The 128,991-nt window shown below is 42.4% G+C and overlaps 2 protein-coding genes across 4 annotated transcripts; one reads left to right on the forward strand and one right to left on the reverse strand.

Moving 5' to 3' along the window:
- Positions 1–30,544: 30,544 nt before the first annotated feature.
- On the forward strand, positions 30,545–81,172 carry LOC129701529 (neuronal vesicle trafficking-associated protein 1-like). 3 transcript variants are annotated; one of them, XM_055642781.1, is made up of 5 exons: positions 30,545–30,830; positions 31,566–31,739; positions 54,065–54,181; positions 70,838–70,948; positions 79,167–81,172. In XM_055642781.1, the coding sequence occupies exons 2-5, from the start codon at positions 31,608–31,610 to the stop codon at positions 79,368–79,370; spliced, it is 564 nt and encodes a 187-aa protein (XP_055498756.1). In that variant the 5' UTR covers positions 30,545–30,830; positions 31,566–31,607; the 3' UTR covers positions 79,371–81,172. The 3 variants fall into 3 exon arrangements, with proteins under 3 accessions (XP_055498756.1, XP_055498764.1, XP_055498772.1); XM_055642789.1 differs by lacking the exon at positions 30,545–30,830 and adding an exon at positions 30,904–31,039; XM_055642797.1 differs by lacking the exon at positions 30,545–30,830 and adding an exon at positions 31,377–31,455.
- Positions 81,173–82,093: 921 nt separating this feature from the next.
- stx18 (syntaxin 18) lies at positions 82,094–113,277 on the reverse strand. Its single transcript, XM_055642770.1, has 9 exons — positions 113,137–113,277; positions 110,940–111,017; positions 105,526–105,592; positions 99,559–99,674; positions 99,287–99,372; positions 95,596–95,654; positions 89,286–89,355; positions 87,919–87,999; positions 82,094–82,670 (listed from the first exon to the last, which is right to left on the reverse strand). Exons 1-9 carry the CDS (start codon positions 113,243–113,245, stop codon positions 82,575–82,577), a joined length of 762 nt encoding a protein of 253 aa, XP_055498745.1. The 5' UTR covers positions 113,246–113,277; the 3' UTR covers positions 82,094–82,574.
- Between the last annotated feature and the right edge of the window lie 15,714 nt (positions 113,278–128,991).

Consider the following 128,991-nt stretch of genomic DNA (forward strand, 5'->3'; position numbering starts at 1 on the left):
GCCTGCCCAGTGCTTCAAATTGAAATGGAAATTGAAATGAAATGAAAATGAGTTGTTTGGCTTGCCCTGTGCTTGAAATTGAAATTGAAATTGAAATAAAATGAACTGAAATTAGTTGTTTGGCCTGCCCTGTGCTTGAAATTGAATTGGAAATGGAAATAAAATGAATTGTTTGGCCTGCCCTGTGCTCGAAATTGAAATGGAAATGAAATTAAATGAAATGAGTTGTTTGGCCTGCCCTGTGCTTGAAATGGAAATGGAATTGAAATGAAATTAAATGAGTTGTTTGGCCTGCCTTGTGCTTGAAATTGAAATGGAAATGGAATTGAAATGAAATTAAATGAGTTGTTTGGCCTGCCTTGTGCTTGAAATTGAAATGGAAATAGAAATGAAATTAAATGAAATTAGTTGTTTGGCCTGCCCTGTGCTTGAAATTGAAATGGAAATGGAAATGAAATGAATTGTTTGGCCTGCCCTGTACTCGAAATTGAAATGGAAATGAAATGAGTTGTTTGGCCTGCCCTGTGCTTGTAATTGAAATAGAAATGGAAATTAAATGAAATTAGTTGCTTGGCCTGCCCTGTGCTTGAAATCGAAATGGAAATGGAAATGAAATGAGTTGTTTGGCCTGCCCTGTGCTTGAAATTTAAATGGAAATGAAATAAAATTTAATGAAATTAGTTGTTTGACCTGCCCTGTACTTGAAATTGAAATGAAATGAGTAGTTTGGCCTGCCCTGTGCTTGAAATTGAAATTGAAATGGAAATGGAAATGAAATGAGTTGTTTGGCCTGCCCTGTGCTTGAAATTTAAATGGAAATGGTAATGAAATGAGTTGTTTGGCCTGCCCTGTGCTTGAAATGGAAATGGAATTGAAATGAAATTAGTTGTTCGGCCTGCCCTGTGCTTGAAATGGAAATGAAATTAATTGTTTGGCCTGCCCTGTGCTTGAAATTGAAATGTAAATTAAATTGAATTAAATTAAATGAATTGTTTGGCCTGCCCTGTGCTTGTAATTGAAATAGAAATGGAAATGAAATGAAATTAGTTGTTTGGCCTGCCCTGTGCTTGAAATAGAAATTAACTGAAATGAAATTAGTTGTTTGGCCTGTCCTGTGCTTGTAATGGAAATGGAAATGAAATGAAATGAATTGTTTGGCCCGCCCTGTGCTTGAAATTGAAATGGAAATGAAATTAAATTAAATGAGTTGTTTGGCCTGCCCTGTGCTTGAAATCAAAATGGAAATGGAAATGAAATTAGTTGTTTGGCCTGCCCTGTGCTTGAAATATAAATTAATTGAAATGAAATTAGTTGTTTGGCCTGCCCTGTGCTTGAAATTGAAATAGAAATAGAAATGAAATGAAATGAATTGTTTGGCCTGCCTTGTGCTTGAAATTGAAATGGAAATGGAAATGAAATGAGTTGTTTGGCCTGCCCTGTGCTTGAAATGGAAATGGAAATGAAGTGAAATGAGTTGTTTGGACTACCTGAAACCACTAATTTCGGTCCACTAATTTCGGTCCCTATTAGCCGCGATACCAATCCCTTTTGCACAAAATGCCTGTATTAGCCCAGGAGGAGCTTTTTGGCCCCAAAAGTCTGCTGGGCCAGGAAAAGTCCAGAAAAAGTGCCTTTCACCAACATTTCACTCAGATTTTTTTTAAGAGCCTTTGGCCCTTCATGCCCATACTAGCCCAGGAGTAGTCCCTTTGGCACATCAGTAAGTATTTCCCCTGCATGTATTAAACCTCACCCCAGTATTTTTCTCCCTCCCTTCATTGGCTCCCTGTGAGGTCCAGGCCAGGAGAGACTTTCCTCCTTCATTGCTGTGATCTGCAGAAAAAGATGAAAAATGTTTAAAATTGATTCTCCACCCTCTACTCATTCTCTCTCGCCTGTTTTGGGCAGAATGTCTGGCAGTTTCTGAGCTACCAGCCCACCAATCCTGAGTGACTGAGCTGCCAGCCCACCAGACTTGAGTGACTGAGCTGCCATCCTACCAGGCCTGAGTGTCTGAGCTACCAGTCCACTAGGCCTGAGTGACTGAGCTGCCAGCCCACCAGGCCTCAGTGACTGAGCTGCCAGGCCTGAGTGACTGAGCTGCCAGCCCCACCAGGCCTGAGTGACTGAGCTGCCAGCCCACCAGACTTGAGTGACTGAGCTGCCATCCCACCAGGTCTGAGCGACTGAGCTGCCAGCCCACCAGGCCTGAGTGATTGAGCTGCCAGCCCACCAGGCCCGAGTGATTGAGCTGCCAGCCTAAGAATCCATTCGACTCACAATCTCCATACTAGCCCACTGGAAATCACTCCCTTTGGCCCACAACACCCATAATAGTGCAACAGAAAGCCCCCCCCCCCCCCCCCCACTGGCCACCAATATTGGAATTGGTGGTGGTGGTGGAATATAGTGTCGGGGGACCAGCCCTCCTGTGTGAATATTGCTCCTAACAGGTCTCACTTAATCTAGTACATAACAAAAACTGTGATCTTGTTATCTTACGGTTTGGCAGTCTTTCTGTTTGTGCAAAAACAGTTTGCGATAGCGCTACGATTTTTCATCAGCTCACTCACCGTTTTCCTGTTCTGTGAGTGCCCCAAGTTTTGTTCCGATTGATTGAATGTCATAAAAGTTAGCGAGGTTTAAAAATCTTTAAAAATGCGCATCCGCAGATTGATCTCTTCTCTTGCCAGTCAGCGCCACGCAGATTAGTCTCTTTGCCTGTTACTCTACGGGACAGTCTGCCCCTTCCTACCCCATCAGGTCTTTACTGGAGCTAAGGGTGGCCGGCGGAGGTTTCCAACTGGACTTTCGGAGGGACCCCAAGCAGCCCAGCCCCTCCCCAAGCAGCAGCCACAGCCCCCACCACCTAGTCAACATCAAGCTGCCGACAACCGGTGACCCAATCGTCGCAACTTAGGACGTCCACCTACAACTACGCCTACGACAACCTACGACAACACCTCCGACAGCCTACCACCACACAGGCGACAACCTACCACCACACAGGCGACAACCTACGGCAACTGGTCAACCTACGTCTGCCCGCGACAAGCTACGACCCTGTCGGCAACATCTGAAGACAATGCCTGTCACTACTTGACTTCTCTTGACGTTGGTACCTGTCGCCGGTTGACGTAGGTAGTCGTCAATGGAATTCACTGACGTCAGCACCAGTGACAATCTACGTCACCTGGCGACAACCTACGACAGCACCTAGGACAGGAGAAGTCAAGCAACGCTCATTCGCATCAAAATCACTCGCTGACCATTGCCGAAAATTTTTGAACATTTGGAAAATCCAGCAGTGACCAGTAAGACGCTACAACTCTTTAGGCGACTGAGAAGACTACTCACGACCATACATGCCACACACCAGCGACCACGTGGCGACAGCCTAGTCGCCTGTAGTCAGGGATGGATATGCCGGGGGGCCCGGGGGACACACGCCCCCACATGTTTTGAGAGGTGGGGGATGAATCACCCCCCCCCCCTCATGTTTTGTAATCCATATTTTAAAAGTCAGTTAAAAAAAAAGCTATTATAAATCTCCACTTTCTGCGAGAGTGGGAGTGGGACTGATGATTGAGGGGGCCGATTGGATGAGAGAGACGTCGGTCAGCAGGCAATCGGGGGGGGGTGGGGGGGGGACCATGGTGATTCAGTGCGATCATTGGAGGAGGGAGTTGTCGGTCAGAGGCGGAAGTAGGGGGTAGGAATGAATGAGGATAGAGCGTGGTAATTGGAGGAGGGAGACGTCTGTGGAGCTAAGATCATAGAGTGGAGCTTGAATCGGCCTCGGCGCAGCCGGCCACGGGATGTTCCACCGGCCTATGGTCAAATTGCTGCGTCAAGGCGATCGAGACTCCCAATGTTGAAGCCCCCGCGAATGGGACGATTGAAGCCCCATGATTCCAAGCGGACGAAGCTGCTATTGTTGGAGTTCGGAGTCGGTCACCAACCAGGTCAGCTCCTGATGTTACTGTCCACAGGGCCCATGGCCAAAGCCTCGCGTGTGTGCTTCAGATTCAGATTCAGGTTCAATTTTAATTGTCATTGTCAGTGTACAGTACAGAGACAACAAAATGCATTTCGGGTGCGCATGTGTGTGCAGTTGCCAAGAAATTTTGTCGCCCCCCCCCCCCCATGTTTTATAGCGATTTCCGTGCCTGCCTGTAGTCGCCTAAAAAATCGTCTAAGTGGGACATGCCCTTTAGTTTTTATAGTAAAATGCCGAAGCATTTCATAATTTTTCCATGTTGTGCAACAACAATATCGCCGACTGCAGAAAGCCATAACATTAGTTTTACACAGAGATCTAAACACAATGTTCTTGAATCATGGGACCAAATGGCCACATTTTGAAAGTGGGGAGGCAGAGCAATCACTGATCACTGGCCTTCGGGGTACCCGGTGAGGGAGTGGAGCAACCGAGTGGGGAGAGGGTGTGGAAGGGGGGTGTTTCCCCTCCCAGGGTAGGGACTTTTTGAAATTTGATGTATTAAAATCATGTTTTAGTGCATTGTAGAAGTATGATTTCAATGTTTTTTGTATGAAGTATGTTTAATAGCTAACTTTTCAAGGGGTAACTTTTTCCACACAAATGGTGGTGGGTGTATGGAACAAGCTGCCAGAGGAGGTAGTTAAGGCAGGGACCATCCAAACATTTAAGAAACAGTTAGACTGATACATGGATAGGACAAGTTTGGAGGTATGGTACCAGGTAGCTGGGACATTTTGGCCGGAGCTGCAGTGAGCGACTCACCACCCTGGCAAACACTCGCCAGCCCCGCTCCCAATCTACATCTGTCCCTGCCGCTGCTTCTGCTTCCAACACCTGTGGCCCATGCAGTTGATATGAGTTTTAAAATTTTCGTGCATCACAGAATTTCTCATGACGGAGCGTGAGAAATTTGTGATCAGCGTGAGAATTTGGCGAAATGCGTGATTCTCACGCTCAATGCATGGGAGTTGGCAGCCCTCTCTCTCCCCTCTCTGTCTCTCTCCCCCCCCCTCTCCCCTCCCCTTCTCTCTCTCTCTCTCCCCTCTCTCTCTCTCCCCCTCTCTCCCTCCTCTTCTCCCTCTCTCTCTCTCCCCCTCTCTCTTCTCTCTCTCTCCGCTCTCTCTTCTCTCCCCTCTCTCTCTCCCCCTCTCTCTCCCTCTCTGTCTCTCCCTCTCTCTCTCCTCTCTCTCTCTCTCTTTCCTCTCTCCCCCTCTCTCTCTCTCTCTTTCTCTCCTTCTCCCTCTCTTTCTCTCTCTCTCCCCTCTCTCTCTCTCCCCCTCTCTCTCTCCCCTCCCCTCTCTCTCCCCCTCTCCCTCCCCTCTCCCCCTTTCCCCCTCTCTCTCTTCCCCCTCTCTCCCTCCCACCTCACTCTCCCCCTCTCTCACCCCTCCTCTCACCCCTCTCCTCTCTCTCTCTCTTCCTCCCTCTCTCTGCTCTCTCTCCCCTCCCCCCACCCTCCCTCTCTCCCTCTCTCCCTCTCTCACACACGTCCCTCTCGCCCTCTCTCTCCCCCTCTCTCCCCCTCTCTCCCCTTACTCTCTCTCCCCTCCTCCTCACTCCCTCTCTCTCTATCTCTCCCTCCCTCTCTCTCTCCCTCTCGCTCTCTCTCCACACACTCTCTCCCCTCTTTCTCCCCCCCTCTTTCTCTCCCCCTCTCTCTCACTCCTTTCTCTCGCTGTCCCCTCTCTCCCTCTCCCTCTCTCTCTCTCACCTCTCTCTCCCCTCTCTCTCCCCATTTATTTCTCCCACATCACTCTCCCCTTGCTCTCTCTCCGCTCTTTCTTTCTCCTCTGTCTCTATCTCCTCTTTCTCTTTGCACACCCTCTCCCTCTCTCTTTCCCACGTTTCTCTCTTTCCCCTCTCTCCCTCTTCTCCCCCTCTCCCCCCTCTCTCTCCCCCCTCTCTCTCCCCTCTCTTCCCTCTCCACCCCTCTCTCTCTTCCTTCCCTCTCTCTTCCTCTCTCCCTCTCTCTCTCTCCTTTCTCTCCCTCCCTCTGCCTCTCACCCCCTCTCTCTCTTCCCCCTCTCTCCCACCTCACTTTCCCCCTCTCTCCCCCTCTCCCTATCTCTCTCCCCCCTACCTCTCTCCCCCCCCCTCTCTCCCTCCCCTCTCTCTCCCCCCCTCTCTCACATGCACAGTCCCGCTCTCCCCCACCCACAGTCCCCCTCTCTCACCCACAACCCGCCCCCCCCCTCTCTCTCTCTCCCTCTGTCTCCCTGTCTCCTTCTCCTCTCCCTCTCTCTCTCTCCACCTCCCTTTGAGAGTCTCTGTCCCTTCGGCACAAAGACTTTCACGGCAGCGGCGCAACGCTTCCGATGCCTCCGACGACCCGGGACTCTTGCACTGCTCCATGGCCGGAGCTGGAGTGAGCGACTCGCCAGCCCGGCAAACACTCGCCAGCCCGGTAATCACTCACCAGCCCGGTAAACAATCGCCAGCCCGGCAAACACTCGCCAGCCCCGTAAACACTCGCCAGCCCGGCAAACACTCGCCAGCCCGCAAACACTCGCCAGCCCGGCAAACACTCGCTAGCCCGTAAACACTCGCTAGCCCGTAAACACTCGCCAGCCCCGTAAACACTCGCCAGCCCGCAAACACTCGCCAGCCCGGCAAACACTCGCCAGCCCCGACTCCCCGCACCTGTCCCCGCCGCTGGTTCTGCTTCCATCCCTCCCTCAGCCCCGGCTCTCCAACACCCGTGGCCCATGCAGTTTATCTGAGTTTTTTAATTTTTGTTGATCACAAACTTTCTCACGACAGAGCGTGAGAAATCTGTGATCAGCGTGAGAGCGTGAGAATTTGTTCAAATGTGTGATTCTCACGCTCAAAGCGTGAGAGTTGGCAGCCCTGTTAATATTTAAACTGGTTAATGAGTTGCCCGCGGGACCAGGTCTGCTACATTGACCGGCAGGACTACTGGGCCGATTCCTGAGATTTGCTGAATCAGCTGGAAATGTGCTAGGGCGGGCGCTCCCTCCGCGAGCCACCGAGAGGAGTCAAGCGGCACTGGAACGGTCTGCCTAGGTCGCCGGGGGGACGCAAGATACTGTCCCGCAAAGTCGGCAGCGGAAGTTGGCTGTGGGAACGGATCCGCTGGCTCCGACCAGGCTGGACTACCAGAGCCCCGGCCACAGGGGACACATTCAATCCGCCGATCGGAAGTTCGGCCATAGAAGTCCCGATGAGGTGGAGATTGGCCAACCAAGGTGCCACATTTTCAGTGGGACTTCCCGAGGGATTTCAAGTGCACTCTTGTAATTTTTTTTAGATTGAAGGAAATGCCGGACCATTAGTTGCTGAAAGATTGGTGGTGGACCTGTACATGGGTTTCAAGGCATTAGTTAACCAAGGAGCTGAAATGACATCCTGTAGCACTGTAGTTTAGAACAAACCAGATATATAATTTTTGACATAAAAATATTCCGGGTTGACTGAAAAGAGATTTTGGGAAAGTTTTCTCACTTTTCGAGAAAACTTAGCTTTGTAATTCTGATGCTCGTGAAATTCAGCCTCACTGATAGAAATTCAAGCTGGATCATCAGGAAATGAAGTGGAAGAATTACAGCAAACACAAAATATATATCTTCAGCGAGTAGGCGGCCTATTTCTGATATACCACTTAAAATCAGGATATTTAGCAGAGATTGAGAAAAGCTACTTACAAAAACAACTTCAGGTGTATGTTCTGGGACTCATTCAGAGTAATTTTAATATTTGATGATGGTATAAAACAAGTAAAATTGATTCAACCATTGTTAAGCAATTCCTCCCAGTAGAAATGTGCAACGAGCAATCAAATTGACAGTATCCATCTTAAGGTATTACCAAAGACAAAATTGATGGAATTATATTCAAGTGCTGTCCTAGAAGTCTGAAGGAAGTCTGCAGCCAAACTCACTTAACAAGTCACTTAACCAAGCAGATGAAGCAAAAGCTGTTCAAGCGATATTGTAAGGTGTGAAAGAATGAAGCTTGGAAGTTGCTCATTATTCCCTGCATTCTTCTTTCTCTTTTAAACCATTGTGGAACATTGTTTCATTTTTCACATGTGTATTATCCATAAAAAAAAATAATGACTAATAATATTATCTTTGTCAAGAAACTGTGGCTCAGCAGTTAGCACTGCTACCTCACAGCTCCATAAGCCTGGGGTTGATCGAGTCGTGGATTCACTCTGCCTGGAGTTTGCATGTTCTCCCTGTGACTGTGTGGGATTCCTCTGGGTGTTCCACTCTCTCAACCTGCCAAAGGCATGATGGTTGGCAGGCTAATAGGCCACTATAAATTGCTCCTGGTGTAGGTGGGGGGGAGGAGAACTGGAGTGTTGGTCAGTGGAGTTGATGGGAACGTGAAGGGGAAATGTAAATAGATGGGTTCTTCATGGTTATCATGAATATGGTTGGCCAGAGGACTGGTAGACATCCTCTAGTTACTGAAGCCCGAGGTCCCACACCACCAGGTTCAGGAATGGCTATTTTCTCCCAACATTACAAGCCTAATTCTACTTCACAAGTGTAACACTACAGACTACCTCTTGCAGAGTCTTTTTCTTTTAACAATTTTGACGATTTCTGTATAATTTCTGTTCCTGTGTGTTGTCTATGTGCCTGTGATGCTGCTGCAAGCAAGATTTTCATTGTCCCAGTATCTGTAGTTCACCCACCACCACAGAAATTCCACAGCCGATGCCATCTCCTTGGCCCTACACTCATCCCGGGGACACAAGAAGAAGAGTGACATCTATGTGTCATAAACTACAACTCTGTTTTAATACCATTATCCCATCTAAGCTCCTCACCAACACTCATGGAACTTGCAGTCAGCACTCAGCTCTGCAAAAGAATCATAATGTCACACAGAGTGGAAATAGGCCCTTCAGCCCAATTCGTCCATGTTGACCAAGAAGCACCATCTAAGCTAGTCCCTTGTAGACCATATCTCTCTCAGCTTTTCCTATTCATAAAACTTCCCAAATGTCTTTCAAATGTTGTTATTGCAGCTGCCTCAACTATTTCCTCTAGCAGCTAATTCCTTATACCCACCACCCTCTGTGAAAATGTTGTTCCTCAGTTTCCCATTAAATCTTTCCCCTCACCTAAAACCTAGGTTTGATTCTCCTGCCTTGGGAAAACGCTCTGTGCATTCAGCCAATCTACTCCCTCATGATTTTTTATACTTCTCTAAGATCATCCCTCAGCCTCCTGAATTCCAAGGAATAAAGTCCTAGCCTGCCCAACCACAGATAGCTCAGGCCCTCGGGTCCTGGCAACATCCTCTTAAATCTGCACCCTTTCCAATGTTCCCAAAGCAGGATGACCAAAACTGAACCTATACATCCAATGTGCCCTCAGGTCTTGTGCAACTGACATTTATGACCCAGCTCTGTGCTCAAACATTGCTTCTTCCCAATGTTTGAATTCTCCCATTCCCTTCCACTACTTTGCTATCCTCCTCAGGCGCTGCTCCCTCTAACTGTCCCCCATTTTCTTCTTCTCAACATTCCTTTCTTCCTTCTGGCCTTCTCCCCGACACTCCTTTTCCAACTTCGCATCTTCTCTCTCCTCCCTTCACCCGCTAGTTTCTCCAGCTTTATCTACTTCTCCTCAATCCCTGTTGGCACCCCAATTTCTCTTCTTCCGCTTGTGAAATTTCTATGTATTTGATCCTGGAATTTCTTTTTCTACATTTCCAGGACTCGCTTTCCCTTCACTGTGTTTTTTTTTCCCTAGTTTGACCTCTCACTTATCTGAATTTCCTTGCATTCGCCATGCCTCAGTTCACTCACTCTTTTCCCCATTTGTAATTGGCCCTAATCCCTGTCTTATTTTAGTGCAATCTGCAAATCTTCTCTCCCTGCCTTGTACCGCCCTCCTCCAAATCATCTCTCTATCCCCAACAATGGGGGCTGTCCCTGAATTTCTTCTCTGCTTTTTTCTAAGTCACCCTCACCGCTCTCTGAAAAACAACACTCCCCACCAGTCTCTCTCCCCCCACCTCAATTCCCTTTCTCTCTCCTTTCGCCCCTCTCCACTTTTCTCTCCACTCCCTCCTCCCATTTTTTTCTTTGGGCCCATCTTTTTACTAGCCTGTCTTCTCCACGTTCCCCTCTCTTCTCCCATCTCCTCTCTCCCCTTGCCTCCAACGGACCTTTCAATGGCTTCCCCTTTTCCTTCAAAATACACCCTCAACATTCTCCCACATACTCTTTCCATGCTATTAGTCACTCTCCCCTGCAAGCCTCCCCCTCCTCCCCCCCTCTCTCTTCATCTTCTCCTCTATCTCCCTTTCCTCCTGTCCCCCCCTGCGTTTGGCCCCCTCTCTCTCCCCCTCTCTCCTCTCCATGTCCCTCTTTTCTCTCCCCCTGTTCCGCATATTTCCCGTTCTCTCCCCCGCAGCTCTCCATCTCCCACCCACTGGAAAAAAAATTATCCCTATTAAATCTTTCTCAATTCCTCAATCCCTATGTCCTAAATCATGTCCGTTCCTATGGCCGTAATTTCTTCATTATATGTCAAAAAATACAGTTTCTTATCCCTCCCTTCCTGTGACTTCCTCTCACAGATGTTAGTCTCTCAAGGTCCTTTTTCCCCTTTTTTTTCATTCTCACACTCTTAAATCCCCTGCATTAGCCCCCATCTCTATTCAATTTTCTCACTCACCTTTCCCTCTCTTCTTCTGAGGACTTCCTATTCTCACCTTCCCCTCCCCTCACTTTTCCGTTGAGGGGGCTAGTAAGGTGGTTCTTTATTTTGCATTTTTATGTGATCTGTATGATTGACTGAAATGAAAATAGGTGCCCCTATAACCTCCCCCTCTCTTCTCCTCAACAATGTCCATTTATGTCTACCCCAATTTGGCCCTCCCCCCATTTGAGTTCATTCCCCTTGCACACCCTCCCCAGCAATAGTTAAAGAATTACCCTTTCATAAAGGTCCCACTATGGTTTCCACTGTGAGGATAAGAAACAAACCCTCAAAGTCCCCCTCTCCTCTTGTTCACCATGGTTGGGCCTATTGAGGCCATTTTTCCGCAGGTCGCCCGCCACGGCGCCCAATGCTTCAGGCCCTTGCGGATGATAGAGCCCCGGCGTCCCTCCACTCTCCCCGACTCTCTCTGGGAATGTCTGGAACGTTTGCCACTTCCTCCATAATAAAACCCCCTAAGTCCTCCCTTCCGTCCCTCCCGACCCCAAGACCTCGCTCCTCGGAGCTCAAACACTGCCTCTCTGCGAAAAAGATCCCGTCCCTCCGCGATCTTCCTCTGTTTCAGCTCCGCTGCAGCTGGACGCTCCGCCTCCCCAGCTCCTCGATGTTGGAGTCGGCGTCTCCAGTACCCTCCCTTACCACACGGCGACCCTTAAGGCATCGCCCGCTCCGCGATGGTGCTCTCAGCGCTGTGCCGTCCACCGAATCTTCCCTCCCCAGCCGGTCCCCGGCAGTAAACGCCATCCAGTCCCGGCTGGTCGGGCCGCAAAGGAAGGGGGCCCTCTGCGGCTCCAGAGGGAAAGCCGCTTCTCCAACCAGTCCAGACTGAGGAAATACAGTTTCCACCCTCCCCCCACCTCCATAAAAAGACCCTAACCTCCCTCCCTTTAAACGCACTTTGGATTAAAAAAACACCTCACCCCCAACAAACAGTCATCTTATCTTCCCGGGACATCTGCACTGCTCCAAGTTCCGCCCTGGACCCCCCCCCTCAAGCCCCCAATATATCCACCATATTCGCCTTTGTATATAAAATACAGTAATGGCGTAAACCCCTCGCCATATTCACTCACCGCCGAGTAATCCATTCCAGGAAAATAAAGTTTTGGAATATGCCCCTCTACAAAAAGTATATACACCAACTGAAATTTGTATAGGGCTGAAATTTGAAAGTTAATGATTGTGCCCCACATATCCCTCTAACATAGATGACTGTTGTAGACCAGATAGACTGTAGATTATATTCCATCATCTGCTAAATAGAAAATGTAAACCCTAACCTCATCTCCAAACTCTGTGAACCAGGGCTCCAGCCCCCAACCTTGCACCTCGGACCCAAAGACCGTAACTCAGTTAGCCTCCCTGCACAAAACATCTTCCCCCTATAAATTCCTCATCTCTAGGCCCCCACTCCTCCTGCCCCTCAACCTTTACTATATACCACATACACTCACCACTATGGCAAACCTCTCGCCATCTCTGTTCCCCCCATTCGCCCGCCCGCCAACACTCTTCTCTCCGTCTCTCTCTGTGTAGACCAGATGACATCCCGTTAAGGGGTTCAAATGAGGTAGAGTACGGCCACTCAGCATATTAAAACAAAAAAACCTCAAAGTCCCCAAAATGAAGGAGCGGGTCAACACTCTCCCCCTTCTGAGTGGCACCCTCGCCAGCACGTAGAACACTCGCCTTACCCGCAACCCCCCCTCGATCCTGATTGCCCTGCTTTCCCACATGCCACTGTACAAACCTCCTTGTGCCCCTGTTACATGTTTCCTGACTGTTCCCAGTGTCCTCCCCACATCTCCAAGACGTTGGCCATCCATTGTAGTCAATGGGTTTCTCTCAATTGGCTCCGTCTCCCCTTGAACTTTTATCTGATCATATGCCCCCCGCCCCTCTGGTCCCCAAAAGGCCCTCTGTCTACCTGAAAACTCTAATGAAATTTAACCTGGTGGAGTACTCCGGCCCCTCTTTTGTTTCAATGGTGTTGAAGAGGGAGATTGGCTTGAGACGTTAAATTTCCCCCCTCTTTAATTTTGCCTCAGCTTGGTCGGCAACTTTGGCAGCCCTTCTTATCCTTTTATTCTGTATTATGCCATTTCCAAACCTTACCCCAGAACACTAAGGAAATTTGCCCTCCCCTGACTGCCTGATTTCTAGCAGATGCCCATCCTAAACGCAATGTAATAGTGGCGGTCCCTCCCTCCCTGTGCCACCAGACTGTAGCGGCACTGGCCCGGTCTTCTTCCCTCCCCCCCCCCATTCGCCGGAATTTTCAGAATTCTTCACATAGTCACGGCATCTCAGTTTTTCCCAATGTGGAACAGGATATCAGACTTTCCCCCCCAGGCTTTTCCTATTGTAAATATCATTCCTTTCCCGGTCAATTCACATTGCTGAAGCCTGAGCCTCGGCCAAAACAATCCCTTTCTTCTCCAGATTTCTACCAAGGTGCCTCCTTTTTCCCACCTCTTTCCGAGGGACTTGCCCATGTCCCCAGATGTAACCATTTGTTTTTCCCTGAATAGCATGCTATAACAACTCATAGTTGCCCACCTATATGTGAGTCATCTCTTCTCCCCCTTCCATTAGACCGAATACAAAAGTTCCTTTCACATACTAATCCTTTCAAGAACAGCCCCTTAGCTTCCCCCCCCCTTACATCGTATTTTTAGTCACACGTCATTTCTATTAATGCCCATTATAGCCTGGTCTCAACACCCCATCATTGTTGATTGTTATGCCCCTTAAAACAAGTTTTCTCACTTTTTACAGTATTTCTATCTATGTCTCCTCAGGATAATTCCTAATTCCTTTCTCCCTTGCATGTATTCAATATCATCTATTATCCCACACCTGATCTGGAGTTCATTTTGTAGCTTTCTCAAAATATATAGCTGCAGGTGGAGTAATAGTTCTTATTTCTGACATAGGCCCTCCCCTCATTTCCCCCAAGGTATTTTTTACCAGAATTCAACCCTATTCGTAGGGAAACTTGAACATTATTACATTGCCCATTGTTCATCCCAAGGGACCTCTTCAGATAATTTTACTCTGATGATTTTCTGTCACCGTTCTTTAGTAAAATTGATTTCAACCAGTATTTTACACTATGATCGGTATCTAGATTTCCAAAGCAATCAAATGCTATTCCAAATTTTATGTATCTCACATTAGATAAAATTATGCCCCCCCCTTGCAGTTAATTATTTAACTCTCCTATCCGAAAGCTTTTTTGAAGGAGTTGAAAATTCCCCCCTCACCTTACAGAATGATTAACTTAACCCGTCAGGGTGAAGAAGCTAGGTTCCTCCAATACTCTACTTCAGTATTCATGTGAAAAGACCATACTTTCTTGAATGTTGACTCCTTCCTTCCCTGAAGCTCTTTCTTTGGCTTTTACTTCATCCCTCATTGTCTTCTCATTTATTCACATATTTGTAAGAATATAGAAAAAATACGATCCCTTGCAAAACATCCAAATTTCTTTGAAATTAACTTAATATTCAGCAGTTTTCTGCTTTTTACCTCACTCCTCCATAAGCCTGGTATTACTCATGGTCCTGCTTTCAGTGGTGGGATCTTCCTGAATCTTATGAGCACCTATCTAATGATTTGACTTCCCAATCCTTAGTGTCCCCACTACGGCACCTGCCAAAGCATGATTTTGGACTGGGAAGCAGATATGTAGACTACTATAAATTGTTCCTAGAGAACTGTTCTTTTTTCAACTAAGATTGATATCTCCTAACTTATCTCCAAGACTGATACGAAAGGTTAGCAAACATCCATTGTTGGGATGAGAGAATCCTTGGCGAGAGCGCCCTCTTCATGTTCATATATTTTGGCCAGACTCAATGAGGTGTAGAGTAGCCTATACTGTTGCCCGAATTCCCACACCCTCAGCCATGCCTTCCGGTCGGGAGACATAGCTATTTGCCTTAACCTTACTTCCTGCATTGTAAGTTTCTTCTCCTTGGGGGGTACAAGTGATAACCACATTTCTGAGGAGACAGATTGACCTTTTTAAGACCTTTTAGCCTTCTTGATCTCCCTTTCTCCTCCCTGCTGGGTCCAAGAGAGGTTCCCGGAGAGACCTATCTCCCGTTCCTCCCTGCTGCTATCCCACTGTCCCATGGGTCCCAGTTGATCTGCATTCCCCCCCCCCCCAGAGCTTCCTCTGCAGACAGCGCTTGCTCCTAACAATGACCTCATCTGAGGGGAGCGTGGAGAAGAAGATGACATCTTGGCTCATTGGGCAATTTTCACCATCTCTGCTAATGCCCAACCTCCTCCCTTTATCCCATACCCATACGGTGTTGCTCCTGAACCCATCAGCTTCTGATGCATGCATCAGAATGTCTCATGGAGTGGGAGACTTCCATGTTCAGTCATCCTTCGACCAAGGACGCTTCTCCACCTGATCCCCCTAGCCCCCCCGGTGGTTCTCTCATCCTTCCTGTTGCTTTTCCTATTCCTAAAACTTCCCACATGGTTTTCTTTTATCCTCCCGTATCCAGTTGCAGGGGGTGTGCCACTATGCCCTCTGGACTCCCCGAATTCCGTCCACCACCTCCTGGCTTCTTAAATGTTGTTCCCCAGTTTCTTATTAAATTCACCATGCTTAAGTAAAACCTTGTCCCCTTTGTTTCATCCTGTTGCTGAGCGGCCATCTGTTCGTGCCCTTTATACTTGGCTATTAGAGCTCTGTTCATTCGGTGCAGTCCCCCTCTAGGGAGTCAGCCATGTTTTTTTATACTTGTCTGTTCCTTAGGCCTTTGACCCTTCGTCATTGTCCGGACCCCCATTGTCTCCCTTCTCTGTCTCCCCCCTCTCTCCTCCCTCCCCATGATACTATTTCAGGAGCTCGTCCTTGCATCCACATCTAGTTATCTGACTTCCCTATTTCTAATGGTTCCCATCTGTCCAGAGGGATGAATCTTTCCTTCTCAACGGCCTGTTGTTTTGTTTCGGGCCCATTGATCGGTCCTTTGACATCCTTCCCAACTCTCTCCTCCCCACTTTCTGAACAGTCCCTCGTTTTCCCTGGAATCGATTTTTAAGTCCTTTATATCCCCCTCCGTTTCTTTTCCCCTTCCCTTTCCCCCTTGCTTTCTTTCCCTTTCTTCTCTTCCTTTTCGCCTCCCTTCTCCTTTTTCCCATTTCCTTACCATTTTTTCCAGCATCTCATCGCTCCCCCACCTCCCATTTTCTTTCAGAGGTATCTTTTCCTCTCTCTTTTTCCTCTTTCACCCTTGCGCCCTTTTCATCGCCTAGACAAAATCACCCCTTTGTTTCAGCCAGTCCTTTTTACATGTCTCCCTTCTGGGCTTCCCTTTCCCTGCCTCCGTTTCCAAGCATTTTCCTCCATGTTTCATGAGGCAGCTTTTTTCCCAGCCTCATCTATGACTTCCCCTCGCATTACCCTGCCACCATTTCACTGATCTACACCCATTCCCCATTGCCCTTTCCCTTCGCGCATGAGGTAAGGGTCTGCAACCTAGTTTGACTCTCTCCCAGTGACATCTGAATTCTTTCCGCGGGGAGGCCCCCACACCTCAGTTCACTGCCGTGTCAACAGGATCAAAATCCATTAACTTCACTACCAAATGAGTGCCTGGACAGCACGCAATGATCCTGTCTCCAGCTATTTTTGTGTATCTGCCAACCTCAGCAACCTGCTTCCTGCCGCCAGTGACACCAATCTTTAATTCTGCATCCAAATCATTGACAATGGCGACAAACACTGGGCCCAGAACGCATCTCTGGTGCACACCTCTAGTCACAAGCCTCCAGTCTGAAAAACAACACTCCACCACCAGGTATAAACCAACATCTGCCGTTCCTTGCTACACATTCCACCACTAACCTCTGCTTCCTGCCTGAAGCCTATTCCACATCCAGCTAGCTAGCACTCCCTGGATCCCATGTGATCTAATCTTTTAGAGCAGCCAACCCTGCAGAAACTTATCAAAGGACCTTGCTGCAATCCATTCAGACAACGTCTTGGTCTTGTCACCCTTCTTGGTTTATTCTTCAAAATACTCAAATTCATGAGACACGATCTCCCACATACAAAACCATGCTATTAGAGTCATAGTCATAGAGGCTTACAGCATGGAAACAGGCCCTTCGGCTCATCTTAGCAACACCGGCCAACATGCCCCATCTACACCAGTCCCACCTGCCTGCGTTTGGCCCATATCTCTCTAAACCTGTCCTATCCATGTATCTGTTTCTTAAAATGTTGCGATATTACCCGTTATCTCCTCCGGCAGCTTATTCCATACACCCACCACCATTTGTGTGAAAAAGTTATCCCTATTAAATCTTTCTCCCCTCACCATAAACCTATGTCCTAATCATGTCCAAACCTATTGCCGTAATCAATCTCTGTCTATCCAAATACAGTATATCTTATCCCTCAGAATCCTCTCCTGTGACTTTCCTACCACAGATGTTAGACTTACAAGTCTATAGTTCCCATTTTTTTTCATTGACACACTTCTTAAATAAAGGCACTGCATTAGCCACCATCCAGTATTCAATAGAGGCACATCAGCTATTCCCAGTCTTCTGAAGGACAATAAGACATCACCTTCTTTAAGCCAAGTAACATGTCCGTTGATGGGGGCTAGTAAGGTGGTTCTTTATTTTGCATTTTTATGTGAAGGTATGATTGACTGAAATGAAATAGTGCAATTATAACTGCTGATTTGCATACAGATTTTATTCTGGTATAAAGCAATTGGACAAAGGTCATTTATTGTCGCATACACCAATTGGTGTAGTGAAATTTGAGTTGCCATTTGCAGCACACCAATATAAATAAAACACAATATTAAAGAATTTAACATTAAACATAAAATCATCCCCCCACAATGGTTCCACTGTGAGGTAAGGCAACAAAGTCCAGTCCTCTTCCTCTTGTTCACTCATGGTCGGGCCTATTGAGGCCTCCGCAGTCGCCGCCACGGCGGCCCAATGCTTCAGGCCCTCTCGCCGGGTGATAGAGCTCCGGCGTCAGAAGAACACTCTCAGCGGCTTGGAATGTCTGGAACGGCCACTTCCCTCCCGAAGTCCTCCCCGAAGTCCTCCCGACGTCCACAGACCGCGCTGGTCGGAGCTCCAACACTGGTGATCTCTGCGAAAGATCCCAAGCTCCGCAGTGTTCAAAGTCAGCTCCGCTGCAGTTGGACGCTCTGCAACCACAGCTCCGCGATGTTGGAGTCGGCGGTCTCAGTTCTCCGGAGCTTACCACACGGCGACCCGGGTAAGGCATCGCCCGCTCCGCGATGGTGATTCAGCGCTGTGCCGCCGCCGAAGCTGAGGTTCCAGCCGGTCCCGGCAGGAAACGCCGCTCCAGTCCCGTTGGTAGGCCGCAAGGAAGGGGCGAAGATGCGGCTCAGAGGATAGCTGCATCTCCAACCAGGTAGGGACTGAGAAATACAGTTTTCACCCATCCCCCCAACCCCACATAAAAAGACTAGACCTCCAAAACAAAAACTTTAAACACACTAAAAATTAAAAAAAGGGTGAAAGGACAAACAGCTGCAGGCAGTTCATCTTATATCAAGTTTCATTTAATAGTGACACATAAGCACATAAGGGATATTTGTGAACGATATAAATATCAGTAATGGCAACATGTAATACCCTCAATTGCGTTATTATTCAAGGCGATATAGTGCAGAGTAAATCATCTTCCAGGAAAATAAAATGCTTGAATAGTGACAAGTGAAATGATGCTACTGAACATAAAGTATATACAGCCAACTGAAATTTGTCTATGGCTGAAATTTGAAAGTTAATGATTGTGCAAGAGGACATATATCTCTAACATGGATGACTGTGTAGACCAGATAGACTGTAGATATATTCCATCATCTGCTAAAGAGAAAATGTAAAAATAACTCATCTCCAAACTCTGTGATCCAGGGCTCAGCATCCTCCTTTGCAGCTGGACCCATAGATCACACTCAGTTAGGATAGGCAACAAAACATCCTCCACTATAATTCTCAATCAAGTGCCCCACAAGGCTGCTCCTCAGCCTTTTACTATATACCCTATACACTCAGGACTATGTAGCAAAATTCTGGTGTTAACTCCATTCGCAAGATTGCAGATGACACATCCGTTAAGGGTCCAATGATGTGATGGAGTACAGGAAGGAGATAGAGGGCTTTGCAGCATATTAAAGCAAAAACCTCAAAGTCAGCAAAATGAAGGAGCTGGTCATTAACTCTCAGAAACTTTGAGTGGCACAGTGGGGCAGCAGTAGAGTTGCTGCCTTACAGTGTCAGTGACCTGGTTTCGATCCTGGTTGCGGGTGCTGTCTGTAATGAGCTTGTACATTCTCCCTGTGCCCCTGTGGATGTTTCTCTGACTGTTCCGGTGTCCTCCCACATTCCAAAGACGTGCAGGTTTGTAGGTTAATTGGTTTCTGTAAATTGTCTCTAGCGTCTAGGATAGAACTAATGTACGGGTGATCGGTGGATGGCGTGGACTTGGTAAGCCAAAAGGCCTCTTTCTACGCTATAATGCTAAAGAAATGAAACAGGGTGGAGTACACGGCTCAGTTTGTTTCAATGGTGTTGAAGAGGAGATTGTCTTGAGCTTAAGTTCCTAGGTGAAAATATCAACGATTTCGCCTGGTCCAACCACATTGCTGTTACGAGCAAAAAAAAAATATCAATACCTCTACTTCCTCAGAACACTAAGGAAATTTAGCACATCTCCAATGACTTGCCAATTTCTACAGATGCACCATAGAAAGCACCCTAATAGCTTGGTATAGCAACTCGTGTGCCCCAGACTGTGATCATTATCTCTTCTCCCCCTTCCATTAGACAGAAGATACAAAAGCTTGAAAGCACATACTATCAGATTCAAGAACAGCTTTTTACCCATATCAGACATTTTCAGTCACAGGCATTTCAAATGCTAAATATATATTCCTGGTCTCCCAATTTACATTGTTGCAGCTTGTGCACTTAAAAAAAAAATCTGCACTTTCTCTGTAGCTCTATCATTGTACTCTGTAATCTGATTCCTTTCTCTTTTGCACTCAAGTATGGCATGTTTTTTCCTGAATAGCATGCAAAACAAAGTTTTTCCACTATATATGAGTGCAGGTGACAGTAATACACCAATACCAATTCCCAGTTCCTAACCTTACAAGATTATTTTTAATGCTTCAACCCATCCGTGAAAACGTTCACATTATTAATGCCCATTGTAGCATCCCAAGAAACAACTGCATCATCCCTCTAATGGTTATCTTCTCTGTAGAGTGGGTGGAATGTTACAGTATTTGCTCTATGTGGTGGAGAGGATTTTATAATAATACATCCTTGATGCTTCGCATCATCTATTATGCGCCACACCTAATCTGGAGTTCATTTGTAGCAATTCATCACAATCTATAGCTGTATGATGATTAAGTAGTTATTCCAAATTAAGACATAGGCTGGATTAAATCAATTCCTGGAAGGTAAATTCAACCAGAACTCATCAGTATTCGGAGGGAAAAGCATTACTTATCTATGCTGGGAGTGAAAATATTGAAGCTTGTCTGTCATTCTTATCTCAGTCTTCAAAAACACAGTCTTTTGATTAATAAATTCTTTATTTTTAATTCGATATCTAGAGCAATGAAGATAGCTGCTAGTCCAAATTTTATACCCAGTAAAATTGATAAGAGTTTTCGAAACTGGGCAGATAAAGGGCTTATTACTGTGGACCAGCTTTTTTGTGGGGGAGTCTTGAAATCTTATGAGCACCTACAGAATGAATTTGGACCGTCAGGGTCAGATTTCTTTAGGTTCCTCCAGATACGGCACTACTTACAGACACATGTAGACTGGGAGCAGATATGTAGACTACCTTCAAATTTGGAAAAAACTTTCTTGATAGCTATAGAGGGAATGTTACAAAATAATTTGATATCTCATTTATATCAAGGACTTCAAGACTATACAAAAGGAAATACTATAGAAACAAAACAAAAATGGGAATTGGAAATGAACATTATTATTACAGATGAAATATGGGAAAGGACATGTCTCTTGGGCCATAAGTTGACAAGTAGTCCCTCTTGGAGGGAGTTCGATTGGAAAATTAAAGTGAGAGTATTTAGGACCCCTCTAGTGCTGGCAAGATACAGTAACACCTCAAATTTATGCTGGAGAAAATGTGGGAAGATCGGTGATCACACACATATTTTTGGGGATTGTCCCAAATTGCACCAATACTGGAGAGACATCCGGGTAGAGATTAAATGAATTCTGGGAGTGGATCTACCTTTGGAATCGGCTTGTTTCATATTAGGAGATACTCCAGCAGAGACAGATATTCAAAATCAGAAATATTTGCTTGGGGTGATGCTGTTGATTGCTGAAAAGATGATAACAGTGCTAGGAGAAAGGAAATGCCACTGAATGTTCAACGGTGGAGGGAAAGATTGAAAAATGTATACTTGATGGAAAGTATAACTGCTAAACTCCAGTTGAGGACTGATGCCTTTAATATTATATGGAAATCGTTACTATTACAAATGCCAAGATAGATTAAGGATATGAATGGACGAGCTTGCTCTGGTGCCTGTGAATAAGATGCTTTTATGATAGAATGTTAAGAGGATTTGATGCGATGATAATAGAGGTCAGGTGATTTGTATTTTGTCATTTTGTGACTGTCTTTTGTGTGTTTCTTTGTTTTGTCTGTATGTGTATTTTGTTATGTCAATAAATATTGAGTTCAAAAAAAAAAATTCTTTATTGTTGATGCAAAACAATAAAGTACATTCAAACTTCTTCCGATTCATTACTATAATCTTCATCAAACTCCAGCTTATCACTTTAAACATTAGAAAACTCCTTGTGTCTCTGTCACACTTCGCATGATTAAAGGGTAAACCTTCCCCATGCTGGTCCAAAACTAAACTTAACACTAAGCTTCTGCGCAAGATACATAGCCCCAAACATGCCCTAAAATACGTTATAAATCCCACCCACAATATAATGGGCAGTCTAAAATTTAAAGACACATGCCATAATTAATGAGACACAAAACAAGCCAAATGGCGACCACAGCATCTTTATATTGGAAGAACTTGCAGTATGCAGTGAATCTGTAATTTTACTGAATTATTTGGTGAATCATTCAGACTTTTCACTCCTGGTTCCATCAGTCCAAAAATAAACTCAATGGCTTACTATATAAAATTATAGACAGGACTGCAGTCGATATTTCTTAAGAACTTACTACAAGGAAAACATAAGTTACATTTATCTCTCATCTCCCTCAGCGCCCTCTTTGAATAATGTTCTCCCGTGTTAATATTAGCATTGAATAAATTGTGGCTGTGGAAATGAGTCAGCACACTTAAAATTTGTCATACTGTATTTTCATTATGAAGGGAAATATGATCATGCAATTGGCTAGGCAAATAACATTTGTCATATTGTGAAAGAGCAAACTTCATTATGTTCTTATTTCAGGTAACGCTTAACTCCTGCAATCCCTCTCCTTTCCCTCTCCCCCTCAAATCCACCTCCGATCCTTCCATTCTTGCTTCCCCACATTCCTGCTGCAGACCCCATCATCCATTTTCACCCCCCCGACCCTTCCTCCCTTCCCCCCTTCCTGGTTCCATGTATCAACCAGACAACACCACCCATTGAATTTACAACCCCAACTGGTTCCCTTTATCAGCTTCCTTATTTATCAGATTCCAGCACTGGTATACTTTGTGTCTCTGTTTATCATTCTCCATCGTCAGTCTGCATCTTTATGCTCCCCCCCCCCCCCCCCCCCCCAGGCTCCACCTGACATTTTTACCCCTAATCTCTTTCTACTTGCACCCACTTGCATCTGTCACGCAACTCCAACCTCTCCCTCCACCCGACTCCTTCTGCCCATCATTCTTCACCTCTCCTTCATCCATCTATCACCTACTGGTCCCCAACTCCCAATTCCTCCTCCCCTCTATACTGGCTACCTTCCCTCTCCTCTGTCGGTCCTAATGCAGGGTCTCTACCCAAAACGTTGACAATTCCTTTCCCTCCATTTATGCTGCTGACTTCTTCCGGCCTTTTGTTTTTTACTCCAGATTCTGGCATCTAGTCTCTTGTGCCTCCAAGAACATATATTGAGCATTCTTTACTCATGCCTCAAGCAGATCTTTCATATTAAAAAAATGGGTTTAACATCTGCTTAAACTCTATGCCAGCTCTGATTCAGCTATCCTTGGATACATTAAAGTAAAGCAAGCCCAAGAGATTGCTTGCACGGAGAAAATAAGTAACATATACGCTCCCATCAAAGTTGGCAGAAGTAAATACAATAGCAAGGATTTAGACATGCATATCATCAATCGGGGAATTGAGGGATATAAACCTGTTGCAGGCAGATGGGATTAGTTTCCTAAGGCATGCAGTCAGCACAACATTGTGAACCAAAGGGCCTGTCCCTGTGCTGTACTGTTCTGTTCTATATCTGAAAATTAGCCCTCCTGCTCCTCCCTCCTCAGATTTAGTTACTCTCCCGATAACCAATTGCTCCCACCAATTTGGAAACATAGAAAATAGGTGCAGGAGTAGGCCATTCGGCCCTTTGAGCCAGCACAGCCATTCAATATGATCATGGCTGATCATTCAGAATCAGTACCCTGTTCCTGCTTTCTCCCCATATCCCTTGATTCCGTTAGCCCTAAGAGCTATTTCTAACTCTCTCTTGGTGAATTGACTTCCATTGCCTTCTGTAGCAGAGAATTCCACTACACTTGGGCTGAAAAAGGATTTTCCTCATCTCATTCATAAATGGCCTACCCCTTATTCTTAAAATGTGACCCCTGGTTCTGGGCTCCCCCAACATGGAGAACATTTTTCCTGCATCTAGCCTGTCCAATCCCTTAAGAATTTTATATATAGGATTTCTTCTGTTGGCCACCTCCAGCACATTCTCTGAAGGGACCCATCTTGACCCCATTCCCTGACAACAATTAATTGAGATCCTTACCACAACAAAGTTCAGACATGTCACTCTCTTCAATGGTAGGATCTTCATAATTCAACTTGGACAGTGAAATAAGTCCTGGGCCCAGTTTCTGAAGAGCCAGACTTCACCATTTCGACTTATCAAATTAAGCTCTCCCTACATCCACAACCTCCATCCTCAGCCCCATTCAACAAAACCAATTTGGTCCAATTTGTAAATCAATAACAGGAAGAAACAAATCCATCCATAATCAGCATCAAAGTGTACAACAACCTGGAGAATTCAGGGGAAAAAAATGACATATAGCTTAATTGAAAGTAACAATTACAAAATTGTTCATAACCTTGAAAGATTGACCTGTAACAAACAACCTTGAATATTGACTTGTAAAATGTAAAATAGGTTACTGAAAGAGTATGCTTCTTGTGATTTCAACAGCAAGTACACTCAATATTCATTCATGTTTGATACTGGTTTAGAATATGCAATAAAGCAGAGTTCACAATAGAGCTCAATGCTGAAGTGTCTATGTCTGCAATTGAATAGACGCATTAATCTGTTCAATACAAATTAGTTAATCTCACCATTAAAATAATGGATATAGAAATAATTGAATTGTCTATCGTTGCTACTAATATGAAGTCAGTATTGTCACCAATAGCCATGTGGTACTACCAACAACAATATCACAAGAGCAGCCTTATAACCATCATTTACAACATTACTGCTGGCGTTATTGTAATAGTTTGTTATCAGTACGGATACATCAAGCACATAATTGCCACAACTAACATTGCATATTCTCAATGGTTATTAGAGGTTGCAATGGTAATGAAACAATATAAAATTGCTGTTTAATCAGTTTATCTGAATGTTGAAACATTCTTTGGAATTACCTCTACTAAAAGAAAACGTTTCCCACATATTTTCAATTGTTTAGTTTAGTTTAGTGACACAGAATGGAAACAGGCACTTTGGCTCATCAAGTCCACGTCGACCATTGATCATTCAGTCACACTAGTTGTGTTTTCCCACTTTCTCATCCACTCTCTACACACTCGGGACAGTTTACAGAAGCCAAATAACCTACAAATCTGCATATCTTTGGGATGTGGGAGAAAACCGGTGCACTAGGAGGAAACCCATGCAGTCACCGGGAGAACATACAAACTCCACCAGAGGTGAGGATTGAACCTGAGTCTCTGACGCTGTGAGGCAGCTTCTCTACCTGCCCTGACGCTGTGCTGCCCAAGAACCATTCAGCTGATGATATTCAGTGCTCACAAGGTCTGTTGAATCTATGAGCTGAGAGACCAGCATTGATCCTAGGTTCTTCCAAACTCATTTATTAGAAAGCGAGGAAGAACAAAAGCTATGTGGAATATTAATCATGATGCTTCCCAAGCCAACATGGCACAAATAGATTATTCAAAGTTTGCAGGTCTTTGTGCTCACCTTGCGTCTCCTCCTTTCCCACTTAAGCTCATTGGGGTAACCTGTGTCTCCTCTCTTATATGCTTTCCTGACTAACACAAGGCTATATATAAACCACTCCTTTTAGTAGCGAGCTCCACAATTTCGCCCCTTGCTGGATTTTCAAACTGATTTGTGGTGACAATCTTATAGTGACGGTCTCTTCTTTAGTTCTCATTTCATCGCTTGTTATTGGACCAAGACATTTTCAAATGTAAAGGGGCACATCCTATTCAAACCTTAATTTTTGAGATCATCTTTAAATATCTGCTCTCTCTCCAGAAGACCAGAACTGTACACATGTTTCAAGTCTAACCAAGGTATGATGAAATCTTAATACAACTTCTCTACTTTTCAGTTTTATCCATACAACAGTAAAAGGAAAACTCTACAGAATCAAAACAAAAAAACACAAGCTGGAAGCATTTCTAGTGTTTGTTACTTCATAGCCAAACTAACCTATGCCCTTATTTTGTTGATGAATAACCCCTGTTGCTGTTAGCTTCTCATTTAAAATGTGAAAGGAGAAAAAAACATTTTTTCATAAGCTCACCACTTAATTAATCATGTAAAATCTATATAATTAAAAGTCTCATCTTGACCACTTCCTGTCTGCGCTGTATATTGATTTTAGAAAAAACGCTACCATATATTGCTATGATTTTTTGGCCATCTTACTCACAGTGCTCCTCTGCTGAGCAAGCCTAAAGGATTTTTCCCATCGATTAAAAATAAAAATGTTATGAGTGTTTAAAAAAACCTTGAGATCCTCTCGCCTGTCAATCACCACGATGAAGGTAATGCCCCTTCCAGGGGAGGTGGGGGGGCAGGACTATAAAACCCCAGATGCCTGGACATGACTCAGTTCACTCTGCAAGATCATGAGGGAGAGGCCACGACTCTCATTCTATGCTGTGAATCAACTGAACTGTGAGTCTGCAATCTACTGGCAATAAATGATTTGTTAGCCCTTAATGACAATGCCATGAGTTGTTTGGCCTGCTGCCCTGCCTGTGCTTGAAACTGCAATGCTTTATTAGGTCCGACTATGTTTGGAAGGAATAAATGCTTTATTAGGTCCGACCGTGTTTGGTTCAAATGTCCTGCTCATTTCGTGACTTCGGCTTAGTGGACAGGTCGCACTGATTGCGTGATTTCCAGTGAGTGTAGAGGTCGCGCTGATTGCATAATTTTTGGTAAGTGCAGAGGTCACGCTGATTGCGCAAGTGTCGCTGACTGCGGAAGCCCCAAAGTGGAGAGGCCGCGCTCAGCGGTGTGAGTATTCAAGAAAGTTTACTGCCATATATATGTCAGTGAGTGTGTGTGTATGTGTTTGTGTGTGTGTGTGTGTGTGTGTGTGTGTGTGTGTGTGTGTGTGTGTGTGTGTGTGTGTGTGTGTGTGTGTGTGTGTGTGTGTGTGTGTGTGTGTGTGTGTGTGTGTGTGTGTGTGTGTGTGTGTGTGTGTGTGTGCGCCCACAATGTCCATACTAGCCCTCTGGAAACCAGTCCGTTCGGCCCACAACACCCATGCTAGCGCTCCAGAAAGCCCCCCACTGGCCAGCAATATTGGAATTGGTGGAGAGGTGAAATATTGCGTTGGGGGACCAACCCTCCTGTGTGAAGCTGGGACCCAACGGGTCCCACTTAGTCTAGTCTACTCTTAAATGCTGGAAATCTGACATTTCAGATCTATACAAATCTTCTCTTTGATTGCAGGTAATGCAATATTACTACATCTGAATTTATCACATTCACTAGTGATCTTCAGAACCCTCTTCCACAAATAGTATTTTCATGATTTCAATACGATAAAGAACCCTTGGTATTCGTAGTGATGTCTTATTATTATGTGTACTGAGACAATGTGAAAATGGTTTTGTTTTGCTAATTATCCAGGCAAATCATGCCATACAATCAAACCATACCCAAGTACAGAGATTTAAAAGTGTGGAACAATTGTACTGGATGATAGTACATCCTCCTTTGAGAGCAGCACACTGAGTCACCATGCTCCAGCACCATTTTCCTGTCACCAGCATCCCTTGTAATGTGTACTCAATTTTAAATATGATTTTCCCGTAATTTTTAATCCTCTTCCTAACAGAAGTTGGCATAGTTTTTTCTCAAGGCATTAATTAAGAAGGTTGCCATAATTACACTCATTGTTTCCAGGACTGTAGAAAATGCTGTCTGTAAACTCTTGTTGTGACTTAAGCCCCATAATCATCCTTGCTCCCCACTGCGTTCTTTCATCTCAGCACAGTATCTCTTCAAAAATAGGCCTTCAGTGCTGTACATAATATAAGCAGACTGATCAGTGATCTGCTCGTATAAAGCCCACATTACATTTTTATTTGACACACCAATACATCCTTATTAACTAGTAGGCAATGTGTCAATAGACACATGCACTCTTTCACTTAATTAACACAATATTGTCTCTGTAATAAACAACGGCATTGCTGGATGGTGAGCAGTGCACTACTTATGTTGGAGGAAAGGCATCAGAAAAGATGCAAGATTGAAAGCAACGGAACAATAGAACAAATATTTTCATTTTTAATATTTAATATCCTCCAGATATTCCTAAACCCTTTTTGTGTTTGTTTTTTTATTCCCTTTATTCATTATGTCCTCACATTTTGTCAACCTCTTCATTGAAGCAGCGATAGAGGGTGTGAAGGGGAATAAAATAAAAAAAAAGTAAAAGCAATTTACAGTGTGTTATTGTTCACTTTTCTAGCCCACAAGTATTGCTTTATTTTATCCCTAAATGTGTCCTACTATAAATTAAAATTACCTCTTTCCTTCTTTTCCTTTAACACCATGGATGTCCTGGTCACCAATATCTCGTTGATCTGTTGTACATTCAATATTTATCCCAGCCTTCGACACTGAAAAAAAAAGATCTGGTCTTGGTAATATTGCTGTTTGTGACACCTTGTTATGCATACATTGGCTGCTTCCTTGCCTATATTATAGCACTAACTGGTCTTTATCAGTAGTTAATAGCTGTAAATTGTTATAAGATTTATTGGGATCATGAAGTGCAGATTTTCTTTTCATTGTTTTTTTTCCTTCATTTCTCACACTTACCTTCCCCTATAACCACTAAAGTTAGTGGTCATCACCACACCTTCTCTCCTTTTTTCCTACTCACTTTCTCTTGGTTCTTCTGCCCTTCACATTAAGGTTAACAAACAAATGTGACACTGGACCACAGTAGATTTTGTAGGAACAGTTTAACAAATGATAGAATAGGAGGTAAAACGTGCAAATTCATAAGGATAGACAGTTGGAAATTTAGCTGATAAGGTTGAATACATCATCATCTTAATGTATTCCCCCCCCCCCCCCCCCCCCCCCCCCCCCCCATCTCTCTACCTGCTGCCTATATCTGCCTTTGGCTAGACCTTCAAAATCACTCACTCTGCCACTTGTTTTCTACGCTTCTCACCCTCTCTTCTTGAGTCTAAATGTCAGGCTCTAAAACAATGTACAATCGTAACTTATGTTTCAAATCAATGTTGTCGCAGTTGGAATATTAGCTGCTTAAATATTTCATATTATCTTGAAGTTTGCAAAAAGTAAAAGAAACCTGATCCACATCACAATGTCTCTGCCCAATAGATGTGAAATGGGAAGGAGTAAGAGCATGTATCAGTCCCAAAATGGTGGGCACGAAAGTGTGCAGAATACAAAAGAGAATTAGGAAATGGAGTGGTTGGTGGCCTCACTTGCTCTTGCTCCTCCTGTTATCTCTCTTGTTCTCTCCAACCTCCTATCCCATTTTCCCTCTCACTTAAAATGTATATGATTTCCCAGCTCTGGAAAACAAATTGGTTTTACATCATGTGGAAAGTAGAGGAAGAAATGACCAGATAAATATTGCTCTGCAGTGCCGAAGGATGAGTTGGCACATATTTTGGCATTAAAACATTAGTGGACTGATATAGTTATAAAATGGTGTCAAATTTGACAGCTTACAGAATAAATGAGGTCAATTGAATTTACAATATTAAAAGTTAAGATGAAACAATGTCAAAAAAGGTAGCAATACAATGTATGTTTCACAAACAAAGTGCATGTAAATGTTTGATTTATAATATGTTGTACTTTGACATGGTGGAATCAAGGATACATGAGCAAATGTACATAGCTCCAAGTTTTAGATTATTTAACATCTAATCATCTACCTTTAATTTTGTCTCCTGGATTTATTAGAATTGCTGAGCATTTTGTTGTAAGTTAATGTCAATGAATAAACAAACATTGCACCTAAATTAATTTGATCGTTGCTAAGGTCACTTTATTATGTGTATTATATATTCTGTGTGCACTACCATTTATCGATATTAAAATTCATCAGCTATCGATTAGCCCATCTACTTAATCTGTCTGGGTATTTGGAATGCTGTAAATGTTTCTTACTGGGCCTGGCCATAAAGCTTAAAACCATTTTCAGATCTGATTTTATGAAAAAATAGAAAAATAGAAAAAATAATTTGCATTCATCTGGTATCCCCATGATGTCCTAAAATACTTAATAGTCGTGAAATACCTTGTAGTCACTTCTATATTCTAGGTATACATAACTAAGTTGAGCACAATGCTCCAAAGACGTGAAATAACCAATCTGTTTTTATTATGTTGTTGAGGGATAACGGTTGGCAGAACAATGCGATAGCTCTTCTGCTCACGTTCAAAATAATGTAAATAAAATATTTACATTCAACTGAGTGTTCAGCGTCTCAAGGGATAGACTGCATTCCTATCATCTGAACCTCCCCTCACAACGGCATTGAATTGTCAGTCCCGAATATCTCCTCACTTCACCAAGCTCAGTTAAAGTGGGAACAAAGGGAAATATTAATGGAGATAATATTTAATCTGTTTAAACCTTTACCTCTGAATTTTCCTTTTCTTTATTGGGAAAAAAAGATGCTCCTGTCCTAAGTTTGTGAAATTATATTCCATAACCGCTTCTGTGCAGCTGTTTTTGCGCTAGATAAGCCTTGCCCGAGTGAAAACATCTTGCGATCACATCTTGGCGCTCACAAGAGAGGGGTTTTGATGCATGCAAGGCCCTTGACCTGAAATGTTAACGCGCCACTGAACACAGGTTCTGTCAAACTCCAGCATTTTGAGCCTATATATCTTCGGTGTAAACCAGCATCTGCAGTTCCTTCCCACCCAGGTTTTGCTTTGCAGATTTCCAGCGTCATTGCCGCACTATATTTTCTCCCCAATGTTGTGTTTTTTTTCTTTTGTTTATTTTTCTTTGGAGGGAAGGAATTGAGTTGGGGGGGGACACCCCCCGATAAAAGCAAATCAAAGATGCTGGTGAACTGATGCGGTCAGCGCGCAGTGGAGAGATCTTCCAGTTCCCGAGCCGACAGCGCGGCTGCGTCACCACAGACGAGGCTTGAAAATGAAAACATTGTCCAAAACTCGATCAATGACTTTACTGCATCCTCGGCAACGCTTCTCCAGCTCCACATTTTTCCGCCATTTTCCCATCTGAAGTGTGTGTGTGGGAGGGAGGGAGTGAGGGAAAAAAAAGGCTTTCGCGAAGAAGACAATTAAAAAATAATTATAACGACTTCTCGCCATTTATGTTTTTTTAAGGGGGAAAAAAAAAGATCAGGTGAGGCGTCTTTCTTTCAGAATAATTTCTGCTGATTTCTCCGCTCCGCGGGTTTAATTTGCGGGTGAAGCGAGCGGGTTGTTTGCTGCTCGTCCTGTGAAGCCCATTCACATCAGCAAGATAGAAGGATGTTCCCATGTTACCGGGGCAGCGCATATTGTTGGTCGCGATTTTGCTTTAATATATAAAGGGGCTTATTCGACCGCGGAGTAAGTTTAATTGTAATGTGTATGCGTGTAAAACAGAAATATGGAGCTTGCACCTGTGGTCTGCCTTTGTAGACCAGGTATCAAAACGCATTTGTCATTTCGGGCATTTTCCATTTATGTTGCCTGTTTGTGATGAGCGTGTCGTTTTTTAAGAAAAAAAGTAAATAAATCTATGTCGGATTCGAATATTTTTTATGGGGAATATTGCACTGCGTCAAATTAAACGTGAAATTCCTGGTGTTTTCCCCCCCCCAAACAACTGCTCTCTACTTGTGGCTCGGTAATTGAGGCAAATGGAATAGCGGACTGGTTTGCAAATTGTACGATTGTCCTCGTCTTTATCGTATTTCTTTCGATTCAAGCAAAATAAGCAGCTGAAACAAAATCAAATATAGGAGGAGGCACGGCAATCAACCGTATGTTTCGCGCGGATCTCTCGGGAATTGTGAATGTAGTGAATACTGACAAGCCTTCAGAATTGGATTCTTTAAAGACCATCTGTTTCATTGCTATTTTGTTTCCCCAGTTTTGCATAAAGAAACCCCCCGTTCGTCTGTTCTCCGCAACCATGGTGAAGTTGGGCAACAATCTGTCTGACAAGAGCAATGGGAAGGCTGCAGCCCCTGAAGATGGGTTTGACACCATCCCCCTTATCACACCACTGGATGTCAACCAGCTGCAGTTCCCGGCTCCTGACAAGGTAAACTTGAACGAAAATAAATATGGATAATGCCGAAAATACAGCGCTCATCAGGCTAGTTTGTATTTGCAGATGGGCTAATAATTTTTTTGCTCTTCATAAACAAGGGAACCACGGGTTAAAGGTTTTTTGATTTCTAAAGTTACAGGAAAATACTTTTTTTTAAAGGGTGGTCTGAGCTACTGTAACAAACCCTGTAAGATTTAATTTGCACTGTATTGATATTTGATTTTCATTTTAACCTGAAGTACCTCTTAGAGGGGCAAAGTTTAATAGAGATGTGCAGGGCAGGTTTTTTTTTTACAAAGAAGGTGGTTGGTGCCTGGAACGCGTTGCTAAGGGCGATGATGGAAGCAGTTACACCAAAGTGGTGTTTAAGAGGCTTTTGGTTAGGTACATTGATATGCAGAGTAATAAGGGATATGGTTGTGCAGTAAGATTAAATTAGTATATTTTAGCATCCTGTTCAGCACAAACATTGTGGACAGAATGGTCTGTTCCTGTGCTATCTTGTAGAAAACACGAGGTGCCTCTGGTAATGTGAAGTTATTAAACTGTAATAATCAATGGGATATGAACTTTAAAAGCTGAGATGAAGTATATATTTAGAATTAACTTCACATTTGGGCAACAGTCTTGGGTGTTGGAGCAGGTTGTTGAATGAGATGGTAAACAGTAAAGATCCATCACACTCCAAAATTATAAGCTCACATTACAGAAGCTGGCCTTCAGCCCACAATGGCCATGCCAACCACCAAGTACCCATTTCTACTAATGCTTGTTAAATGTTATGAGTCCCTATCTCCAACCTGACCCTTTATGGATGATGCATTCCAGATTCCAGCCAATTATACTTTATATATTACAAAGTAACAAATCACAAGTGAATTGTATATTTTTTAAAATGTGCAGGCAGTTAAAAACAAGCCATTTTTTCCTTGCAAGAAGATAAAGCAGTTGACAACTTGCAGAAATGAAGAACAGCAGATGCTGGTTGAGGGAAAAACACACACAAACTACGGGGCATGTGGATAGGTCAGGACCCTTAGGTCAGGACCCTTCTTCACATTGATTGGGAGGGGGGGGGGAGGAGGGGGGGGGGAGGGGGGGGGGGTAGAGGGGGGGGGGGAGAGGGGGGGAGGTGTGAAGGCAACGGAAAGAAAGGAGGGGCAGACAAAGCCTGCCAGGTAATAGGTGGATACAGGTGAGGAGGGATTTTTGATCAGCAGCTGGTTGGACAAAGGCTAGGGATGAAAAGATAGAAGGCTTGAGACAAAAGGAGTGGATAGTTTCAAAAAGGAATATATGTGGGTGGGCAGGAAAGATGGGGGGGGGGGGATATGGGGAGAATGAGGGGTTGGGGAGGATTGTAATTACAGGGGAATTCAATGTTTATGCCATTGAGTTGCCAAGTGGGATATGAGGTGTTCCTACAGTTTATGTGTTGCCTCTCTCTGGCAATGGAAGAGGCTCCAGACCAAAAGGTCAGAATGAGAATGGGAAGAGGAGTTAAAATAGTTAGCAACTGCAAGATACAGTAGTCCTTGGCAAACTGAGTGGAAATGTTCAGTGAAACGGTCATCAAGTCAATGCATGGTCTTGCTGATGTGCAGGAGGCCTAATCAAGAACACCAGATGCAATAGATCAGATCAGAGCAGGTGCACGTGAACCTCTATTGTACATGGCAGGACTACTGGAGTTTCTAGATGGATGTGAAAGGAGGTATAGGGACAGGTGTTGCATCTCCTGTGGTTGCAGGGGAAAGTCCCTGGGGAGGGGTGGTTTGAGTGGGAATGGATCTATAAGCAAAGCGGAGGGAGTGGTCTCTGCAGAAGATGTGGGGGAGGTGAGAGGGGTGGGGATGGATAGCAGTGACTGGTGGTGAAATGTGTAGGATGCTGGTTTAAACTGAAGATAGACAAAGTGCTGGAGTAACTCAGCGGGACAGGGATCTTCTCTGGAGAGAAGGAATCGGTGACATTTTGGGTTGAGATCCTTCAAAGTGGAATTGTGTTAGAGGTGACGTAAATGTCAGAGGTTGATGTGGAGGCTGGTGAGGGTCAAGGCAACTCTAACCTTGTTCTTCTGGGGGGGAGTGAGAGCAGAATTACAGGACAGGGGAGATGTGGGTGAGAACTTGCAAAATCTTTCAAATCAGCTCAACTTTAATTGAGCTGGTCATCCATTGTATAAAGCCCTACAGGAAAGCCACAGAGGCAAGTCAGCTCACAGGTAAATTCAGAAACACTTCAGACTTGAGCAATGTTGGCCACTGGCCCTTATAGTAACAGAAGTGTACCTTCACACCCTAACATTAAAAAAATCCTGAAACTGATTGTGTTGTATTCTTCATTGTGTGCTATTATCAGTGGAACATATCATTTGACTTGCCACAAAATATGTCATGGGAATAACCAATAGAATTTATCATTATTATACGTGTTATATATCCTTCTTGTACATCAGTTGTGACATGCCAGACCTTACATTTTACACATATCGGAGACTGCAACTGGAAAACAAAATCCCAATGCATAAATTGGTAATTTTCTGCTGTTATATCTGATCTTTGGATGAACTTCTTTCCTGGTGGAGAGGAACCTGATAAAGTAGCTGTCCAAAGTTCTGGAACAGCAACTGGTGATTAGGATAAGGCACTTGTGTGACATTAGAGTTTACCTGGGCCATTTGGTTTTCTAAAACAATCCAATTGATGCTGCTGCTCTGTTCTTTCAGTGTGGTACTGCATATTAATTTATTGTCGGTGCTTATTATAATTCCCCTTTGAAAGACCCGATTAATTTTTTTCTACCCTTGTGCAGGCAGTGAATGCCATAAATATATTTGGTAACTTTCAAGAGTTCAAGAGAGTTTATTGTCATGTGTCCCTGATAGAACAATGAAATTCTTGCTTTGCTTTAGCACAACAGAACATAGTAGGCATGAATATAGTTTGACGTTTATTTTCAACATCATTTTGACGTTGTGTTCTTTGAAACATATGCTAACAGAAACAGGTTTAAAAAAGACGGACAGGAACTATTATGACTTTGTACATCTTTATCAAATTTCTCTGAATTTATGCTCGCGGGAAGACAATCCCAGCTCTGCAATCACAGATCTCTGATCCCCAGAAATGTTTGAATAAATCTTTCTGCACTTGCTCTAGGGCCTGGATATCCTTCCCAAAATGTAATGACAAGAATTAGATGCATTTCTCCAGTTATAGCCTAACTATTATTTCAATAGAGTTTAAAATAACCTTTATACTTTTGTTCCCTTTGCCTTAGTTTATAAAATATTTACCTGTTTAGGTCACTTTTCAAACGGAGTACCTACATACTGACAACTTGTACAGCAGTAACAATACTATAGCAAAATGACCAAATGGTGCTTCACAGAAGCAATATGAGACATTGTAAGATTGAGACATGTTAGGCCATATTAAATATTACTCTGACCCAGCAGAAAGTACTTAAAACTGTTCTTATTTTGTGATTGTGATACCAATCGCGTCCTCATAGCAAAAAACACTAACACTGCTTTAAAATAATTCCTAATGTTTTTGGCAGTTGAACAATGCAAAACAATTTTAACTGTTGGATTCAATGAGCTATAACAACATAAAACCTCTTGTATATTTTATTGCAATGTCAGCCAAGAATGCCTGATCGCCTGGTGACTATTGTACATACGGTTGACTGATCTCTATACATTTAACAAATGTTACCCTATTTGCTGAAGGGAATTGAAGATGAATTACTCAACTTTTATGGGTGGTATTTGAATGATAACTCTATTCATGGCAAAATTCATTTTAGCTATACTTTTTTAATGTTATATTCTCTGCTTTAACACTTTTTCTTCATTTGCACCAAACCTTTCTTCTTATTAAAATTTGTTAACCGAACCTTTGGTCTTTGACTTGGAGTCGGTTTTTCCTTTTTGTCAGATCATACTCTAGTGAATTTCCTTGTGATGTTAAAAGTGTTCTGTATCCTGTGGAGGTGTAATGGTAATTCTGTGAGCTGGAGCATAGTTGTAATGTTAAATTTTTTTAACTGTTGATTTACTACCCCTTTTCAAACCATTCCTTGTGGCATGTGGGTTAAATAGATAGATTCAGATAATATGACGGGATCTATACTTTTGAAGTCACAGAGTGCAATAGTAACTATAAGCATCTAGTTGCAATACGCACAAGGTATATTTGCTTTCTATTTTGAGATTGTGTAGTACCTCTAATAGAACATTGGTGCAAGTCTTATACGTATAGGCATTTTGGATGTTTGTTCCAGGTGATTTGACGATAAGCGGATCAAAAGTTAAAATGATTTGGCAATCATATTCAAAATGATTTGGCTTGGAGGATTTATGGCCTACATCTGCTCTTATTGTCATGCTCGTGGTTTTCAATTTATCATATTGGTTTTCAGACCCCTCCATGGCCTTGCCTTTCCCCATTTCTGAAACCTCTAGGATCTGTGCGCTCCTCCAATTGGAGTCATAGAGTGATACAGTGTGGAAACTGGCCCTTTGGCCCACCTTACCCACACCGGCCAACAATGTCCCAGCTACCCTCGTCCCACTTGCCTGCGCTTGGTCCATATCCCTCCAAACTTGTCCTCTCCATGTACCTGTCTAACTGTTTTTTAAATGATGGGATGGTCCCAGCCTCAACTACCTCATCTGGAAGCTTGTTCCATACACCCACCACCCTTTGTGTGAAAAAGTTACCCCTCGGATTCCTATTAAATGTTTTCCCCTTCACCTTAAACCTATGTCCTCAAGTCCTTGATTCCCCTACTCTGGACAAAAGACTCGATGTTCCAGATATTGGGGGAGTCCAGAACCAGGGGCCACAGTTTAAGAATAAGGGGTAAGCTATTTACAACGGAGATCAGGAAATACTTTTTCACGCAGAGTTGTGAGTGTGGAATTCTCTGCCTGATAGGGCGGTGGAGGCCAGTTCTCTGGATGCTTTCAAGAGACAGTTAGATAGAGCTCTTAAAGATAGCGGAGTCAAGGGATATGGGGAGAAGTAAAAGGCAGGGTACTGATTGGGGATGATCAGCCATGATCACATTGAATGGCGGTGCTGGCTCAAAGGGCCAAATGGCCTACTCCTGCACCTATTGTCTATTGTCCATTGTCTATTGACTCTGTGCATCTACATGATCTATTCCTCTCATGATTTTGTATACATCTATAAGTTCTTCCTTCATCCTCCTGCGCTCCATGGAATAGAGACCCAGCCTGCTCAACCTCTCCCTGTAGCTCACACCCTCTGGCAACATCCTCGTTAATCCTTTCTGAACCCTTTCAAGCTTGACAATATCTTTCCTATAACATGGTGCCCAGAACTGACCACAATATTCTAAATGCGGTCTGACCAACGTCTTGTGCAACTGCAACATGACCTCCCAACTTCTATATTCAATACTCTGACTGATGAAGGCCAAAATGCCAAAAGCTTTTTTGACAGCCATATCTACCTGCGACTCAACCTTCAAGGAACTATGCACCTGTACTCTTGGCTCCCTCTGCTCCACAACACTACCCAGAGGCCTACCATTTACTGTGTAGATCCTGCCCTTGTTTGACATCCCAAAATGCAACACCTCACACTTCTTTGTATTAGATTCCATCAACCATTCTTTCGCCCACCTGGCCAATAATTCATTGTTTCCTTTGTGTCTATGATTCGGCCCAATGTTCTGGAATGAAGGGATGGGGCTGAAGGCTAATTCCCATTCCCAAATGCTGACGTGAATGCTGTGCAAAGTTACAATTGTGTGAGATGCAAATGTGCCTTTGGATACCATCTAGACTTGTTCTAGAACGTGTAATGTTCCAGTGGATGACCATAAAACTGAACATAGTAGAGAGATGTTGCTTTAATGGGCAGGAGACAATAAATTGCAGAGAAAATAAAACTGAAGACCCATGTGACTGTGAAGATGGAATCAAAATACTATACAGAATGGAAACAGGTCCACCTTGCAGACCAAGTTGGTATACTGGGCTAGTCCCATTAGCTTGCCTTTGGCTCATAGGCCTCTAAACCTTTCTTATCCCTAGATCTGTCCAAAAGTTGGAATTATATCAGCTTCTGTAGCTTCCTCTGGCAGCTCATTCCAAATATTGACTACCCTCAGAGTGAAAAAGTTGCTCATGTAGTCTCCAATGCTAATTTTGTCATGAAGCTATTGGAAAGTTACAATTGGGGGTTTGGGCTTTCTACATTATTCTCAATATGATGCATAATGCAACTGTTCATCATGGGATTGTTGCTTACAAGAAAAAATAGCCAGCACTATTTGATCAGGAGACTACTTTTCAATTACCTCAAGAATAGTCTGTGGCAGCAGCCTCGCAGTGTACGTTTTGTTGGCTTATGTTGCTTGATATCTATTATTGTTCACGGGAAAATGGTGATGAAAATTAAATAGACAAAATTGCTGGAGAAACTCAACGGGTGAGGCAACATCTATGGAGCAAAGGAAGTAGGCAACGTTTCGGGTCGAAACCATTCTTAAACATGAAAATTAAATAGTTTATGATCAGTGGCCCTGAATTTGTTGATGTAATGTTGATGAAACAGATCTTTGAGTCATTGCAGTATAATACTAACACCAACCTACATGGGGGTAAACAATACACCTTTCTATTTTTTGACATTGATGCCCATGGCAAGTCACTATGTAGACTGCATAATTATCACAGGAATGATTTACTGTGAGCTTCAACTTTATGTGCAAAAATCTCACTTTTAATTTTGGACTAAATCACATCTACCAGAGGTTTACCACTCTGGATCTGAAAAACAAATTTAAGGAAAAATATCTTGAGAATTCTCTTTTTCATTTTAAGTTTATTTTGTGTTGTAGTTTAATCCCATGTGTATACAATTTCCCATCTGAATACTATTGTATGCATGTTGATGCAAAGCAGGAAAGAGAACTCCATGTAGACACAAAATTCTGGTGTAACTCAGCGGGACATGCAGCATCTCTGGAGAGAAGGAATGGGTGACGTCTCGTGTTGTTCAGAAGGGTCACGACCTGAAACATCACTCACTCTTCTGAAGAAGGGTCCCGACCTGAAACGCCACTCATTCCCTCTCTCCAGAGATGCTGCCTGTCCCGTTGAGTTATTCTAGCATTTTGTGTCAATCTTCAGTTTAAACTAGCACCTGCAGTTCCTTCCTACACTAGAGAATTCAATGTGATGAGCTGTTCTACCTGCTTGTTCTGCTGACCCCTGAGATTCCCCACAAAGGCACTAAACTCAAAACAATATTGGGAAATGAGATCTTGAGATCATTCTTCATCCCTCAATTGATCAAGGTCGCACTTCATCCATCGTCTGATTAATATTTTTTCTAGTCTTTGACCAAGACTATGACTGGTAGTTGTTCTTTGTTTTGTGCTTGATGATCTTGGGTTAAAGAGTAATTACACTACTTGGACACATATATCCTACTGAATAGTAATTTAATTGAGTTATATCTGGTAGTTAATATGAATAATCCACATAATGGTTATTTTTCTTAAGACCTGCATGGTTGATAAAGACTAGAACTATGACTGTTTTTCATTCCTGAGCTACTGCTGTTTTGGGTTTGAATGTGGACTGTAGAGAGCACTGTGTGCCTTGTATTCTTATTAATAATCCTTTTTATGAATAGCTTATTTAAAATTACAAGAGTGTATTAACTGCTTTATTATAAATACAGGGTCATGGTGTTTTTTTGTCTAGTAGCAAATTGAGAAAATTATTATTCATGAGTGGAATATGATTGTTACTTTCTTTGTCAAAGCATGCTATTCTGACACATTTTCTGAGCACTTCTTGATGTTTACTCATTGCTATGTGCCTGATGTGACCTTCACAAAAAAGTTGTCCAGGAAATTATTGTAATGTTCTCAGAAGCACTTGTCATTAGGCATTACTGCAATAATAAAGCTGTTATAACCTTGCAGAATGCTATTTAAAGAGGGGGGTTGGAACTCCTGGACATGATCTCTGAGTTTCCATCCTGCAACCCCCATGAACCCCCATAAGACTCTCCATGGTCCTGATAACCAGCACCATCTCGACCCACAGAGACATGACCCCACTCCGGACTGGTCACTTTCACTTGGACAAAGCATAGCCATAGACTTTGCCATAGAAACCTTTTTATTTATCAGGAGCAGAAGCCTTGATCATTTAGCCTCAAATGTTCTGATCACCTAAATTTCCAACCTTTTTTATTATTAAATAGCTTATTATTTGCAGTGTTAAGATAACGTTGTGAAGTAATCCTATTAATTCGCAGAAAGGCTATGGTAAATTGTGCTTGGACACATCACCTAACTCCAGCTAAATGAGACAGTGATTTAAATTAACTGTTAAAATTAACTTTGTAATTTTTTAATGAAAGAATGTAGAAATATTACAACTTAATATATGAATAGCTGAGTGTCTGCCCTTGGATGAGACAAACAAATAGGTCATAGCTCTTAACAATTTGATAAATTTGTTCTACATTATATATCTTTCTTGAAGTATTGCAGTGAAGAACTGTTGGAATTACTGTGGAAGATTTGCTTTCCAGTATCGAATATGGACCGAGGCATTGTGTGCGCTGAACTGGAATCTTAGTACTGTCCAGTGGGATGGTTTTATATCTTCCTAGCTGCCATGCCGTCAAACCTGGTTATTGAGGCTGTATCACTTTAAACTTGGCAGAAGTAAGTTGTCTGATGCGGATGGATGGAATAAGATGGCTGCCAAGAGATTTTTTCAAAAAATTATTTCAATATTTTTAGGCAGACAAAAATACTGGAGAAACTCAACGGGTGAGGCAGCATCTATGGAGCGAAGGAAATATGCAACGTTTCGGGTCGAAATCCTTCTTCAGATATTTTTTAACTGTTTTCAATAAATTAATTATTTAGATTTTTTTAAAGCCTTTTTTTAAAGTCCTTGTGTTACTGACTGAATGTCAAAGACATTCACATGTTCCTGGTAATGCTTACAGCTTTGACAGCAGGTGAGCCTGAGGGTGAGACCTTTACAGTTGCCAAAGCCATTGTGTGAGTGCAGCAGTGTGTCTCTGTTTAGGCAGTCCCACTGCCGCAGTCAAGCCGTGCTGAAGTGTGGCACGCCTGTAGAGAAGCTGCTCGCAGGGCCCAGGAAGCAATTGCATTGTGTACCCCTGGGCAGTGATCTTTTTTTTGCAGTAGAAGAATTGTCCAGTGATCAGACCAATTGGTTGCTTTTCTATATCAGAGTGAATTGTTGCAAGGCTAAAGTGTAGCAGTTTAAAGGGCCTGTCCCACTTTCCCCGAGTTATTCACAAATTCTCCTGAGTTATTCACGAATTCTCTCGAGTTTTCATACTCGCAGAATGTTCGTAACGAGGCAGTGGATATATTGTAGCAGCTCATTATGCCACCCCTAGGTACTCGTGGCTTTTTTTACTCGTGGACATTTTTCATCATGCTGAAAAAACATCCCGACTTACCTGATGCCCTGAATACCTTCGGCTGGCATAACGAGCCTCTACGATATATCCACTGGCTCCTTCAGCCACCTACGGACTTGTTACGAACATTCTGCGAGTTTGAAAAACTCAGGAGAATTCGTGAATAACTGGGAAAGTGGGACAGGCCCTTAATTCGCAAGAGTCAAAAGTGTTTTATTGTCATACGTACTGGAACGCAACAATTAAATTCTTACTTGCAGCATCAGCACAATAGGTTTGTACATACAGTACCAAATATATGATCTAATAAACAAACAAAAAATAAATAAATGTAATAACTGGGAGAATTCAGAAATGTATACATTCCATCATAAAGATGGATGACATTTTTTTATTAGAAAATAACTTTTCATAATTAAAAATATACAAAATAAAACAACACATCTCATTACATTCTTAGTGTTGTTCAGTCCATTGCTGATCGGTTCCTTGTTCTTTACATATTAGTGTTAGCATATCTGTTTTCTTTTGTACATAGTACCAGTTCTAATCATCGTACCCCTGGGTTGATATAACCTTAATTTATTGAAGGAGCTTCCCCATGGGACTGGAATAAGATAATTTGTATAATTTGGCTCTTGTCCCATCAGCATTTGTTATTATTTTGCATTTGCTTATGTTGTGGATGACAGCTATTCTGTCCATCCAGACTATGCTAACCATGGGATTAATTGCATCAATCCCACTCTTACTTATTTCCTTTTCAATCTACTCTCTCCAATTCCCATTTATTCCCTCTGCTTCTCCGGTGCCCCATTCATAGTACAAAGTGGCTAATTAATTTGCCAACCTTGTGCCTTTGAGATGTGGGAGAAACCAGAGCACCCGATCAAACTCGCATGTCACAAAAACAATGTGCAAATTCCACACCAACAATACTAGATATTGGAATCTCACTTGGGTTTCTGGACTATTCTCCTACCCAGCTTGGACTATCATGTCTTAATTCATTAGTGACTTTTGAATTTTTCTTAATGAAAATCTTACTACATTTTTAATAAGGTTTCTGAACTTGGTTCTAAAACTGGCTCAATAACAGCAAGCATAGTGTGATAAATTGAAGTTAACTGCTAATAATGAGTTGAAGGTTATCAAAGTCTAATGCCACTCATTTAATGGTTATCTTTTAATTGTGATTAGGCGGTGTGCATTCTTTAGCTCATCAAAACTTCTGTCCATTTTCTTCCATGCATCAGTCCCATTGAACTCAGAATACCTAAATGACTGGTGCCATCCTGTGCATTTGGAGGGTCATCCTTGTCCTTAGAAAATGGTAGAATTACATGAGATTTGACCTTGTAAGAATTCATTGCCCAACAGGTTTATTGAAACTTAGTGAACAACTGAAGATAAAGCAGAATGATGGTATATATTTTCACTTAAGCTACTGAACTTTCCAACTTTCTCTAACTGAATATGAATAACTTGCAATTCTGTAATTAGTCATATCGAGGTCAATTTCCTCTAAGCAACCAACTGATTGCGTTTCTGACAATGCTACTTGAAAGTCCTCTTGATTACCATTAAATATCCTTGATGAAATCTTTTGGTTGCTGAATGTATCCAAAAATGGTTCAAACAATTGCAAGAATGCCTCAATCCTACTGCAGTAGAAAGGGAGTATGGAATTCTGGTTCATCTCCACATGATACCAGCCAAGTTAACTAATTCTGCCAACGAATACCACATTGGTTCAGCAGATAGCTGTTGCCTTGCAGTTCCAACAAGCCATGTTTGATCCTGACCATGGGTAATGATTGCATATTTCCCTGGGACAACATGGGTGCTCTGGTTTCATCCTACAACCCAAAGGATGCTGTTTGCTAGGTTGATTGGCTACTATAAATTAGCCCTCAAATAGATATTTCCCCATTTCCTGAGGTTCACAGTTGTTGCACCTCAGTTGATGATAGAATGACTGTGGATTCTCCAGATGACGACAATAAACGTATCCATTTGTCCCATTTGATATTAATTCAAAATAAGCTATTGTGATTTTGATAATCACTAATTAGGCAACATCTACAATATTAGCAGGTACAGAAATGAGTGTCAAGGGTTACACATTTTTAAATGTATGATGAGAAACAGCTCCGATAAGACCTGCACACATATTTTAAGGAAGCAAAGATAAAGTGCTGGGAGGGATAAATAAAGCCAATAGAAATAAGTTATTTAAAGTTAGAACCTGAGGATATAAGCGGAAATGTAACACCTTTTATTTTTTCATTCTGTGTAATGGTTATAAGGAAACGATTTCCACAAATTGCAATGAACGCCCTTGGGACTGAACATTTCAAACAAAAACTGGTTGAATATCAACACCGAAGTATCAGAACAAAATTTATAAAGATGGTAGGATCAAATGCCTTAGTTTTATTTATCTTTGTGGATAGGATCTGAGAGGAAATGTATTGAAACTGTTCAGGTTATTAAAAGATTAGAATTAGTAGTAGAGAGATACAAGATTATTTGGGTTGATCGCCTAAATAGTCTAATTGTATGTTAGTGTTATTGATTAAAAGAAACAGCATGGAAACCGGCCTCTTGGACAACAGAGTCGATGCCGACCACCGCTCACATGTTCACACTATTTCTATGCTACCCCACTGTCTCAGCCACTCCCTTCATACTTGGGACAATTTACAAAGGCTAATTAACCTACAAACCCATAATTTTGAGATTTTGGGAGAAAATAGGAGCACCTAGAGAAAACCCATGTGTTCACAGAGAACATACAAACTCCACAAAGACAGCACCCAAGGTCAGGATCGAACCTGGGTCTCCGGCACAGTGAGGCAGCAGCTCTACCAGCTGCACCATTGTGCTGCCCACAGTGATAACTACATTCTGAATATAGGTGAACTCTTTTGAGGAAGGGTCAGTAAGGTCCATTGGGTAAATATGAAAATTCATCAGAACTTGGAACATCAGAATGTTTAAGAAGGAACTGCAGATGCTGGAAAATCGAAGGTACACAAAAATGCTGGAGAAACTCAGCGGGTGCAGCAGCATTTATGGAGCGAAGGAAATAGGCAACGTTTCGGGCCGAAACCCTTCTTCAGACTGAGTTTCTCCAGCATTTTTGTGTATCTTGGAACATCTAAGGTTTTAGTTATAAATTCCTCTTGACACTTGGTGTGGTAACTTCATCCCTTCAAGCAAATTGACATCGACAGCTCTGATGGATCATTTTGATGTTGGGTTGATGGTTTTAACTGATTTCATCTAAATATTATTTGCAACCAAGAGGCAAATTAAGCACCGGTTATCAGTTTTTCTAACTGCTTATTTAATCACTTGTTTTCTGTAGTTTCGGTGAGATTATGTTTTATCTTATTATTGTGTTACTGCTGCAATCATGCCATTTTCTGAACATAGGCCCAGGAGGCAGGGATGGAAAATTGGGAACTATTCTGGGTCATTCTGCAAGCTTTATGTAGAGTAAAATTATTATCTGGAACATTCATGGGAAAGGTTAAGAGACATCTTGTTGTGCAAAGTACATTAGAAGTATGGAAATTACTCTTTCACTTCAAAGAAACCCAATGAACATAAATCAACAATTAAAACAGTCACAACCAAAAATGAATTTATCCCCTGGGCACCATTACTGAACTACTAAAGTCAAAGATCTAGAGCCATGGTTTACCACAGGAACTAAATTAAAACATTAAATCATTGAGTAGTGGCAGTCTTTGCAGCTGCACACTTGTAAGATAGACAAGTGGCCCGTGATCCCCAAGAAACTATCACCTGGTAGAACTGATGAGAGTTAGAAATGGCATTCAGAAGTGTAACACCAGGTGGTGCCAGCAAGTGGCTGCCTCGCCAACAATCTGTCCTTCTGTTTTTGTTATTTTAAGTACGCGTAAAGAGAATGTTTTTGTGTTCCTTGGTTTGTTTAATGTGGGTTGCGTGGTGGGGGGGGGGGGGGGGGGGGAGGTTGGCTGGGGAAAACTTTTTTCAATCTCTTACCTCGACGGAGATGCGATTTAAAAAAAAAAAAAAAAAAAAATCTCCCCCCTCTCCATATTGTACCTCCGTTCCCACTCGGCCTAACATCGTGGAGTGGTGCGGCCTTTCCTGGAGACCGACTGTAGATTGGTTATTTCCTACTAACCAATTGTAGTGCTTGTTAGTAATTGCTCTGCCAAATATGCGATTTATATTACCAAGATCTTGCTTATGTAATTCAGTCTGTAACTCATAGTTGCTAGTTACTGTAATGTCCTGCAGACCAATGCTGTAAGTGGACTTTAATAAATATGCATGGTATCTCAACGCGTTATTCCGATTGGCGCTTCAACCCGCGGTCGTGGCGTGGACTTACCATCATGGAGCTTGCAATCCCTTTGCTGGGGAACATAGAAACTTAGAAAATAGGTGCAGGAGTAGGCCATTTGGCCCTTCGAGCCTGCACCGCCATTCAATATGATCATGGCTGATCATCCAACGCAGTATCCTGTACCTGCCTTCTCTCCATACCCCCCTCTTGAATATAGCCAATGAACTGGCCTCAACTATCTTCTGTGGCAGAGAATTCCAGAGATTCACCACTCTCTGTGTGAAAAATGTTTTTCTCATCTCGGTCCTAAAAGATTTCCCCCTTATCCTTAAACTGTGACCCCTTGTTCTGGACTTCCCCAACATCGGGAACAATCTTCCTGCATCTAGCCTGTCCAACCCCTTAAGAATTTTGTAAGTTTCTATAAGATCCTCCATCAATCTTCTAAATTCTAGCGAGTTCAAGCCGAGTCTATCCAATCTTTCTTTATATGAAAGTCCGGACATCCCAGGAATCAGTCTGGTGAACCTTCTCTGTACTCCCTCTATGGCAAGAATGTCTTTCCTCAGATTAGGAGACCAAAACTGTACGCAATACTCCAGGTGTGGTCTCACCAAGACCCTGTACAACTGCAGTAGACCCTCCTTGCTCCTATACTCAAATCCTTTTGCTATGAATACTAACATACCATTCGCATTCTTCACTGCCTGCTGCACCTGCATGCCGACTTTCAATGACTGGTGTACCATGACACCCAGGTCTCGTTGCATCTCCCCTGTTCCTAATCGGCCACTGTGGAGAGCTCCAACCGCAGCCTGTGAACTTCAACATCATGGAGCCTGCGGTCCCTGGTCAGAGACCGATTCGGGAGCTCCAAGCTGCGGAGAGTTTTAACCGTCCCGACGCGGGAGTTTGGATCACCCTGACGCGAGGGCTTCGGACTGCCGGTTGCGGGAGCTTTGATGGCCCCGACTGCAGATGGTTCGACACCCCCGACCTTGGGAGAATAAAGAGGGTGAAGATTGGACATTTTATTACCTTCCATCACAGTGAGGAATTTGGGGAGCCGCTGTGGTGGATGTTTATGTTAACTTTTATTTTATGTGGCTGTGTGTCTTGTTGCTTTTCACTTTATATGACTGTATGGGAACTCAAATTTCACTGTAGCTTAATTGGTACGTGACAATAAAACGATTTTGAAACCTTGAACGTTCAGAAATCCAAATAGGGACATTGTCTTGCTGCAGGAATACATTTTGGCTTGAAATACGTTTGTGTCATCAAAATATGTCATTGGTAAAGTGGTGCATATTAAAATGAATTGTTATTGCACATTTACATGGATTAAAACAGTTCCTTAAAGCATTGGAGTAACTAGTGTGACAGAGGAGAAGCGTTCATCAGAATCAGACTGAAATAATATAAACACAAGATAATCCAGATGACAGAATATAATTATCTAGATTTTATAAGTACGTTTTAGATTGAACAAAGTATGACTTCTATCAACTGATTTTCCTTAAACATTAATATCAGCATCTTTAAGATTTTGTTTTTGACATCTTGCGTACAGACATTTTGCTCACTCCTGTTATATAGTCTGTGTGGCAAAGAAAAGTAAAAGTCCTCTTTAGCCTGAAGTGAATGCTGTGTGATTCACATGGCCAGCACACTGTCCCAGTCTTATAGACAATAGGTGCAGGAGTAGGCCAGTTGGCTCTTCTAGCCAGCACCGCCATTCACTGAGATTATGGCTGATCATCCATAGTCAGTACCCCGTTCATGCCTTCTCCCCATATCCCCTGACTCCACTATCTTTAAGAGCTCTATCTAAAGGGCCTGGCCCACGAGCATGCAACTCCATGCGGCAAGCGCGACCTAAAGGCCTGTCCCACGAGCATGCGACCATGCGGCAGGCGCGACCTAACGTGGTCGCTTGAACCGTACGGCTCGCGGGGCCGGTCCCACTTTGATCGCCGGAGCCGTATGGAGTTGTGCAGAGCTGGTCCCGACATTGCGCGGGGCTCCGAAAAACTGACCGTGTTCAAAAATTCAGCGCGGCAACGGTCTGCCGGCCCCTTGACGCCGTACGTCACGTGCGAACTTCCGGCGGACTTCGCTCGAACTTCATGTCACTCACTCGACCTCCGCGCGGCCCCCGCTTCTGGTTTGTTCGCACTTGCCGCATGCAGTCGCATGCTCGTGGGACAGGCCCTTTTAGGTCACGCTTGCCGCATGGAGTCGCATGCTCGTGGGACAGGCCCTTTATTCTCTTGAAAGCATCCAGAGAATTGGCCTCCACTGTCATCTGAGGCAGAGATTCGCAACCCTCTGTGTGAAAAGGTTTTTCCTCATCTTGCTAAATGGCTTAACCCTTATTCTTAAACTGTGGCCCCTGGTTCTGGACTCCCCCAACATAGGGAACATGTTTCCTACCTCTAACGTGTCAAACCCTTAATAATCTTATATGTTTCAATAAGATCCTCTTTCATCGTTCTAAATTCCAGAGTATACAAGCCCAGCCGCTCCATTCTATCAACATGTGACAGTCCCGCCATCCCGGGTATTAACCTCGTGAACCTACGCTGCACTCCCTCAATAGCAAGAATGTCCTTCCTCAAATTTGGAGACCCAAACTGCATACATTACTCCAGGTGTGGTCTCACTAGGGCTCTGTACAACTGCTGAAGGACCTCTTTGCTCCTATACTCCACTCCTCTTGTGATGAAGGCCAACATGCCATTTGCTTTCTTCACTGCCTGCTGTACCTGCATGGTTACTTTCATTGTGATGAACAAGGACACGCAGATCTCGTTTGTCAAACTCTTGGGAAGCTGATCAAGTGTGAACAGTGAAGTAACTTTAAAGGTAGCGACTCCACCGGGAATTACACATAAGCACAGCTAGTAGAGCTGTTAACTTGCTGATCCAATGACATGGGTTTCATCCTGCCCTCCGGTGCTGTCTGGCTCAGTTCTTCAGTTTCATTTTATGTCCAAAAGATGTGTGGATTGGTAGATTAATGGGCTACTGTCAAGTACTCCTAGTGTGTCGGTAAGTGGTAGAATCACATTGGAATGTGGGAAGAATATCATAAAAGTGGAGATTAGACTCTGATTGGTGTAAATTGTGCCTGGTGGTCAGCACATACTCAGGCAGATTGACCTTCCCTTATCATGTATCTATACACTAATGGTTCGATTGTAATCATGTATTGTCTTTCTGCTGACTGGACAACAAAAGTTTATCATTGTACCTCGGTATATGTGACAATAAACTACACTGCACTGAACTGTTTCCATGCTGTTATGATTCAATGACCATGACAATTAAATATTGCCTTCATTCCACTAACTTCAGAACGTTTCTTGAGAAAACAAAAGTAAAAATATATCGCCCCGCATCTGTTTGTAAACTCGCTTTTATATTCAGGGTCAGGCTTCTGAGTGATCATTTTCATTTTGAAATGAATTAATATTGTCATCTGAGATTGTGCTGACTGCCCATGTGGGCCATTGGCTTTTTCTGCAGGTGGACTGCAATTAGGAACGTTGACTCTCCACCGCTTCCATGTTCATTAGACCTGTCAATAAAACACATCATCTCAACTCTCTTGGCATGCAAGTTTAAAGAAACTACAACCTATTCTCAAAACAAACAAAGCCTGTGTTAGCTTAATGAGGCAATTGCCTCTCAGTGTCACGGTTCAGTAACCTGTGAATGTGACTTACAGAAACTGGATGATCTACCTTTTAATGCAAATCTTCTTCAATTCAGTGAATCAGCAAATTAAAGCAATGTATTTTTATTTCACCCCGTGGATTTTTGAATATTAAAGGTTCTAAGGGTAATTATTTTGCTTAGCAAAATCTATTAACACAACCCAATTTAAAACTACACAATGTTGAAGGTAATTAATTATAAATCTTAAATTATATATATTTTCACATATTGTATATTTGGTAGCTCTGGATAAAATTCCAGGTAGTTGGTGAAGGTTAGAGCCTGCAATATAGTAGTGTTCTTGATAGAGACAGGGTTTCTGACAGCTTGCAGCATTACTTCTTGCATAGAATCAGTTGGACCAGGAATCATCAAATGGATCTTTCTTATCTGCAAGAGCAGCTTGTGGCTGATGCCAATGAGTGATAAAGTACAAGAAGGGAAGATATAGGCACTTGACTGTGCAATCACAGATTGACAGATGAATTTACTTTTGGATCTCTCTTTAATTATTATTAAACTTGCAATTTATTTATGCTTTTCCCATTTAGCGACCGTATGAAATCAAACATTACATCAAAAATATAATTAACAGAAAAAATTACTTCAGAAAACATGCCTCCACAATGAATCATAGCTAACATCTTGGATGTTAATGAAACTCTGGACTCCTGCTATCACTTCTATGTGACCCAAATATATAACAATTTATGAAGCAAAATTGAGTCATGTTAATGAATTATGTTAGGACTTAACTTCTACAGTTTCAACTGATTAAATACCAAATAGAAAAAATATTTTTCAGTAAAACTGTTCATTATTGATGTAAACTAATCCGGTTTGATTTGTGAAATGGGCTGTTGAGTGGCATGATATTGTTTAATACGCAATAAGTAATTAGTGAGGAGCAGATTGATTATTTACATTGCAATATACCAAGACAGTTTAGTTGAAGATACAAAAAACTTCAGTAACTCAGCAGGTCAGACAGCATTTCTGGAGAAATTGAATAGTTAACGTTTCAGTCTGAAGAAGGGTCTTGACCCAAACCGTCACCTATTCCTTTTTTTTTCTTGGGGGTGGGGGTCCTGGAATATTAGCAAAGACCTTGAGATTAAGAAGGCTGAAATCATTCTGAAGCACTCTTGGGCAAATGTTATGGATAAGAATTTACAATCGAACCTTTGGAAATCTTTGTAATCTTTGAATAAGAAGGTTATTACATTGGTGATAAGTGATTGATTCAGTGAGTAATTGATGAAGCCATCAGGATGGCATTAAATAATTGATGAGGAAAGTGCATCTGTTAATTTACCATCTCCAGGTTTCATGCATGGACTGCGAAGATGGGCATCATAAACCATGAATGGGAGTATATTTACGAAAAAGCTGCAACAGTGAAGAAATACAATAGTCACCAAAGTCCATGATAAGGGAGTCAAGGGTTACTGGAAGAAGGCAGGAGAATGGGATTAAGAGGGAAAGATAGATCAGCCATGATTGAAAGGCAGAGGAAACTTGATGGGCTGAATGGTGTAATTCTGCTCCTATGATTTATGGATTTAAGTCTTCAGTGTTTCAGTGTTGGTTTGCCTCAAACTCGGGAACAACGGCACATTTCTAAATTTCAGTTATGATCAACTAGGCCAGAAAGTTGAAGTGAATAGCACCATTTTATTTGGTGTTTTGCCAACTCCATACATAATCAGTCAATGCTTGTAATCCAGGATACCATGCAGCTGTAACAAAATAAAGAAATAGAATGAATACAAGAACTGAAAACCAAATTGGGATACATGACTAAGTTTGGCAGCGTGGATAAGATTGCGAAGTTTAGAGGGGCAGAAGGCAAAGGGAGTTCCAGTGAATGGGGCCTTCAGAAAAGGTCTATGTTACCATGGAAAGTGAGGGGGGGAGGGGGGATGACTATCACATTTTTAACTGAATCTTTCAGAATATCCCAAAGTCCTTTATAGCTAATTGATTTAAAATTATAAACCATGTTATAATGTAGGAAAGGTGGCAGCTGAGTTGCTCATTGTAAACACCCACAGACAACAATGCAATGGTGATTTTCCTCAAAGTTTCATTGAGTGGGGGATAGAGCAGCTGGACAACAAGGTGCCTTGCTCTTTGAAGTATTGCCATAATTCAATGTCTCCTTTCAAAGATGGCATCTCTGAAAAGTGTATTACTTCATCAGTCCTGCACTGTTGTCAAACAAGTTTAGTTTAGTTTAGAGATACAGCGCGGAAATAGGCCCTTCGGCCCAACGAGTCCGCGCTGACCAGCAATTCCCCGCACACACTTAACACTATCATACACATTAGGGACAATTTACCATTATACAAAGCCAATTAACTTACAAACTCGTACGTTTTTGGAATGTGGGAGGAAACCGAAGCACTCGGAGAAAACCCACGCAGGTCATGGGGAGAACGCACAAACCACGTACAGACACCAGCTGTAGTCAGTATCCAACCTGGGTCTCTGGCACTCTAAGGCAGCAACTCACCACTGCGCCACTGTGCTGCCCCAGTTTAAATAAGAAATACTGGAAGAACTCTGCCATTAACAGCACACGTGGGAAAATAAACTACTGTAGTTAACATTTCGGGTTATAGACCCTGCATGGTGTAATCCTGTATTTTCTTTGTGCTCAAGTCTCAAAAGAATATCAGAAGAATATTAGAAGACAGCACAGTGGCGCAGCGATAAGAGTTGCCGTCTTTTGGTGCCAGATACCTGGGTTTGATCCGGACCACGGATGCTGTCTGTAAGAAGTTTATATGTTCACCCTGTGACCTCGTGGGGTTTCTCTGGATGCTGCGGTTTCCTCTCACACTCTAAAGATGTGCAGGTTAATTGGCTTCTGTAAAATTATTCCGAGTGTGTAGGAAATAATTAGTTTATGGTGGGTCTGCAGGGATTTGGTGGACAGAAGGGCCTGTTTCCATGCTGTGTCTCTAAACTCTAAACATTAAATTAAAGACAGAATAAAGTAGCTAGTAATTATTAGCCCAGATACGGTTACGAGTAATTCAAGAAGGAACTGCAGATGCTGGAAAATCGAAGGTACACAAAATTGCTGGAGAAACTCAGCGGGTGCAGCAGCATCTATGGAGCGAAGGAAATAGGCGACATTTCGGGCCGAAACCCTTCTTCAGACTGATGGGGGGTGGGGGGGGGGGGGGGGGGGGGGGGGGAAGGAAGGAAAAGGGGAGGAGGAGGAGCCCGAGGGCGGGTGGATAGGAGGGTGGGAGGAGACAGCTAGAGGGTTAAGGAAGGGGAGGAGACAGCAAGGGCTAGCAAAATTGGGAGAATTCAATGTTAATGCCATCCGGACGCAAGGTCCCCAGGCGGAATATGAGGTGCTGTTCCTCCAATTTCCGCTGTTGCTCACTCTGGCAATGGAGAGACCCAGGACAGAGAGGTCGGATTGGGAATGGGAGGGGGAGTTGAAGTGCTGTGCCACCGGGAGGTCAGGTTGGTTATTGCGGACTGAGCGGAGGTGTTTGGCGAAACGATCGCCCAACCTACGCTTAGTCTCCCCGATCGGGGAGACTTGCATCGGGGAGACTAAGCGTAAGTTGGGCTGTTTGTTCCTGGACGATGAATCTTTACTGGATTTATTGCTTTGCTTACTGGACGTCTTCTCAAACCAGTTAGACTGATGTAAAGGATTCGGAATTGGTTTTCTGCCACATTTACAGTGAAATAAGATAAAAAACAAATTTCAAACTTTTACAGCAATTAGATGCATCCTCCGCACATTTCAACTCCTGCACAAAACATCAGAATCTCCCTGCTCTTGCTGCCGATGGTCAGCAATGCTGATAAAGTGTTGGGACCTAAAATGACTCTCTCATTGAGACCTTTGGCTGAATCTTGCATGTAAGAGTGGAACGGATGAAAATTCTGGCCTTCCCTTGGAAAACTAGCTGTTTATATATAAAAAATGCAGTGGAATGATATTAAAAAAACACAAATATGCTGATTTGGTATTGTCTTGTGATGCTGGGGAAGAGGAGACATCTGGTGTCCAGATTGGGCTGGAAGGGAAAGGATGCACCCTGAAGTTATAATTTCCTGTGTTTGTAAAATGATTTTTAATTAAGCTGGTTAAATGAGCATGAGACTGAGTACACTGCCTGCTTTAATTATTGAGTTAGTGTCACAGCAATAGAGACGGATCACAAAACAGTCAGAGTCTAAAGTGGGATTAAATTTGCTTAACTCCTCGCAGACAAATGTTTAAAGTGGTGATTTTTTAACTTTTGATGACAAATTGCCTTTTAATGAAAAGGTGAAGGTGCCCCTAGGATTCCAGTAAAATATCGTGTGTGGATGAAAATTTCAGACACTATTTAGCAAAGTTCAAAATAACCAGCAGTACAATTAGTTGGAAAGATCATTCAGAGCTTGTTGTTTACAGAATGGGCTGGTTTTAAAAAGCAATTTAGATAAATGTATTAATAATAACTGTATTTCACAGCTAATTTTTCCATTGTGCATGGAACGCATGAATAAATCTTGTGATTATTGTTAATGTTTGAGGCAAATGAAACCTTTTTATATTAAAAAAAAACACCTCTTTGTAAGTCCCACAACAAAATGGTTATTTTAGAAGTAATATTAAATTTAATAGAATTGGCGTTCCATGTGATCTGGCTAATACTTGAACAGCTTTTACTGTGGGTGAGGCTACGTAAATATTTTAGCTGATATGTAGTGGGATTGCAACTGCTCAGCTAACTTTGCTTTACTTTCAATTACAGGTTATAGTTAAAACAAGGGCAGAGTACCAGCCAAGTCAAAAGAAAGGCAAGCTTCAGGCACCAAAATTTGCTGAATTTACCATCAGCTTCACTGATGGAGTTTCGGAACGGTTCAAGGTAATTATCTTTGATTGAATTATTTGTCTTTTTTTTAAACAGCTGACTTGAATTTCACTACACCAATTGGTGTATGTGACAATAAATGAACCTTCGAACCTTTGGATAACTTGGAAGTGAAATGATCTTTTGCATATGATAAGTGAGTTTCAAACAAATAACCAAAAGACTCAAGATAACAACAATGACACATGACATTGCAGTTCACAAAATTAGTTCCAGGGATTGTATTTATTAGACTGGTTCTTGAGATGGTGATCTTGTATTGATTGGACTGGTTCCAGGGAAGGTTGGTTTGTATTCGCTATGCTGGTACAAGGAGTGGGAAGTTTGCCAAATGAGGGGAGATTGAATAGAATGGGATAGTAGTCACAAATTTAGAATAATTAGAGGAAAACACACATTGGACTTCATCAGTCAGATTATAAAGTACAGAAGTAGGAAGGTCATGTTTCAGTTATTTAAGACGTTGGGAGGGCATATTTAGAGTATTGTGTTTAATTCTGGGCACCGTTACAGGAAGTAAGTTGTCAAGCTGGAAAGGGTGCAGAGAAGATTTATGAGGATGTTGCCAGGACTTGAGGGCCTGAGCTATAGGGAGAGGTTCAACAGGTTAGGACTTTAATCCATGGAGTGCAGGAGGATGAGTTGTGATTTTATAGAGGTGTACAAAATCATGAGAGGAATAGATTGGGTGAACAAACAGACTCTCTTGCCCAGAGTAGGGGAATCGAGGACCAGAGGACATAGGTTTTAGGTGATGGGGAAAGGTTTAATTTGAACCAAAGGAGTAATTTTTTTTTTACACAGATGCTGGTGAGTGTATGGAAGAAACTGCTGAAAAGGTGATTTAGAGAGATAGTATTCGAACATTTATGGACAGGTACATGGATATGACAGGTTTAGAGGGATATGGGCCAAATGCAGGCAGGTGGGACTACTGTTGATGGGACATGTTGGTTGGAGAGGGCAAGTTGGGCCGAAGGGCCTGTATTTACACTGTGTGAATAAATTTGCACCAAAACGTACACAATTCTGAAAGAGCATGGCAGATTAGATGCAGGGAAGATCTTTCCCCTGGTAGAGTTGTCAAGTTTTGAAGAGGTATGCTGTTTTGGATTGAGATGAGGAGAAATTGATTCTATCTGGTGGTGACATAACAAGGGCCTGTGCAAGCTCAGTTGATGTGTTCAGTCAAAACACAAATCAATAGGTTTCTAGACATTAAGCACAGCCAGGGTTATGGAGTAAGTGTTGGAAAATGGAGCTGAACAGAGGCTCAATCATGATTTAAGTGAATGGCAGGGTAATTTAGGACTAGATGGCTCTTTTCTTTTTTTTCTTTTGATTATCTATCTGTCTATACCTATATATGTCTATCTATACTATTACTAAAACTCTCATCATGTCCTACCACTCCCTCTTCCTCCCTACCCCCCTCCCCCCCCTCTACCCTCCCTCTCTACCCTCTTCCCCCTCCATCTCTACCCCCCATCCTCTCCCTCTCTAACTGCTCCCTGCGCAGTTGGGGGCTATGCGTGAGTGGATAGGGTGGGGGATGGGGAGGGAAAAGGAGCGAATGAAAGCGTTACTTGAAAGCGTTACTTGAAAAATGTTTTCCTCATCTCAGTACTAAAGGATTTCAGTACAGAAAGGCAGCCGGATGGCAGCCGGTCAGATGGCACGAGAGTTTTATATATTAATAGATAGATAGATAGATAAATAGATAATAGATAATAGATAGATGCAGGAAGAAATCACTGAATCTCTTTGAATCTCCTCAGCTCCTATTTTTTCACCATTTAGAAAGTACTCCACTGCATCCTTGGGTGCTCTTATTTGCCTACATTGCAATCCATGTGCCATGGATTTTTTTGCCATTTTCCATAATTTATTATTATTACTTTGTAAATTATTACTTCCACCTGCACTGCTTAGAATGCCTTTACCTCATCAGCCAACTTAGAAACTGAAATATTTTGAATGGATATGGCCTCAACGCAGATTCTCGCTTGATGCCTCTAATCTGGTCAGATTGGTGCTGCCAGTCTGAGTACTTGTCCATTATCTCTGCACTCTGTCTCCTGTTACTCAGCCAATTTCCCAGCCAGACCCCACGTTAATAATCTGCCTTGTTCTGTCTTTTTAAATGAAATGTTCAAATGTTTCTGGAAATCAACATGAAGAACATTCATGTATGTTTGCCTGCCCACTACTTTCAAGAAATTAAAAACTGTCGGGTGCATTGGTCTCTAAATGAAGGAAATTAAATTGACAGGAAGTTATAACACAGAGAGGGAAGGATGGGTTGCATTTTGCTGACGCAGAACAGCTGGTCCAGTTGCTAGGTTACCTTAATCTGATATCAGCAATTGATGAGACCTGATTCGGTTAGACCTTACTTTTTCAATCAAGTGTCCATTTTCAGGAACAGTGCTCATAAAACACCCTGTGGCTAAATCACAGGTCTGGATCTCTTCATTTAAATTAATGGGTAGGTGGGATGTACTTTAATTTCATGACCAGCTCTTCCTATGTGAGCACTCTGCTTTTATGAATCAGTCCTACATTTACTGTGATGATAATAGGTTCTAGAAACAACTAGTGTGTGAAAGAGGGCACAATCTGCTCTCATTGTTAAGGCTCTACATTGTTCATTCAATTAATTCTGTGCCCAGGGCCTGGGAACATCTTCAGTGTTAGGGAGGTAGTGGGATGCAAGAGGCCATGATGCAATGTTCTGCACTCTGCTGAATATTTCTGCCAGATGCATTGATTTTTCACAACTTTTGAAAATGACAAAGGCCCTGTTTTAAACATGTTGGGATGGGAAGAGATTGATCTTGCCACCTTTTATCGTAATTAGTCAAATTGCCCCAATTTACTTTCAGATTCAGATTCAGATTCAATTTTAATTGTCATTGTCAGTGTACAGTACAGAGACAACGAAATGCATTTAGCATCTCCCTTGAAGAGCGACATAGCAAACGATTTGAATTAAAAAAAATATATATATAAAAATAAAAAATATATATATATAAAAAAAATATATATATAATAAGTGGGGGGGTGATTGGCAGTCACTGAGGTACGTTGTTGAGTAGAGTGACAGCCGCCGGAAAGAAGCTGTTCCTCGACCTGCTGGTTCGGCAACGGGAGAGACCTGTAGCGCCTCCCGGATGGTAGGAGGGTAAACAGTCCATGGTTGGGGTGAGAGCAGTCCTTGGCGATACTGAGCGCCCTCCGCAGACAGCGCTTGCTTTGGACAGACTCAATGGAGGGGAGCGTGGAACCGGTGATGCGTTGGGCAATTTTCACCACCCTCTGCAATGCCTTCCGGTCGGAGACAGAGCAGTTGCCATACCATACTGTGATGCAGTTGGTAAGGATGCTCTCGATGGTGCAGTGGTAGAAGTTCACCAGGATCTGAGGAGACAGATGGACCTTCTTCAGTCTCCTCAGGAAGAAGAGACGCTGATGAGCCTTCTTGATCAGAGTAGAGGTATTGTGGGTCCAAGAGAGGTCATCGGAGATGTTGACTCCCAGGAACCTGAAGCTAGAAACACGTTCCACCTCCGTCCCATTAATGTGGATGGGGGTGTGCGTGCCGCCTCTGGACTTCCTGAAGTCTACAATGAGCTCCTTGGTCTTCTTGGAGTTAAGGGCCAGGTTGTTGTCAGCGCACCATGCTGCTAAGTGCTGGACCTCCTCCCTGTAGGCCAGCTCATCGTTGTTGCTGATGAGGCCAATCACCGTTGTATCATCTGCATACTTGATGATGGTGTTAGTACCATGTACAGGTGTGCAGTCATAGGTGAAGAGGGAGTAGAGGAGGGGGCTCAGCACACAGCCTTGAGGAACGCCGGTGTTCAGGGTGAGGGTTGAAGAGATGTGCTTGTCTAACCTCACAGACTGGGGTCTGTTGGTTAGAAAGTCCAGTATCCAGTTGCAGAGGGAGGGGTCGATGCCCAGGTTACCGAGTTTGGTGATCAGTTTTGATGGAATAATGGTGTTGAATGCTGAGCTGTAATCGATGAACAGCATTCTTACATAAGTGTCTCTGTTGTCGAGGTGGGAGAGGGTGGTGTGAAGTGCCGTTGAGATGGCATCCTCCGTACTCCTGTTCTTGCGGTAGGCAAACTGATGGGGATCCAGTGTGGGGGGTAGGCAGCTTTTGAGGTGTGCCAGGACCAGCCTCTCGAAGCACTTGGTGATGATGGGGGTAAGTGCAACTGGGCGGGCAGAAGTCGTTGAGGCTTGCCGCAGTTGAGTGTTTTGGCACTGGCACGATGGAGGTGGCTTTAAGGCAAGTGGGGACAACTGCTTGGGCAAGTGACAGGTTGAAGATGTCAGTCCAGACGTCTGTCAGCTGCGCAGCACAGGCTCTGAGCACACGCCCGGGGATGCCGTCAGGGCCAGCAGCCTTACGTGCATTAGTCCTACTCAGTGCCACGTACACGTCGTAGGGGGTGAGTGTGAGGGGTTGGTGATCGGCAGGTAGCACACCAGAAAGACACTCAAATCCTGGCCCTTCCATCTCAATGGAACATATCAGGATTGGCAACCTAAATGGCCTCAGCAACACTGCCTTCGTACATCTCGGCAGAAAATTCATGGTTTTCGATCCAATATCCCGAGAGAATGGAGTGGCTGGGCTTGTCTACTCTGGAGTTTAGAAGGATGAGAGGGAATCTTATTGAAACATATAAGATTATTAAGGGGTTGGACACGCAAGAGGCAGGAAACATGTTTCTGATGTTGGGGGAGTCCAGAACTAGGGGGCCACAGTTTAAGAATAAGGGGTAAGCCATTTAGAACGGAGACAAGGAAACACTTTTTCACACAGTGTTGTGAGTTTGTGGAATTCTCTCCTTGAGAGGGCGGTGGTGGCCGGTTCTCTGGATACTTCCAAGAGAGAGCTAGATAGGGCTCTTAAAGATAGCGGAGTCAGGGAATATGGGGAGAAGGCAGGAACGGGGTACTGATTGGGGATGATCAGCCATGATCACATTGAATGGCGGTGCTGGCTCGAAGGGACAAGTGGCCTACTCCTGCACCTATTGTCTATTATCTATTGCTAACTCTGAAAGCAACTTTAACTGTGCCTGAGCATGAAGAATTTCTTTCCAGGTTATAGATAACTGGTGTGAGAAAGACTGGGAAATTGAGGTTGAGGTTCAGCTATGATTATGCAAGGAAATTTAATTTATTTATTCCTATAGCTTTTTCCTCCTGTCAGTAGGCCAATCGGTGGCCTTTTCTCCGGGGGTATTAACTACGGACAGATAGGGAGCTAAATTTGTGGAATTTTACTGGAAATATACAGATTGTTTGAATTTTACCTTTACCTTAATTTATCATCTCCAGTGCAACTTTAATTCCAGATGCTCTTGAAATATGCCTATCATTTTACTGGTTGGGAATAGGTGGGTTGGAAGAAGATAATTATTTTTTGCATCTTTTGACTAGATCTGGCTGTCCATCAGAATGACCTATATACCATATGAGGTTTTCCTGTGAATTCCATAGGGACAGCACATCTGTTTGTTAGAAATTTAATGTGTTCTTGTTTGAATCTATAATATTAATCAGCATCTGCTGAGTACAGTAAATGTAGTCTTGAAAGTGTGCTGGTATTACCCTACTAGTGATTCACATTGATGATCTCAGCTTAAATTTGGAAGAACAATTATTTTAAAGAAGGAACTAATTAAAAACTTCCATCCTGTGTTTGAAAGGTCTGGCAGATAATTATTGCATTCCAGTATTTTTTCCGTGTGTTACCATTTCTATTATTAATTTTACATCGCTGAGAATGTAAAAAAATGGAGGCTAGCATTGGCATAATTCTTGGCAATATGTGCTTGAGAGACAACCTTTTGGATCGCTGGGCTTCATGCCAATATCTTGCTGCACTGTATCAAAGTTGAAATGAAAGTCATGTCAATACACTTCTAAGATGTTGTGAGTTCAATTAATAGAAATCTTAGCCTCAATGACTTCCCCTTTTCTTTTGATTTTCAAAGTCTCTGGTCTTGGTCTTAGCTTGAGATAACTAATTCCCCAGGAGAATGATGCTTTGAGTAAACCACAAAGTGCTAGAGGAACTGCATTAAATCATTTCATTATTTTGAGGTCCTTGAGCTATTCCAGTCAATACTTTACTGGAGTAAAAAGATTTCACTACAGGAGCCTGTCACGGTGAACTGATACTTCCAAATATCATCCGCACATGAGGGAACTGTAACAGGATACTCTGTTCTAAGTGAAGATTAATCAATCTGATGAAAGACAAGAAAGTGCATTTTCTTTTATATTGAATCATCCTTGTCAACGATATGGAATGTAACATTGATCTTCATGGGACTCCACTAGTGATTTTAATCTGTAATAATAGTGACACTCTGACTGCATGGTTGTAAGCAATATTATTAGAAACGGCGATGGCAGTGTAGACTGCAGTATAAATCAGATGTAACCTGAGTACAGTCTATGAACCTCTTTTTAACGGATTGCATTTATAGCGGACAGACGTCCCCACAGTAATCAGACACCACTGTCTCTTTCAGAACACAGGCTGCGAGCAACACTACGGGAGGCTGTTGAAAATGGCAAGCAATTGCTTCGATTGGCACTTGTGCAATGATACTCTATTAAACAATGTAACAAACGGCCTTTAGTATTTTAGCTTGCAGTAACATTAATACATTTTTTAGCTGTAAAAAATAACTGTATTTGAAAACACGTTGTCTCACAGAGTGGTTGAAGTGAATCCCTTCATCAATAACGGGCACCTTTGCCCCCTCTATGGCCCGTTATAAAGAGGGTTGGTTATCTGTAGTACAATAATCATGAAGACTTGTGTGGAGGAAAGTGTAACTTTGCTGGAAAACAGTAAGCCTGGGGATTTAGAACATTTCAGGTTTCAATAAAGGAGGACCAAACTTTCTTTCAAATTCTATACTGATAAAAAAGCAAAAAAATAGAAATGGAAAGTAGGGAGGTTAGAACTATATAACATACCATGAGCTTTATGAAAATGTAAAAAGAAAAAGATTAACATGTTCATTTGGGTCCCATAGAGACTGAGACCTGAGAAATTATACTGGGGAGTAAGGGAATGGCAGATAAATTAAACTGAAGATCGGTGTATCTGTCTTCACTAAAAGAAACAATGACTTTCTAAGACTATAACATAAAGGTCTGTTTCCATATTGTATAGTTAAAGTCTATGTACAGGAAAGGTTTGGATGGGTATGGCCCAAACATGGGCAGGTGGGACTAGTATAAATGGGGCTCCTTGGTTGGCATGGGCAATTGGGGCAAAGGACTTGTTTCTGTGCACTATGAATCTATGACTATGAAGCATAGACAGAATGCTGTCTCAAAATAAAGATTGGTCATACAAGACACAGGTGAGAAGAAATGTTTTCACTCAGAGGGTGGCTAATCTTTGGAGAATTGTGGAGATTCAGCAGCCGCAGTATATTTAAGGCAGTAGGTACACAAAAATGCTGGAGAAACTCAGCGGGTGCAACAGCATCTATGGAGCGAAGGAAATAGGCAACGTTTCGGCCCGAAACGTTGCCTATTTCCTTCGCTCCATAGATGCTGCTGCACCCGCTGAGTTTCTCCAACATTTTTGTGTACCTTCAATTTTCCAGCATCTGCAGTTCCTTCTTGAACATATTTAAGGTAGTGATTGATAGACTTAGATAAGATAAGATTAACACGAGATATGTGATTAGTGCAGTATAATGGGACTAAGATAAAAAATCAACAATGATCTTATTGAGAGGTGGAACACACAGAGGACGGTTGGCCTACTTCTGCTTCTGATTCTTATGTTCTATGCTATTCTCTTGCTGATTTATTTTCAATTACCCTCAATTGACTTTGATGTGAGGCCTATTCCTTTCTATTGATGATTTCTTATTTATAAAAATAATGATTCTTTTTAGCCTTTGGGTTTGTTCTGACCTCATTATTCAACCACTTTTTCTTGATCTTGCTATTTTTCTCCTTGCTCTTGAAGTATTTCATTTAACTCTCTACTCCCTGAGGTGTTTTAAAAAAAAAAAACTTGCCATTATCTTCCAGCATATACTGCCATCTGTCACTTGATACTCAATATTGTACCCGTAGTTTACTATCAAGGCTTTTAAGTTGTTTGAGTTGTGAAGTGAACGAGCAAATTATGCATAGACAAAACTACTTATTATTAAGTCAGAAGATGAAACTAGTGAGGGCAACCTTCCGACCAATTGATTCAGATAGACCCTTTAGTCCTCCCATTACACCATCCAACCAGTTCTTAAATGATTCAGTGTTCTTACTTTCAGTCTTTCAGTTGGAGCAAATTGTTCTTCTATTTGTTCTTTGTTGCAAATGCTGCTGTATGTTCATGAGGATGACATGAGGCACCAGATTCACTACAGAAAACTAAAATAGCGATGAGATCTGATATATGTTATCAGGCATTGACATGTTGCTTGTTAATGCAACCAACTGTGCTGAGAAACTCACATGCTTCCTAAAATACAGGGATTAAAATATCTTGTGATATCGAACTCTCAGTATTAATATTCCCATCTTCTCTAGCATCTAAGATTAACATCATTCCACCTTTCTCTCCTTGCTGGAATCATTCTAACAAGTCTTTGCTCTATCATTTCTGGACCAGCACTGATTTTGTTTATTTTGACAAGCCTGTGATTTATTCATATTATTCCTCCTGTTGGCTGCTATATAATTGTACATTTCATCAGCATGGCCAGTTTGATCAACATCTCCACCCATGTGTTTCTTCCTTTTAATACCTTTTCGTCCCATTCATTTATCTGTGCTTTCAGGTGGTGCTTTTTTGATTGCAGACCATAAAAATTGGAAATACAGAGTACAACTAATCACAATAGTATTAACAAAGTAAGAAAGAGGCGAGGGAGAGAAATTATAGGTTATCAACATGAGTGGTTAATGACCAGACTTGATGTCTGATCATTCCCCATTGGTAGTTTAAGCACATGAATGCCATATTTGTCAAAATATCATGGCTGAAAGATAATCCTTGTTGGAAAAACACTTTTAATTTGAAATAAGTCTTTCTTGTTTTCAGTTAGTAAGACTGCATGTGAAATCCAGAGTGCTTTAACAACTGGTCAAGCTGCTTTGAAGCCGTCATGGATAGGCCATCTCTCATCATGCTCTCCATCAAGTCGATCGTTTTCTTATGGATGTTGAACAGAAGAACTGTGACGCATCGGTCCTCCAAATCCAAAAAACCATGGGGCCTGTTTTCCATTTAATTATTCTTGCTCTCTCATAGTTCTCATTGTTTCTATAACACGGAAGACATTTAGCCCATCGTCCATGCATAAGGTGCAGGCCAGACCGCATTTGGAGTATTGTGAGCAGATCTTTGCCCCAAATCTGAGGAAGGATGTGCTGGCTCTGGAGAGGGTCCAAAGGAGGTTTACAAGAATGATTCCAGGAATTAGTGGGTTAGCATATGACGAATAATGAAAGGCATAGATAGAGTGGATGTAGAAAGGATATTTCCACTGGTGGGAGAGTCTAGGACCAGAGGTCATAGCCTCAGAATTAAAGGGTGCTCTTTTAGAAAAGAGGTGAGGAAGAACTTTTTTAGTCAGAAGTTAGTTAATCTGTGGAACTCATTGCCACAGATAGCTGCGGAGGCCAAGTCAGTGGATATTTTTAAGGCAGAGATAAACAAATTCTTGATTAGAACGGGTGTCAAGGGTTATGGGGATTAAGAAAAACATGATTGAATGGCCATCTTTTTTTGATTCCCTGATCCCTGCTAATGCCCATTTACTTCCAGTCTCCTGCCAACCATAGGGCAATTTACTGGCCGTAACTTGCAATCACCCAGTTTGTGGGATGAAATGAAAGCCCAGGTGATCAGGAATGCCACTCCACCAGAGCACCATGAGATTAAAAGTCAGGTCACTTGGCTAGTGAGAGTGCCTTTTGATATGTTAGAAAATGCTTTGCCTGGATTTATGGGATTCAATTACTGGATAAACACACTCTTAAAAGTCTTTTTTTTTAAATTCTGCATGATTAAAAAAAAAATGCATTTTTTTGAAATGGTAGTTGTGCATCCAGTTTCAGGATGAAATGAAATCTGCCCCCCCCCCCCCAGCCCCTTCCACACCAGGAAGTTGGATATGACACTGCCTTTTGATTTAGAAAATTTTGCCTGGTGATGGGATTCGGGGGGAATTTACCTTTCTTTTTTTTTTAATTTTTCCACACCTGATGGCATCAATGTGAATTGGATTTTTGACTTGTCGACAGAAATCTTCCATGTTAACTGCTTTGTGGAAATCAATTTTACTTTTTGCTTGGTATAAAGCTCAGATATATTTGCTGCTATCATATATTTATTAATATATATTTGGCTATCTGGTCCAGTTTCAAAATATTTATGTGATCTGAAAGCAGAACAATGCAGCTAATATGTATGATCAGATTTATCCTCAGGATGAGTGAACGAGTTGATACCAAGAGAATAAAAGAAGCTGGATACAAAATGCTGGAATACCTCAGCTGGTCAAGCAGCATCTCTGGAGAAGAAGAATAGGTGACATTTCAGGTCGAAACCCTTCTTCAGATTGAAAGGAGAGGTGGGGGGTGAGGGGGAATAAACTGGAGGCGAGAAAAGGCCAGAACAAATCAGGGCCGGCAACAGATCACCTCAGCAACGGTGGAATCCATAATGGCCCATTGTTGGCGGGGGAAGGTGTGATAACAAGAGGGATACAAGGCCCTAATTTGCAGCTGGCCTCCTCCTTGCCTCCACCCGCTCCGGTCTCGGCCAACCGCCACACCCTTCCTCCCCGGCTTCTTTCCCCCGTTGGAGGCCGCTCCTCGTTGCTTTCTCCCCCACCTGCCCGAGAAACTTTCAGCCTATAAGATTCAAAAGTTTCCCCCCAAATATCCCCCCCCCAATTTTCTAAAATAACAAAAACTACAAAAAACACAGGCCTAAAAACGCTGACTGAGTCACTGCAGCATTTGATGCCTATCTTTGGTATAAACCAAGATCTGCAGTTCCTGCCTACACACCATGTGAATAGAAGACCAATTGTCTTTTGAATTGCTCCACAGAACAATCGGTGAATTGATCGATGCCCAGCAGTAATGGGGAATACAAATGTAAACAGGAAAATGAAGATGTATATATGCACAATGCATGCTAAGTTTGCACAATAAACACAGTGATTCACTGGAAGGAAATCACAATTTTCCATAATGAATTGGCCCCAGCACCCCAGCTGGAATCTGTTGCGCCCAGGCAGCCTGTGTGACATTGCTGGATTGATCATGCCGATACTGGCATACACAGAAACCCAGCTGTGGCACACCCTAAGGCCAGACAGCAGTGCATATGGTTTGCATCACATGGCATCAATCTGACAGTGGTTCTATGTGCCCCATGGTGACTGTTTCATGATAAGATCTAGGATCAGATCACTGCTGCTTCAGGGGCCGGATAAATGTTTTACACAAGTTTTCTAATATATCTTGGATGATAAGAAATATTTGACACTGATCTCGGATGTGATTTGGGATACTGCTAGATCGTTGAATTCTTGACGATACTCTTAAGTCCAGTGATAGCGTTTAAAACCTTTTATTCAGGCCCTGTGGTTACATGGTCTCAGAGCGATATATTCGTAGAAGACAAAGAAAAAGCAGGCAATGACTGGTTGTACTTCTCAGCTCCTTGAATGTTACCTTCCCTTTCTTTCCATTGGTTCCCCATTACTATTTGAAATTGTGTCTCTTTCTGAATGGTTTATCTCTGTGGTATTTAATAACTCATTACCACTCCCCCTATATGGGAGTTCCTTTCGTTTCTCACTGGTCTCGGGCAGTCTGAACCAACCCTGCAGTATTGTTACACCCCAGGTTACTTGCAGTCTCGTTTTGGCAACACATTATTAGGGCTCCGAGAAGGGTTCAAAGGGCCTGAGCTATAGGGCGAGGTTGAGCAGGCTAGGAATCAATTCATTGAAGTGCAGGAGGATGAGGGGTGATCTTATAGAAGTGTACAGAATTATAAATGGAACATATCGGGTAAACACACAGAGTCTCTTGCCCAAGCAGGGGAGTCGAGAACCAGAGAACATAGGTTTATGATGAGCGGAGAAAGATTTAATAGGAAGCTGAGGGGTAACTTTTTTACACAAAGTGTGGTGGGTATATCAATCGAACTGCTGGAGGAGGTATTTGAGGCAGGTACTATCGCAACGTTTAAGAAACATTTAGACAAATACAGGGATAGGTTTTGAGGGATGTGGGCCAAATGCAGGTGGGTGGAACTAGAGTCGATGGGTTATGTTGGTCGGTATGGGCAATATAGGTCGAGGGGTCTGTTTCCACGCTGTATGTATGAATAATTCATAATTCTCCCTCAGGTACCATAGAGAAACTTCATAATAATTAGCACTGATGATATTGTGCTAGACTTTAAACTTTGCATTGTTCTGGGAGTATGGAATGACAAATTGGAAACCTGGAGGTCAGTGGCTACTAGATAACCATAACCGTTTCTCCGGGTGCTCCTGTTTCCTCCCACATTCTAAAGATGTGCAGATTTGTAGGTCAATTGACTTCTGTAACTGGTTCCTAGGGTGATTGGTGGTCGGCGGGGGTTGAAGGGCCTGTTTCCATGCTGATCTCTAAAACTAAAAAAAAAAACAGAAATGGATTCCCAGAGGTGCCGCCAAGAGTTGTGAGGAGCTGGAGAGGTTTACTGTTCTGTAGTCAGGGCGAATCGTGAGGTTATTCTGTAGCGTCATAGACTCGTACACAATGGAACCAGGCCTTTTGGCCCAACTTGCCCATGCTGACCAAGATGCCCCATCCATACTAGTCCCACCGGCCTGCATTTGGCCCATATCCCTGTAAACCTTTCACCCACAGTCCCACCCCATCTTATGAGTACCCAACCTGTATACAGCCCGTACATACAAACAAGTGTTTGCTGGATTGGCGGGATGGATTTGCCAACATCTGTGGAGCTGTAGGCATCTTCTGCCAGGTTAGAAATAATTTGAAGACTTGAAAAATAATTTTAAATTATCTTGAGATGTGGTTTAATAGAGATGAAAATCCAAGTGGAACTAAAGTGAACACTAGCTTGACAGGATGAGGGGGTGGAAACAAGATTGCATTTGTTACAAACCTTTAACGAATAACACACAGTGCCAGGTGATTAAATGAGCATGCCAGGTTTAATCACTAGGTTTCAGCCAAGGCTGAGTAGGTGGTATTTTCTAATTCTAGAGATTGAGTTCCAGTCCTTCTCCACTTTTGGGCATTAAATATAATAATGGACATAAGTTAGCGCAGTAACCTGCAAGTTTTTAGGGAGATTTACTTGGTTATTAATATTTTGTTCGACTCTCCTGCGCTCACATTTAGCTTTGATTTCCTGGGAAGAGTGCAGAAGAGATTCATGAGGATGTTGCCTTGATAGGAGCATTTCAATCATAAGGAGAGACTGGAGACACAAATTGCAGATGTTGGAAACTTGAGCAGAAGACAAAGAGCTGGAGAAACTCAATGGGTCAGACAGTTTGAATGGACAGACCATGTTTCGGGTCAGGACCACCTTCAGACTAATAGGAGTTGGGGGGCAGAAAGATGGAAAGGAGATATGGGGGTGGGACAAAGCCGTGCAAGTGATGGGTGGACACGAGGGACTGGTGATGCTGATTTACAAAAAAAGATACAAAGTACTGGAGTGACTCCGTTATAGGTGGATACAGGCGAGGTGTTTTGATGGGTGGAATAAATGACAAAGCCAAGAGGTGAAAAGGAGTCAAAAGATTGTCAGATAAGGAAAGGAGTGAAATGTAAAACCAGAGGGAGGGATTTTGATGGAAGGGGCAGGGGAGAGGGGGAGACTATAGGCTGGGTTGTTTTCCTTGGAATGGAGGAGCTGAGGTAGTGAAGACAGATACTCAACTGTCAAAAAGCATCTGGATAAGTACATAGATGACTGTGGACCTAATGTAAGGATTGGTGCAGATGGGCATGGTAGGTGGCATGGGCCATTATGAGGTGAAGGGCCTGTTTTGTGCTGTACGACTCTATGACTCAAATTCTAGCAGAAAAAAAGGAGGGAATTATTTTTCACACAAAGGGTAGCTATCATCAGGAATCTCCTGCCTTTTGGGGTGTGAAGTCAGTCAGGGCTTCCAGGAGGGAAATGGTCAGACATTTAAAGCAATACAATTTGGAGGCTGCAGGGCATGAGTGAGGAATTGCAGGATTGCACCATAAAGACCGATTCTGTGATGCTAAACGTCATGCACAGCAGCTGTGCTCATTATTAAATACTTCAATCAAACCCGTTCTTTTTGCAGTCAGATATGAGATTTGTACTTGTTCTTGGCCATTCATTCATGATGGATTGGTGACAGCGTTACACGGTTGCATTATTTTTTCATCCAAATACCACAGGGCATTCATAAAGGAAAAGTCATTGTAAATTGTGATCAGTGGAAATGAAGGACAAAATTACTAAGTTACAGAGCATAAGACATCAAGTTGAACCTTAAAGCTGTGGTGTTGCGATTGAAAGCTACAAGAAAAGCTTCCAAAAAGAGGGCACATTGTTAGGAGATTTCGTGTTTGAAAAAATGACTTGACGTGTTCTGTCCATTTAATAGTGCGAAACATCAGCTTTAATTGGGTGCCTTAACGTGAATGAATGTAAATGAGAACACATAGGAACATTTCAGTGTTTTCAGTCACATTTGGTCCCCCATTATACTGCGTCTACTTCTGGTACAAACTAATGACAGTGAGTGAATGATCACAAATAACTTCAACTTGATTTACTGTCTTAGGCTGGACAAAAGTCTCAGTAATTTCACTGGAGATTCATCAGTAGCTGATGATTTTACCGTGGGAGGCTAACTTGCATTTGCAGTGTCAACCCAACACATGAATGTTTAGCGTTAGACAAATATGGATGCAGAGAAATAGCCCCCCATGCCGTATCTAGTTGTTCTGCATGAATCTCCCAACCATCTTCCAAGTTAATTTTTCTGAGGTGGCACAGAAGGTAGTGCTGCTGGGTCCACATGGGCAGTGAGCTGTCTTCACATGGCCCGAGTCCCGAGGTGCATGTGCTGATGCTTGTTTATACCAAAGATATATACAAAATGCTGGAGTAACTCAGGGGGTCTGGCAGCAACTCTGGAGAAAATGGATAGGTGACGTTTTGGATCAGGACCCTTCTTCCTTAAAAATAGCAAAACGTGCATCTGTGGGTATATTGCTATCAGGCAAGATAATAATCCAATATTTCAACCATCTGCATGTTATCCATCACTCATGTCATGGCACAATTTGTGGACACTTTGGCTGTTCCACGGGACCCCATGGAGATGTGATCAATGTTAATATATTGCTTTAGTATGTTGACTTGACCCAAGAACAAATTTCCACATGAGCCTCTTGATTCTAATTTCTCCCACATACCATGCAACTCTTTGCTAAATCCTAAACAGTTACGGCTCAGCCTTAAAGCACATAATTGCTGGTCCTGTTTTATTTATTTTTTGTTAATTATCAAGATTTCCAATTTAAATATATAACTCAAATTCTCTCAAATGATATGGATCAGGTTGATTTTAAAAACAATTCTTTTCTGCCAGTGAAGTTAAATACTGGATTGATCAGCTCATTAACTTCAAACTTTTAAAGCAGAACTTTCTATTTAAAATCGTTACTTTTAAGTGTTTAAATAATTGTCACAGATTGATTTCCTCGGTTTTGCAAGATCTATTATTATTTATTGAGTTTGTAGCAGGCTTTGTTAACCATGTAATCCATTGAGAGTCACATAAATTATGAATTAGAACCCAGATGTTGGATCTAATGGACCCAACTACCTTTGGAAAGTGTGACCTGCACCTGTTCACAGCACTGAACAAAGACTTCAACCATATGAATAATTTCACAGTCAATTACCCTAGTTTGTTTGAAGCATGGAAAGGTGATGCTTAGTAGCAGCAGAAATTGCACATTTGTATTATTAACAGTCACTCTGTTCTTTATACTGCCTTCAAATGTCCTTCTCAATTCCATTTTAATGGAATTCCGTAAGTATTGTAATTATGTCTCACTCAGTTAGAGGATCGGTTAGTCATGCTTAAAATACATTCTCAGAGCATCATGCTATTGAGGCGAGAAATAAATTGCCGCTGAATGTGGTGTGTTCATTCTGCACCTGAAATGTATGGCTATGTGCCATAATGGTTATGGTGTTCTCAGGTGTCGAGGGCACCTGACACAAACTGGCTTTGGGGCCCTTCAACCAACAACAACTGGTAAATTATTAGTTTATATTAACAAAAATGATTTAATATTTCACTCAAGACTGATTGCAGCCTCCAAATGTAGAGAAATATGACTAGTGGTATTTTTCCTCATATTTTTCTCGTTATTGATTTTGATTAATGGATGTTCAGTTTGGCAATCTGTCATTTCAGCACATGCTGTTAGGGGTAAATTTGAAAGAATGATTTCTCTGCATACAACGTGGATCTGGGGACCAATTGCAACAGAATGTGATCTGCTTAAAATAATGCTGTTGTAATTCTTTTGCAGGTTACAGTTCTCATTCTCTTTGCACTGGCATTTCTCACATGCATCGTGTTCCTGGTAGTTTACAAAGCTTACAAGTATGAGCACAGCTGCCCAGATGGATTTGTCTTCAAGGTGAGAATTTTCTTTAGACTTAAAGGCAATACAAAATTGTTCCATTTAAAAAAAAAATCACTAGCAATAAGATATTGGGATTAGTGCAAATTTGGATGTTTGTGAATATAACTACAGTAAGTTTATGTGCCTTGTAGACAGATCATCAGGACCACTGGTCCAGGAATATCTTGGTTTAAAAACGTTTGCTGTTGTTTTGCCTTGCTCCAACTCCGAATCCCCATTTACCACGACTGCACGTTTGTGAACTTTGTAAATCTAGCCCTTGTACAATCTTTACCCCATCATACCTTCAGCTATCTAGACCAGAGGTTGAAAAGCACTTTTCCAAGCTCTTTACTTCCATTTCCTTTTAATAATTTCCTTTTACTGCCTACTTCCTTTGATTCCTTGGTAAATGTTAACGAAATACGTGCCTGTGAGATATCATTAAGATTTATCCCAAATTGTCTTTTAAGTGGTACTATTAAATATTCTTGCCATGTAACAGTCTCTCGATGATTCTCTCATTAAACTATTAGCTACAGGCTGGGATATATTTCTAATGGAGCCAGCTTTCTACCAGAGGGCATGCGAAATTACTCTAAAATAATAGCTGCTGTGGAAGTAAATGACTAAACCCTGAACTTGTTCTCGCCTTTTCCCCTAAATCTGTAACGGGGCATTAGAAGATAATGGTGAGGAGTGCGACTCTGACTTGCAAATCTTTGCTTTCGTGTGTATGTGGTTTGAACAATTTGACTTTGAATGTATTTTTTTGTGGCAGGACGGGGTGGTACTTTTGCCTATGATACTGACAATAAAGCACTCTACTGATTAAGTTTTACCGATCAAAAAAACTGCAGACCTTGGAATAAATAAAAATAGAAAATCTTGGAAAACTCATCAGGTCAGACAGCATCTATGGAAATGTTAACTCTTTCTCTTTGCACAGATGCTCCTGACCTGTTGAATACTCCTCATAATTAAGCAGTCCAGACTAGCTATTTTTTTAGTATCCCTATATTTATGGGTTTTCCCATACTGAGCAGAAGCATAGTTTATAATCAAGACAGGACAGCTTATTGACTTTTTGCATTACTGCTATGCTGTCTGCTTTTAAAATACCATGGATAGTAGTAGTCGGCCCCCCTCGGTCATGACTGACCATGGGTGATGCATCCTGGTCGGATGCAAGCCTGGGCGATGTCATATGGAGGACAGGCTGCTGTCCATGCAGCATGTGCCCCCTCTCCATGTCGTTGATCGATCCAAACGAACAGCAGGGCCGTTAAAGTTTGGCACCAGCCCCGTCGCAGGAGCTGCCAGAGCGAGGTTGTAGACAACGACCAACTGCCTTAGGGGCTCCGACTCCGGATTTCCTTGAGGTTTACTCCTGGAGCATTTTCCATGATTTTAAAATCAGAGTTTTCCTTCTCCTAGATGGACTGCCTTCCCAGGCTGACGAGCCCCATCTGCCTGTGGGTAAAAGAGCTAGTATTTAAAAAAAACCCAGGACAGCCTACAATATTGCATACTCTGCCTACGATTGAAGTATACTCACTGCTTTGTAGAAAGTATCGTTACAGATTTCTGCAAAGTTCAATAGGAGGATTAAAACTGAAAATCAAAGAAAACCTTGAAATCTAAAATAAATATCAGGAAATGCTGGAAACATTCAGCAGGTCAGAAAGCATCCGTGGGAAGGAAATGGGGTTAATGTTTTAGATCCCATGCCCTTTGTAAGGAATAACTGGTTAATTTATACCAGTTGAGGAAGACATATTCATCAGAACACTTCTCTTTTAAAAATGCTGTGGGATCTCTTGCACCCACAGAGGGAGCTTTAGTTTGCAGTTTTACCTTTGTGATGCATCTTTAAACACTTAACCACTCGGCTTTTTATGAATGAAGGCTTCCATTGGCAATCACAAGTATTTAAAATAACTATTTTCCATTGATTTGCTTTATGTAAGGCCTAACCCGCTGATTATTGCAGAATGGTTTTTTCCCTGTTTGAAATGGTTTGTATGTGAGTCAGCATGGGGAACAACTGATCCAGTATAATCTTCACATTGTCATCTTCATCCGTTTGTTACTTTAACTATTCCAAGCGCATGGATAGGGACACTGAGCTCATAAATGGAGTCAAAACCATCTTTTGTCAAGGTTATTGCATTTGAACTAAACTTTTGATGACTGTTGGATGGATCATCTGCATCTTAGTGAAATGACAGGCTCAGCTGGTTGCCCGGTGCATAGCAGCTGTTATCAATTTATTAATAAAGTTTTAGTTCCGCTCATTGAGTAGGATAAATGTTGCTGCTGAGAAGATATGACACTGCCTCTTGTTCAGATACGTTGCACATGGATTGTGCAGCATGACCAGGCTTAACCTGGCATCAAGGCCTGAGAGTGTATTTGTTGTCTATCACACACCATCCATCTTATTACCCTGTCTGCAAAACCGTCTCATGTTGTATCTGAGAATAACAGTTGTATTAGTAGGAGCCAAAATAAGTGTCATGGATCAGATTATCCTAGATTAATGACTCAATTGGGTCAAAAGAGCATTATTCTGCCACATTGACTGCGTACAACAGAGAACCTTTGATAGAGAACACACAGATAGATATAACGATCAAATGGTGTTTAATTGTCCAAGTGGTCCAGTGGGAATTGGGAAGCCAGCAAGGTCGAATCCCCTGTTGATCTACTGTGGTGGAAGGTGAATTGTAATAGGTCCAGGTCCTTACTAAGACAGTTGATAGCCAACCTCGGATGTTAGTGTCACTGCTCAATAGTCATTGAGGCATGTCACCTTACTCTTCATGGGCACCTGTATTATTGACGTCCTTTAAAAGTTAGTTGGATCTTCGGAGCTTAGTATTGAGAGGTTGTAGATGTCTGCACAATCTCCAGCCAGTTAGTTCGCACAGGTACATCATCGGCTGGACGCTTCCCAGGGCTTCACGGAGGATGGATCTTCTGACATCGGCCTCGGTGACTGAAATTAGAATGTCGCCGAAGGTTATGGAGGCTAAAGAAGGTACACCGATGTTCCCTTTCACAGCAAACTTAGAAAGCATGGAACTCGTCTGGTAGTGTTGCCTTGCTGTCACTTCAGCTAGCACTTGGTTTTGCCTTGTAGGAAGTGATGGCGTGCAACCCACCACCCATCCAGTTGAGACCAAAAGTTGAGACCTATCTTTGTTTTTCTGATTAACTTATCAGAAGCTTAACCTGAATTTCCTATATATTTGCTATTATACTATTTACTTACCTATGTTTATGTGTCTATCTTTTCTCAATCTTTAAGATTTGCATCAGGACTTCCTATAATCTTTTCTCAATTCCACAGTCTGAGCTTTGTGGACAATTCAGAAATCAGAACCAAAACACAGAATGACAAAATCTGTGTTGGTTGTCTCCATACGTGTCGAGAAAGAATGACCGACTGTAATATCACCTTGCAGCACTTGATCCAAAGGTCTGCAGATCATGGCTTTCAAGTACACTTACAGCCACTTAATTAATTATGTAGAGGTCTCTGCTAATGCCACCCTCTCATATTTCAAATCCCTATCAACATGGGGCTTGAAAGATTTTTCTTCCGATGTCCTCTAATCCTTCTATGTCTCTTGTCTTGACTCCTCAGCTTAGGAAAATGGGTCTTTCCTATTTAATTGTTCAAGATCTTTAATTATTTTAAACAAAGTCATGAAGCATGGAAATTGTGCCTTTGGCCTAACTCGTACAAGCCACCCATCTAAATGAGTCAATTTGCCCGTGCTTGACCTATGTCCCTCTACACTATACCTATCCACGTACCTGTCAGAATGTCTTTTAATTTTGTTATTGTATCTGCCTCAACCACTTTGTCTGGCAGCTTGTTCTATACATGTTTCACCTTCTGTGTGAAAATGTTGCCCCTCAGGTTCCTATTAAGTCTCTCCCCACTCACCTTAAACTAGTGCTATCCAATCAGCGGAAAGACTATACATGATTATAATCAAGCTGTCCAGTGTACAGATACAGGATAAAGGGAATAACGTTTATCACAAGATAAAATCTAGTATCGTCCGATTAAAGATAGTCCGAGGGTCTCCAATGAGGTAGATGGTAGGTCAGGCCACCTCTCTATGATGGTTCAGTTGCCTGATAACTGGGAAGAAATTGTCCCTGAATCTGGAGGTATACGTTTCAAACTTCTGTACGTCTTGCCTGTTGGGAGGGGAGAAGACGGAGGGTCCGGGGTGAGACTCATCCTTGATTATGCTGGTGTACTTGCTGAGGCAGTGTGATGTAGATGGAGTAAATGGAAGAGAGGTTGGTTTGCGTGATGGTCTGAGCTGCGTCCACAATTCTCCGCAATTTCTTGCGGTCCTGGATGGAGCTGTTCCCAACCCATGCTGTGATGCATCCCAATAAAATGGTTTCTACAGCGCATCTGTAGAAATTGATGAGAGTTGTTGGGGATATGCCAAACATCCTAAATAAGGAATTAGAGGCAATGGTGCACTTTCTTGGCCATTGCTTCAATAAGGCTGGTCCAGGACATGATGCTGGTTTGAGCCACAGAACATATATGAAATGTGCCTGTGGCTAAAGTACATACTTCGTACTATTAGCAATTTTATTTCCGCAATCAAAATGATTTTGCATCCTTCCCTGTCTATATTAAAACTGACATAATTACCATTGAATATCAGCTGTACCCCAGGGGGCATTGTCCATCTAGAGCTGTGTTAAAATGTGCTTTCATATCTAAGGTGTGGGTTGAATAGTTTGTATTTAGAAACATGATAAAAACCCAAATAATAGCTTAAAATGTAATCATGTTTCCACTTAGTTACTAGTTTGTGAGGGTAGGGAAGAATTTCAACAGTCAAGGGACTAATGCTTATTTTAGCTTTCCATCTGGGACCAAACCAAATATAATAGCATGATTTAAAAAAAAATTATACCAATGAGTCGTGATTCGAATATCACTATACCTTAATTGTTACACACGTAACAATAAAAGACCTTTGAAACCTTTGAGTCTTACTCAATTATTATCATCACCAAAATGAAATTTCACTGCCTCAGTACATTTAATAGAAAATATTCTCCCTTTCATTACCTTAATGCACTATTAAAAGTGCAATGAGCCGTTGAGTTGCAAATACAACCACCATATCAGTATTGGCATTTTGCATGAATCAGCACATTCAGCAAGCTTGCTTTTGTTAAAAATTGTAACCACGTTAGTCAGTTAATGTCAGAAAGATGCCTCAAATATCTGCAAGCTTCAGCAATAAAACATTGATTTGCAAAACACAAGCAAATACATTAGTATGAGAAAGGAATAGCAGCCAACCAGAGGGTCTTACTGACTTTGGTGTTTCACTGCAGATTCCAGCTGTTTTTTTGGCTTGCTTTATTAATTTTGTAAATTTTAACTCAGTTGAGTGACTTTATTTAGCACATGTCACTTATCTGTTGATGAGACCCAACTATAATATTGAGCAATTATTGTCAAATAGTTCATTTTGACAGATTGACATGGAAATTGTAATGTGTCCCTATTGATGTGGGGAGGCAGTGTGGGGCATGGGTAGAGCTATCAGTTAGAGGATCGTGGCCAAGGTAGGTTGGTGTTTGTAGATGTTGTCAGTCAGGACTCCAGGGAATTGGAGGGTTGGCCCTGGGGGGAATAAAAGGAAGTCTGAATACTATGGGGGTGGGGTGGGGAAAGTGGACAGTTGTTGGGACTTTCTAGACTAGTATCCATTTAGATGCTTGCAATTAAACACTCTTATCCTTGACCAATGCTACACAAGTAATGATGTCATTTGACATGTGTTCATGTTCTATATATATATCCAAGTATATTTGCACCCATTCAAATTTCAGAAATAATACGGATGCAGCTATTATCACATTTCACACCATCCAAGTGTATTTCTAGTCAAACAGGCTGAAATAAAATTGCCATTAAATTTCCAGGCCAGTAGGAAATTTAAGTGCATAACATTTTTTGTCATTGTGCAAAAGAAAAAATGTTCTATTCTGATCGGAATGAAACCTTTGAATGAAATAACTATTTCCTAGTTTATTTGCACTCAAAATTTGACCAGGAATCTCCTAGTTGTTATTCTTGTACCTCTGATGCACTTTTAGCATCAGGAGATGCAGTCAATGCTGAAGCACTCAAGGGCACCACAAAGGCAGCTCTTCTCTATCAGGGCCTCATAGACAACCTGATAGTTCCCAAAAAACAACGGGAATTACAGTTTGAAAGTCCATCACAAATCTCTAGTACTTACAATGAGAATTGTTTGTTGAAAATGGCATAGAGATCCAGAAGCCAATTAACCACAAACTTTGGGTATTGTGGATTGGAAACTCCATCACACCGTAAGGGAAAAGAATCAGCTCTAAAGGCACTGCATTTTCTAGGTCCAACAGAAAAACTATGCAATAAAAAGCAGTTGGTGCGTGGAACAAGTGCAGGCGGTCTGAATTTTCACTGATGACCACAATTCTATAGAACTGTCAAGACCATTTACATCTACAATGTGGAAGAATCCCCCCTGCAGAGAGACAAGAAAGGAGACATTCTTATTTAAAGGCAGAGAAAGTCAACACCCACTGAAAGGAGCATCTCGATGAACTTTCCCACTATGACATATTAAAATGAAAATCCTCGACTTCATCCCACATCAAATTGTCCGGTCCAGCCTTGACGTCAACCCATACCAACAAGAAGTCAAAGGTCATTTGTTATTGAAAATCAACAAGGCCCCAGGTCTTTCCCTATTCTTCCCTCGGCATTAGGCAGAAGATACAAAATCTTGAAAGCATGTACCATCTGATTGTGGACAGCTTCCCCACTTTTATCAGCCTATTGAACAGTCCTCCCATAAGCTGGAGTGTAGTCCTGATCTCCTAACCTACTTCAATTCAGACCTTGCACTCTGCACTTTCTCTGTAACTCCGTTATGCTATAATTCTGTAACGCTTCTCTTTACCTGTTGTACTTGTGTATGGCATAACATTAACTCATATAATATGATTTGACCGGATAGCATGCAAACAGTTTTTCACTATATCCCAGCATGTGTGATAATAATATATCAATACCAATTTCTGACCCAGCTAGAATGCATTGAATATCTCTGCCATTCAGCAAGACCCCTGGCTGGTCTTTGGCCTCAACTTCTTACCCGATCCACATAACTCTTGATTCTCCTGTAATTCAAATTTGTATATACTTAATGAACTGTAATACTTACTTTCTGAGTAAGAAAATATCCTCAGAACCCATATATGTCTGGGATAATGAATTCCAAAGATGAATTGGCCCTATTCCCATCCACCCACCTGCAATGAGAAGTTCTTCCTATTCTCATTACTGAGACGTTCTAATTCCTTATTCTGGGACAATGCACCTTGGCTCTAGACCCCAAATGGAAAAAAAACCCCCATCTGTGGTCGGTCCTGCTCAGCCTCCCCCAACTGTTGTCTATCTGTTATCATATCTTATTCTCCTTGGTTCCATAGAGTTGATGTACATGTGACCTCCAAATACGATCCCTTCATTTCAGGAATTAATTTAGTGAACCGTTACTGCCTGAAAGCCAAGTAAATCGTTCATTACGGAACGGATTGCCACCTCATACCAAAGGCACATTCCACACTCATCAGACTTGTTTCACTTTCATCTTCATCCTTTGAATTAATCCAAATTGTAAAACTGTATTTACCATAAAAGGACCATAAAAGTGCATAAGCTGGAATAGGAACCAAAAATGGAGAACATTTGAAAGGCTCAGCATATTAGACAGCATTACAGAGAGAAAAATATTCCAGATCAAGAGAATTGAAAAAGTAGAAATATTGGGCATTCTGTACACATATTAAAATCTAATATTATGAAAATAATAAACAATGTTAAATAGTACATTATAATTTTACTTTTGATCCAGATGAAGTGTTCTCAACTTGGAAAGTCTACTGGTTTCTCTCCCCACTGATGATGCCTGGCAGACTGAGCATTGACAACATTCGGCTTTGTTTCCGTAAACTCATTTTGAGGACGTTGATGACAAAACATTGTTCATATTTCATTATTAGAAACATAACATCATTACAAAAAAGTAAATTATGCATTTTTCTCATTGCAAATAATTTCTACTAATACCATCCTGTTAATCCACAATGATGTATTTCTTGTTCGATTCCTTTTCTCCAGCATAATCACTGCATTCCAGCTGGGTTGGAGACCTATTACTCTGAGCAAGATTCTGCATCTCGGGGAAGATTTTACACCGTCATTAACCACTACAACCTGGCAAAACAGACCATTTCACGCTCGGTTTCACCTTGGCTGGCTGCACTCTCTGAAGAGAAGGTGCTGGCGAAGGAAAGTGAAGGCGCTGGGAAAAATGCAGAGTAAACTCCCAGATTTAACCCTCGGTTCCTTGTAGAAACAAGTACGGGAACCAACTTTAGCTACTTAATGTACAAGGCACTGACATTAGTAAATTATGGAAGATAACTTATTAATTTGATCCAGCTTAGTTTTTCTTCCATTCTTCTTCATTCTGTTCATGTTATTTGTAAGTGTTAATGAAATTCTTTCCATAGTGGCATGCTTGTCTCATTTGATTAGTACATTCAGCTAAGATTGCTGTACTTTTAATAATCTCAGGTTGTGGATGTGAAAGTAAATCAGTAAGTAGACAAAGACCTGCTCCATATTCTGATTCAGTGGATAGATCTTTTTAAAACCTAATCACCTATGTCCTTTTTTAAAAAGCAGAGTCATCTCCAAAAAAAGAGAAACTAGTTTAGTGGTTAGTGAGTACTATGGTCATTTGGTATGTTAGAACAGCAAGATTATCTTTCAAATCTGCAGCAACAGTGAACTATTGCTCATGTTTAATGTAAAACAAAAACGAAAGTTGAATGTGGAAACAGCTGAAGTTTTTATATGAGAAACTATTCTGTCTGACACAATGAAGTTGATGCCTCACTTTGCATTTGAAAATAAATCTGTAGAATAAATGGATTGTGGGTTAACAAATTTGACATTTGGGTCTCAGTCGCACGCTTTGATCTTAAAGTACAGCAGGCAGTTCTGCCACCCCAGTTTTAAGTGGGGCTAAAGTGAAAGTTGTAACACCTCATTGACATTGGCCAAGTAGAAGCCTCAGTTAATCCACCGGGATTTCTAAAGGCCACAACTCTGAAGTCGTATACTTACTCTTCCGCTTCAACTGTCATGAAAGGAAGAAAAATACTTTGCCTCATTTTTTATGGTGGGCAGAGAGTATACCATCCATCCCCTATTTTGATGGAAATAATTATTTTATGTAAATACAAATTATCTAGATTGACTCTTACCATGCTTGGACTCCCCTAAGCGGCTATTTCTAAAAATAATGAGCGTACACTGAATGCTTAGGATTTTAACAGTATTTAAAAGCTCCTCCTTCCCTGCAATTGCACCCTCTTCCCAGAATGAGATTCAGCAGTTAGAATTTAATTACACATTTCTGTTGTCATTAACAGAAGCCAAATTTGTATATAAAAAGGACATATGAAACTTTAGCATTTCTAATGTCTGATAATTATTTCATAGATGTTAAGTGAAGCCTGATGTTTATGAAACACAATAACTGGGTATTAAAATATTTATTTGTCATCAGAATTTTTGCATAATGTTTTATAATTGACATGGTTGTCATTGTTCTCTTATGTTTTAGATAATCCTGGAAACATGACCTGGATTTAATTGTATTTCCTTTGTTTTGCATCTATTGTTCGATGCCCTTCAAATTCAAGCGGGCAACCCCAAATAGTTATATAGTTCCTTGATTTTGATATTTTAAATGTGCAGAAGCCAATTTGTCACATTTGCCGTCAGATAAAGAGATGCCAAAATGCCAGGTGTGGACAGCTTGAGACTGATTTCATCAGAATCACATTGGATGTTGAGGAAAATACATGGCAGAAAAAAGGAGGGGGGGGGGGGGGGGGGGGGAAGATGCAGACACAACAAAATTAAAATGAGTGCCAAAATGTCATGCTTTGTAAAACATGTGCCATACTTGTCATATAGTGTTTATGGTGTTAAGTCCTGTTTGTACAGAGCTCCATGTGTTTTATACATCTGAGCAAATGTTGTATTGGATGTAAAATGATGCAATGAGGGTAACTGATACACTATATAAAACAAATAAAGTGAAATAAAAATGATACTCTTTGTTTCTTTGGAAGAGCAAATTCCTTCCTGACCCCCAAGTTTGCAATCACTGTCGCAGGCAACACTACACATAAATAAATGCCTGTAGACACAAAATGCTGGAGTAACTCAGCGGGACAGGCAGCATATCTGGAGAGAAGGAATGGGTGACGTACCCGAAACATCACCCATTCCTTCCTTTCAGAGATGCTGCCTGTCCCGCTGAGTTACTCCAGCATTTTGTGTCTACCTTCGATTTAAACCAGCATCTGCAGTTCTTTCCAAAAAATAAAATGCTTGTCTGACTTTATCATGATTGCATAATAATTTATAACTATGTCCTTTTGATAATTGTTTTGGTTCTCTATCCTCAAGACTGATAGACCTGAAGATTGTACAAAATAATATGCTTTCCATTTAAATGCAGCTCTGATTTTAATTCCTTGTTTTCTCTTTTACTGGAGCTACTGGGGTCCATTTTCATCTTCACCTCCAAGTTGGAAAACAAGTCGGCATATTAGAAATCACTAGTTTTAAACACAGTGAAGATATAGATCTGGTCAATAAACCTCAGGCGTATTAGTAAAGAAGGTAAACATAAGCTATGATTGAGTTTCTGGGATACCTACTCTAAAGTGCGTTGGATAACTGGTCATTAAGGACATCATGCCAGTTAATCAGTGTAATCATGAGCTGCCCAATAGCAGCCAAATGACCAGTTACTACGAGCTGTAAAATTGACTGATTTATGTCACTTCAAAATGAGAACTGCATTGTTTTTGCCCAGGGACTACTGCTCCATTATGTCTCATGAAAATTAGCAAAGGCTTGAGATCAGGCTATGTACATTCATGGACTTTACAACAGTATACTATTGAACTAAGAGAATGTTTCCTTCCTCAGTATCATATTTTCCAAAAAATGGTCATGGATTTTTGCAATTTCACATCACTTTTATTATTTTAAAGACAAATACATATTGAAGAAACCAAAATTGTATTTATTTAATCTTGGCAAAACATGCCGTTCACTTCAGCTCTGGCACTAGAAATGCTACAGTGAAAGTACCATGCGAGCAAGCATTGCTTGAAGTTGCTTTTGTTCACTGGTTTCTTTCAAGGCTTTTCGAATTATAAATCAACATTATTTTACATAAAAACATACTCCATCCATGTGTCTCCAAAAACCAAGTATTGGTAGCAGAATTTATCTTTAAATGGATCACTAACGTTTGTTACTAAATACTCAATTTACAAACAAGTTACATTAAATAATATTGCAAAATTGTGCTGCACTCTAGTGCAAGCACAGATTTTAGATATTCAGTCAACAAGATATACGTTTTGAACTTCAATAAATCCTGTCAGGTTGTAATAAATGCAGCAAAATAAATCCCTTGGCTATCACCGTTTGCTAACTGTCATACCAGTCCAAGAAAAGCAGAGAGAATGAACACATCACCAAGAAAAAGAGGATCCAGACTCGAAATCCAGCATTATTTTTGATTGCCTGTTAAGAGAATAAAACTCAATATTAAATCAATTACAAAACTGCATTTCTGAACTTCACAGATGCCCATTACATTTTAGATCAATGTTTCCAATCAAAGTGATGGGACCTTGGTATTCACTCATTTTGCTACAATTCAAAGTTTTGCCTGTCAAGCAGTTATGAGAATATAGGAGAGACGCTGCAGGGACAGGCGGACAACGAGTAAATGGAAAAGGAACGGGGAAGGAAAATCTCAGCAGCAAGGAATTAGCAAGAATTATAATTTTATTTTCTTGGAACGTAGGTATCACCATCAAGATGAATATTTCCCATCCCTAGTTATCCTTGAAGGTGATGGTGAGACACCTTCTTCAACCTTACAGTCCTTTTAGTCAAGCTGCTCCATTAATGCATTTAGCTAGGGATTGCTAAATCAACAGACAGCCAACCATGTCATCTCTGAGTGCCCGCTCTCCCACCCACCAAATGAAGCTCAGGGCCTGGCAGACATTGATGCAGAGACAACAACCTGGCTGCTCAACACCCGGCTTGAGATCTAACTATTTCTTTGTTTTATGTTTCATTCGCAAGAAGAAGAAGAAGAGCTAGGGAATTTCATGATTTAGATCTGGCAGCAATGAGAGGGCAGCAAATTTATTTCAAAAGCAGCACAAAATGGATTATGGAGGGGAATCACCAGGTGGTTCATGTTCTCATGAGTATGTTACCTTTCTCTTAATGGTTTAGCTGCTGGGTTTGAGGTGTCATGGTGGCTCTGGTGAACAATCGCAGCCACAGACATCTGTGGTGATGGGAGTTAATGATAAGTTAGTGGATGGGAAGCATCCAGCAGATTACTCCTGTAGATAGATACAAAAAGCTGGAGTAACTCAGCGGGACAGGCAGCATCTCTGTAGAGAAGGAATGGGTGACGTTTCGGGTCGAGACCCTTCAGACTCGACCCGAAGCGTCACCCATTCCTTCTCTCCAGAGATGCCGCCTGTCCCGCTGAGTTACTCCAGCTTTTTGTATCTATCTTTGGTTTAAACCAGCATCTGCAAATCCTTCTTACACATTTAGACTACTCCTGTATCGTGTTTAAGCCTAAATTGCTTTGCCCAGAAGCTAGTAGCTTCTAAAGTAGCTAGAGCTGGAGTGGTCCAGGCAAGCTGAGATTCGTAGGTGAATTATAGGAGGTGGGGGAAAAACTACAGTGGGCCAGTTATCAGGACTGATTTAGTTTACTATAGAGGTGAAAGAGGTGAGCTGGAGACAAAAGTTTAACAAACTATGGGAAAAGGGAGAGGCGAGAGAATAAACTGGAACAGCCGATGCAGCTAAATAATATGACAGTCATCCCAGTAACTTTGCTCCTCCTGCAGTTGCTGCTTGGTTGGGAGGCGTTGCATTATCATCACAAACCCTCTCCTGATCACAATTATCATCGTAGAGACAGGGAACGTAGGTATTTATTTACCCTTCAAATCAGGTCTGTCAACCAAGATCAAAGTGCACAAATCAGTCGTACTCACAAGCCTTTTGTATGACTGCAAGACCTGAGACACTCTATAGGAAACACATCTAAAACTGTTCAAGTGGTTTCACATGAGATCTCTGTAGTTACTCATGGGCATCAAATGGCAGGAGAGTGGCAAACCTGGACGTTCTGGACCAGGCCAGCATGGTCAGTACTGAGGCCAAGACCATGAGGGAATAACTGCACTGGACAGGACATGTAATCCGTACGGACAGCTTCTTTACAGAGTTCTTGTACAGGGTCAGCGGAACAAGGGACATCCCAGAAAATGATACACAAGGATTGTATCAAAGAAAGCCTGAAATACAGTGGCATTCCTGCAAGAGAGTTGGACTACTCTGCCCAGGACAGAACGGGCTTGTGCGATTCCACCAAAAGGGCTTATATCAACTTTAAAGGAAGGATAAGAGACTGAGTCCCCAGAGCCAGAGATCACAGGATGGTCTTGGCAGCTACACCTGGCTTAGTGCCTTTCCTGTGTCCACACCATCCCCGGGTGCGTCTCTCCAGGACTGGTCTTGTCAGCCACACAGGCCCATGAACAAAGACTGCACAGCTAACATTGTTAAACTTGATGGTTAACTGATGACAAATTCAGGTCTTAATATTTACTGGAAGGGAATGGCACACGTAGTTTGGGCTTTGTCACTGATATTTACGAGTGAAGGGGCGTAGCGATATGGAATTGTGAGGAAAAGTAACCTTTTCCTCTCTGCAAACCATGAAGACATACATTTTGCGACCGACGAGGCAGTAGATTTCTGAACCCTGTGTATGTCTTCCCACCCAAGGCCTCCAAATTAGTTCCCAGTGTGGTTGTAAATATACCAGTCTTGTGCAGGGATAATCTTCTGGCTTGGATAGACACAAAATGCTGAAGTAACTCAGCAGGTCAACCCAAAAAGTCACCCTTTCCCTCTCTCCAGAGATGCTGCCTGTCCCGCTGAGTTACTCCAGAATTTTGTGTCTATCTTCGTGTAAACCAGTATCTGCAGTTCCTTCCCACACACTAGTCTTCTGGCTTGACCACAGGAATCAATGAAAGATGCAATCCCATCAGGCGAGCACCAGCTGAAGCCTTAGATCACATATAAGACAACAAATTGTATTTATGCTATCAATGATTTGGGGAGAAAGAAGTTTAAGAGAATTAAAGGAGCTTAACTATATCCTATAAGCTTTAATTTCAGTATTTCAGTTCATTATTCTAAGTGTAAATTGTTTTCAGCATAAGAATCAGTTTGCTCAACAGTGACATTCAGTGGCTATAAACTGCCAGCGCATGCATTCTCATTTGTATTTGGTGATAAATATATCACATTTCCTGGAGATTTTGTATTTAAAATACTAAAGATATATCACTGTACTACATTCAGATAATCGTCTTATTACTGGATAATGTTGATTTTATTATCCAGTATTTTTCTATTGATACATTGTTGCATCTATTTTACAATGTCTTTTATAATGGATTGGTGCAATTTGTTCAGAAATATTAATGCATAAAAGATGTCAATGTAAACAAAGAATAAATACAAAATGGATTGTTTGGGAATATTTGTGTGCATGAGTAGGCTGGAATTTATGAGCTGGGGCTCTCACCCCATGCCAACAGGAAGATCCCATTTCCATCCCTTTCTGAATCCAATGGGATCCCACTACTGGCCACATTTTCCCATCTCCACCCTTTTCTGCTTTCCGTAGAGACCGTTCCCTCTGAAACTCCCTGGTCAACTCATCCCTTCCCACCCATCCACCCCCTCCCCTGGTACTTTCCCCCGCAACACCTGTCCCTTTACCTCCACCCTCGACTACATCAAAGGACCCAAACAGTCTTTCCAGGTAAGCCAGAGGTTCACTTGCACCTCCTCCAACCTCATCTACTGTATCCACTGTTCCAGGTGTCAACTTCTCTACATCGGGGAGACCAAGCGCAGGCTTGGCGATGGTTTCGATGAACACCTCCGCTCAGTCCGTCTTAACCTACCTGATCTCTTGGTGGCACAGCGCTTCAACTCCCCCTCCCATTCCCAATCTGACCTTTCTATCCTGGGCCTCCTCCATTGTCAAAGAGAGGCCCAGCACAAATTGGAGGAACAGCACATATTTCGCTTGGGTAGTTAACACCCCAGCGGTATGAACATTGACTTCTCTAACTTTAGATAGACCTTGTTTTCCCTCTATCCCCTCCCCTTTCCAGTTCTCCCACCAGTCTTAAGGGCCTGTCCCACTGACGCGACCTTTCAGCGACTGTCTTCGACCTTCAAGCTCGAGGGCACTCGCCTGAAAAACCTCGAGCTGGATCGACCGTCAGCGATGAAACCGCGAGCCGGATCGACTGACTGCACACACACACAAACACATCGCACAGGGCGGGGGCCAGGGAAAGCGGGGGAGCGCTGTGTGAAATTCACACCCGTAATGAACAGGAAGGTAAAAGACGTCTGCACAGCGTACGGTAAGTCCTTTAGAGAGCAGGGAGGGGGGGGAGAAGGGGAGAGAAGAGGAGATAAGGAATGGAGACACTTTTAAGAAGCCAGACAACTTTTAATAAAGTTTAGCAGGCATTTAACATTACCGGTCGGTTTAAAATGCCCGGTCAGTGAAGGAGATTGCCTACGGCTGCCCACGACTACCTGTAACTACATAGCGACTCCACTCCACTGCACTACGAGTTCAAAACTTACATGCCGCACAATTTTTACTCGCGGAAAATTTTTCAACATGCTGAAAAATATTCCTCGACCAAACTGAGGCCGCAAGTATGTGGGAACTTCCCTCGAGCATGAAGGAGAGTTCTAGTGACCTCATACGACCTCCTAGGACCACGTGTCGACCATGCTGCGAGTTAGAGTCAAGGGCAAACTCTTCTAAACTCGCAGAATAGGTCGCCGCAGTGGGACAGCCCCTTTACTGTCTCCGGCTTCATTCTATCTTTGTCCCGCCCCCTCCCCTGACATCAGTCTGAAGAATGGTCTCGATCTAAAACGTCAACCATTCCTTCTCTCCAGAGATGCTGCCTCACCCACTGAGTTACTCCAGCATTTTGTGTTTACCTTCGATTTAAACCAGCATCCGCAGTTTTTTCTTACACATGAAGATCACTACCGCTGTAATAAGTGTCTGATGTTCTGAAGTTCAAGATCTGTACACATACACCATCAGTCATTTGTCACATTGTGCAATACATAATTAAAAATATTGCATCTTTCCCTGATTCCAGTCGTCAGGTCCCGTTGTCCTTCCTTGCTCACTATGATACTCACTCCGCACCTTTCTCAATAGGTGACTTATGTAAACTCACACTTACATAAACAATTTTGTACTCAGTCCCTATTGCAATCAATGCAGTTTGTAATTTCCACAACTGTATAATTACTCAGGTTTACATCGGAAGCAAGCTGCCAATGGCAGTGGTGGTTATCCAGAAGGCTGCGTACCGCAGTAAATGCCCCAACGGCGAGACGGAACTCAAGCCGCCGGTGCTTATCCAGAAGGCCATGCACCACAGAAAGTGGTCCGGATGTAACCGGACACCATTCAGCCAGTTTATCCTCTCAGGAAGCTATTTTGGGCAAGGGATGAGGATGGTGATTCCGACTTACATAAAATCCAACTTACACACGGGTTCACATAATGTAACTGTTACATAAGTTGTTGTTTACATTATTGAAAGCATTTTTCAGAGAAATCCAAGAACAACATTTGGAAATTAACATTATCCCTTACCTCTCTAATGTCTTCATTCCCTTCCTTAACATTTTCAGTTGTACCCACAACTAGTTCATGAATGTTGTCTATCTCTTTTTCCTGCCAAGCAAGAATAAATACATCTTAATAAACACCATGAACATCAGAAGTTGCCCATATGTACCATCTCACGATTATGTGAGGTCTGGTATGCAAACCACATCAACGTGGAAATGCTTTGCATTCTCAAACACAGAAAAAAAATGTTATCTATCAGTGATGTGAATAACAATTTTCAGGTATATTTTTGCACATAAAAAGTTTGACATTTTTCCTCTGTGGCACTATTAAAACAAAATCGGCCTAACTGCTACAAAAGGGAAACTTTAAGGGCACATGGCAGTAAGTAAAAATTGAGTTTCTACAAACTTTTGGGCCATATTAAGAATATTTTGTTATACTTCATAGGGGCAACCAGATAGGATTTGACTCTATCCTCTGGCTCTCGATTCTCCTACTCTGGACAAAAGACTGTCTATACCTTCAATGGGACAGAATTTCGAAAGTGGAGTGCAACAAACAGTTGCTGCTATATTGTATGCTGTTTCAAGAAACCCATGTGTATGATTCAACATTTAACACAGCATTGCTCCATTCTTTATGGCTTAGTGGCTCCATGCACATTATTTATCAGTGGCATGACATGTGGGTGTTGACAATTTTTGACATTGTTCCCACTGTGAATGGGAAATGTAATCTGAATTTCCAATTTCAGTTTACCAGAGATTGCTCACAAACTAAATTTTGAAAGACATTTCGTTCCCAGTGAACTTAAATCACTTGTCTACAGACTTTAGACTTTAGAGTTACAGAACAGAAACAGGCCTTTTGGCCCAATGACTCTGCGCCGACCAGTCCACTTCACACTAGGGACAATTTATAATTTTTACTGAAGCCAATTAACCTGTAGGTCTTTGGAGTGTGGGAGGAAATCAGAGTACCCGGAGAAAACTCAAGCGGCCACAGGGAAAAATTACAAACACCGTACAGTCGGCACCCGGAGGCAGGATCGAACCTGGGTCTCTGGCACTGTACGGCGGCAACTCTTCAGTGCTGCACTTGTTCTTAATGTAATTGTGCCAAATATATAGTAGGATTGTCACGGAACATATGTAAAAGATTTCACTGTACTTGGTTACACGTGAAAATAAAGCACCAATGATTCACTGAGAATGGAACATACGTGGCACACTGGTCAAAAGTGGATAAGCAGAGCACTGTGCCACCCTGCAACTTTATTTCAATGCTCTGGTTTATTTTGATCAGCATCATCAAATATGTTAGAATTTCATCTGTTATCTAAATTGTTAGAATTACATTACAGAAGAACATTATACAAAACTCACCTGTTGCAGCACTTTGTCAGTAAAAATTTCCTGAAGTCTGGAGATTTCAACAACTTTTCCTTCGATTTGTCTGTTCACAAAAATACAATATTTGTTTTCATCATAAAGGCCAAGGGTATATTCCTTTCAAATAAAAGCAATTGAAATAAATAGACAGCAATAATTTGGGGTCTTTAAAATAAATCGCAGCACTGGATGGTGAGTTAACTATCATCTACAATGGTCACCATGAGGTTTCAGATAACAATACACCAATGTGATTTTAAAAAGCAATGGGATTGATCAAGGAAGGGTTAACTGGATACTGATGATCCCGCCTGTTATTCTTTTTCTCTATTTAATTCACATTTTCCCACTGATCTCTAAACAATCAGTATTGGAGATTGAAAATTGTCACCATTCAGTATTTTCCCATGACGGATATATAAACTCTCCAGCTATTCCCCAACAAGATACCTCAGCCCCTAACCCCAAAATTATGGAACTGATGCACTACAATGCTTAGAACTATATACTGCACTCTGTATCTTCCCCTTTGCTCTATTTATTGTACTTGGGTTTAACTTGATTGTACTTATACACGTATATTTCATGTGTTTGGATAACCGAGCTTTTCACTGTACCTCGTTACACATGACCATAATAAACCTGAATCTAACAAAGGCTACAACAGTGTTTTACTTCCTTTTTTCATTCAAATGAACCTGTGGATTGTCCGAGTACCAAATTATAGGAAGATTTTCTTTGAGACTAGATACAATCAAAATAAAAACAAATGTTTCTGGGACACGGGAAATGCTGGTGACACCACACTCAGTTCTCGTCTGCTGCTGTCCCCAGTTAGGGTTGCTGCGAACACTGTTCCCCTTGCGCTGCTGTCATCTCTGTGCTGATGGTCCTTTCAATGCTGTTCATACACCTGTGACTAAACTTCAAAGGAGTACTTCATAAGTTGTAAAAACTACAGGCGCTGAAGGTGACATCTTTCTCTCGGTTGGAAACTCGGCATTGAGTATATTTTAAAGATACTTTTTTTCATGACTTGGACACCTTTGGCTAAACAAGCATTTACAGAGGGACACGGCAGTGAGCAGCTAAGTGTCTGATAGGAGCCACAAATAGTTTAGTCTAAGTAAAAATACATTTCCTTTCTTGAAGGACATTAACAGACCACCTGGATTTATAGTAACAGTCTGTTAGATTCATGGTCCCCACTGTTATTATTAATATTGTATTTAAATACTGGAATTTAATTTTTATAGGCACCGTAGTTGAATTTAAATATTTGTGGCTCTGCATTCAAGGCCTTTGGACACTGGTTGATTAATCATAGAATCAGGAAAGCCTACAGCATAGAAACAGGCCCTTTTGGCCAACCGTGATGCCTGTCTACGCCATTTGCCCATGTTAAGCACGTCTTCTATGCTTTCCCATCCCAGTATCTGCCAAAGTGCCTTTTAAACATCGTAATTGTATCTGCCTCCTCTGGCAGTTTGTTCCAGAAAACCATCAACCACCATGTGAACAGCATGTGTATCTTAAATTTCTCCCCTCTCACCTTAAACGTATACGCTCTAATTCTCTACTCCTCTGCCCTGGGAAAAGATTCTGACTACCTCACCTATCTATGCCCCCCCATAACTTTATAAACCTCCATGAGAACACCCCTCAACCACCACGTTCCAGTGAGAATAAACCTTCCCTATCCAATCGCTCCATTCCGAGCAACATCCTGGTGAATAATTTCTGCACTCTTTCTATTGGAGAAACATCCTTCCTGTGGTACAGAAACCAGAGCTGTATACAGGTGCACAACCTTTTATCCGACGATCCAAATAATGAAAAGCTCCGAATAGCGGACATTTTTTCGGTCCTTGAAGAAAGGTCCTTGAAGACGTTCACCGAGGGCGGCCCGCAGAGGTGACAGCGGAACCTCCGGTCGGTCCTCGAAGAAAGGGGAACTAAATCCCCATTCATAAAAGAGAAGGTGAGGGTATATTGCGCGGGAGGGTTAATAATTTACAATCTGCTGCTGCCTGCCCGCTGAGTTAAAAAGTTCCCACGGTAGACACGATACACAGTGTATCGTGAGTCTTGCGTGGGAATTTTTTAACTCAGCGGGCAGGCAGCAGCAAATTGTCGCTCTCTTCAGTCTCACCCAACCTACACCCCTCTGCTTCCCGGCCATGTGTGTGACCCCTTCCCTCCCCTCTCCAGCTCCCCGCCCATTGCACCAGCGCGGGGGCTTTGCACTGTCTTCACGTCGGAGCCAGTGCCAGTCACCGGAGACGTCAGGACTAACGGGACACCGGCCCCCAGGCCCACTGCAAGCACGGAGATCCCAGAGACCCACAGCCAGCAGCAGCCCAGCCCCGTTCCAATTCCAGAGGAACACGCTCCCCGTAGGGACAGAAGCTGATGGTGTGCAAGGTGCATCTTGGTCTTGAGGTTGCGGATGAGGGGGCGCAGCTCGGGCTGTGATGTCTCCGGCCACCCCCCTGTACAGGAGCTGAGACTGGGAACTGTGGGGTTGTTTGCAGTTGCAGAGGGAGGGGGCAAGGGCGGTACAGTTCCCAGTCTCAGCTCCAGTCCAGGGGGGTGGCCGGAAACGTCGGGACACCGGGACACCGATTGCAAGCACGGAGACTCACAGCCAGCAGCAACTCTAGCCCAGCCCCGCTCCAACTCCAGATGAACCCGGGTTGCGGATGAGGGGGCGCAGCTCGGGCTGTGGGCGAACTGCCACTTGTCGCTGTAGCGGCCCATCGGGGAGCGGGTTCCTGTTGGTCCTGACGTCTCCGGCCACCCCCCTGGACAGGAGCTGAGAGACGTCAGGACCACCAGAAGCCGCTCCCTGATGCGCCGCTACAGCGACAAGTGGCAGTTCGCCCACAGCCCGAGCTGCGTCCCCTCATCGGGACACCGACCCCCAGGCCCACTGCAAGCATGGAGATCCCAGCGACTCACAGCCAGCAACAACTCTAGCCCAGCCCCGCTCCAACTCCACATGAACCCGGGTTGCGGATGAGGGGGCGCAGCTCGGGCTGGGGGCGAACTGCCACTTGTCGCCGTAGCGACCCATCGGGGAGCGGATTCCTCTGGAGTTGGAGGGACAGGGAGACACGGCGACTTTTGAGAATGGTGGGCAATCACTTCCAAAGTTCTGCCCACACAGTCAGTACACCTCTCCTACACTTGACTCCCGCACTAAGATCATCTCGCAGAGAATGATCCCAGCCTAACCCTCCCTATTCTCTCCTATTCTGCAAGAAAAAACTACATTGAAGACTCAAACTCGCGATCAAGTAACTGCCGGGATCGAGGCGCAAACTCGCGACCTTGCGGATATGAGCCGAGCACTCTACCACTGAGCCAGCCGTTAAAATCTACGCTAAAAATCTTCCATTCCGAAAGCCGAAAAATTCTGAATTACGAAAAGTGTCTGGTCCCAAGGCTTTCGGATAAAAGGTTGTGCACCTGTACTATACTACAAGTGCAGTTTATCCAATGTTTTGCATAACTTCAACATTGCATTCCAATTCTTATGCTTTATTACATTGATCTATGAAGGTAAGCATACCAAAAGCATTCAGGCTCCTGAACACTACACAACATTAACCCCAGCTACTATGAACTTCTATAGACTGTCTTTGGTTGCAGTAAGGACTTAGGTTGTTGCACCAGTATTATATATGATCTGTGTGAATTGCATCTCTGTCCTGTTAAGCTGTTGCAAGTAAGAATTTCATTGTTCTGTTGCCGATACTACCCTATCCAACTGTGTCACCGCTTTCAGGAAACTATAAACTTGCACCTCAAGGTCCATCTGTCCATCAACACAGGACCCCAGACCCCCTTGCCAATTACTCCATATGCCATAATTTGACTTCCCAAAGTACATGACTTTACATTTGTTTGGATTAAATTCTGCACCGGTCCTCCAGCTGATCAATGTCCCACTGCAAGATTATCTTGGATAATCTTCTTTACTACCTAAAACACCATTAATTTTCATTTTATACATCAAAGGATGATAGAGGCCTGAGGGATTCAAGGCAACCTAAAATATGCAAGCTTATGGGAAGCAGAGGGTGACGGTGTCAAGTGTTGTACTGACTGGAAATCTTGATTAAGTGTTGTATTGTAGTAATTGATGCTGGTCGTGTGTCTGTGTGTGTACACAAACAAATCTTTGACTTCATCTACTTGTATAATTACTTTCCAATCGTGCTTGACAAACCTACCAACCACTACTATTAGAAACTCATGTCAAGAATGTTTAATTATATGTACTGTCACAGAACAATGACATTCTTACTTGCAGCAGCATAACATTTCTGTAAATACAGTACTCAATAGATAACATAATAAACAAACTGAAAAAAAGTTAAATAAGTTTAAAAAACCCCCCATAGATCATGTTCCCATCAAACGCCAGACTATCCTGAGTTGGCAAAATTTGTCATTCCTTCAACATTACTGATGGCTTCGAACTCCCAAACCAACAGCACTATGAATGCCCCTTCACCAGTTGCCTAGTGGTAAAGACAGGCAGCACCACCATCTCAGAATAATTAGGGATCAGTAGTAAATGTCGGGCTTTCCAGCGATGCCACATCCTGTAAGTTAATAAGCAAAACTGCTTCAGAAAGAGTGTGCTGGGTGGATGTTAGCGACCCTTATGGAAGTACGAAGTGTTCCAAGACAGCAGAGTACAATCTGTCCAAATAGCTTTTAAATTCAACATCTCACATTTAATATGCTGGCAACAATGCTCCAGGCCTAAAAAAAAACATTACAAAGAAAGCTACAAACCAGAACTAAATGAAAGGACTAAAAGAAAAACACTTGGAAGATGTACAAAACAGCTGTTGGTGCTTTTGCAACGAGACTTGCAGCTCAACATACAACACAAAACCTTTTATCCAAGATTATATTATGCCACCTCTAACCCCTGAACAGTGCAGAAATTTAAAACAGCTGCTTTTTTGTTGGGTGGAGAGATAAATATAACATGAATAACTAAAACAGCTCTTTGTAAGAAGACACACGAGAAAAAGAAAATTGGAAATGTTCTACTGGCTAACTCGAACACGAAAATAGTGGAATGAAGAAAGGGCAAAGGCCATGAACCGCACAGACTGTGTCCCATCTACAATATCAGGAATTCCATACCACTTATTAATTCTCCTGCGGGAGGTAACTGAGAATGTGTACTGGCTGTAGGAAGTTCCGTGAAATTTCTCTTGGAGCCCTGGGGTAATTTTGCGAAACTCCTCTAATACTGAAGTAGACATTAGGCAGTCCCCGGCAAATACATCCTGCAGGCATGTCCATGGCTTTTGCAGTACAAGATTCATTTTCTTTTGTACAACATTTGATCTTCTAATTCGATTCATATCTGTCTAACTTTCATTCTTAATTTTCAGCAGATGTTGATCCAAATGATTATTAACAAAACTGCCAAGGAGTAGCTTCACTGCTTTTTAACAGGAGAGCACCACAAAGAACTACGACACAGGAGAAACACCGTTTCTGGTTTTAAAACTTAGCTCATTTGTGCATTTTGGTTCTCTAATTCTTGGTTGGGACCTCAATTCATGATTAGCTAATAAATAGAAAGTTAGCTCATGCGCTCTGATGGTAGGCCCGCAATCATGGGCTTGGGGCTGATGTTAAAAGGGTCCCACAACCAATATAGAGCAAAGTGAACAACTCTTCAATGGTACCCCACCTAACACTGTAGGGGGAGCTTGGATGTCAGTAGTAGTAGTTGAAGGGTGTGCGGTGTGGGTTGGAGGGGAGGAAGAGAATGCAGATGTGTGCTGTGGCAGCAATCAGCAATTTTCTAAGCACCACTGGAATTGCAGGGAGATGGCAAGCCAGACGACCCCCCCCACCCCCCATTTTCAGTTACAGCTTTGGAGATGCTGATGGAAGGAGTCAGAGCAAAATTTCGTAACCTATTGCATTTTGGAAAAGATCGCAAACATAAGGGAAAATAAACACCAAACCATTAAAGAATTAAGATATGTGGTGCTATTATTAAAAGATGGTGAAGTGTAACCAGTAAGTCTTGGAGAAGAAATTAAATAATAGTAAAATGGGAGCTTGTGCCATGATTCCATCTCAGGGGAAAAGTGATTCCTAAATCTAGGAATATAATCCTGTCTGGAGACATATTTCCCTTCACCTTTAATAGTTTTCTAGAAAGAGCTGACGGTCATTAACTGTATTCAAATATGCATTGGATTGAATTGTTTTCTTTACATGCCTTTCTGTCAAAAGAGCTGCATTATTAGAGCGTTACCTCACTTCATCCACCAGGCTATTCATCTCACTGACAAGGCGCTGGTTTTCTTGCTCAAACTGCCAAAAAAGAAACAGGGTTTAATTTTCCATTGCAAAATATGAAACATCTGAATATTCATATCCAGCCTACTCAATTCAGGTTCATTTATAATGTCTTCTTGTCACAAATAAAAGAAAGAAACCGAGAAATCAATTTGTGAGCATAGAAAGCTTTCAGGGAGAAACAATTATTTTTTGTTGTTGTTACCAAATCTACCAAACCTTTCTGGATACAGACTATATCATACAACGAAGGTCTGGAATGAACAAAGATTTGAAGAATCAGTCAGATTCCAACAGTCTAACTTGTAAATGATTTATTTCTTCTCCATTCAGGTAATTCATTTATTAGTTTGTGTGTGAATAAAATCTATACACAAGCCACAGCAAAACCGGCACACATTCAGAATGCATAAAATGACCAAATTCAAGTATACAAGATAAGATAAGATAAGATAAGATACATTTATTGTCATTTGGACCCCTTGAGGTCCAAACGAAATGCTGTTTCTGCAGCCATACATACAAACACATAGACCCAAGACACAACATAATTTACATAAACATCCATCACATTGCTGTGATGGAAGGCCAAATAAATGTATTTCTCCACTGCACTCTCCCCCCCCCCGATGTCAGAGTCAAAGTCAAAGCCCCCGGCTGGCGATGGCGATTGTCCCGCGGCCATTAAAGCCACGCCGGGTGGTGCGAGGTCGCACACCGGGTCTTGATGTTGGAGCCCCCGGTGTGCGCTCGCAGAGTCCCGCGGCCATTCCAAGCTGCGCGGGGCGGTGGTGTCAGGCCCCGCTCCAGGAGCTCTTCAACCCCGCAACTCGGGCGGGGGAAGTCGCCGTTGCGAGAGCCCTGAAAAGCGGTCTCCCTCCAGGGACCCGCGGGCTCCCGGTGCCGCCGTCCACAGACCTGCCGTTGAAGCCTCCGACTCTCCGGTCGGGCCGCAGCAGCAGCAGCAGCAGCAGCGCTCCTCCACCGCTCCACCCGCTCCGGACTCGGCCAGCCCCGCGACGGAGAGGTGAGTAGTCGGCACCAGAGTCCCCGGCTTCTTCCTGTTGTAGGCCGCTCCTCGTTGCGGCCCCAACGACAACGGAAACCCGACGAGAAAAGGTCGGGTCTCCAGTGCAGGGAGAGATTTAAAAAGTTTCCCCCCCCCCCCCTCCCACCCCACCCCCCACCCCCCCACACACACACACCCCAACAAAAAAATAACAGAAACTACATTAAAACACAGACAGAAAAAAATAAAACGCGGACAGACTGCAGAGGCCGCTGCTGGCCAGAGCCGCGCCGCCCACCGGAAAATACTCATTGTTCCATTCAGAATTTGGAAAAATGGATGGGACAACTTTCTGCAACATGTAATCACTTTGAAACCATCAGCATGTTCTCCATTATTGACCATGGTATTTTTACATCATTGCAAAATCACATCAGATTCTGATAATCCAGTACTCTATTATTCGGAAATCTGATGACAGTATTTGGCTCTTTCATTTGTGGAGGACGTGAGCCAGCTGTCCAGGCCGAAAATCTGGAACCGCAATTCTGGAATTACAATGGAACTGGACTGTGTGCCGGATGTGTGGCTGGATAGCAGCCTGGAACAACAGGGTTCGGGAACATGGTTAGGTTTATGGCCATCCCACGATTAGGAGTGTTTATATATTTCCCGCTGGGAGTACTTATATATCACCCTATCGTGGCCATGCTCTCATTTCACTGTTACCATCAGGAAGGTGGTACAGGAGCCCGAGGAGAGTTTTCTCCAGGTTCAAGAATAGCTTCTTCACATCAACCACCAGATTCAGATTCAGATTCAGATTCAATTTTAATTGTCATTGTCAGTGTACAGTACAGAGACAACGAAATGCATTAGAGACAACAAAATGTTTTCACCAGGTTCTTGATCCATGCTGCACACGCTAACCACAACCCTACTTCAGCAACAAACCAGTACAGACTTTGCACTGCAATGTTACTCCTACATGCTTTGGTTTTTGTACCATCATGATCTACTTTACTTAAGAGTAACTGATAATTAATTAATTGTTTGCCGTTGCATCTAATACACCTATGATGCTGCAGCAAGTATGAATTCTATTGTACAAGCACATGTCCATGCATATGAAAAAAAACCCACTTGACTATTGCACATGGAATGAAGTTCTGTATGAGGGAATTTAGACTGTTGGTGTTGTTTTAGGTTCAATGGTTGCCATTTAAGACACAGACGATTTTCTGCTCAGAGGATTGTGTATCTGTGAAAATCATCACCCCAGTAGATTTCAAGATGATGCCTGTGTAGTCCTCAAAAGTGTGGATTGTGAGCCAAGCTCCTGGGTCATCCTGAATTCTTTTTGCCAGCTCATGTGAACAGCTTAAATATAGAGTCATAGAGTGGCAATGGCAACAGAGCCCTATGGCCCAACTTGCCCTTGCCGACTAAGATGCCCCATCCACACGAGCCTCACTTGCCTGGGTTTGGCCCATATCCCCCTAAATATTTCCTATCCATGTACTGGTCCAAATGTCTTAAATCTTGTTATAGTACCTGACTCAACTACCTCCTCTGGCAGCTTGTTCCACATTCCCACCACCTTCTGTCTGAAAATGTTACTCCTCAGGTTCCTATTAAATCTTTCCCTGCCTACCTCAAACCTATGCCCACTGGTTCTTGATTCCTCCAAGGGGGCATTTAAATAAAAAACAAGATCCCATGAATATGTAGTGTTCGACAAATGATAAATATACCATTTATTTTTGATACACACATATAAAAGCATATAAAACCAGATCATACTCATCGAGCTAGGCAGATTGAATAATCATTTCTCTGGAACGTCGGAGGTTGATGGGAGACTTGATAGAAGTATATAAAATAATGGGGCATAGATAGGGCAGACGGTCAGAACCTTTTTCCAAGAATGGAAATGTCCAACGCTACAAGGCTACAAGGTGACAGAAGGAAAGTTTCAATGGAGATGTGCGAGGCATGTTTTATTTACACAGAGAGTAGTGGGGGCATGGAACGTATTGCCAGGGGTGGTGGTGGAGGCAGATTTGATAGTGGTGTTTAAGAGGCTTTTGGACAGGCACATGAAAGTGCAGGAAATAGAGGGATATGAATCATGTACAGGCAGATGAGATCAGTTTAACCTGGCATCATGTTTGGCAAAAACATTGTGGGCTGAAGAGCCCAAACACATGCTGTACTGTTCTATGACATTTCACATGATAATTTTTTGTTTTTATTTCAGATTCCCAGCATTCACAATAATCTGTGATTGCTTTTATTTTCTACTACTAGATTTCCTGTTCCAGCTGTGGTATTCATTAAAAGAAAATTGAATCTCGCATCTTCTCTTAATAACAGGTTTATGCCAACATTCAATTCCATTTGACCGCAAAAATGCAAACATAACACAGAAACAATGTAATAGAATAGCAAATAAATACCAGACAGAAAGGATAAGTGATCGTTAAACTTCGTTGAAAGAGTAAGGACCATGTGTTAAATTTCTCACAATCTATTCTAATAGTACACACACTTGATACAACTTACCATACATTAATTATCCATCTTTGGGATCGGGATCTATAAATAACTATCAATTATGCTGAGGAACTGAACATACCACTTGTATTTCTTCAGGTGAAAGCTCGTCATCCTTTGCATCATCCCAAATATCCAAATTATCCTGTGTTTCTGGAAATCTTTTTCCTGTGTGGAAAGAAAATATGCATAAAGTAATTTTAACTTTGATGTTAAATGTAAAGAATCAATTGGTGCTGTGAACAAGAAGCTAGCTTGCTTGAAGAAATAAAGAGGATATATATTATAAGTTTCAAGCAAAATGATACGGTGGTCTTATAACACATGCAGCTCAGGATATTTACTGTTACAAACCATTGCTTTCATCTTTTAAGACTAATTCCTCTGAATTTTCAGGCCCAGCAGGAGGAATCCCCTCTGAAGGTGAAATGAACATCTTGCCGCTATGCTGTTCGCGCTCAAGTCTTGACCTGTTAAAAAGTAAATCAGTCAGAACACCGTATAACAATAGAGTAGACTTTTTCTGCTGTGGGGGGACGTTTCATGTTGATTTCTATAGTGTACTGTTCTGTGTCTTTTTTCTTTTTCCTCTTTTTTGTTTTGTATGGATTTATTGACATTTGATCTGTTCAATTAATTTAATCAATCTCTGTAAAGCACTTTGGTTCAAATACTGGTTTTGTTGAAAAGTGCTATATAAATAAAGATTATTATTATTATTATTATTTCTCATCCCTAGATTTCCTCATTTACAAAATCACTTGAAATTAAAAAGTCTCTGAGTGTCAAAATTAAAAGATTCAGAATATTACTGTAACTCAAGGACTTATATCATTTCCTAGTTAGAATGATGTAAATAAATTTTATCATAATGAGCAATTGGCATGGCTCAACAACAAATTACGTAAGCCACAGAGCCATTTTTGGTACACATTTTAAATGTTGCCACATTATTTTTCAAAACCATTGGTTGGGTTCTATAGAATGATGGAAATTTCATCTCCAATACAACTGGTTTTGATATCTTTCATAAGAGCTAAACTCATAAAAAATTTAAATATAAAAGAATCAAGTAGGAATAATTAACACCTTTCTATTTATTAAGCTCGCCTTGTGGCAAAAGACAAACAATCAGAACAAGAATAGATGGCAGTTTTACAATATTTAGAAAAAATTACACCAGTAATTATTCATTCAAAAAGCATTAAAATAATCATGTAATAGTATTTCATTCTAATTTGCAATATGGATTAAATCAGAAATGAACACACAGGAATACAATTATAATAGTTTTACTTACAATGAAATTGGCCCAACTGCCAAAAGTATTGGCTGCTATAAATCAAACTGCTGCATTATTTCTTATCAAAACATACTGAGAAATTTATCTTAATGGCAAATTTATACAAAATGTCAACATAAAATTCTAATTAGGCTTGTCTTCATTATTCAATTCTCCATTATGGGGATATATTTGAAATGCTTGAAATAATACAATGGTTTCAAAGGGTAATTAGTGAATTAAACTTTATTTATAAATATAACACGGGCTCTGGTCTAAATTTAAGATATTCACTGGCAACATACTGGGAGCAGTTCGAAGAGTCACAACATTTAAGATGGAGATAGATAAATGTGAGCAAGAAAACTGCAGGTGCTCATGATTATAACAAAATTAAATCATAAATTTGTGTGTGCTATTAAAGAATGTGCATTTATGAAATTGTGAAAATTAAGTAGGAAGGATGAAATGGAGATAGATAAAACTAATCATTTTCCAGAAACACATATGGGGGAGTTTTAATTTGTTTGGTAATTTGCAATTTTTATATCAGGGAACTGCTGTTTTTTTTAACCTGAAACTGTTGCACAATTAATTGTTAAACTACTTTTGGTTAGGCCTGGGTTAAGTTGAAGTCTGACTTCTGCAAACATCTTGAAACTGCACAATGGCCTTCTGGCAGCCCTCTCAATTAAACAGCTTCTTGGTGGGTACACTTTATCAGCTTAACTGGTGCAAGTCATTGACAATGAAAATGTTTGGAAATGTGGTTGACATGGCTGAATATTTGGCAGTGTGTATGCTATGAGATGTGATGAGAGGTTTGCAGCACTGTTGAGGGTGCAAGTGTGAGGAGAAGCTTCTTCTTATTATTATTTTTATTAGTCCTAATGAAAACAATTCTCAACACTAGTGTCCCAAGGTTCTGTTCTCATATTCCCTACATATACACAATTGTGCAGCCAAATTCTGCTCTAACTCCATCTAGAAGTTTGCAGATGACACCACTGTGTTGGGCCAGATCTTGGACAATGATGAGATGGAGTACAGAGAGGAGATAGAGAGTTTAGAAACATTGTCATGACGACAACCTTTCCCTCAAAGCCAGCAAGACAAAGTATAACTAGTTAACAACTTCAGGAAGTGTGATGCCACAATCTGCATCAAAGGTGCAGAAATGGAAATGATTGAGAGCGTCATATTGCCAACAATCTGTCCTGGACCACCCACATTGATGTTACAGCCAATAATGGGCCTGTCCCACTTTGGCGACTATTTAGGTGAATGCAGGAGACTATGCAGTCACCACATGGTCGTCACATGTTCGCGGGTGGTTGCCGGGGAGTCGACCTTCACGGTCGTGAGGAGTTCCCGCATTCTCGGAACTAGTCGCGGCCTCATTACGGTTGCCGCAAATTTTTCAACATGTTGAAAAATTAGAAGCGACCAGAATGAAGCTGCCATGGAGAGTAGCGAGAATTCTCGTGCTGTAAGCGGGTCACCAGGAGGTCCTGGTGGGTTGCCAGGAGGTAGAAGGTTCTCGTAGGTTGTAGCCAGTGCTGACCGGTGAATTTCATTGGCTCATTGGGAAAAAAAACGTTAGCAGTAATTTTCAGAACCAAGGATAACCGACCGGTAACGTTAATGTCCGCCGAGTTTCACAGCCGTGTTTCTGACTTCTTAAAAGTTGGCTCCACTCCTTCTTTCATAACTAGTATACTGGCCCGATTTTCTAACCTCCCTCACTGCGGACATTGGACTTTTCTCTGGAACTGTTACGTTACAAAGCTGAGAAACTATATAGCGCACTCTGGTATTTTTCCTCTTCTATCGATCTTGTGTTTGGCTTGATTTCATGTATAGTATTATCTGATTTGATTGGAAATAAAAAAATAAAAGCTTTTCACTGTACCTCAGTACACATGACAATAAAAAACCTAAACCAAAAAAGGGGAAGAGTAACCGTTGAGAATGTAAAAAATCAATAAGTTATTGAAGGAATTATGTGATAAAACATTTTACTAGCTGACCATTGTTGTGAAATCATCAATCAACCTTCATGGGTTCTCACAGATTGTCATATATCTGAAGAGACTCGCTTTAAGTCCACATGACATCCCGTCCCACTCCAGAGCAACATCTAAATAACAGGGTACTACTCTCCTACCCTTCTGCCTCAGGCTAGATTTAGTTGCAGAATCATTCCCAACATTTGCTCCAGGCACAACACATCTCCACTTTGATAAAGACCAACTTTAAATAGCCAAGACTTGGTATAAGAAATATATTAATTTAGCTGTCTATCAATTCATTTTTTTCTCACCACGTAGGTATCCTTCTGCAGAGTCCTTGCTTCCTCTACACTGCCTGCTCCTCCATCTATCTTAGCCTCATCACCAAACTTGACCTCAAAGCCTGCAATCCCCTTATCCAAATCATTAATATACAACGTGAAGGGTAGCGGCCCCAGCACTGACCCTTGCGGAACTCCACTAGTCGCTGGCAGTCAACCAGAAAAAGCGCCTTTTATTGCAACTCTTTGCCTTCTGCCATCCAGCCAACCGCTATCCATACTAGTATATTCCCTTTAATACCATGGGCTCTCATCTTCTCCAGCAGCCTGACGTGCGACACCTTATCGAAGGCCTTCTGAGAATCTTGGTAAACAACATCTACAGCCTCCCCTCTGTCTGTCCTGCTATTAACTTCTTCAAAGAACTCGTCAGGTTCGTCAGACAAGATCTTTCCTTCACAAAACTATGCTGACTGAGGCCTATTTTATTGTGGACTTCTAAGTACTGCGTAACCTCATCCTTTATAATTGACTAAAACCTTACCAACCACCTTGTAATATAGTTTCCGCTCTTCTCCTTTGCTCCCTTCTTGCGCAGCGGGATGATATTCGCAATTTTCTAATCTTCAGGAACCACTCCTAACTCTAGTGATTCCAGAAATATCACAACTAATGCCTCCATAATCTCTGAGGCCACCTCCTTCAGAACCTTGGGGTGTAGTCCATCAAGTCCAGGTGGCTTATCCACCCTCAGACCTTTCAGTTTTCCTGCATCATTATCCAGTGGCCCAACGTCCACTCGTGCCTCTTTTTTACTCTATATATATCCGTATCCTCTTTTATATTATTGGCTAGCTTACATTCGTCCTTTATCTTTTCTCACTGTATTGTCCTTTTAGTTACCTTTTGTCGTTCTTTAAAAACACCCCAATCCTTTGGCTTTCCACTAATCTTTGCAATGTTATATGCCTTCTCTTTTGCTTTTATGTTGGCCTTGACCTCCCTTGTCAGTCATGGTCATCTTATTCTCCCCCTGGAATCTTTATTTCTGGTAAAGGTAGTAAAATCTGAGTGACTTGCTCTGCCATTTCACAGAACAAAAGCATCTATGATCCTGGAGGCACACATTGGCCTGACTGGATTGTGCTGGCAGATTTTCTCCCTGAAGAATGTTAGTGGACTAGGTGTGTTATTTATAGCTTTTGTGGTCATCATTGCTTCAACTGGTTGTTTGTTATTCCACATTCCAGATTATTAATTTAATGTAAATCCCACAGTTGCCCTGGAATTGCAGTCTGAATTGAATCGAATTGTTCTTAAATTTCTGGATTATTAGTCCAGGCCTTTGGATCATCAGTTGGGTAAATGAATGGACACCTTGCCTTTGTACCCAATGTGCAAGTTACTGATCATTTTCAGTCCTCTGCTGATGCGGGCAGCCCATTCATGTGCTTACAGCATGCAATGAAGTCTATAATTAGTAAGCAGCATCTACATTCCACTCAGCGGTTATAAAGGATGCTCAGAAGTCAACTGAGATATTGCGGTTTTTCAAGGAGGTTTTGGGAAAAGCATTTGTTTCTTTATCGCCTTCCACTTGGCAACATCTTAATCTTCAAACATCCTTATCCCCAGAAGGCACTGATGATGCACTTTGATACCACGGACAGTGCCATCAATGATATCTGCATTTACCAAGAGGTAGCTACTAAGCTATGGGAAGTGGTCCATGTTTTTCAGTCTCACAGTCACACTATAATAGATGAAAGTGTTGTAAAGCAGGGGAAAACTCATTCGATGCGTGGCATGTGGAGCCCGGCGTGGGGGGGAGGGGACCGCCGTCCAGCGGGGGGTAGAAGTAACGAGGACCCGGCGTGGGAGGACCACTGTAAGGGAAGAACAAAGCAGGAGTCGGCAAGGGAACTTTGTAACTTTGTGGCATTTGTGTGGCGATTATTTGCATGGCCTGGGTATGTGACAATAAAGCATTCCATTCCATTGACTGTCAACCAGAGGAACAGTGAACAGCCTCAAATTCTGCAAACTGAATTAATTATGTTATGCAAACTCCAATTCTAACCAAGGGAATCACAACAGAGCCAACCTTAGTGCAAATTGCATCATTAAATTGACATTTTCAATCTTTCTCACCGTAATGCTTCATGTCATCTCCGGGAAGCTTCCTGCTAGAGTGGAACTAATTTATAGACCATCACCAACATCAACCCCACTACATAACCAAGGTCACCCCAACTTCAGTGGTTGAGTTCAATTTGCTGATGGTGTTTACACTTGCATTTGCTAAGAGGCCAGATTCAAGTTATCATTGACTCATAACTGAAGCATTGGAGAATTAGGCCTTGCATCCATAAGTCAAAGTTTGGAGAAAATACTGACTTACCTCAAAAACATTCCTTTAATGACACTGTTAGCTGTGAGTAGAATCACAGGGTCACAAAGCACCTCAATGTCACCGATGACTTAACTTAAACCTATGTCCTCTAATTACAGACAACTCTACCAAGGGGAAATGTTTCTCACTACTTTTGGATACCTTTATTAGGTAAGCTCCATACTAGCCTTGAATAGAAAACTTCATTGATATATGATATAAACTAACAATAATGCAATAATATTAAAATTCCCCATATGAAACTGGGTTGATATTGCTGTGAATATAACACTTTCTAAACTGCAAACTGACCATTAAAGATAAAATGTCGCATTAACAATTGATGGTACTCACAATCTTTTCTTATCCACCACACGTTTGACTCGAATTGCCCTTTGTTCGGAGTACACTTTACAAACATCTGTCAAAGCAGACAAAGATCCATTAAGTTAATTATTTGAACAAGCCTTCAGAGCTATTTGCAATACCCAGCAGCACAAATCATGGATGTTTTTCACAAATTCAAACTACCAGAGTTTGAAGAAGGAGATTACAGATTGCATTTATTATTAAACGTTTATTTTTCCCAATAAAACCACTTTCTTACTGTGCCATATAAGCCATGAAGCATTTTATTTTAGGAAAGTAGAGGGCAATGATTTTTGGTACATTGTTTGACTTTACAAATATTTTACCTTTTTATTGGCACTGGAGTGGGACTTTTGATAAACCCTTCATTCTGGAGCAAGTAAACACATTCTGACAGCTAATTAAAATCTTTATATGTTTCACCATACTTTAAGGCAATAGAATGGTCGAATTTACTGTGTAAAGTCAGCATGCTATGAGATGTATTCTGCCAGACTGATCTCTGCAATCCTACCACATCTGGCCATGAATGGTTGTGGATAATTAAACGGATAACTCGAGGAGTCCTCTACAGAGAACTGCTCCGCCTCTAACAGTGGTAGGACCCAGCGTGTGAGTGTTGAAGATAAGGTCATAAAACAGTCACAAACATGCCCAGCCTGAAGTGAGGTTTACATCATCCATCTCAACTTCCTCTTACGATCCGCACTATTATAGGAGCAGCCATTAGCTAATGTGATAGCAAGAAATGGCTGAGCATACTAGATGCAGCAAAGGTTAAGGGATCTTCCCAGCTATAGAAATTAAAGAACACCTGCATGCTAAAACCTACTGTGCCTCCAGCCAAACTGTTCAGTTAGAGTTACAATTGTGGCATCTACTGACAATGTGGAAAATGGCCCAGATAGCTTCCTGTTACAAAAAAAGGACAATCCATCTAATTATCATCCAATCATCAGCAAAGTGGTAGAAAATGTTGCCAACAATGCTATCATACATCTTTGTTCGCAAGGACAATGATGAACTGCCTATAAATGCCAGTGGTCTGTAAAGTGAATAAATAGGAATTAAAAGAGTTCTGATTATACAATCTGTAGTCAACGACATCTGCATTCAAATCATAAGCATGGATTGGAGCTTATGGGTTACACGGTACATGGGAATTAAAGTCATTATCGTACCTTGTCATGCATAGATTAGTGTGGGGGTGGGGAGGAACTGGCTGTGTAATAAATTGAAATAATACTCCAAAACTGTATTTCCATTAGTTTAGGGAGTGAGATTTTATTCCATCTAGCCGCATGCCGCTTCAGCATCAAAGGACGGATTTAACTCACAGTTGAAATATGTACAACGTGCAATATTGCATGCGTCTTTGTTTTCTAAATCACATTCTTAAACACATGACTATCTGTGTTGATGTCAACTAGCTTAAGGACATGGCTTAAACCATTTGGTAAATATTTTATAACCACTGTTGTGAAGGGATATGAGTTTGCAATACAGGCAAACAGAAGGTTCTCAGCTCTGCAGTTCTGGAGCAGTTCTGGCTTCCCTCTTGGGGACCCCCTGCATATCTGACCTCACTCTCACTGCCATCGGTGCCTCCGACCTCACTCTCACTGCTCCTAGTGCCCCGGACCTTACTCTCAGCTCCACCGATCTCTCATAACCGCATTCTCATTGTCCCCGGTGTTCCTGACTTCACTCTCACCGTTCCTCATGTTCCTGACCTCACTTTCACTGTTCCCAATCTCTCTGCATTCACTCTCACTGCCTCTGGACTCAAAACTCGCTGCTCCTGGCATCCCTGACTTAATTCTCGCTGCTTCCAGTGCCTAGACCTCACTCTCACTCTTTACTCTCACTCTCCCTGCTCCCCATCTCTCTAGCCTCATTCATGGCTACTCCTGGGAGTCTCTGGCCTTGCTCCCGGCACTCCCGAGATCCCTCTGATCTTCCGTACGTCCGCTGCTGGGCTGTTACAAAGTATGTTCTGGATTTAATAGATTAAGCCACGGTCTATAGGACTTTAATATTGTCACTTGTGCGAGTCTAGGTAATCACAAACAGGCTCGTGAGTAACTTGAGGACAATGCTGTTTTAGCCCTGGGTTCACTAAATTACCAGTCATTAAATGTGTAAAGTCTTACTCTAGTTGGTAAGAAACAAAGGCCCACTTTGTAGAATTTTGTTTTGATGCTGGATACAAACATGGTATTTGAATTAAGAAATGAAAACCATTCACACATTTTATCTAGCAAATTAACTTGGTTACGGATATCTTTTTTGTTCATGCGGAACTAAAATTACAATCTTCTGCTTTGATCTGATACTAAGTGCCCTCCATAATGTTTGGGACAAAGACCCATCATTATTTATTTGCCTCTGCACTTTCAAAACTCTTTAGATTCTGGTGTAGTTCCTGAGGATTGGAGGGTAGCAAATGTAGCCCCACTTTTTAAAAAGGGAGGGAGAGATAAAACGGGGAATTATGGACCAGTTAGTCTAACATCGGTAGTGAGGAAAATGTTAGAGACAGTTATTAAAGATGGGATAGCAGCACATTTGGAAAGTGGTGAAATCATTGGACAAAGTCAGCATGGATTTATGAAAGGTAAATCATGTCTGACGAATCTTATAGAATTTTTCGAGGATGTAACCAGTAGTGGATAAGGGAGAACCAGTGGATGTGTTTTATCTGGACTTTCAGAAGGCTTTCGACAAGGTCCCACATAAGAGGTTAATATGCAAACTTAAAGCACATGGTATTGGGGGTTCAGTATTGATGTGGATAGAGAACTGGCTGGCAGACAGGAAGCAAAGAGTAGGAGTAAACGGGTCCTTTTCAGAATGGCAGGCAGTGACTAGTGGGGTACCGCAATGTTCAGTGCTGGGACCCCAGCTATTTACAATATATATTAATGATTTGGACGAGGGAATTGAATGCAACATCTACAAGTTTGCGGATGACACAAAGCTGGGGGCAGTGTTAGCTGTGAGGAGGATGCTAGGAGGCTGCAAGGTAACTTGGATAGGTTGGGTGAGTGGGCAAATGCATGGCAGATGCAGTATATTGTGGATAAATGTGAGGTTATCCACTTTGGTGGCAAGAACAGGAAAGTAGACTATTATCTGAATGGTGGCCAATTAGGAAAAGTGGAGATGCAACGAGACCTGGGTGTCATGGTACACCAGTCATTGAAAGTAGGCACGCAGGTGCAGCAGGCAGTGAAGAAAGCGAATGGTATGTTAGCATTCATAGCAAAAGGATTTGAGTATAGGAGCAGGGAGGTTCTACTGCAGTTGTACATGGCCTTGGTGAGACCACACCTGGAGTATTGCGTACAGTTTTGGTCTCCTAATCTGAGGAAAGACATTCTTGCCATAGAGGGAGTACAGAGAAGGTTCACCAGACTGTTTCCTGGGATGTCAGGACTTTCATATGAAGAAATACTGGATAGACTCGGCTTGTACTCACTAGAATTTAGAAGATTGAGGGGGAATCTTATAGAAACTTACAAAATTCTTAAGGGGTTGGACAGGCTAGATGCAGGAAGATTGTTCCCGATGTTGGGACAGTCCAGAACAAGGGGTCCCAGTTTAAGGATGAGAAAAACATTTTTCACACAGAGAATGGTGAATCTGTGGAATTCTCTGTCACAGAAGGTAGTTGAGGCCAGTTCATTGGCTATATTTAAGAGGGAGTTAGATGTGGCCTTTGTGGCTAAAGGTATCAGGGGGTATGGAGAGAAGGCAGGTACAGGATACTGAGTTGGATGATCAGCCATGATCATATTGAATGGCGGTGCAGGCTCGAAGTGCCGAATGGCCTACTCCTGCACCTATTTTCTATGTTTCTATAAAATTTGTAATATAAAAAATCGCATGTGTTTAAACTGCACATAGCCAGATTTTAATTAAGGCCATTTTTATACATTTTGGTTTCACCATGTAGAAATTACAGCAGTGTTTACACATAGTCCCCCCATTTCAGGGCAACATAATGTTTGGGACACAGCAATATCATGTAAATTAATTTAGTTATGTTTAGTATTGTTGTTGCATATTCTTAGCGTGCAATTATTGCTTGAAATCTGCGATTCATGGACATCTCCAGTTTCTGGGTGTCTTCTCTGGTGATGCTCTGCCTGGCTTGTATTGCAGCCATCTTTAGTTTATGCTTGTTTTGGGGGCTAGTCTCCTTCAGTTTTCTCTTCAACATATAAAAGGCATGCTCAATTAGGTTCAGATTGGGTCACTCAAAAATTGATCATATTTGCTTTGAAAAACCCCATTGGGGTGGTATGCTTTGGATCTTGGGCAGTTCCTTCTCTCCTCCATGCTTTGCTCTTGCCATCACTCTGATATTAGTTAATCTTTGCCTCATCTGTCCACAAGACCTTTTTCCAGAACTGTGGTTGGTCTTTTAAGTATTTCTTGGCAAACTGTAACCCGGCCAGTGGTTTGCATCAAGCATTATGTGTGTTTCTGTTCATGAAGTCTTCTGCGGACAGTGGTCATTGACAAATCCGCACCTGACTCCTGAAGAGTGTTTCTGATCTGTCGGACAGGTGTTTGGGTTTTTTTCTTTATTATAAAGAGAATTCTTCTGTCATGAGCTGTGGAGGTTTTCCTTGGCCTGCCAGTTCCTTTGCGATTAGTAAGCTCACCAGTGCTCTCTTTCTTCTTAATGATGTTCCAAACAGTTGATTTTGGAAAGCGTAAGGTTTAGCTGATGTCTCTAACAGTTTTATTCTTGTCTCATAATGGCTTCTTTGACTTTCATTGACACAACTTTGGTCCTCATATTGATAAACAGCAATAAAAGTTCCCAAAGGTGATGGAAAGACTGGAGGAAAGACTAAGTGCTGAGAGCCCTCTTATACCTGCATTAAGGAGGCAATTAACCACACCTGAGCAATTACAAGTGGCTGTGAAGCCATGTGTCCCAAACATTATGGTGCCCTGACATGGGGGGGACTTTGTATAAACACAGCTGTAATTTCTACATGGTGAAACCAAAATGTATAAAAATACCCTTTTATAAAATCTGACAATGTGCGCTTTAACTACATGTGATTTTTTTTATTACAAATCGTAAATTGTGGAGTACAGAGGCATATAAATAAATGATGTGTCTTTGTCACAAACATTATGGAGGGCACTGTAGAGTATGCTCACTACATTTTGGTTCCTAACCATCATTTTTCTGATTATTTTTGGTTCAGACACACTTACATTCACTGCAAAAATGTATGTGATCATGTGTGATAAATTATTTTTATAACCTTGTAACCAATTTAATAAAGCTATAATTTTAGCAGCATATATTTCTGTAGCTTTTCTTAAGGATAAGAACAATTCTTTTGTAAAATTCAGAAAAAGGTAGTACTCACTTTTAAGGTAAACTTCTAACAGGTCTAAAACACCTTCTCGATGCTCCTTAACTTGGAGAGAAATCAAATTCTTGATTGCTGTTTGAGAAACAAGTGGCCTTTAATGCAATTATTGTCCAGAGAATTCAGAACCTTGCTGCTATATTCATTCAGTTATTTGTTGTGTTAAATCTATTAGTATTTAAAACTGTTATTTAAACTGTCACATCAAATCTGCTTAATTAGGCATATATCAAATTGCAAGAACACATAAGGATCTCATGTTCTTTATCTTGTACATAAAAGTTCTAACAAAAATCCAACATAATTTACCGCAAATAATTATTTTAATTATTAAGGTTTTAACATGCCTCTGGTGTAAGGAGTCATGGTAAGGATGGAGAGATGGAGGTAAAACATTCCTAAGAGGCTGAAGGGAGAGTGGCAAGATTAGAGCAGAGGACTAATGGGAGTAGAAATATATCTTCCATTGTATGCGCCTGAGATGCAACGGAACAGAGTTCATGCACAAAGTTATTGTATCACACATTGAAACATGCAACAGAAGACAAATTTCTATCTCAGGGTAGTTCAGGTGATTTGTGATTTAAGGACAGTTTTAAAATTTGACCAGGGTAATCATGGCACAGAAAATACCACAAGGACACAAAAAGCTGAAGTAGCTCTGTGGGTCAGGCAGCATTTCTGGAGCGCATGGATAGATGACGTTTCGGGTCAGGATCCTTCTTCAGATTGATTGTAGTTGGGGGATGTGGGGAGAAAGTTGGGAGGTAAGTGGAAGAAAATACTGCAAATACTCAGTATGTAATTCAGCGCAGCATCTATGGAAAGTGGATCATTGATCAGAACATTTCATGTTAATTATGTTTTATTCTCCAGAGATTTTGATTAGGCAGCATTTCATGTTTATATTTTTTGATATCCAGTCTCCAAGGCCACTGTGGAATTCACAGGGAGTCAAGCCAGTTGCTTCACACTGAGTGGGATACTTTAGGTCGCACCCGCTAAACTCCTTGAGGAGGGTCACCTAGACACCTCCCCTCCAGTTCAAAGTATTGTGGACATTTTTGTTTAGTGTACTCCAAGTGGATGCTTCTGGCAATTTAAACTCCTCAACCCTTCAGGACAGGGAATTCCAGATATTTGCCACCCCTTGGTGATAACGTTCACTTGTTCCTCCCACCTACATTGGTCTTCTGCCTCTTGTGTAGCAGTGGATTGGGAAGTACTTCCTCAGTATAGCATTGACAATACTCAAGGTGTTGAATGATGTTTGCATTTATTACTTCTGAAAAGAGGGGAAGCTCAGTGGCACAGCGGTAGAGTTACTGCCCTACTGTGCTAGAGACCCGGGTTTGATCCTGACTACGGGTGTTGACTGAATGGAGTTTGTACTTTCTTCCTATAGTGGTGAATCTCTGGAACTCTCTGCCACAGAGGGTAGTTGAGGCCAGTTCATTGGCTATATTTAAGAGGGAGTTAGATGTGGCCCTTGTGGCTAAGGGGATCAGGCGGTATGGAGAGAAGGCAGGTACGGGATACTGAGTTGGATGATCAGCCATGAACATATTGAATGGCGGTGCAGGCTCGAAGGGCCGAATGGCCTACTCCTGCACCTAATTTCTATGTTTCTATGTTTCTATAACCGCACGTTTTTTCCAGGTCCTCCTACCATCCGGGAGGCGCTACAGGTCTCTCCGTTGCCGAACCAGCAGGTCGAGGAACAGTTTATTTCCGGCGGCTGTCACTCTACTCAACAACGTACCTCGGTGACTGCCAATCACCACCCCCCCCCCCCCCCGGACACTTATTATTATTTATTCAAATCGTTTGCTATGTCGCTCTTCAAGGGAGATGCTAAATGCATTTCGTTGTCTCTGTACTGTACACTGACAATGACAATTAAAATTGAATCTGAATCTGAATCTGAAGCTGAATTTCCTCCCACACTTCAAAGACATACACGGGTTGTAAGTTAATTGGCTTCGGTAAAATTGTAAATAGTCCCTAATATGTAGGATAGTGTTAATGTACAGGGTGATTGCTGGACAGCGTGGACTTGCTGGGCCAAAAGCCTTCTTCCGCACTCTCTCTAAAGTCTAAAGTTCTAAATGACAGTTTCCTGTCAGTAAGAGTTTAGCTATTTTGCAGATTTTCCAAGGCTCTGCAGACTTTTAGTTGTGTCCACTGACTTTACCTTCGGTCTTCAGCTGGTGGATGGCATCAGAGCAGGTTCGCATAAAAATCTGGGCGTCCTGGTCAATCTGATCACGCTCCGTGTCTGACATGCGGGAATAGTCTGACATTCCATAACTGGGAATAGAAGAAGACAAATAACATGATAAGGCAAGATTAAAAACAAAAAACCAAAAGTAACAGAGAAAATTAGAGGAAAGACTCAGACTGAGTAGCAATTGAGAAAAGAGGCGGATTGTGTTCAAAATTTTCTTCAAAAAAGCTGACCAAATTAAAGTCTTCTGTTTTATTTCAGATTTTCAAAAGCTTTTTTTCTCTTCATTGAATTTGATGTTTCATTTGATGCTGACAGTGAAAATAGTTAACAGTTGGATAGACTATTTCAAATATGGGACAAGGGTATCTCCTCAGGATGGAAAAGAATAGAAGGGAAGAATCCTGTTATTGTAGTCCACATTGGAAGCATCATTAAAGGCAGTTGGAAGAAAGTAATTCAACAGAGAAAGATTTCAATTAACAAGCAAAATGACAAATGCCATAATCTCTATGCTTCTAACTAGGTCCAGTGCAAACTAGCATAGGATCTGCCCTTATTTTCCATTCTGAACTACATGCAATTCCAGACTGACCAAAATGACTGACCTACATTCCAAAATTCCCCAGGTGAAGATAGGAGTGCATCAATTTTCCAATAATCTTCCCCTCTGAAATCTTTTTAATTAGCTTTGTGCTAGACCATCATAAAACATAGCAAAGTACAACATAGGAGCAGGCCCTTCAGCCCACAATGTCTGTGCTGAACAAATTAATTTCAGCTGGCAGCACATGATCCGTATTTCTCAATTCCCTGCATATCCATCCATGCGCCTCTCTAAAAGCTTCTTAAACTTTGGCCCAACTACTATGCCCAATGTGCGTTGATATTGTCAATCATTCCTTTTCTTGAAAATCTTTCCCACCTTCCAAAAGTCTCTTGCCTCCTCATGATTCTTAAAACTAGCTACTGCACTGTTTGAAGTTTTAACAGTATTTTACAACAAGGAATCTATAGAGATTTACCTCCCCACTTACCAGTTAGTTATACTGCCAGTTTTGTGATAACCATCTCAAAGCACTTAGTCCTACAACTGGCTGAGTGGGCAGACTATTTCAGTGCAGTAATAGTTTGGAACAGTACTTGATTAGTATTGATTTTAGCACAAATTTGCAGTAAAACACTGAAATATTTTTAAGGTCACAGTACAATACTTGGTACTTCGAGTACGCTGCAGCCATCAACAATGTTGCACAATTGCAATGAAACACAGAGCAACGAGGTAATTATATTGCAGTAATGTAGCTCATTGTAGACCAGTAACCTTGAGGAAGGCGACTATTGTGATGAAATTAATTTTTGTTTGTCATAATAAACATTTTGGACTCTTTAATTTTGGCTGAGAACCTGAGCAATATGGAAAGTGATTTCCTCTGCGGCAAATGTAAATTGAATTAAAATGCTCGAGACTTTTGAAACATATTTATACAGTTTCAATGTAAATGTGGCTGGTGATTTATACATTTTTTCTTAAAATATTAACATAAACCAGCACAGCGGAGCAGCTGGTGCTGCTACTGCCTCACAGCGGTGGAGACCCGGGTTCCATCTTGGGTGCTATCTGTGTGGCGTTTGCACATTCTCACTGTGACCGTGTGGGTTTCCTCCAGATGCTCCGGTTTCCACCAACATCCCAAAGGTGTGCGGCTTTGTAGGTTAATTTGTCTCTGCAAATTGCCTTGAGTATGTAGTCAGTGGATGTGAAAATGGGATAATATAGAACTAGTGTGAACGGCTGATTGATGGTCGGCATGGACTCTAGTGGGCTGAAGGGCCAAGAAAAGACCCTTTCCCTTCAATGTCTGTGCTGAACATTATATAAACTAGTCACATCTGCCTTCACATGATCTACATCCCTCCATCTCCTGCATATTCACGTGCCTGCCTAAAAACATCCACCAGCACTGCGCACAGCACATTCCAGGCACCCACCACCTACTGGGTAAAGAAAAATTGCCTTGCACATCTCCTTTAAACTTTGTCCCTTTCAGCTTAAAACTATGCCCTCTCGTCCTTGGACCTGAAATTGGTTTACATGAAAGAACATAAAGTGCTAGTGTAACTCAGCGGCTCAGGCAACATCTCTGGAGAATATGGATAGGTGACGTTTTGGGTCGGGACCCTTCTTCAGACTGATTGTAGAGGGGCGGGGGGGGGGGGGGGGGGGGGGGGGGGGGATGAAAGACAGCTGGAAGAGAGGAGAGATAGGACAAAGAGAGGCAGATGGTTGGAACAAAGGCCAGAGATTACAACAAGAAGGTATGAGACACAGGGTTGAAGAGTTGCAAATTGTGAGGCACCAGGAAGGAATGTGGGAGGAGGGGTAGGGGAGAAATAAGTATGAGTCCAGGTGGGACACAGGGGAGATGGGCTGTCATGTGCAAGACGCAAAAGAAACAGCAAATTTTGTCTATTTCTGTCAAGAGTCTTTTTGTTTGTTTTTATAACAGCGATATGGCAGGATGACAACTTCATAACACATGTTCTACGGGAGTTTGATTCCCAAAGAGTATTACCTCATGCAATTGGATTAAAAGTAATATGTCACTGCTCCACCCAACTTTCTAGCTGATCTGGCTAGGAGATTGAAGGCAAGTAGCATAAAAATTGTATTATATGGAGTAAAAGAAAACACTGATGGACAAAGAAGGATAAAATTAAACAATGTTTCTTGTTGTAAATGGGATGGCCTGTAAAACTCAGGAAATCTTGCTATGACCGGGCTTGTTAGTGAGACCACATCTGGAGAAATGTTTGGAGATTTAATCTCATTTAAGGAGGGCTTAATTTGCATTGAAGGCAGTTCAAAAAATGTTCACTGGGTTAATAGATTAATACTTAGGAATGTAGTGGTTCTTTTATGAAGAAATAATCAGCAGGTTGGACCTAAACTCAATGCCACATGCTGTTATTTAGCACATTAAGCTCAATTAAACGGGACAAATTCTTATCACAATGTTTTTGACGATTGCAAAATGTAGTATGGAAGTCTGATGACACGATGAGAAAATGACCTGCCATAATCGTATCCATGTCAGATCAGTATATTTTACTGTTTGATTCATGCAGATGACACAAAAGTGGGTGGTATTGTAGATATGAAGATGGTTGTCAAACATCGCAGCATGATCTTGATCGGTTGGACAGGTGGGCTAAAGAATGGTTGATGGAATTTAATAGAAAGAAATGTGAGATGTTGCATTTTGGGAGCACTAACATAGGCAGAGCCTACATAGTGAACGGTGGGGCTCTGGGGAGTGTTAGAGAACAGAGGATTCTAGGAATACATGTACAGAGTTTGTTAAAAGTTGCACAGCAGGTAGATGGGGTGGTCAAAAAAGGCCTTTGGCACATTGGCCTTCATCAGGCAGAGCATTGAGTATAAAAGTTGGGAGGTCATGTTGCACTTCAATAAGATGTTGGTGAGGCCGCATTTATCGTATTGTGTTCAGTTTTGGGCACCATGCTATAGGAAAGATGTTGTCAAGTTGGAAAGGGTGCAGAGAAGATTAACGAGGATGTTGCCAGAACTCAATGGCCTGAGCTACAGGGAGAGGATGAGCAGGCTAGAACTTAATTCCTTGGAGCACAGGACAATGAGGTGTGATCTTATTGAGGTGTACAATATCATGAGAGGATAAATCGGGTAGGTGCACAAAGACTCTTGCCCAGAGTAGGAGAATCAAGAACCAGAGGACATAGGTTTAAGGTGAAGGGGGAAAGATTTAATAGGAACCTGAGCAGTATCTTTTTCACACAATGGGAGGTGGGTGTATGGAACGAGCTGCCGGAGGAGGTACTTGAGGCAGGTACTATCATAACATTTAAGAAACATATAGACAGGTACATGGATAGGCCAGGTTTGAGGGATACGGGCCAAGCACAGGCAGGTGGGACTGTGAATATGCAGGGGTTTGGGTACTTGGGAAAATGGAAGGTGTCTGTGAAAAGATCTGTCAAACATGCTTGACATCATTTGCACGGAGTTGCAGAACCATGTGACATAGATGGCTCCAGGGTCTGAAGCCTGGGAAGGGGTTGCAGAAGGTTTCTGTTCAGATGGCCTGCAAGTTGCCAATATGTCTGGGATTCTGCAGGTGGAACTATGTGTTGAAACTATGTAATGTACTGTTATCTGATTGGGCCAAATAGTTGTGCTTTTATGTATTTTGCAGCTGGTATCAGTAATTGGCTTGTAGGAGTTGCCTCCCCCAAGTAATGTCACGCCCTTAGTTCGGAGGGGTATAAAAGGGTGGGGAGCACATTTGGCTGTGCCGATTGTTTTTAGTCTGTACTATTACTGTATACAATAAAATTGTATACAATAAAAACCAATTGAATAACTACTTTGGTAACTATTTTGGTTCTGTCTTCACTAAGGAAGACATAAATAATCTGCCGGAAATAACAAGGGACCGGGGGTTAAATGAGATGGAGGAACTGAGTGAAATCCAGGTTAGCCGGGAAGTGGTGTTAGGTAAATTGAATGGATTAAAGGCCGATAAATTCCCAGGGCCAGATAAATTGCATCCCAGAGTATTTAAGGAAGCAGCCACAGAAATAGTGGATGCATTAGTGTTAATTTTTCAAAATTCTTTAGATTCTGGAGTAGTTCCTGAGGACAGGAGGGTAGCTAATGTAACCCCACTTTTTAAAAAGGGAGGGAGAGAGAAAACGGGGAATTACAGACCAGTTAGTCTAACATCGGTGGTGGGGAAAATTCTGGAGTCAGTTATTAAAGATGGGATAGCAGCACATTTGGAAAGTGGTGAATTCATTGGACAAAGTCAGCATGGATTTATGAAAGGTAAATCATGCCTGACGAATCTTATAGAATTTTTCGAGGATGTAACTAGTAGAGTGGATAAGGGAGAAGCAGTGGATGTGTTATATCTGGACTTTCGGAAGGCTTTCGACAAGGTCCCACATAAGAGATTAGTATGCAAACATAAAGCACACGGTATTGGGGGTTCAGTATTGATGTGGATAGAGAACTGGCTGGCAGACAGGAAGCAAAGAGTAGGAGTAAACGGGTCCTTTTCAGAATGGCAGACAGTGACTAGTGGGGTACCACAAGGCTCAGTGCTGGGACCCCAGCTATTTACAATATATATTAATGATCTGGATGAGGGAATTGAATGCAACATCTCCAAGTTTGAGGATTACACAAAGCTGGGGGGCAGTGTTAGCTGTGAGGAGGATGCTAGGAGGCTGCAAGGTGACTTGGATAGGTTGGGTGAGTGGGCAAATGCATGGCAGATGCAGTATAATGTGGATAAATGTGAGGTTATCCACTTTGGTGGCAAAAACAGGAAAGTAGTTTATTATCTAAATGGTGGCCGATTAGGAAAAGGGGAGATGCAACGAGACCTGGGTGTCATGGTACACCAGTCATTGAAAGTAGGAATGCAGGTGCAGCAGGCAGTGAAGAAAGCAAATGGCATGTTAGCATTCATAGCAAAAGGATTTGAGCATAAGAGCAGGGAGGTTCTACTGCAGTTGTACTGGGTCTTGGTGAGACATACAGTTATTGCATAGAGTTTTGGTCTCCGGATCTGAGGAAAGACATTCTTGCCATAGAGGGAGAACAGAGAAGGTTCACCAGACTGATTCCTGGTATGGCAGGACTTTCATATGAAGAAAGACTGGATAGACTCGGCTTGTACACGCTAGAATTTAGAAGATTGAAGGGGGATCTTATAGAAACTTACAAAATTCTTAAGGGGTTGGACAGGCTAGATGCAGGAAGATGTTGGGGAAGTCCAGAACTAGGGGTCACAGTTTAAGGATAAGAGGGAAGTCTTTTAGGACCGAGATGAGAAAATCATTTTTTACACAGAGAGTGGTGAATCTGTGGAATTCTCTGCCACATAAGGTAGTTGAGGCCAGTTCATTGGCTATATTTAAGAGGGAGTTAGATGTGGCCCTTGTGGCTAATGGGATCAGGGGGTATGGAGAGAAGGCAGGGATGGGATACTGAGTTGGATGATCAGCCATGATATCGAATGGCGGTGCAGGCTCGAAGGGCTGAATGGCCTACTCCTGCACCTATTTTCTATGTTTCTATGTTTCTAAAATAGTTGGAATTCCAGTGCTCGTATTTGGTGTTTGACTGAACCAGGCTAGGGTTAGATCCAGTTTAGATCCAGAATTAACATTGGGGACTCATCCGGCATCTCAACGGATTGCCAACATAAGTTAGCGGTCGAGGGAATTGAGTTGTGTCAGAAGGTGAAATTGGCACCACGGTGTGACTTTTCACATCGGTTTTGCCCCTCTCCGCTAATCTAACGACGAATCAGTCATTCGCTTATTTGTGCTTGGATTTCCAACGGATTGCCGCCAGTTCCCAGTTAGGGAAATGCATAACCCAGCCTTTAATCCGACTAACGCAGTTGGTGCCAATAATCCTCGAACTATTGAAGTATACTCCCCGTGGAAACCAAATGAAATGATGGCTGTACTGAGTAAAATACCCGACAGGGAAAATCACCTGCTTCTTTTGTGGACTATCTCCAGACCACCGTGCGTGTGTACCACACAGATTCGAGAGATTTGTGGGCTGTAATTCAGCAGATAATAACTCCAACAGAACATGTCAGGTTCTTGACTAATTTGGGAAAAAGGAAATGCCAAGAGCCAGTGCAGACTTATGGAGTAGTCCCCAAACAAGGCCACAGTATAATGCGCCAGAATGGGCGAGGGTACAAGAAGCAGAATATCTAGGTTACTCTGATGAACCACCTCCCTTCGAACTAATTTCCCCAAGACACTGGAGGGGGAATAGATTAGTGGGACCAGATTGCTGCTGTACTTGTGCAGAGAATGCCCGACAAGAAAACTCCAGAAAGGAGGGGGCAATCAGCGGGAGTGCAGGGAAGACTGGCAAGGGAATCAAAGACAGGGAAGATAAATGAACTTCTCCCAAAGTAATCCGTTTTCACCAAACTGTCTAGCAAACCTGGCAAACTTATTAGTGAATGGATGTAATGCCAATAATGAACCTGTTGTGACATTGCAAGCGGAGGGAAGGAAGTGCTCCTTTTTAGTGGGACATCATCCATGTCATCTATTCAGCCCATTTATAATCTCCCAGAATCAAAAGAAGTTCAGAGCCTGTCAGGATTCCAGGGACAAGTTTGCCAGTACCCAATCTCCATGGCAGTCGAAGTAGTATTTCAGAGGAAGGCAGATTTGTGATTACAGCAGGATTGGATTGCAATTTGATGGCCAGAGATTTGCTGTGTGCATTCCAGTTAAAAATCGAATGCAGTGATAATGGAATAACAGTAACTCCATGGGCTCCTGAAAGACAGTGCTACTCGTCAGTAACGCAATGGTGGTCCCTAGATTTGGAAGATGAGCCTCTCCTTCATATCACATTGGCCTATGATAGATGTGGAAAAAATAAAGAATTAGAAACCTTTTACAAACCCCAAGAAGGAACAAAATGGGATGTGAATATTTCAGCATCTGTAACAGGAACACAGGGAACTGCAGAGTACGTTGAAATACCCCTAGACTTATGGAAATTAGCTTCAGAGGTTGCCCCACACATAACAAGGAAGGTGAATTTTCAAGCACATGCACAGGACTTGAGAACAATGCTTAAAAAAAAACAATTGATCTGGCTGATCCGAGTATATACCAGGAACAGAACTTGCCTAACGAATGTACTGTTCAGTTTTATCCGACCCCGAGGACAGTTGTTGCCCAGCTACGCCAGCATCTGGGGAGTGAGGTATGCGAGTATGTGGACCCGCAAGTGTGGGCAGAAGACGCTACTCAGGTAGGATGTGTTCATATTGATCCCATCCAGGTAGCTCTCCAGAAAGGGGTAACACTGGCCTCAATACAACAGTACCCATTAAAACAACAAGCAATCCCAAGTACAGGTGCACAACCTTTTATCCGAAGATCCAAATAACGAAAACCTCCGAATAGCGGACATTTTTTCAGTCCTTGAAGAAAGGTCCTTGAAAACGTTCACCGAGGGCGGCCCGCAGAGGTGACAGCGGAACCTCCGGTCGGTCCTCGAAGAAAGGGGAACTAAATCCCCATTCATAAAAGAGAAGGTGAGGGTACATTGCGTGGGAGAGTAGGAATCCCAAGACAAAGTTGAGTGAGCGTTCACCGAGGGTGGCCCGCAGAGGTGACAGCGGAACCTCCGGTCGGTCCTGGAAGAAAGGGGAACTAAATCCCCTTCATAAAAGAGAAGTGGAGGGTATATTGCCCGGGAGGGTATATCGCCTACCTGGAAGAAACAGGACATTTTTTCCAGGATGTCGTTTGCACACCAAAGCTCACGTTTGGCGCCAAACGCACATCGCCTATGCTGCACACGGATATAAGAGTGTGAAAATGTCGCCTTAGGGCATGTAGCCCCGCTAGGGTGACATTAGTGCGAGAGGTGATTCAATGCTGCGGTCACATTTACAAATTCAGGAATTCATTCAACACACTGCATTTCATACAGATATTTATTCTGCAAGAAAAAACTACATTGAAGACTCAAACTCGCGACCGAGGAACTGCCGGGATCAAGGCGCAAACTCGCGACCTTGCGGATATGAGCCGAGCACTCTACCACTGAGCCAGCCATTAAAATCTACGCTAAAGAATTTCCATTCCGAAGGCCGACAAATTCCGAATTACGAAAAGTGTCTGGTCCCAAGGCTGTTGGATAAAAGGTTGTGCACCTGTATAGACAAACTAATTTGGGGATTGCTGATGCAAGGCATCCTGGTAGAGTGCCAGTCCATTTGTAATACAACGATCGTTGCAGTGCCCAAGGCTGGGAAAGAAGGCCAGAACAGAGGTCCAGGACTTAAGATCTATCAACGCAATAGTGGAACTGCTCCATGCCTTGGTGCCAAACCCGGCTCATATTTTAGCCTTGATTCCAGCAGAGGCGAAGATTTTTTCAATTGTAGATCTGCAGCATGCCTTCTTTTCATTACCTCTGCACCAAAAACAGCCAATACTTATTTGCATTCACTTACGGAGGACAGCAATATATGTGGGCAAGTCTACCTCAGGGATTTATTAATTCACCCACTATTCTACCGATGTCTTCAGGGACAGTTAAAGACTTTAAATTTTAAATATGGATCCACTTTGGTTCAGTATGTGGATGATTTACTGGTGGCTAGTTTGGATTAGCAGAACAACCATGCGGATACCACTCAATTATTAAACCATTTGGCAATATTGGGATATGTGGTCTCTCAGTAGAAGTATTGATGGCTCAACGAAAAGTATAATATCTGGGAGTAATAATATCGACCACAGAAGGAGTCTAGAGAGAAGTAGAATTGGACCAATTATGTGACTTTCCTATACCAAAAGATGCAAAACAGATGAGACAGTGGCTCGGCATGGTGAAAAATACAGAGCTTTCCCCTGCCCATCCCTGGGACAATTCGATCACCTCTCACTGTTTCTACTGCCTGCATACAAACCCCTCATCTGCAAGACCAAACCTGCAATAAAGACGGTCAAAATATGGCCCAAGGACGCCACCCCACAACTCCAGGACTGCTTTGATCGCACCTACTGGGACCTGTTTGCACAACAGGCAACCTGTGGTACACAGGTAGACTTAGAGGAGTACACATCCACTGTGCCCTCCTACATCAACTGCTGTGTGGAGTTTGTCACCGTGGACAAGAAAATAAAGATGTTCCCAAACCGTAAACCGTGGATGAACAAGGAGGTTCAGGATCTGCTAAGGGCACGCAACAATGCCTTTAAATCCAGTGACACTTCAGCATACAGTGCTGCCAGGTCGAACCTGAACAAAGGTATAAAAAAGGGCCAAAGACATCCACAGGCAAAGGGTGGAAGACCACTTCAATACCGCGGACACCAGAAGCATGTGGCAGGGTGTCAGGGACATCACTGACTACAAGAGCAGCCCTGCCTGCCCCCACAGTGATATCACACTGGCCAACGAGTTAAACACCTTCTTTGCCCGCTTTGAAACTGGCAACACCACCAGCAGTGGAATAACCCCGGCCAAGGTGGAGGGACAGGTCTTGACATTGAGCACACAGGATGTACAGTGCGCTCTGCGAAGGGTCAATCCACGCAAGGCTGCAGGCCCGGACGGAGTCCAGGGAAGGGTACTAAAGGACTGTGCTGTACAGCTGGCTGAGGTATTCACCAGGATCTTTAACCTTCTCTATCTCTGGCAACGGTCCCCAAGTGCCTGAAGTCAGCTACCATAGTGCCGGTGCCGAAAAAGACAAAAATCACCAACCTGAACGACTACCGTCCGGTTGCCTTAACACCAATAACCATGAAGTGCTTTGAAAGGCTGGTCCTTTCACACATCAAATCCAGCATCACTGCCTCACTGGACTCTCATCAATTTGCATACAGGGCAAATAGATCCACAGAGGATGCCATCTCTCTGGCTCTTCACACTGTCCTGACTCACCTGGAAAGACCTGGCACGCTTGTGAGGATGCTCTTCATAGACTATAACTCTGCCTTCAACACGGTCAACTCCACCAAGCTCACCACCAAACTCCACCAGCTAGGCCTCAGCTCGTCGATATGCGACTGAATCCTGAATTTCCTGATGGAACGACCGCAGGCAGTGAGACTGGGCCCGCACCTGTCCTTCACTATCACCCTGAGCACCGGCACACCACAGGGCTGTGTACTGAGCCCCATGCTCTACTGTGTTCCTGCATTCGACACCAACACCATTGTCAAGTTTGCAGACGACACAACGGTGATTGGGCTGATCACCAACGGTGATGAAACACACTACAGAGCGGAGGTACAGAACCTGGCGGACTGGTGCTCAGATAACAACCTGTCGCTAAACACCTCTAAGACCAAGGAGCTGATTATCAACTTCAGAAGGACACACAATGGGGAATACGTTCCAATCTTTATTAACGAGGACAGTGTGGAGAGAGTGTCCAGCTTTAGGTTTCTGGGCACACACATTTCAGAGGACCTCACATGGTCCACCAACACCACTGCGCTGGTCAAGAAGGCACAGCAATGACTGTTCAACCTGAGAACACTGAAAAAGACTGGCCTGCTCCAACAGCTGCTGACAACCTTAACAATAACAATTTACAGCACGGAAACAGGCCATCTCAACCCTTCTAGTCCGTGCCGAACACATATTCTCCCCTAGTCCCATATACCTGCGCTCAGACCATAACCTTCCATTCCCTTCCCGTCCATATAACTATCCAATTTATTTTTAAATGATAAAAACGAACCTGCCTCCACCACCTTCACTGGAAGCTCATTCCATATTCCATATTCAGGAGGGATAGACAGAAAGGAAAAGGAGGTGGGGTAGCGTTACTGATTAGAGAGGGGATTAATGCAATGGAAAGGAAGGACATTAGTTTGGAGGATGTGGAATCGGTATGGGTAGAGCTGCGAAACACTAAGGGGCAGAAAACACTGGTGGGTGTTGTGTACAGGCCCCCTAACAGTAGTAGTGAAGTTGGAGATGGTATCAAACAGGAAATTAGAAATGCGTGCGACAAAGGCAAAACAGTTATAATGGGTGACTTCAATCTACATATAGATTGGGTGAATCAAATTGGCAGGGGTGCTGAGGAAGAGGATTTCTTGGAATGTATGCGGGATAGTTATCTAAATCAACATGTAGAGGAACCAACGAGAGAGCAGGCTATTTTAGACTGGGTATTGAGCAATGAGGAAGGGTTAGTTAGCAATCTTGTTGTACGTGCCCCCTTGGGCAAGAGTGACCATAATATGGTTGAGTTCTTCATTAGGATGGAGAGTGACATTGTTAATTCAGAAACAATGGTTCTGAACTTAAATAAAGGTAACTTTGAGGGTATGAGACGTGAATTGGCCAAGATTGACTGGCAATTAATTCTAAAAGGGTTGACGGTGGATATGCAATGGAAGACATTTAAAGGCTGCATGGATGAACTACAAAAATTGTTCATACCAGTTTGGCAAAAGAATAAATCAGGGAAGGTAGTACATCCATGGATAACAAGGGAAATCAGGGATAGTATCAAAGCGAAGGATGATGCGTACAAATTAGCCAGAAAAAGCAGCATACCGGAGGACTGGGAGAAATTCAAAGACCAGCAGAGGAGGACAAAGGGCTTAATTAGGAAAGGGAAAATAGATTATGAAAGAAAACTGGCAGGGAACATAAAAACTGACTGCAAATGTTTTTATAGATATGTGAAAAAGAAAGAGATTAGTTAAAACAAATGTAGGTCCCTTGCAGTCAGAAACAGGTGAGTTGATCATGGGGAACAAGGATATGGCGGACCAATTGAATAACTACTTTGGTTCCGTCTTCACTAAGGAAGACATAAATAATTTGCCGGAAATAGCAGGGGACCGCGGGTCAAAGGAGTTGGAGGAATTTAGTGAAATCCAGGTTAGCTGGGAAGTGGTGTTGGGTAAATTGAATGGATTAAAGGCCGATAAATCCCCAGGGCCAGATAGGCTGCATCCCAGAGTACTTAAGGAAGTAGCTCCAGAAATAGTGGATGCATTAGTAATAATCTTTCAAAACTCTTTAGATTCTGGAGTAGTTCCTGAAGATTGGCGGGTAGCAAACGTAACCCCACTTTTTAAGAAGGGAGGGAGAGAGAAAATGGGGAATTACAGACCAGTTAGTCTAACATCGGTGGTGGGGAAACTGCTAGAGTCAGTTATTAAAGATGGGATAGGAGCACATTTGGAAAGTGGTGAAATCATTGGACAAAGTCAGCATGGATTTACGAAAGGTAAATCATGTCTGACGAATCTTATAGAATTTTTCGAGGATGTAACTAGTAGCGTGGATAGGGGAGAACCAGTGGATGTGTTGTATCTGGACTTCCAGAAGGCTTTCGACAAGGTCCCACATAAGAGATTAGTATACAAACTTAAAGCACAAGGCATTGGGGATTCAGTATTGATGTGGATAGAGAACTGGCTGGCAAACAGGAAGCAAAGAGTAGGAGTAAACGGGTCCTTTTCACAATAGCAGGCAGTGACTAGTGGGGTACCGCAAGGCTCAGTGCTGGGACCCCAGCTATTTACAATATATATTAATGATCTGGATGAGGGAATTGAAGGCAATATCTCCAAGGTTGCGGATGACACTAAGCTGGGGGGCAGTGTTAGCTGTGAGGAGGATGCTAGGAGACTGCAAGGTGACTTGGATAGGCTGGGTGAGTGGGCAAATGTTTGGCAGATGCAGTATAATGTGGATAAATGTGAGGTTATCCATTTTGGTGGCAAAAACGGGAAAGCAGACTATTATCTAAATGGTGGCCGATTGGGAAAGGGGGAGATGCAGCGAGACCTGGGTGTCATGGTACACCAGTCATTGAAGGTAGGCATGCAGGTGCAGCAGGCAGTAAAGAAAGAGAATGGTATGTTAGCTTTCATTGCAAAAGGATTTGAGTATAGGAGCAGGGAGGTTCTACTGCAGTTGTACAGGGTCTTGGTGAGACCACACCTGGAGTATTGCGTACAGTTTTGGTCTCCAAATCTGAGGAAGGACATTATTGCCATAGAGGGAGTGCAGAGACGGTTCACCAGACTGATTCCTGGGATGTCAGGACTGTCTTATGAAGAAAGACTGGATAGACTTGGTTTATACTCTCTAGAATTTAGGAGATTGAGAGGGGATCTTATAGAAACTTACAAAATTCTTAAGGGGTTGGACAGGCTAGATGCAGGAAGATTGTTCCCGATGTTAGGGAAGTCCAGGACAAGGGGTCGCAGCTTAAGGATAAGGGGGAAATCCTTTAAAACCGAGATGAGAAGAACTTTTTTCACACAGAGAGTGGTGAATCTCTGGAACTCTCTGCCACAGAGGGTAGTTGAGGCCAGTTCATTGGCTATATTTAAGAGGGAGTTAGATGTGGCCCTTGTGGCTAAGGGGATCAGGGGGTATGGAGAGAAGGCAGGTACGGGATACTGAGTTGGATGATCAGCCATGATCATATTGAATGGCGGTGCAGGCTCGAAGGGCCGAATGGCCTACTCCTGCACCTAATTTCTATGTTTCTATGTTTCTAATGTCCTAGGGAATATCCTGTCCGGACCTGGAGAATTATCCACTTTTATATTTCTCAAAACGGCCTCTTCTTTGAATCTCAACCTTCTACCGCCGCACCACAGAGAACATCCTAACATATGGCATCCTAACATATAGCATCCTAACATCTGGCACCTAAGCTGCACGGAGGTGGAGAGGAGAGCTCTTCAGCGGGTCGTCCACAGAGCGCAGAAGATAATTGGGACACAGCTACCAGTCTTGGAGGGCATCTACTACACACAGTGCCTCAGGAAGGCCGTCAGCATTCACAAAGACTCCTCACACCCTTTCACTAGTCTGTTCGAACTTCTACCATCCGGCAGATGTTACAAGGCCTTCTACACCCGCACCTCCAGACTTAGGAACAGCTTCATCTCCAGAGCTATAGCTGCTCTGAACCGGCCCTGCTGCAATTCATAATAGTTCACACTCTGATGCTAATCTCACCCTTCAGCAGGAGATAACAGTATACAGTTCCCATTCAGTGGCTGCCTTGCTAGGACAACTGCAAACTCAACATCTGACAATGGCTCGCCAAAATAAGTATGAAGTATACCTGTTAAATAATCCTAAATTACAATTGAAACATTGAACCAATATTAATCCGGCCTCGTTCCTCACTGAACCACCTGAAGAACAATTATAATTAGACCATGACCGTCTGTTTATTATCAGGGAAGATACTTCTGTCAGAGAAGATTTAAAGGATGCCCCTATGGCAGACCCTGATATAACTCTGTATGTGGATGGGCGTGCATCAATCGGACCTCTAGGAGAAAGGCATTCTGGATATGCTGTGGTAGATCAAACTGGAAGTAGCGTAGAGGCGGCTGCCTTTGATACACTATTCTCTGCCCAGTAAGCAGAACTGTTTGCCCTAAGAAGGGCTTGTATTATAGGAAAGGATTTGAAAGTAAATATAAATAGCGACTCAAGATATGCATTTGGAGCAGTTCACGATTTGGCCAATTATGGAAGAACAGCGGGTTCTTAACTTCAACAGGAACACCAATATCGCACCAGCTATTAGTATCCGATTTGCTGCAAGCTTTGCTGTTACCCAAACAAATCTCAGTAATAAAATGTAGTGCTTATACAAGGGGACAGACCCCAATAAACATAGGGAATCGTTGTACTGACCAAACAGCTAAGGAAGTGTCCCGGGACCGCAAGGTGGTTGTGCCTAAGACGATGAGGCAGATTAAAAGTAAATGTAAAGACAGGTCTCCCTTGGAAAAGCCAATGCCAACCATCCAGACAATTATTCAGTTACAGGAGGAGGCTCCTGATAGAGATATAAGATTATGGAAACAGCTTGGTTGCACAATTGTTCATATGTCAGGATTGTGGGTCACTCCAGCAGGACAGACATGTATGCCAGATAAACTTGCAGTGTGGGTTATAGAATGTATGCAAGGCTACTTGGTGGCATCCAAAATTACAGACTTTGGCTCAGAAAGTTAGTAGCTGTTGTCTTATTTGCAAGCAACATAATCCTGGGAAAGGAGTGAGTTGTGAAAATGGGAAAACACCTTTACCCATGGGTCCCTTTGAGACTCTTCAAATGGATTACATTGAGTTAGAAAGGTGTCAAGGATATAGGTATGTACTTGTGATTGTTGATGTATTCATAAATGGATTGAGGCCTACCCAACACTTGATAAAAAGGTAGACAAAAGTGCTGAGAAACTCAGCGGGAAAAC

The sequence above is a fragment of the Leucoraja erinacea genome, chromosome 1, assembly GCF_028641065.1.
Source record: "Leucoraja erinacea ecotype New England chromosome 1, Leri_hhj_1, whole genome shotgun sequence".
NCBI lineage: Eukaryota > Metazoa > Chordata > Chondrichthyes > Rajiformes > Rajidae > Leucoraja > Leucoraja erinaceus.

What these genes read in the sequence shown, in the direction of transcription:
- LOC129701529 (XM_055642781.1), top strand. Translation starts at nt 31,608, where the DNA reads ATGGTGAAGTTGGGCAACAATCTGTCTGACAAGAGCAATGGGAAGGCT. An exon ending in GAGTTTCGGAACGGTTCAAG is followed by an intron (nt 54,182 to 70,837) that starts GTAATTATCTTT and finishes ATTCTTTTGCAG; the next exon opens with GTTACAGTTCTCATTCTCTT. An exon ending in CAGATGGATTTGTCTTCAAG is followed by an intron (nt 70,949 to 79,166) that starts GTGAGAATTTTC and finishes CCTTTTCTCCAG; the next exon opens with CATAATCACTGCATTCCAGC.
- stx18 (XM_055642770.1), bottom strand. Translation starts at nt 113,245, where the DNA reads ATGTCAGACTATTCCCGCATGTCAGACACGGAGCGTGATCAGATTGAC. An exon ending in CACCTGAAGAAATACAAGTG is followed by an intron (nt 95,655 to 99,286) that starts GTATGTTCAGTT and finishes CTTTTTTGGCAG; the next exon opens with TTTGAGCAAGAAAACCAGCG. An exon ending in GGAATGAAGACATTAGAGAG is followed by an intron (nt 82,671 to 87,918) that starts GTAAGGGATAAT and finishes TTCTCTTAACAG; the next exon opens with GCAATCAAAAATAATGCTGG.